The sequence below is a fragment of the Cherax quadricarinatus genome, chromosome 34 (genome assembly GCF_038502225.1).
Source record: "Cherax quadricarinatus isolate ZL_2023a chromosome 34, ASM3850222v1, whole genome shotgun sequence".
In the NCBI taxonomy this organism is placed as follows: Eukaryota; Metazoa; Arthropoda; class Malacostraca; order Decapoda; family Parastacidae; genus Cherax; species Cherax quadricarinatus.
The window spans coordinates 20805216-20949394 of record NC_091325.1 but is presented as its reverse complement, the minus strand read 5'-3'; the positions used below and the strand labels follow the sequence as shown (position 1 = coordinate 20949394).

At 41.8% G+C, this 144179-nt stretch overlaps 2 protein-coding genes across 5 annotated transcripts in view; one reads left to right on the top strand and one right to left on the bottom strand.

Annotated features, from left to right (window-relative positions):
• The window catches only part of Spase12 (Signal peptidase complex subunit Spase12), a 21922-nt gene extending 19577 nt beyond the window's left edge, over positions 1–2345 (top strand). The window contains exon 4 of the mRNA XM_053783690.2: positions 1867–2345. Coding sequence (XP_053639665.1) covers positions 1867–1986 — 120 coding nt within the window. The 3' untranslated portion in view covers positions 1987–2345. The remainder of the gene's footprint in view (positions 1–1866) is intronic.
• A 28572-nt stretch (positions 2346–30917) lies between these two features.
• LOC128693796 (uncharacterized) lies at positions 30918–113176 on the bottom strand. 4 transcript variants are annotated; one of them, XM_053783685.2, is made up of 9 exons: positions 112777–113176; positions 92573–92742; positions 88140–88229; positions 79045–79188; positions 71423–71530; positions 62595–62759; positions 48516–48624; positions 37863–38092; positions 30918–34281 (listed from the first exon to the last, which is right to left on the bottom strand). In XM_053783685.2, exons 1-9 carry the CDS (start codon positions 112934–112936, stop codon positions 32977–32979), a joined length of 2481 nt encoding a protein of 826 aa, XP_053639660.2. In that variant the 5' UTR covers positions 112937–113176; the 3' UTR covers positions 30918–32976. The 4 variants fall into 4 exon arrangements, with proteins under 4 accessions (XP_053639660.2, XP_053639663.1, XP_053639664.1 ...); XM_053783688.2 differs by having other exon boundaries at positions 92573–92753; positions 112777–112915; XM_053783689.2 differs by lacking the exon at positions 92573–92742 and having other exon boundaries at positions 112777–112897.
• Positions 113177–144179: the final 31003 nt, after the last annotated feature.

Genomic DNA, 144179 nt, shown 5'->3' with positions numbered 1-144179 from the left:
CCAGGCTACCTTACCAGGCCACCCCACCCACACATACTATTCTATGATATTTAGGCATCCCAGAGTGATAAAATGTATATGCAGTTCACTCATTACTTACCTTAAAATATAGGGTGAGATGAGTAGTATTTATTGTAAGAAATCAAGTGCGGTATGTATGGTAGTCAGCCGGGCTACCATACCAGGCCAACCCACCCACACATACTATTCTATGATATTTAAGCATCCCAGAGCAATAAAATGTATATACAGTTCACTCATTACTTACCTTAAAATATTTGTAGTCTTAATGTAGGGTCAGGAGTAAGTAAATGAGATAAAACGAATAAATGAGAGAGAGAAAGAATGAGTGCATGAGAGAGGACAGGCGCAGAGTTATGTAAACAAACCAGGCGAACGTAAGTTTTGTAAACAAAGTGTACACGTCTGGTTTGTGTACAAGCTACATTGTGTACAGGTTGTCTCTACATTGATACGGTAGAATAAATAAAGAACACTCCCTTCTCATGTAACATCATTTTGAGAAGAAATGATGCTCTGAGTGAAGGCAATGGAAATAAGTCACTGACTTTTTTGGGTTATCCTAGGTTCTCTACACACATGTTATGTATGATACTCTATGTAACTGTATTTGTGTATACCTGAATAAACTTACATACGAAAGGAATAATTTTCTACAGTTACCCACAGTAACACATTTTCTCTTATGTTAGATTAGAGAAAATGTTATTCTTGCCGTCACTTGTACAAGTTATCTGGCTACCACATCTCATATTTATGTTTATTTATTCTATTGTGGGGTGTATTTATCATCTTTTTATGTTATGTATCGTGTTTATTATATAATTTTGAAAAAAATATCATGGATGGATTAATGAAAATGTGTATATTAACGTAATATACGACATTTAATGAGACTCGGTGATTATTATTATTATTATTATTATTTCTAATATGGCGTCACTTGTGCAAGTCGTCTGCTACCACATCTCACATTTGTTTATTTATTCTACTGTGGGGTGTATTTATCTTATTTATATGTTATGCATCGTGTTTATTATATAATTTTGAAAAAATATCATAGATGGATTAATGAAAATGTGTATATTAACGTAATATACGACATTTAAATGAGACTCGATGATTATTATCATCATTACTAATATGACGTCTGGAGACATAAGACACACTTACTGATTTTAATGTGTACCTGCATGCCAGCACAGTATGTAAGCTTATTTAGGTACAGGTATACATAAGTATAATTATCAGAGTATATATAAAATATGAAATAACTTTTAAAAACATTTGAAATTTTGGAGTTTCCAGACAAAATGGAGAGACTTAGTGCTTACTGAGCTCACGGAGAATGTAAACAAACAGGGTGGGGCGCGGTGACCGTATTAGAAAGTCAGGTGGGGGGAGCCGTATAGTGAGTTTTGGTCATAATTTGAAATGACCGTATTAGCGGAATGCCGTAAAGTGAAACGCCGTAAAGCGGGGCCCTGCTGTATTATGTTTGGGAGTGGGAGCCAGGTCTACCTACACCTGACTTCCTATAAATAAATACTACTCACGTCTCGCCCTACATTGACTACAAATATTTTAAGGTAGGTAATGAATGTACTGTGTATGTATTTTACTTTTTATAGTTCTATTGTTAGCTTTATATATGTTAGTATAAACTTATCTGGCATTTGTGTGCATTTATAAGTGGGGAAAAAAATGGTGTTCTGCTTTCTGGCACTGTCCGCTTTCCGACAGTAGTCTGGAACCTAACCTACCATATCAGTGGGGGCCCTACTGTATATATTAAAAATTTATTTAGCTCTACAAGTATTATATATATTGTCATTATTTCTTTAGGTAACATTACCACCATGGCCTATCTACCGACGATATCCCCTCAAGTGGGCTCCACCTGAAGACGCTGCAGCTTCAACCTCTGCCTCTGAAACAGCAACAGGCAAGAAGAAAAAGAAATAAGCTGAAAAAATTTCTAATGGCTTGCTAAATTTATGACATTGAAAATGTAATTTTTTTTTTTATGGATAGTTTTTTTTTATTTATTTGATTTTGGCATTTCTTCATTAAAACAGTCAGGTAATATCAAGATTTATTTTTTTTTTTTGGTCACAAAAGTTGTGTTTATTCAAGCCTTAGTGAGAGCAACCTGTTTTGCCATTAGTTATCCAACAATTATTTGGCATATTGGACAAGCAACTGGTATATACTGTAATCGATAGCTAGGATATACCATGCTGTAACACTTTCTATGTATTGTAGAGTTACTTCTTTTTAATTGTTATTGGGCTTGAATGTTTTGTACTAAACTAATAAGATAATATTGGTTTCAGTTCCCTACCTTGTAAAAATGTTTTATAACATGAGTGTTAAAATTAGTCTTTGGATAATTTGTGTAAGATGGCAGGCATTGTTGATATTTATGGTATAAAAAAAACTTGGTATAGAGCAAACCTTTATTGTGGATTATGTATGGTTAACAGGAAACTAGTGTGGTATTGTCTGGGAGACCCACAACTGTCTATCTCCACATAAGCTTGAATACAAATGGGACTTTCCACTGTTCACCCTTTAAACCAGCTTGATAAATACATTTGTAATGCCCTTACTAAAGGTTGGTTTTTGTTGGCAATTTTTTTTTTTTCTCTCCCTGGAAAAGTTTTGTACTGTATATCTATAACAGAATTATTCCTAGGCCCCCCCCCCCCTTTTTTTTTTTTTTTTTTCAGTTTTTCTCAAGACCTTCATCACCAAACACTTTGTGCTTAGATCAATACCAGCTTTTCACCAGACTTCATTAAAGCAGGTCTTCCACTTGGGTGTGTTTGTAGCACAGCTTGTTTCTATAATCTAATAATGGTCTAGGATTAGAACTATTATGGAGAATTTGGTCCTCTTTCTAGTGGATGATTTTAGCATTCATTATACTGGCACAAACTTTCAGCAGGTGTCCATCTCATTGCAGAATGCAGTTGACCAAGTTTAGTTGGGCTACATTGCATGGTTTGAACTTCTCTCTTTTCAAAATTAACTTAATCATGAGTTTGGTGCCTCATCATTCCCAGTTTCATACTGTGTGGTTTCCCTTATTCTCGTGTTTCAGACGCAAATTTCTTTTTCCCTTTGATTGCAAGATATCACAGAAATTATGTGACCTCCCCAAAGGCTACATGACTTAGCAGACTTAATTTGTTTAAAATTATGTTGTACCTGTAGGGTGGCTGACAGTTTTTCATTAGGTCTCCATTAGGTGTATTCATCTGCTTTACCAGCTATGCTTTCCAAACATCATGCTGTCCATCATCTAAGACCAAGTCTTTCTCAGTGCCTCTTGTTCATTCTCTTTTGAAAGCTTGTATATAGTCTAATGCTAATTCATTATAAGGCCATTGACATAATCATTGTCTACTTTGTCTTCTTCACTTTCAGGATCTTCATGACCCTGTGACCTATAAATTTGTTGAGGACTTCAGTGATAGTGCTGTTTGCTGTAGGAATTAAGATATTTCTGGGATGTGCTGGGTTGCCGTCTGGCACATTTATGGACAACTTTGCATGTCCTTTTGTGATGGAAGTATAGCTGGAGGTTGCCTACTGATTTCTGTTAGGTGGCAGCCAAAAGTGTAAGACTCCCTGCATTTCCAATAGCTTGCTGCTCTTGTTGGCTGAGCTTGGCTCCGTTGATTCGGGAGGTGCCATCCTTGTGTTCTGGGGCTCCTGGGTAAGGTTAGAGGCGGTTTCCACTGGGATGCACGGTATCTTTGTTTCTCGTCCAAGGCTTGCCTCTCCCCTTTTTTCCTCTTTAATGTAAGAATAAAAAAAGAACCTAATCATGGATAGTCACATTCATCTTTTGCCTCCTCCCAGACTCTTTACCATTTTGGCACATTTAACTGACCCCAGTAAGTCCACAGACCTTCCTTTGAACTCGGTATAGCTTTTGGGTAACGCCTCATTGCCTGACTTTGGTGCCAGTATTCCAGCTGACCTTCTTGATACTCCTGACCTTCACTCTACTTTGACCATGCTCCCAGCTTCTCCAGGAGCATAGTCAAAGTAGAAAGAGAGTATTCTTGGATCACTCATACCTTACAGAATAGATTGGGTCAACACCATAGTTCAAACAACCTCAAACACATCCTTGACAATCCTGACTCTACTACTGACACTCCTTACTTTAAGAAACACTACCTGGAAACCTCCTACCCTCAGAGCTGTATTTTGAAAAACAATTTTGGACGAATTGTTTTTCTTCACCAGTGCCACCTACTGATTACCTCTTGAGCATTGCTTTAGCAAAGCCCTCATGAGGCATATTGATCAAAATGTCCTTCCATGCCCTCCAGAGTGGCATGTGCATGGGCTTTGTGCAGGAGTGAAAGTCTATAATCTTTCCCTCCTCCACTGTTGACAACACAACTGTTACAATACAGACATTCCTCTTTCAGTTCTAGTTGTGGTACTGTCCTCATCCTGCAAACAGTAATCCAACAGGAATTTAAGCAGTGTGGTCCAGATAGTCAGGAACAACCTGGGCTTCAGCACCTCCCAGTCACCAAAGTGGAAACTTATGTGTGCCCTACCTGGGGTTGGAGGAGTTATCCAAGAAACATTGCCAAAATTACCTTTGATTGCCAGGAGCTTCCAGCCTCAGTTTATGTAGCTAGATAACACAAGTATGGAAATTGCTCTTTATGCCTCAACATTGTAGGCATTGCTGGTGCTTTGGCCACTCAGGCAAGTATTATAATTACCAGTAGTCCTTGGTTTGCAGTACGACTGATCATAATCCATCCTTCAGTCAACCTTCCACCCCTGCTTGCCTTAGGTGTGGAGAAGTTCACTCTGCTTATTCCCACTGTTGCCCAGTTTTCTTGAGAGAGTGAAATCCATTGCCTAAAAGGGAGGTCTTTCGTATGCTATGGAGGCGAGTCGACTCCTTCTCCAGTGACACCTTCCATGGCTCTTCTATTCCAGAGAAGCTCAATTCTCTGTTGCAGCCTCTTTCACAGTCATCTGAGTCCAACCCTTGTCAAGTTTTCACTTTTCATGTTCTACCTCTTCACCTTCTTCCATACTCCATCCTCCTCCATCTACCATTTCACATATTTCTGCTCCCACAGCCTTGCCAGGCTGGGCCCTTCATCTCTTCCTCCTAAACCTCAAGGGCCCATAACTCCCAACTTCTTATTCATCTGTGCTTTTCCTATCCCTGTTTTGCCCTGCCTCCCCTTCCCTTGCCTCCTGCATCTTTGATAGTTGTGGACCAGGGGTATGTACACCAGGGGTCATACCAGGTAGTACATCACCAGTGGTACTAACGAAGCACAAAGAAAGACAAAACATCCCAAATGGTAATTCATGGTTCATATTTGCAAATATTCTAGGTTTGAAATCAAATAAAAACAAAGTTAGTTATGTCAGTGGGCTCCTATCAGAAGCGAATGCCATGTTTGGAGCATTTACAGAAACACATACAAAGGATGTTTTGGACGGAGAGATAAAGATAGAAAACTACGTGTATAGGTGTGAAAGAATTAATAGGTCACAGGGAGTAGGACTCTATGTAAAAGATACTTTCTGTTGCACAGAAGTGCTGAACTCTACAAATGATATAGTTGAAATTCTAGGCATTAAAGTTGAAAATAGGAATTTGATAATCATCCTAGTATACAAACCACTATCAGCAACTGCTGAGGAATTCACAGATCAACTCCACACCAATTATTTTGCTCCTTGGAGATTTTAATCTCCCTCGTGTAAAATGGAAGATGGCGCAACACAACTTTATACCAGAAAAATCACCAGGAAGCACCCTGGCTCAACAGGCACGTACCAGGGAGCTAATGAGGCTTTGTGAAAAGTACTCGTTAAACCAACTGATAACTATCCCACTAGAAATGAAAATACCCTGGATTTGATATTCATAAACAATGAGGAATTAATCAGATATATAACAGTTACAAAGACAATATACTCTGATCACATCATCATAGAAGTTCAAACGAGTATTAACTCAGGGTTAGGGAACTGCGTCACTAATGTTAAAGACTGGATGTTCAGTAAGTTTAATTTAAACATCCGTAGAATTGACTGGGAAAAAATAAACCAAGAGCTATTGGATATATCCTGGGAAGCAGACAAGAGCACCCTAAATCCCCACCAGTGCCTAGAGAAGCTGAATAGAGAAGCATACATGGTATGCATGAAGCACGTACCATTGAGGAAATCCAGGAGATCAGATATAGAAAGCATAGGAGATGGTACAGAAGAAAACCGGTTACTGTATTGCTTAAAAACAAACAGATATGCTTCAGCAGAGGAAAGATAGGCTTAGACAAGAGATCATTGAGCTAGAGCAAAAACTTAGGATGCCATACCTGACAGAGGAAGTACAAAGGGAACAAAGGATCATACAGGATATTGCAAGACACCCAAAATATTTTTATTCCTATGCAAAATCCAAGCTAAGAACTACCTGTAGAATTGGACCACTACCGAGAGGAGACTAGTATACTGACGAACAGGAAATGAGTGAAATCCTAAAAGAACAGTATGAGTCAGTGTTCAGCAACCCACTAAATGACAGCAAGGTAGAAAATGCTGAAATATTTTTCACTCCAGAAGAAAGCTGCACAGACCAACTAACTGACATTACAAATCCCATAGATTTCGAAAAAGAAATGGACATGCCCACTCACTCAGCACCTGGACCAGAACTAGCTAAAAATTACAGACCAGTAGTCCCAACTTCTCACATCATAAAAATCTTTGAAAGAGTGATGAGACAGCAGATTACAAATTTCATGGAATAGCACAACCAGCATAACCTGAACCAGCATGGTTTTAGAGCAGGACGATCATGCCTGTCACAGCTGCTGAACCGTTATGACAGAATTACTGAGGCATTGGAAGACGACCGAAACACAGATGTGATTTACACAGGTTTTGCAAAGGCGTTTGACAAATGCGATCATGGAGTGATAACACACAAAATGAGGTCCATGGGCATTATGGAGAAGGTAGGCAGATGGATTTTTGGGTTCCTAACACACACAACACAAAAAGTAGTAGTGAACAGGGCAAGATACAGCATCAGCGAGGTCAAAAGCTCAGTGCCCCAAGGCACCATCCTGGCACCTCTGCTGTTTCTCATCCTCATAGCAGATATAGATAAAATCGCCCGGAACACTTTTGTGTCATCATTTGAAGATGACGCTAAAATAAGCATGAAAGTCACTACGGTAGAGGACACTGAGAAAGTACAGGAAGACATAAGCAGGGTTTTCCAGTGGGCAGTGGACAACAACATGACGTTCAATGGTGATAAGTTCCAGCTGCTTAGGTATGGAAAGACTGAACTCAAAAGGAACACTATATACAAAACCCAAGAGGGTCACCAAATAGAACGTAAGGAGAACACAAAAGACCTAGGAATAATTATGACAGCTGACCTTTCTTTTAAAAACCATAACAAGACAAAGATCCCAACAGCCAGGAAGATGATGGGGTGGGTACTGAGAACTTTCAAAACAAGGGAAATAAATGTCGATGGTGACACTTCAAATCACTAGTGCTCCCTCACTTAGAATATTGCTCAGTGCTGACGGCCCCATTCAAAGCAGGAGAAATATCGAAGCTGGAACAAATAAGAGATCGTTTATGGCTCACATTGAGCCAGAAAAGCTCCTAAACTACTCAGAATGCCTTTAAGTCTCGAACATGTACTCATTGGAGTGGAGGAGAGAGAGATACATGATAATATATATCTGGAAAGTACTGGAGGGCCTGGTCCCAAATCTGCACACTGCCATAACATACAGGAATGAGAGATATGGGAGGAAGTGTAGCATTAACCCAGTGAGGAGCAGGGATGCAGTGGGGACAATGAGGGAACACTGTATCAACATCCGGGATCCCTGACTATTCAACATCTTACCGGAAGATATCAAACACAGCTGGGACAAGTGTAGAAGCCTTCAAGAGGAAACTGGACAAGTGTCTTTACCAGGTGCCAGATCAACCAGGCTGTGATGGATATGTGGGGCAGCGGGCCTCCAGCAGCAACAGCCTGGTTGACCAGGCAAGCACCAGACAGGCCTGGCCCATGGCCAGGCTCAGAGAGTAGGGAAACTCTTGAAACTCTTCAAAAGTACATCAAAGGTATATCATACCACTACCCTCTCTCTCCAATGCTGGGCATCAGCCAGTGTTTCCACACTACTGCACCTACCTCTTCCAGCTCGTCATTTCTTACTCCTTCCTTGTCTTTGGAAACATTTGAGGTCGTATCAGCTTTTACCAAGGAGAAAAAAAAACCTGCAATGGACATCAACCTACCTCCCTTACCTTCACATTCTCATCCACTACCACCCTGTGCTTGCTCCTGCCCAACGTCTTTCTAATAGGGCTACCCACAGATCTCTTATTTCTAGCTTACTGATTCCACCACCACCACCACAGACTTTACTAACCACCTTATCATATAGCCACTGCCTGCTTTCTGTTGTCGTTGTCTTAACATTTACTGACAAATCATTATTACAGTTGAATATCAGGGGAAATTGGGGAAGTTCCAAATGTTGCTCTCCCAGTTTTTCTGTTTAAAAGAATGAAATAACACTCCTCTGTTGGCCTTCTTAATTTTGGCTGTTTTATTAGTCACTTGGTCCTTTTTCCAGAGACATTTAATGAGTGTGCACTTCTTGTGCACAATGTTCCTTATTCTCAGCCTTCTACTTGTACTTTGTTACATTATATTGCAGCCCGTGTATTTGGGCAAGTTATAAACTGTGCTGTCTGTATCTTTTTGCCTTCATGCCTGTTATCTATCGCTGACATCCATTTTCAGATTTCTTCTTTACCTCTGCCACTCCTTTTAAATACTGCCACCACAACACATTTTGACTCTTGCACCTACTCTTTCCTGTAACACTCTATGCTCTTCCATAGTACTGAACTTCCCTCTTCTCCTTATGCCTTACCCTTTTGTTGCTCCCTTTGGCAGATTGAGTACTTTAATCATGCCATACCTATTTTCTTAATGTTCTCTTCATTTTCAGATCAGTGTTTGCTGTAGCATAGATAGCAATTCCCCAAATCTTTGGTATTCCACCACCTCTGTTTAAGCTGCAGTCCTCCAAATCTTGGATAGGCATCATTAGAAATGTGTACCCTGGTAGTCTCCTGTCTGCTTGTGCTGTGTTTGAAATGCTTTGCATGAGACTGCTACCATTACAACAAAAATACCAACTAGTTTCTAGCTTTTAAACAGACGAGGGCATTTTTCTGCTGTTATATGGGTAGTAAAACGTACTTGTTGGCAAGGTTGTGTATTCACTGTCAATTCCACTACTTCTGTATGTTCAGTCTCAAAAAAAGATAGAGAAATTGACTGGCAGGTACTCTCCAAACCCTGCTCTGTTCTTTGGGTTGATGGCAATATTTTTCATACCCTGTTGAGGTTACCACAACAATTGGGCATCACCTTGTCAGTGTCTCCCAAGGGCTCCATCTCTCCCCCCCCCCCTTCCTTCCACACTGTCCTTATTTCTTTCCTCCAAACAAGAGAGGGAGTTAGCACCTCTATTTTACTTCTCACCTTAAGGGACCTTTCACACTCGGCAAACTTACATCAACCCTTTCCATGTGCCAGCCAACACCAGCTGGTCCTGATGACATCCATGTCTGTGAAGAAGGGGTTAAAGGAGATTTGAATTTTGGGGATGTTTTAGACTTTGAAGTAGAGAGGCAATGGAAAGTTGCAACAGGCCTTGTAGACATAGAAACGTGCAAGATGAAGACTCAAGGACAGAATGAGGTAAGGACCTCAGAGTCCAGGGCTGCAAGAGTTAGGTACAGAGGTGAATGTGGAAGTTGTGACCACAGAGGAGAATGTGGAAATAGGTATCACAGTGGTTGGAGGCCTCTTAGTGACTAGAATAAAATCGTTGAAGTCACCTGTGTAGGCCAAGATGAGAGACTCCCACAGAGTAAGTGAAGGCTTCTTTCTCTTTGAGACAGCCGATTTCTTGTTCTTTTAAGTAAATGGCAGTGGCGAGAATAAGCCAGGTAGGCTTCATTACAATTAAGGCAAGAGGGAGGTAGGCTGCAGGATGTATTGGTATGGTCGGCAGCACCACAGACTGGGCATTCTGCCCTGGACCTGCAACATTTCATTGAGTGACTGAAGCACCAGCAATTTCTACACTGTTGTGGTGTAGGCATCAATTCTCAGATTTGTAAATGGTGTCCCGCAATATAAACTGAGGACCAAAGTTCTCGGCAGTCAAAAGTTAAGAGAGCTACATTGCAGGGAAAGTATCTCCACCCACAGGCAGGTAGTACACAAGTGTCCACTCTGAGAATTGGGAGATCTTGGAGCTTGAGTTGCTCCAGAATGTTGACATCACATGATTGGAAATCACACTGAGCAATGATATGAGGCAGAACTATGGTACCACTGCAAGAATCGAGAGAAATATGTTTTTGAATTGTGACAGAATATTGTTTATGGAGGTGAGAAGGGAAAGATTGTGAGCCTGGTCAGCATTTTGTACTGTGACAATGAGTGCACCACTCTTTAAGAGCATGAAATTAAATATTTTGACCGATATAGCACAAGAGTGTCTTGCTGATATGATCAGAAAGGTAGTCAGTGGAAGATATCAGTTAGTGAAAAAACTTAGTCCATTGTGTACTTTCAAACGAAGTGTATATGGGGAGTGAGTGTCGTGCTCGTCTTTCCAGTGTTATCAGTCAATGGTACGGAAGGAGAAGTTTTGTGTATCTGGAACTCCATGGTTAGGTTACTTTTTTTCTTTTTGTTTTCAAAAGAAAAAAGGGGAGGGAACATAGAGGGGGTAGCTTGTAGGAGTAATGAAAGGGTCGTGAATTCCCCGCCATGCCCAAGAGGACTTCAGTGCATCTAGTAGTGCAGATGCGGCATGGAACCCATGCCAGTAAACCAGCACTCCAGGATAGCAACCTCACATCCACCGAGCCACCTCGGTGGACAAAAGAGAGGGTAGTCGGATATCTGCCACAAGACATACCTCCTTGGGCCGCCACCACCTGGAATCCAACAGGCAGCCTGCAGAGATACACCCATCACCCGAAAGACATCATAAGTCTCCCACTGGGAGAGCGGAGAGGGATCAGAACATCCCCAGATGATCCAGATTCCAAGGCAAACTACTACAGCAAAGACCCCAATGGACAGGAATTGGACAATGATACCCTTTCCTCAACCTAGGAACTAAAATGCCTGAGGGGAGAACCCCAAAGGCTGAAAACAGGATTATTATTATTATCAAAAATGAAGACAGGAAAGGGAGAGGGGAGGGATGGGGAAAGGAGGAATGGGAAGGATAGGGCAGGGAAGGGAGGAGTGGGAGTTAATTTTAGGTTTGGTCAGAGGAAGAAAACTGAAAAGTGCTGTTCCTCAGATCAATAACCTCTTCACCACGTCAAGGAGCTCTCCCCTTGAAGTCCACTTGTTCAGACGTGGTGATTCTGCAACGTGTAATACCTATTGGTTCATAAGTGGTTTTCTCCGAGGCAGAGATACAAATGTGTTTGTGTGTATAACAGTAAGAACAAATAATAAAACATGCCAAGATTCACTGGGAGCAGTGAATTGACTGCAGTGATTGACTGCACTGTCAGCAGTGTAGAGTGACATCTGTCTGACAGTGTGCTTCAAGGATTTATATACTTCAGCACTTTTAAAAACATTGCTGGAACCTGTAAATAATTTGTATGTATTTCTAGACAATAGTATGTGACCAAGGCAGGTGAACATGTCCACCTGTCAGTGGTTTGTGACTGTTTCAGAACAAAGATTGGCTAGGGATTGGCAGAGAGCATGTATAATTCCTTTATATAAAGGGAAGGGGGACAAAAAAAAATTGTAAAAATTATAGGGGAATAAGTTTACTGAGTATACCAGGTGAAGTGTATGGTAGGGCTATTATTGAAAGAATTAGATGTAAGACAGAGAGCAGGACTGCAGATGAGCAAGGAGACTTTAGAATGGGTAGGGGATATATAGATCAGGTGTTTGCATTGAAGCATGTACATGAATAGTATTTAGATAAAAGTAGGGAAGTTTTCAATGCATTTATGGATTTAGAAAAGATATATAATAGTGGATAGGGGAGCAATGTGGCAGATGTCACAAGTGTATGGAATAGGTAGTAGTTACTAAATGCTGTAAAGAGTTTTTATAAGGATAGTGAGGCTCAGGGTAGGGTGGGTAGGAGAGGAGATTACTTCCCAGTAAAAGTAGGTCTTAGACAGGAGTGTGTAATGTTACCATAATTGTTTAACATATTTATAGATGGGGTTGTAAACCTCTTCAAGGAGGGCTCTTTGTTGAAGTGAAGAGGCTCTTGGACCTTTTGGTCTTCTTCCTCGGACCTAACCTAATTATCCCCCAATCTTCCTTTCACTATCCCATCCCCTTTTTTTTACTTTCTTCCCACCTCCCAACCCTCCCCTTTTCCCCATCCCATTTGTAGCCTCTGGGGTCCTCACCTCTGGCATTACAGTTTCTAGGTAGGGGGAAGTGTGCCGGAGTTCATCCCACTCCATGAGGTTCCTCAGGTGTGGTGTAGTTTGCCATGGAATCTGGATTGTCTGAAGGCGCCCTGCTCCCTTTCTGGATTCCTGGGAAGTGGGCGTGGTGTCCTGCAGATGATGAGTGTATCTCCAGAGGCTGCTTGTCAGTTCTGGGAGGTGACAGCCAAAGGAGGTATGCTTTGTGGTAGATTTCCGACCGCCTTCTCTTTTGTCCACCGAGGTGGCTCGGTAGGTATGAGGTTGCTATCCCAGAGCACTGGTTTACTGGCGTGAAGGGTAGGGTATGACATTGGTTCCACGCTGCATCTGCACTACTTGTGGGCTCAAGGTCCTCTGATGAAGGAGGAACTTATGGTCTTTTCATGCCTTCTAGTGACTGTCCCTCTTTGTTTTTCTTCCCTTTCTTTTTTTTTCTTTAAATTTTAAGAAAGAAGTACCACTATCATGAAGTCTTCATTCTGTGATAACCCTCCTCTTCCCAGGCCCCTTTTGGTTCCCACATCCTGCTCTGACCTGGCTTCATTATTGGACCATTCTCTAGACTCTTTCCATACCCCTGTACCTTCTGCTGGTGATGCTTCGTCACCTGCTCCAGGTGCTGGGGCTCCGCCCATTTCTGTTTGTACTTCTATCTCTTCCACGCCTTTAACTATGCGCCCAGCTTCCCTGAATATGGTATGATGGTTTTCGGATTGCCCACCTATGTCAGGTCGAGCTGCTCGCTGTACTACGCCTAAACGTTCTAGACCATTTGCTGACGACGGTTCTTCACTGTCTGCTCATTCCATCCAAAAACCACCTACGGGACACCCACTTCCTTTATGCACCGCGTTTACAAGTACACAGTGGACTAAATTCTTTTCCCTGCAACTGACATCTCCAACTGATTATCTTTCTGGCCACAGTATTGGTAAAGCTCTTTTATGACACATTGGCCAAAATATATCCTTCCACACTCTTCGAACTGGTGCACACATCGTTACAGTCCAGAATGCACAACAAGCTCATGCTCTTTCCCATCTTACTTCCACTGATAACATTCCAATTACGTACAGTGGACCCTCAACCAATGGCATTAATCCGTTCCAGAGGACTTGCCGTTGGTTGAAATTGCCGTTGGTCGAGTTAATTTTCCCCATAAGAAATAATGGAAATAAAATTAATCCGTTCCTGACACCCCAGAGTCTGAGAAAAAATTTTTTTTTACATGAAATATACATTTCCTTATATGGAAAGGAATGAGACATGCAAAATAAACAATAATTAAATGCCACATACTTTTATTGTGCAGTTGTTGATGAGTGATGTGCCAGCAGCAGGGAAAATTCAGAATTGTCTATTGCTTGGAAGGAGAATCCCCTTCCAAAAGGACTTCAGGTACCAAGTCCTTTGGTGGGGTTACCTCCTTCTTTGGTTTTTTAATGCCACTAGGACCAGCTTGAGTCACTTGATCCCTGTCCCAAAAAATAGCTGTCCAGAGAGCTCTGTTTCTCACGTGCCCTTAGGATTTCCCTAAAATGGGACACGAGTTTCATTGTACATGTCCACTTCCATCGTAATTCTCACCCTTTTTAACACAGGCTTGGCACTAGAAGCTTTCTTGGGACCCATGGTAGCTTATTTAGCAGTTACAAGCACTAGAAATAGAATAATCCAAAATATGGGAGGCACACGTGGAAACCGACCTCAACAGCACGTAAACGATGGCACACTGACTCTTGGAGTGGTGGACAAACGTTGTTGGTTAAGTTTTTCGCCGTTGGTTAAGACATTTTTTCTATGGCAAAAAGCACCTTTAGGCAAAATTGCCATTACTTAATGCCGCCGTTAGTTGAGGGTCTACTGTACAGTTCACAAACATGCTATTCTCAATTCCTGCAATGGTATGGTGGTTTTACCACGCACCATTGTACAGAATGATTTTCTGTCTTGCAGTGATATTTTGGAACAATTAGCCCTTCAGGATCTTCCTATTCTCAAAGTGGACACTTATGTCCTGCCCGCTCGTGGGCGGAGACGCTTTCTCAGTAACATCACCCGCTTAACCTTTGACTGCCATGAACTCCCGTCCTCCGTTTATATCGCAGGCCATCGCCTAGAAGTTCGTAAAGCAGTCCCTACTCCCCAACAGTGTCAAAATTGCTGGTGTTTCAGACACCCTGCTAAATACTGCAGGTCTGTAGCAGAGTGCCTGGTTTGTGGTGCCGCAGATCATGCCGATACCTCTTGCAGTCTTCCCCCCCACTTGTCTCAATTGCAATGAACCTCATCCATTTTTTTCCCGCTGATGTCAGGTCTATCTTAATGAACGAGAAATCTGCTGTCTTAACCCTTTCAGGGTTTCGGCCGTACTTGTATGGCTTACGCACCAGGGTTTTTGACGTACTAGTACGCCTAAATTCTAGCGCCCTCAAATCTAGTGAGAGAAAGCTGGTAGGCCTACATATGAAAGAATGGGTCTATGTGGTCAGTGTGCGCAGTATCAAAAAAATCCTGCAGCACACGGTGCATGATGAGAAAAAAAAAACTTTGACCGTGTTTTTGGATTAAAACACCGACTTTGTACTGTATGTTCGTATGGTATTTACTGTTGTATTCTAGTTTTCCTGGTCTCATTTTATAGAATGCAAGACATATTATAGAAATTGAGATGATTTTGACTGGTTTTACAATGAAAAGTACCTTGAAATTGAGCTCAAAGTAGCAGAAACGTTCGATTTTTACCAAAGCTCAAAAGTAAATAGATCATGCTAAGCATCCAATACACGTCAACTGGTGAGTCTAATATTCTTTCACAAATGCGCCAATATTATTTATACCATTTCTACACTGATGCAGTAGTCTGCATAACAGTAAATCTTATATTTTTTGTGAGAATAAAAATTTAAAGTGGAAAGCAAAAGAATGTAAGAGGGGCGTGGGGACGTGACTAATGAACAGAGGAAATGTTATTTTAGTGCCAGGAATGTATTTCTTGTTTATTCTGGACCCTATTTGGAAATTGGCGTCTTTTGAAATTTGTGTGAAATTCGCAAAATTGCTAAATTCTGACCACTGTATTGTATAGTTGAAATTGGTAAATGGGTGGTTTCTTGTACTCAATCGATAGAAAAAATGGAGTTCTAGCAAAATAGTTATGATTTTTGTCGACTAGTACACTGGAATTGGTCGAAAATAGGGCTCAAAGTGGCCAAAATCGCTGATGCTTGAACATCGTTGAGACCGCTAACTTCACAAAAGCATAATTCCATAAGTTTTCCATCAAATTTCATACTTTTGGTGTCATTATGACCGGGAAAAGATTCTCTATCTTTTCATAAGTTTTTTTTTTTTTTTTTTTTTTGAAAATTTGGCGACCCTGAGAACAAGTCTCAGAGAGGGCCTGGCGACCCTGAAAAGGTTAAGGAGAGCAAAGGCCTTACTTATGCTATGGCCATCTCTCGGCTCCGCCTTCAGGGGAATCTTCCTGGTGTCCCTCTTTCTCAGTAGCTAGGAGACCTCCAACCTTGGTGGTTTCCCTGCCTACCAACTCCTCCAGTGTCGTGTCTTCCAGGGTCACCCTCATCTCTAATTCTTTTGCGGTTTTACCCTCTGAAACCCCCACCTCCTTACCTAATCCTCCTCCTACTTCTTTCTCAGTCTACATGGCCTTGCACGCCTGCAGCTTCTTTGCGCCTATCACCTGCAAAGTTAAACCTATCCCATAAACCCAAGTCTCTTCCTTAGGTGCTTACAATTCCCCAACAGTTTTCCTTTTTGGCCTTAGTGCCTGGTTCTCGCCCCCTTTCTACCTCTTGCACGAAAGTAGAGGTTTACCCCCCTTTGTGTAGTCCCCTTCTCCTGTCACCCCTACCTTCCAGCCTCCTTTCTCTCCTGTTCCACCGCAGGACTCTTCTACCCCTGCCAGCGCATCTCTCTAAGCTCATACTCCCCTCCCCTCTCAGACCTCTTTGGTTCATTCTATAGTCTCCTGATCTCTACTTGCTTTACCTTACCTGTCTCTGAGATCATGGTATTGGCATCTTCCTTATCCACTGAGACACTTGACACTGTCTCCAACTGTATTGCGGAGATGAAACCCATGATGGGCACTGACATGCCCCCTTCTACCCTTTCTTATTTTTCACAACTCTAGCAGCAGTCTTTTCCTTCACAGCATTCTGATTCCTCCTTGCTTACGCGCTTACCATTGCCTCCATACATTGTTGGCATAAATGTCTTTGTAAATATTGACCTATTTACAATGGAATATTCCTGGCCTTGGGTAATAGGGAAGAGCTGCAAGTGTTGCTCTCCCAGTTTTCCCTAATATGTGTCGCGTTACAAGAGCCCAAAATTCGTTCAGCTGTTATTCATCCCATTTTGGGCTGTGTGTGTTGTTGCAGTCTTCTGATCCCTTTCCTGATGAATCATTTAACAAGAGCGCACTTCTTGTGCGCGTTGGTATACTGTATCAAAAAGTCTGTTTGTTCTCTGCTGCATTATACTGCAGCTTGTATTTAATTGCACAGATGGTATACAGTTTGCTCTCTTTCTTTCCTCCTCCCATGCATTCTGCATCTCGGATATTGCGTTCCTGATCTCTTTTCTACCACTGCCCATCTTGTTAGGTGATTTTAATGCTCACCATCATCTGTAGGGAGGGTCCCACTGTGACTCATACAAATACAAATATTTATTTCCTTGTGAAGCTTACAATGTGTGGTTTACATGTTATAAAATTTTAGTTACAGAGAAGGCCACTATCATGCTAGGCACTTTGGTCAGACTAGTATAATTCTTACTCTATACCGATATTGGTTATAATTGAGCAGTACATTTGAACATATTATTGGATATGTAATTAGATACATACCCAGTTGGGTACATACATAATTAGATTTGAAATAGTTATGGTACAAATCATATAAAATTACAAATGGTAGATTTAGTAATGGTATTGGATTTGTCTTGGCATGATACATTGTTTCTCTTAAAGCTCATATACTGGAAGAGTGTCTTAGGCAAACTTAGAACTAACTTAAGATTTAATAGGCAATAGCTATATTAGGAATATAATGTTTACAGTCATTTGGGTGGGTGTAGGTGTAAATTATAGGGGAATTACAGATAACGAGAGTAAGTTTGTTGTTTTGGATGTGTTCGTGATACAAAATAGAGAATTTGGTGATTTTCATTTGGTTAGCTGATGATGGAGTGTTAGGGAGATGAGATGTTTTTTAACAGTAGTTTTGAAAATGGTGGTCGAGTCTTCAGTTCCAGAGTTTTCATGCAGGGAGTTACAGATTTTAGGCCTTTTTATGTACATCGAATTTTTATAGAGGTTTAGCCGGACACAGGGAATCTCATATTTTTGTGTCTGGTATTGTGTCTATGGGCCCTGTTGCAACTATCAAGAGTGTTTTAGTTAAGGGTTAATATTAGAATTTATGGCTCTGTAAATGTAGGTTGCACAATAGTAGGTGTGAATGCTCTGTACAGGTTTAGGTCTTTGAAGAGTGGGGGTGTGTGCTGTCTTGCATTGGATTGCGTGATAATTCTTACTGCGGCTTTCTGTTGGGTTATTATTGGTTTTAGGTGAGTTGCTGCTGTTGATCCCCAGGCACAAATAGCATAGGTGAGGTAGGGATAGATGAGCGAATACTATAGTGTGAGTAGGGCTGATTGTGGTACTTAGTAATATGTCTTGGAGAGGATCCCAAGTGTTTTGGATACTTTTTTTTTTTTTTTTTGTTATTTGTTGGATGTGGGTGTTGAATTTCAGGTTACTGTCAGGGTGCAGGCCCAGGAATTAGCCCTCATTATGTTTAGCAATAGGAGTGTTGTCAATCGTTATGTTCAGCTAGGCAGCACCTGTTCTGTTCTCAAACAGAATGTAGAAGGTTTTGTCAGTATTAAGTGTAAGTTTATTAGCAGTCATCCAGGTCGATATTTTTACTAGTTCTTAATTAACAATAGTGTTGAGTGAGGCAAGATGAGGGTGGGAGATGACATATGTCGTATCATCAGCAAAGAGAATAGTCTTAAGGTGTTGTGGTACATTAGGTAGATCATTGATGTATAAGAGGAAGAGCAGGGGACCATAAGTAAGTGTGTGGCCTCTTATGCCATAATGATCAAGTTTGTGGAGTAAGATGCTGTGGTCTGCTGTATCAAAAGCTTTCCTTAGGTTGATAAAGAGTCCTAATGGAAATTGTTTTTTTTTTTTTCAAGTGCAGTGTAAAGCAGGTCTAGCATTTTTACAATTGTGTTTGTGCTTTTGTTTTTCCTGAAGTCAAATTGGCAGGGGTTGAGGATGCTTTGCGCTGTTATAAAGGAATATAATCTTTTGTGCATAAGTTCCTCGAAGATTTTGGATAGCAATGGTAAGTTTGAAATTGGCCTGTAGTTGTTTACAACTTTGGGGTCACCACCTTTGTGTATTGGTGTGACCCTGGCTATCTTGAGTAGTGCTGGTCTCTAGTGATTTGTTAATGAGTAAAGAAATAGCAGGTGAGAGAACATGAGCCACTCATTTGTACAATTGGTGATCAGTTGGAAACTTCTCACTTCTCATCCTCTTCATGTTTTAAATACAGGTGCTCCTCCCCATTTTGACTCTGGCACTCAGTCTCTCTCTCTTGCATTGATCTATCTGTTCCTTATCAATTGCACTTGATTATGCTTGATCTGTTCTCCTGGATTTACACAACAGTGATTGCTTTCCTATTCTTACTTCTACTACATATTACTGACCGCCTCGTAGCCCCCATTGGCAAGTTGCCCAAGTGAATTGGGACTTATACTCTCATCTTACCACCTTTTGTGGGGACCCTCTTTCGTCCTCTATTGATGAGTTGGTGCACCAGTTTTTAACCTTAGTTTTGACTGCAGCATCACGTCCTATTCCTCAAGCCTCAGGCAGACTTTCTCAGACATGTGTGCCTTGGTGGTCTCCTGCATGTGCCTGTGCAGTGTGTTTGAAACCTGCTACGTGGGGCTATTATCAATATAATCAGACCTCAGATCATCTTTTGGATTTTAACCCTTTCAGGGTCCAAGGCCCAAATCTGGAGTCACGCACCAGTGTCCAAGAATTTAAAAAAAAAATTTTTTTTATTTTTTCTTATGAAATCGTAGAGAATCTTTTTGTGAAGGTAATAAAACAAAAAGTACGAAATTTGGTGGAAAATTGACGAAATTATGCTCTCGCGAATTTTGATGTGTCAGCGATATTTACGAATCGGCGATTTTGCCGACTTTGACTCCCATTTTAGGCCAATTACATTATTCCAATCAACCAAATTCTTAGCTATTTCACTAGTATTACTTCTATTCTATCGATTGAGCACAAGAAATCGCCAAGTCAACTGTTTCAACTACAAAATAAAGTGATCGGAAATTGTTAATTTGGCCAATTTAACACAAAGTTCAAAATATTCCAATTTCAAAATAGGGTCCAAAATGAACAATGTAGGCATTCCTGGCACTAAACTAACATTTCCTCTGTTCATTAGTTATGTTTTGAGGCTTTACAAATAAATTCCATTTTGATTTTTTATTCACATAATGAATTTTTATTCACACCAAAAAATAGAAGATTTACTCTTATGCAATACTGTAATAATTGTATAAATATCATCACCATATTTGTGAATGTATATTAGACCCACCAGCTGACGTGTATTAGATGTGTGAGGTCGTTTGTTTACTCTTGAATATCGGCAAAAATTTTAAATTTCCGCTACTTTGAGCTCAGTTTCAAGCCATTTCCAATGCTAAAACCAATCAAAATCATCTCTATTTCTGTAATATGTCTTCCATTCTATCAAATGAGACCAAGAAATCGCAAATACAACTATAAAAAACATACGAAAAAACACTGCAAAGTTGCTGTTTTAATCGAAAAATCATGATTTCATTTTTTTTCTCTCATTATACACAGTGTGCTGCAGGATCTGTTTTATGTGGTGCACACATACCACATAGATGTATTCTCTCATATCTAGGCCCAAATGTACCACTCACAGTTTATCAGAGTGAGCTGAGCTCATGGCGTAGATCTACGGTTTGGACCCTGAACGTAAAGCCGTAGATCTACGGGACGGACCCTGAAAGGGTTAAGCGGGCAAGGGCAGTTGCTCACTGCGTCATACGCGATGCTAAATGCACTTGTTGGCACAACTGTGTGTTCACCATTACCTCCTCTTCCCGTGTGTGCGGTTTGGAAGAAGGTACGGAAGTTGTGTGGCAAGTGCACTCCGGACCCAGCTCCTGTTTTGCGGGTTGCTGGTGTTGGTGTTGCAGAACCTCTTGAAGTTGCCACGGACATTGGGAACTATCTTCTCCGTGTCTCCTAAGGGCTTCACCTTTGCCCCTCATTTCTTGCTTCTAAGTCTACCAAGGAGCAGTTGCCCTTGGATTTCTCCTCTAATGGAATGGAGCCATATAACATACCTTTCACTGTCCATGCTTTCCAGTTGGCAATCATCGGCAGCTGGGCCTGATTATATTCATATCAGTATGCTACATCTGCATTCTACGGCCCTTACAGTCCTTTCAATCTCATTTGGGCATGAGGGGTTCTCCCTCAACAATGGAAATCTGCCATTGTACTATCGTTTTGCAAACCAGGCACCTCAGGGCTTGATACCTCTCACTATCGTCCCATTGCCCTGACCAGCGTAGTCTGCAAGGTGATGAAACAATTGGCAAATAGATGTTTGATATGGTTCTTGGAGACCCACAATAGTCTTTCCTCTCGTCAATATGGCTTTCACAAGGGTCGCTCTACTTTGGACCCGTTGCTCCACTTAGCTATGTATGTGCGAAATGCCTTTGCTAACAAACACTCTGTCCTAGCAGTGTTTTTTAATCTTGAGAAGGCATATGATACCACTTGGAGGTATAACATCTTAGCACAAGCCCACTCCTTAGGCCTCCACGGTAATCTACTGACTTTCCGTACTGCTTTCCTATCTGACAGACATTTTCGTGTACGTGTTGGCGCCTCACTTTCCTCAGACTTTGTTCAGGCTGAGGGTGTCCCACTAGGTTGTGTCCTTAGCACTACCCTTTTTCTCTTGACTATAAATGACCTACCTTCCGTTCTTCCATTGCATATTTGGTTGTCACTTTATGTGGATGACTTCGCTATAACTTACGCAGGCATTGATTGTCGCCTAGTAGCGGCCTCCCTTCAGGATGTGATTGACAGAGTTTCCTATTGGGCCACTTCTCATAGATTTAAATTTTCTAGTATGAAAACCCATTTCATTACCTTCACTAGACATCCTCTTGTCCCAGATACTCCATTATACATATTTACATGGCTCACATATTCCAGAATGTGATATGGTCAAGTTTCTTGGCCTTCTCTTCGATCACCGGTTGGCATGGAAACCTCACATCTCCTCTTTGAAAGCAGCTTGCCATGGCCGGCTGAATCTCCTTAAAATTCTTGCGCATTGTTCATGGGAAGCAGATCGTCAGACTCTCCTCCATTTGCATTCCACCCTAGTCTTGTCCAAGCTGGATTATGGTGACCAAGTCTATTCTGCGGCTTCTCCTGCCACTCTTTCTAGGTTAGATCCCCTTCACCATCAGGTCTGTGTTTATGCCTTGGTGCCTTTCGTTCATCCCCTGTTGAAAGCCTCTTTGCTAAGGCGAATGTTCCTTCCTTAGCTGAGCATTGAGATGCTCATTGCCTGCGTTACTTTGTCCGTTCTCATGACCTTCATGTTCTGTCTATGTGTAGGTTGGTCTCAGGTGTTAATAGAAGCTCATTATTTGTACATCTCCCTACTTATTCCGACCATTTTCTCTTCATCTTCACTCACACTGGTCTTCTCTCCAGTTACCTCCCTTGTATGTTCATTTAGCATCTTGCCTTTTCCCTTCCCCCTTAGGAGGTTCTGACAGTTTGTCTGTTCTCCCCCAATGCCATGTACCAAAGCTTTCCTACCTATGACTGCTCTCACACTCTCTTTCTTGATCACTTCTGATTGCATGCTCATGCTGTTGCTGTTTATACAGATGGTTCTAAATCTTCTGACAGTGTTGGGTTGGCAGCAGTGTTCCCCGACAATGTTGTCCAAGATCATTTCTTAGGCTTGGTTAGTATTTTTACTGCCAAATTGTATGCCATCCTCATAGTGCTTCTCCATATTACATACATCTTCTATGTTTGTGATTATTTCAGATTCTCTTTGCTTTACGAGCCGTTAAGCAATTTGATTCCCTTCATCCATTGGTCCTTTGTATTCAACTATGCTTTGTGCCATGTAGCTAGTAAAAACAAGGACATCATTTTCTGTTGGATCCCTGGACACGTTGATAAATGAGACACGTGCAACACTTCGGTATCTTTATTGAGGAAACGTTTTGCCACACAGTGGCTTCATACAAAGGAGAATGAGGAAGAACAGGAGTTTGAGGTAATCAGTCCCTCAGCCTTGAGTCGATGTGGTCAGTCCATCAATCTTGAAAAGAATACAGCACATGTGTGAAGAAGTAGCTTATATACCATAGGCAGGCGAGGTGCAGCAGTCATAGGTGGTATCACATTTGTCCAGTGTGGAAGCAGGTCATGCCCAAGGGTTAAGCAAGTGAAGAATTCCCTGTATTAAGATCCCAAGATGTTGCAGTGTCAGACAGGAATGTAGATAAATGGTTCAGTGAACCGACAAGTTGATAAATAAGACACATGTGCAGCACTTGGGTATCTTTATTGAGGAAACGTTTTGCCACACGGTGGCTTCATCAGTCCATACAAAGGAGAATGGGGAAGAACAGGAGTAGTTTGAGGTAATTAGTACCTCAGCCTTGAGTCAATGTGGTCAGTCCATCAATCTTGAAAAGAATACAGCATGTGCGCGAAGAAGTAGCTTATATACCATAGGGAGACTAGATGCAGCACATTGGACAAATGTGATACCGTCTATGACTGCTGCACCTCGCCTCCCTACGGTATATAAGCGACTTCTTCACATATAAGCTGTATTCTTTTCAAGATTGATGGACTGACCACATCGACTCAAGGGTGCGGGACTGATTACCTCAAACTCCTGTTCTTCCCCATTCTCCTTTGTATGGACTGATGAAGCCACTGTGTGGCAAAACGTTTCCTCAATAAAGATACCCAAGTGTTGCACATGTGTCTTATTTATCAACTTGTCGGTTCTCTGAACCATTCATCTACATTCCTGTCTGACACTGCAACACAGGAATTCAGAACACTATTGACATGTATAGGTAGAAGTTGAAAGTGAATATAGATAAGAGTAGGTGATGAGGGTATCAAACGATTTAGATAAAGAAAAATTGGATATCACATTGGAGGGAGGGGGGGATGGCAGAGGTGAATCTCTTGCTACCCTCTACCCCTGCACTGTCCACTGCACTCCATGACATAATAATATTCCCTCTTCCTCTTTGCTATCCAGTACCCCTGCAACCTTCCCTGCCCTGTTGTGCTGTATATCCCTTGTAGGTTTAGCGCTTTTTTTTATTATAATGGAAGAAGTGAATGTTTTCAGATACAGTAAGGCCCCACTTTACGGTGTTTCGCCTTACGGTGTTCCGCTAATACAGCGATGTCAAATTATGACCAAAATTTGCTATACGGCAAGCGTTCTTTTAAATACGGCGCCCCCCACGAGGTTTGTTTACATTTTCCATGACCACATCTATTATGTCAGGAAACTTTCCAAAATTTAAAGTGTTTTAAAGTTACTGCATATTTTATAATTATACTTATGTGTACCTGTACCTAAATATACTTACACATTGTGCTGGTGTGTAGGTACACATTAAAATCGCTAAGTCTCTCTACTGATGACGCCAATACTACGTAATAATAATCACTCTTGGGCACACTAAATGTCTTATTTTACATCAATATAGGCATTTTCATTAATCCATCTATGATATTTTCTTCAAAATTATATATGAAACCCATTACATAGCATATAAACATGATACATACACTCAGAATAAAAATTGATGTAAATATGAGATTTGTTTACAAAGCAGCTGTGTAGGTGGTGTTGGAAGAATTACGTTTTCTCTAGTCAAACACTGGGGGGTAACTGTAGAAAAATATTCTTTTTGTATGCCTTTACTCTATGTATAGCAATTCACGACCCTTGTGGGTTTAGTGCTTTTTATAATAATAATAATAATAATTAATAATAATAATTTTATTAATAATAATATTATTATTATTTTCATTCACTCTAAAAATGGTGTGTTGCTGTTTGTTTATTCTGAACTAACTTGTACAACTTGTGCACAATGTAAGAGTATTTGTATTGTGAGGTAATTATTATTAAAATAAAAAAATATTGAGGTAAATGTTTTACAAACTCTTACAAATGGACGTGAATGAACTAAAAGTAGACACACATTAATACGCATTTATTTCGCCTGACGAAGTGATCGTCCACTACCTGTTCAGTTTGTGTTCTTACATTGTCTCAACTCTGTATCTCGTTCTCTCTCTCGTTTACTCTTTCGTTAATATAATTTAGTGTAAACTTGCTGTCTGGCATTTATATGCATTTATAAATGGAAAAAATGGAGTTCTGCTTTCCGGCAATGTCTGCTTTCCGGCGACAGCCTGGAACCTAACCCGCCGTATAAGTGGGGCCCTACTGTATTTGGGAGATGATTTGTCAGCGGATGGATTTATAAAGGATGAAGTAAACCATAAAATTGATGAAGGAAAAAAGTGAGTGGTGCATTGAGGTATCTGTGGAGATGATGAACGTTATCCATGGAGGCAAAGAAGGGAATGTACGAGAGTATAGTGATACCAACACTTATATGGGTGTGAAGCATGGGTTGTAAATGCTGCAGCGAGGAGGTGGCTAAAGGCAGTGGAGATGTTGTGTCTAAGGGCAATGCATGGTGCAAATATTATGTAGAGAATTCATAGTGTGGAAATTAGGAGGTGTGGAGTTACTAAAAGTATTAATCAGGGGGCTGAAGGAGGACTGTTGAGGTGGTTTGGTCATTAACCCCTTCAGGGTCCAAGGCCAAAATCTGAAGTGGTGCTCAAGTGTCCAAGAAATTTTGAAAAAAAAAAAAATTATTTTTTCTTACAGAATTAAAGAGCATATTTTTGTGAAGGTAATAAGACAAAAAAAAAAATTCTGATCAGTACTTACCGAGATACAGTGCCAAGAAGTTTGTCAAAAATGATGTGGTGGCGGCAACATCGACGAATTCCACATACGCGCATTACATTATTTTGCGGTTTTGTTTTTTCTTTTCCAATTTTTTTCTATTCCTACTAACATTTGGGGCCTGAGAGACCAATACTGTATATAATGTATATATATATAAACTCACTGTATTGAAAACAATAACCGCACTAAAGTTATTATCATATTATTGTTTACCACTGTTGTTTATTACAATAAACATGCACAAATCTTGTATAATACTAATGTTCTATCATATATTTACATATTTACAATCACTGGACATGGTTTTAGAACTGCTGGAGCTTGTGGAACTCCTTGAAACAAGGCACCATGCACAGAGGCACCTTACATTCCTCACACATTAACCGAGTGTCTTTGCGTCTTTGTTGCCGTCGTTTTGTTTGTGCACAGACGATGCATCTCTTCTGAGGAAATTTCTTCTGAGTTGAAGGAAGTTGTATTATGAAATGATCACCTTCCCTCCTCAAACGCTTGGGTATATCCTGAGGAATTCGAGGACCGTGTTGTATAGCAGGTGTTCTTACCTGGTACTTCATTATGAGTTGTCTGACAACAGACAAACAAAATTCACCATACGGTGGTCTGTTGCCAGTCTTTATTTGGTACATATTATATGCATTGAGCATTGAAATGTCCATGAGATGGAAGAAAAGTTTCATGTACCACTTGTAACTCTTACGAACACAGTCAACAAAACCAATCTGCATGTCACATTTGTCAACCAAGCGCATGTTTTGTGTATAATCAATCACTGTCACTGGTTTTCGAATACGTTCATTAGTCACTCGATCAACTTTGCCACTGTCTTGCATTTCATTACGGTGAATGGTTGTCAACAATGTGACATCTCGTTTGTCATGCCACCATAATGCCATGGTGTCATTGGCAGTAAACACCTGCACGTCATCACCACGAGCACCTGCGTTGAGCCTGGGCATATGTTTACGATTAGAACGCACTGTGCCACACACATCTGTCTTGTTCACTCGCATGAAATCACTGAGTAATGGGCTTGTGTACCAGTTATCGGTATATAATGTATGCCCCTTACCAAGATAAGGTGCCATCATGTTTCTCACTACGTCACCTGAGATACCCAATAACATCTTGGTATCTTTCAATGTTTTACTACCCGTGTATACAACAATATCCAACACCAGGCCACTGTCACAATCACAGAGTACGAACAGTTTTATACCAAAGCATTTCCTCTTGCTCGGTATATACTGCTTGAATGACAGTCTACCTTTGAACAAAATCAAAGACTCGTCAATTACAAGATTCTTGAATGGATAAAAGCATATGCTGAACTTTTGTTTGAGATACATGAAAACATTTCTAATCTTGTATAACCTGTCACTTCTGTCAGGCCTGGTTTTGTCAGAGAAGTGCAACATACGTAAGAGTAAGATAAACCTGTTCACTGGTATGATTTCACTGAAGACCGGGATAGAAATTAGCCGATCTGTGGACCAGTATGCTTTTATATTATGCTTATAGACGTGAGGCATAAGCATTATTGTTGCAAAAAGCAAATACATTTCTGCAACAGTCGTCTCTTTCCACCTGTGTAGTCTTGACTGTGGTGATAAGATCGTATTTGCCATGGTGTACTCAAAATACTTATTACTTTCCCTGACAATAATTTCCATCAATGGCTGGTCAAAGAATAATTCAAAGAATTCCAGTTCATTGGCCGTGGTTCCAAGGGGACAAGTAGGTAGAATTCCACTTTGAGAGTCATCAAAGTGGTGAGGCTTGGGAACAAAATTGGGGTTTTGCTGCCAATCCCACATACGGTTTGCTGGTGGATACTGGACATCATAGGCTGGTTGTGCGGGTGGTTGTGGTGGGCTGGTGGCTGGTGCTCCGCTTTGTCCTTGAACTGACGAGTCAGCAGCGTGGGTCCCAGCGTGGCCTGGTGAGTCACGCATGGCGGTGCCACTACCATCACCACTAACACCATCCACTGATGCCTGTGGTCTATCCATGCCAAGGGTAGCCATATCATCCTCACTATCACTACCTAAAACTGGTGTAGGGCCACGGGATGTACTCCGGGATGTACTCCGTCCCCTGGGCACAGCATAGGGTACACTACCCGAGCGCATGCGGCGGCGAACATACCGACGCTTCACTGGTGAATATGATTCCTCAATATCACTACTCGAATGATCGTCGAGCGCAATAAAATCACAATCCACGTCACTATCATCATCATTACTGAAGTCAGAGGCCTGGCCACGCGAAAATATTAGTTTTCTCTTGCGTTGAGGAACAACCGACCGTGAGTCACGAGTGCCCACACCAGAGGTAGAAGGTTGAGGATCGTCAGGGTTTTCTGCACTATTATCGATATCCTGGTCATTCTTTTCGGTCACTAACTGATCAAAGCCGTAGAATTCGTCTATTTCCACTTCCATCAGTGTCAGAACTATCAGATAGGAAGAGAAGAGCCCCAATTTTCCGGGGAGTGAGAGCTGACTTGCGACGAGGCATGGTGAACAAGGGTAACTGAGCCGGCGTTCCCACAATGCTATGCGGGTGCCTAGATTTTTTGTTTATGGCGCACACCCACCACGCAGACCCATTCTCTCACATGTAGGCCTATGAGCGTTTTCGCCCTAAATTTGACGGCGCTAGAATTTTGGCATAGATCTACGGTTTGGACACTCAACGTGAAGCCGTAGATCTACGGGACGGGCCCTGAAAGGGTTAAGTGAGAATGAAACAAAGTAGAATGACTTAGGGAACGTGTAAATCTGTAAAGTAAAAGGACACAAGTGCAACTAATGTGACATTTTTATTGTGGCAACGTTTCGCTCTCCAGGAGCTTTGTCAAGCCATTAGAAACAGTACCTGGACACAGAGGGTATATATAGGCTCAGAGTGAGGTGCAATACTAGTGGTGGTAGTAGTAGTAGTAGTTGTAGTAGTAGTAATACAATATAGTAGAGCAATTAACTTGCACTTTAGTAAAAGGATATAAAAGATATTACTTGGGTAACATAAAAATAGGTTAGACAAGTATTTCTATAGGAGGCTGGATAGAGAAGGCCTGTTTCAATGTTCATTCTCTGTAAAGTGCTTGTGTAGTAGGAGAAACTATGTGATGGCAGGGTTTGCTGTTTTCAGGAGGAGTCTTGCTAAGACTTCAGAGATGGTGAAGCTGCCTTTGTTTTGTTTAATCATATTAGAAACAGTGGTTAGTTTTGATTCAAGGCACTTGTGTCTGCAGAAATTAGTTTCTTTGATCACTAATTGGGCATCCCTGAATTTCCTGAGATGATTGGTGGAATTTCGGTGTTGAGAACATTGAAACAGGCCTTCTCTATCCAGCCTCCTATAGAAATATTTGTCTAACCTATTTTTATGTTACCCAAGTAATAGCTTTTATATCCTTTTACTCATGTGCAAGTTAACTGTTCTACCATATTGTATTACTACTACTACTACCACCACTACCACTAGTATTGCGCCTTACTCTGAGCCTATATATACCCTCTGTGTCTATGTACTGTTTGTAATGGCTTGACAAAGCTCCTGGAGAGCGAAACGTTGCCACAATAAAAATGTCACATTAGTTGCACTTGTGTCCTTTTACTGTACATATTGTCGGTAATTCTACCAACATTATTACAACATGTAAATCTATTGGGGAAGGAAGGCGGGATAGGGGTCGCCCTTGAAAAGTTGGAGGGAAGGGATAAAGGAGGTTTTGTGGGCAAGGGGCTTGGACTTTCAGCAAGTGTGCACGAGCATGTTAGATAGTGAATGAATACGAATGGTTTTTGGGACCTGACGATCTGTTGGAGTGTGAGTAGGGTAATATTTTGTTAAGGAATTCAGGGAAACCAGTTAGCCAGACTTGAGTCCTGGAAATGGGAAGTGCAATTCCTGCACTTTAACCCCTTCAGGATTGGTGCCGTACTAGTACGCATAAATTCTAACGCCTTCAAATCTAGCGAGAGAAAGCTGGTAGGCCTACATATGAAAGAATGGGTCTATGTGGTCAGTGTGCGCAGTATAAAAAAAAATCCTGCAGCACACTGCATAATGAGAAAAAAAAAACTGACAGTGTTTTTCCTTTAAGACAGTGATTTTGCAGTGTATTTTCGTATGCTATTTATGGTTGTATTCTAGTTTTCCTGATCTCATTTTACAGAATGGAAGACATATTACAGAAATTGAGATAATTTTGATTGGTTTCACAATTAAAAATACCTTGAAATTGAGCTCAAAATAGCAGAAATGTTCAGTTTTTGCCAAAGTTCAAAAATAAACAAATCATGCCATGCATCCAATACACGTCAACTGGTGAGTCTAATATTCTTTCACAAGTGCGCTGATATTATTTATACCATTTCTACACTAATGCAGTAGTCTGCGTAACGGTAAATCTTCTATTTATTTGTGAGAAAAAAATGCAAAGTGGAAAGCAAAAGAAAAAAATGAGAGGGGGCCTGGGGACGTGACTAATGAACAGAAAAAAATGTTATTTTAGTGCCAGGAATGTCTGCCTTGTTTATTCTGGACCCTGTTTGGAAATTGGCATCTTTTGAAATTTGTGTGAAACTGGCAAAATTCTGACCACTTTATTGGATAGTTGGTAAATGGGTGGTTTCTTGTACTCATTCAGTAGAAAAAAATGGAGTTCTAGCGAAATAGTTATGATTTTTGTCGACTGGTACATTGGAATTGGCCAAAAATAGGGCTCAAAGTGGGCGAAATCACTGCTGCATAAACATCGTCGAGACTGCTAACTTTGCGAGAGCATAATTCCGCAAGTTTCCCATCAAATTTCATACTTTTGGTGTCATTATGATCAGGAAAAGATTCTCTATCATTTCATAAGATTTTTTTTTTTTTTTTTTCCAAAAAAATTTCTGACACTGAGAACAAGTTTAGGAGAGGGCCTGCCAACCCTGAAAGGGTTAACCCTTTGAAGGCCCGTCCCATAGTTCTACGGCCAGGGTCCAAGCCATAGTACTATGCCACGAGCTCAGATTACTCGTATAAGCTGTGAGCGGTAAATTTGGGTCTAGACATGAGACTGCATCTATGTGGTAAGTGTGTACCATATAAAACAAATCCTGTAGTACGCAGTGCATAGTGTGAGGAAAAGAAACCAGACCTTTTTTTTTTTTATTAAAACAGTGACTTTGCAGTGTATTTTTGTATGTTTTTTATGGTTGTATTCATAGTTTTGTGGTCTTAGTTGATAGAATAGAAATTATATTACAGAAAGAGAGATGATTTTGATTGCTTTTAGTACTGAAAATGGCTTGAAACCAAGCCCAAAGTAGCAGAAATGTTTGATTTTTGCCGATGTTCAACAGTAAACAGCTGTATAGTCCTTGTGGCTTAGCGCTTCTTTTTTGATTATAATAATAATAATCAACAGTAAACAAATGACGTCAAGCGTCCAATACACGTCGGCTGGTGGTTCTAATGTGTGGATATTATTTATACAATTATTACAATATTGCATAAGAATAAATCTTGTTTTTTGGTGTGAATAAAAAATCAAAGTGGATTTCATTTGTAAAGCCTGGAAACATAACTAATAAACAGAGGAAATGTTATTTTAGTGCCACTAATGCTTGCTTTGTTTATTCTGGACCTTATTTTGAAATTGAAATATTTTGAACTTTGTGTGAAATTGGCCAAATTGCCAATTTCCGATCACTTTATTGGGTATTTAACCCTTAAACGGTCCAAACAAATAGACGTTCAAATTCGTAATGCTACAAAAGTAGATCTACTTTTTTTAACATTTTCAAATGTAACAAAAAAAAATGTAGATAAAAGTTTTTTTTACACGTTTTCAAATGTAAAACAAAAAAGATCTACATTTTTTTACATACTTTCAGATGTTGAAAAAACGTATATATACGTTTGGACCATTTAAGGGTTAAAATAGTTGACTGGGTGATTTCTTGTGCTCAATCAATAAAATAGAAGTAATACTAGCGAATTATTATTATTATAATCAAGGGGGAAGCACTAAACCCGTAGGATTATACAGCGCCTATGGGGGGATGGAAGGCATTCAGGCTTAATTCAGGGAACTGGAGCACAGATCCAATTCAATACTAGCAAAATAATTAAGAATTTGGTCAACTGGAATAATGTAACTGGTCTAAAATGGGAATCAGATTGGGCAAAATCACCAATGTGTAAATATCACTGATGCAGGAAAATTCACAAGCATAATTCGTCAATTTTCCATTAAATTTCATTACTTTGTTTTATTACGTTCAAAAAAAAGATTCTCTACCATTTCATAAGAAAAAAAATATTTTTTTTTAAATTCTTGGATCCTGAAAAGGTTTAAAAAAAAAAAAAAAAAAAAAAAAAAAAAAAAAAAAAAAAAAAAAAAAAAAAGTATATCGGTAACATTTCTGCAAGTGGCAGGACTCCATGTTGCTGACACCTTGTATCTCTAAGTACAGGCCCTAAAAAAATTTTTTTTGGGACTCAAAGAAAATTGCCATTTAGAAACTAAATGAAAATATTCAGAGCCCTAACTAGCAGTAAAACGTAGATCAATGGTTTGACAGTTAAAAGGGTTAAATGTGTAAAATGACAAAAAGATCATAAGCTTGTTGAAAGCCAACTTTTTTGAACAAGCTAAAATAATTTTTTCATTTCAAATAAATCAAAATATATTGTATTAGTTAAGTAAAAGTAATAATACATAGCACTTTGATCACACACACACCCACTGCACTTCTAAAAATAATTCTCGGTATGTTGGTATAACAAGAATGGCTAGTGTTTATTGTATAGAGTAAAGCAAATGCAATGAAATTTATATCAAAGAAGACCATGTAATAATCATATTGAATGAGTGAAGAATCATGAAATAAGAGGAAATGCCCTCATAAATAAAGTTTGTTTATAAAACATTAAAACAAATTGTGATATTTAAAACATGCTGCTGTAATGTAAAGATAGTAAAAAATTTGTGACAGTATTACAACGATCACCATGCCGCCTTGGTACAAGACAACCGTCACAAAATGTTTCAGCATTAAGAATTCTGTAATTAGGAATTAAAGCTATAAACAGAAAAATGTTTACAGGTTGGAAGGCAAAGTAATAGTAAAATATAACCACACATTTCATACAGAGAAAACAAGACAATGTATATGGAATATTAAAAGTCTTCTGATCGCACTTCAACAACTTGCCCTTGTAAGGCAGCAAAAAAATGTTCCATATTTTCATCTCTAGGTCGTTCTCCTGTATGAATGACATACCGAGTGCTGTCATCTGCCTCAATAATGTGTACAGGTCTGGACATTACTTTTACTACTTTTGTATCACACATCAACTGTGCTGGTTCTTCTATTATAGTTTCCTGTGGACTAGTTTCTTCAGCCATCCTCACAGCATGCACTGCACGGGCTGCTTCCTCATCCTCGGCTACAATCAGGTCTTCGTGGCCCCCAACCAGTGCCAGCAAGCTTGGGGAATTAAATAATATATAGGCCTCAGCATTTTCCGTATGGCCATGGTTTGCTAAATGTGACGCGCACAGTGGTTTTCGCATAAAACCTGCACCACAAAGTTTGCACTCGTATGGTTTTTTGTCTGAATGGATGAACATGTGTGCATTACGGTTCTCTCTTGAAGCAAATGTTTTACCACAAATTTGACACTTGTGAGGTTTGACACCGGTATGTTTCCGCAAATGTCTTTTGAAATAATGTGGATAAACAAAGCTAGCATTACACAAGTCACATTTGTAGGGTCTTTGGCCAGTGTGAACACTATTCATGTGGTACACTAAAAGTCTCTTTCTTACAAAAGATTTTTGACACACCTGACAATGATAATTTTTTTCTTGTAAATGTGTTGCTTTGATGTGAGTGAGCAGATTACTTCTTTGTCTAAAAGTAGAACCACAGATTTCACACTGGAATGGTTTTTCACCAGTATGTGTCAGAGCGTGAAGTTCCAGTGTCTTTTGGCTTGACAAGGCCTTTCCACATAACTCACAAACAAAATTCCTAACTCCTTCATGAGATCTCATGTGTGTATTCAAATGATAGCGTGTATAAAATGCCTTATTACAAACTCTACAATTGTGAGGTCTGTCCCTATCCACATGGGTTTTTAAATGAGCTTTAAGGCGATATTTAGTTGCAAATGACTTTTCACACTCCTCACAGTCATAAGAATCTAAACGATTGTGAACTTTAATGTGATTTCTAACTGCAGCTTTAGTGAGAAACTGTTTCTCACATTCTGAGCAAGAAAATCTCTTGCCTTGCTTAACCTCCTCTTCCAATACTTCTTCTACAACTTCTAAGACATCACCTTGGATTTCCATAGCAACATCCCCATTCGTTATCGGTATGTCTGCTTCTCCAACATCTTCATTTATATCATCTCTATTTATGTCAGAGTCCTCTGTATTCTCAAACTTTTGTGGGTGAACTGGTGGGTCTAGATCACTCTGGAAAAGAACATACAAATGATGAGTGTCCAGCAATAGCCATAAGTGCACATAAAAAAAAGTAAATGATATGAAGTTTGAAAAAAAATTAGTGAAAATATTTTGTGCAAGTCAGTCAGTTTGCCAATACACTATATTTACACATTCATTTATCTAAGTGTACTATATATGCTGTACCATACGTCTGAAGTGTTGTTATCAATCCACAGGAATGTGTTGTGGTCCCTTACTACCTACATACTTTAAATTAGTTAAAATATAATTGAAACCAGCTTGTTTTCTCTTGCACAAAGAAAAAACAGGGATGTACAATACACTATCAATTAGAACATAACTAAATTCAGAAAGTTTGTTATAAAACAATTTGGAAATTGTAGCAGAAAAAATACAGAATGAGAAAAGGATCAGTGGTGAATGGTAGAAAATAGGAAGAAATAATCAATCTAAACAGGAAGTCATGGTTCTGCACACTGTGGATTGCTTTCCCTTGACGTTGCTGGGTTCTGAGAGACAGCAGGCACAGCTACTGTCATCAGTTGCCTTCTGAAGGTGTGTGAGAGATAGTGACTATAATATCATTCAATCTAGGATCTTCTCTTCACCCCATCTTGTCTCTGAATATTAAGCATGGTGCTCCAGGCTGAGGGACTGACAACCTCAAATCTATGACTTCAAGGGTGATGGACTGATTACATTGTCAGAAATATAACTAAAGGTGCCAGAAATATAACTAAAGTTCTGACTTCTGTCACACTCACATCTGGCTTTTCCTCACTCCTACAAAATGTTTTTTTACCTTTCTGCCCAATGCATGAAATAACTGATTTCATCTCCAAAATTTAGTAACTCCCCAAAATACTTCACCTTCCCATCTAATGACCATTGTTTTTGTTTTTAACTGCAAAATCCAAGGTTTCCAAGGCTTTCTTAACTTATTCGTCTCACTCCAAAACTTCTCATTAAAATTTGTGGATAAAACCCTCACCCATTTTCTCATTAGTTCTCCTTTTTGCACTTTTCTCCACTATTTACCTTTCTTTTACTCTATATACTCTAGCAAAATAAAATATGTACTTTCTTCTCCTTTACCACCCTCCCATACCCACAAACTTTTATTGCACACGCACACACGCATGCATGCACACGCGCGCACACACACACACACACACACACACACACACACACACACACACACACACACACACACACACACACACACACACACACACACACACACACACACACACACACACACACACACACACACACACACACAGAGCAAGAGAGAGAGAGAGAGCATTCTTAAATCTACCCCATATCTTTGACCTCATCCTCATGTACAATATTATTATTTCATGGTGTAAGAATTACACAAGATTAATATAGCTGCCCACACTGCCATTATTATTATTATAATAAAAACTAACTGCTAAACCCACAAAGATCATCAGCACTGACTAACACTCAATATTACAAATTATTCTCCCTGAAAAATCATAACACTGATCTTTCTGATATAGTAGTACTTCATTAATGTGATTGATTGTCTGGTGACAATCTTTTAGTCGATTATTACTCCTAGAAACAATCTATACAACACTCAGTATTTTATCCCAATTTATAATCGTGTGGTCTATTTTCAATTTCTCTTATTTTCATGTGCCACACTTATTAACTATAAATTTTGTCATGCATCTGTTTCCTCATTCACTCAGTTCTCTAAGTAAATTTCATTATTTTGCAGATGCAGAAAGTCCTATACAAAGTACCTCCATAGTGAGAAAATTTATGGAATCAAAAATTGCCAAGGCAATTAGTAGCCATCTTGAAAGGCATAAACTGATTAATGAATCTCATCACGGTTTTACAAAGGGGCCTTCCTGTCTTACGAATTTACTAACTTTCTTCACTAAGATATTTATGTAGATCATGGTATTGAATATGATATTGTGTATATGGACTTCAGTAAAGCTTTCGATAGAGTTCCACATTAGAAGTTATTGAGGAAACCTAAGGCACATGGAATAGGAGGAGAAATTTTTTCTTGGGTATAGGCATGGTTGACAAATAGGCAGCAGAGAGTTTGCATAAATGGAGAGAAATCAGAATGGGGGCACATCACAAGCGGTGTTCCTCAGGGGTCAGTGTTGAGCCCCTTGTAGTTCACAATCTACATAAATGACATAGATGAGGAAATAAATAGCGACATAAGCAAATTTGCTGATGACCCCAAAATAGGCCGTCCAATTCATTCTAATGAGGACATTAGTGAACTCCAGGATGATTTGAATAGACTGATGCAGTGGTCGGAGAAGTGGCAGATGCAGTTTGATATAGACAAATGCAAAGGTCTAAATGTTGGACAGGAAAATAACAATGCCACATACAGACTAAATAACGTAGATCTTAATATTACGGATTGCGAAAAGGATTTAGGAGTTCTGGTTAGAAGTAATCTGAAACCAAGACAACAGTGCATTAGTGTTCGCAATAAAGCTAACAGAATCTTTGGCTTCATAGCAAGAAGTATAAATAATAGAAGTCCTCAGGTTGTTCTTCAACTCTATATATCTTTGGTTAGGCCTCATTTAGATTATGCTGTGTAGTTTTGGTCACCGTATTACAGAATGGATATAAATGCACTGGAAAATGTACAAAGGAGGATGACAAAGTTGATCCCATGTATCAGAATTCTTCCCTATAAGGACAGACTTAGGGCCCTGAATCTGCACTCTCTAGAAAGGCATAGAATTAGGGATAATATGATTGAGGTGTATAAATGGAAAACAGGAATTAATAAAGGGGATGTAAATAGGGTGTTAAAAATATCTAACATAGACAGGACTCGCAGCAATGGCTTTAAATTGGAAAAATTCAGATTCAGGAAGGATATAGGAAAGCACTGGTTTGGTAATAGAGCTGTGGATGAGTGGAACAAACTCCCGAGTACCGTCATAGAAGCTAAGACGTGTAGTTTTAAAAATAGATTGGATATATACATGAGTGGGTGTGGGTGGGTGTGAGTTGGACCTGACAGCTTTTGCTACTAGGTCAGAAGCCGTGCTCCTCCCTTAAGTGACGTGTCTGACCTCACTAGGTCAAGGCATTGGCTTAAGCTGGTGGGAGAATTTGACCTGCCTCGCATAGGCCAGTAGGCCTGTTGCAGTGTTCCTTCTTTCTTATGTTAAGTACTGACTGTTATAGAACACTCTGAAAGTTGGTGACAATATTCCTGAAGACAATCTTCCTCTTATGAGTTGCATTTTCCTTGCAAACATAACCTTTCTCATCAACTGTAACAGTAAATGAAACTGTATTTTTGAAAAGAAAATGTGAATAATAAGTGAAACACGAACAGTATGCTTGTTTCAGTGCATCGAGTCATGCTGGGCTCCCATAATAATTAGCAAGAAGACAGAATGATTGAGGGAGCTCCTTTCTATAAAACCTCAGAACGAAAATCTAGAAAATACTGCGGTTCCAATTAAGTACAATTTCCAGACCACACAAGACCCATTAAAAACAAAAAATACAAGGCTCCCTCATGTTTTGCTAATCAAATCAAAATATTATCTACTTACCATGATATCCTCCTTCTTAATAGTTTTTAGGGAATGAGGGGACTTTAAGGCTGCAAACAAAGTTACATTATTAAGTTCATCATCTTGTTCCAATTCCAACTTCACTATGGTCTCTGCAGGAGACTTCTTAGGACTGCTTCCTCTTGGTCTTCCCCGGGGTCGCCCTCTTTCTCTCCCACGGGGTCGGCCTGGTGGCCTTCCTCGGCCTCGTCCACGACCACGCCTCTTTCCTGAAAACATGAGACGTACTCCCGAGACTCATCACAGCAGACATGCTTTATTTAAAAAGTTATATTTATCTTTCGATCAAATTATTATTATTACATTCATGGAGGAAAGGCCTAGGAAATAGAAGGTAATCAGGTTTGATACAATGAAGTGAAGGGTAACTCAAGTTCTTTGAATCAGAAACCCTTTACCAGAATCAAGGAACCTTCCCTTGAAGTATCTTTGAAAATATCTAATGTCTCATAACTTAGGAAATGCCTGCCAATCCAACAATAATAAGAGAAAAGACTGCTGAGTGCAGTAGGGCCCCACTTATATGGCGGGTTAGGTTCCAGGCTATCGTCAACAAACTTCAATCTATTAAACCAAGTATAGGTTACTGGCCGTCTTCTTATCACCAGTGTCGAGGTTGGGAGCCTACTCTCTCCCGTCTTCGCATTGGCCATACTCGTCTTACTCATGGAGAGGCGCCCTGCTCCTCTCTGTGAGAATTGCCAAGCTCCATTATCAGTCGGCCACATTCTGTTGGACTGCCCACTTTATCAACGAGCACGCAGAATTTACCTCCGTCGTCGTCTTTGCTCCGCTGCTCTCTCTTTACCTTCCCTTCTCGCTGATGGACCCATTTTTCATCCGGACTCTCTCATTGACTTTTTGACAACAACTGACTTACTTCACAAATTCTGATACCTTCAGCCCTTTCTACTTCAATCTCTTGCTACCCTCTACCCCCGTACTATCCCCTGCCCCGCTGTTTTCTGTAACCTACTGATCATCCCTCCTCCCTTCTGCCATCCAATACCCTCGCTTCCTTCCCTACCCTGCAGCGCTGTATAGCCCTTGTGGCTTAGCGCTTCTTTTTTATTATAATAATAATAATCCAGGCTATCGCTGGAAAGCAGACATCACCGGAAAGCATTAAAAACACAAAAAGTAAAATACATTCACAGTACATCCATTACCTATCTTAAAGTATTTGTAATCTTAATGTAGGGAGAGAGGCGAGTAGTACTTATTTGTAGGAAGTCAGGTGTAGGTAGCCCTGGCTCCCCGTCTCATACTTAATATACGATATTTAAAACATCCCAGAGTTAAAATACACATACAGTACACTCACTATTTACCTTAAAATATGTGTAGTCTTAATGTAGGAAGAGAGCTGAGTAGTATTTATTTGTAGGAAGTCAGTGTAGGTAGGTGTAGCCCACCTGGGCTACACCTACCGGCTACCTACACTGTGGCCCAGAGCCATATTATTAGCATTGACATACCTGGTTCACTGAATTTAATCGTTTCTAACATATACCTTTAGATGCCATCATAAACGAAGGGAGAAGTACATGTAATGAATAATTCATGCCGAAAATTGTAAACAAAAGCGGAGTGGGGGAGTGGCTGGGCCAAACACAGATTCATACATATTTTCTCTGGTGCCTGACCAGAGAAAACGTAATGTTATCCCTCCGCCCGGCTACCACACAGTTCCACAAGTATTATTATCAGAGCACATAAAATATGCAATAAATACCAGGCAACAAGTTTACACTAACTTATATTAAGTTAGCAATAGAAATAGGCAAAAAACAAAAAAAAACAATAAAAGGTAAGATACACACAGAGTACACTTATTACTTACCTTAAAATATTAATATTAATGTGTGAGAGGTAAGTGGCAGGGTATTTATTGAATAAAATCAGAATGGCACACTATCATCCCCTAACTTGGCACTTAAAGCAAGAGGCTTACCACTCCTCTTTTTATCACAGCTAAGCTTAGACGCCATCGCCAATGACAGCCAACTAGTTAACGAAAGAGTAAACGAGAGAGAGAACGAGATACAGAGTTCAGACAATGTAAGAACACAAACTGAACAGGTAGTGGGCGATCACTTTGTCAGGCGAAATAAATGCGTATTAATGTGTGTCTGCTTTTAGTTCATTCACGTACGTTTGTAAGAGCTTGTAAAACTTTTACCTCACAATATTTTTTTTTATTATAATAATTACCTCACAATACAAATACTCTTACACTGTGTACAAGTTGTACAAGTTAGTACAGAATAAACAAACAGCAACACTCCCATTCTCATGCAACACACCATTTTTAGAGTGAATGAAGATGATGATATTATTATCATCATAATAAAAAAGTGCTAAACCCACAAGGGTTGTGAATTGCTATATATAGAGTGAAGGCATACAAAAGGAATATTTTTCTACAGGTATCCCCCAGTGTTTGACTAGAGAAAACATAATTCTTCCGACACTACCTACCAAGCCGCCTTGTAAACAAATCTCGTATTTACGTCAATTTTTATTCTGTGAGTGTATGTTTCATGTTTATATGCTATGTAACGTATTTCTTATATAATTTTGAGGAAAATATCATAGATGGATTAATGAAAATGTCTATATAATGCAAAATAAGACATTTAATGTACCCAAGAGTGATGATTATTACATACTATTGGCATCATGAGTAGAGAGAGACTTACCAATTTTAATGTGTACCTGCACACCAGCACAGTAAGTATATTTAGGTACAGGTACACTTTTTTTTTTTTTTTTTTTTCAACAAGTCGGTCGTCTCCCACCGAGGCAGGGTGACCCAAAAAAAGAAAGAAAATCCCCAAAAAGAAAATATACTTTCATCATCATTCAACACTTTCACCACACTCACACATTATCACTGCTTTTGCAGAGGTGCTCAGAATACAGTGGACCCCCGGTTAACGAACTTTTTTCATTCCAGTAGTATGTTCAGGTGCCAGTACTGACCGAATTTTTTCCCATAAGGAATATTGTGAAGTAGATTAGTCCATTTCAGACCCCCAAACATACACGTACAAACGCACTTACATAAATACACTTACATAATTGGTCGCATTTGGAGGTGATCGTTAAGCGGGGGTCCACTGTATAACAGTTTAGAAGCATATACTTATAGAGATACACAACATATCCCTCCAAACTGCCAATATCCCAAACCCCTCCTTTAAAGTGCAGGCATTGTACTTCCCATTTCCAGGACTCAAGTCTGACTATATGAAAATAACCGGTTTCCCTGAATCCCTTCACTAAATATTACCCTGCTCACACTCCAACAGATCGTCAGGTCCCAAGTATCATTCGTCTCCATTCACTCCTATCTAACACGCTCATGCACGCTTGCTGGAAGTCCAAGCCCCTCACCCACAAAACCTCCTTTACCCCCTCTCTCCAACCCTTTCGAGGACGACCCCTACACATAAGGTACACATAAGTATAATTATCAGAGTACATATAAAATGTGCAATAACTGTAAAGCACTTGAAATTTTGGAAAGTTTCCAGACATAATAGATGTGGTCAAGGAGAATGTAAACAAACCGGGTGGGGGGGCGCCGTATTTGAAAGACCGCTTGCCGTATAGCAAATTTTGGTCATAATTTGACATCGCCATATTAGCAGAATGCCGTAAAGCGGGGCCCTACTGTATTCTTGATCTAATCCACTCCATTCCCATCTTCTCATCCTCTTGAGACTTTCTGTACTGCCCTCCTGTTCTTTTCTAGGATGTTGGTTGTAAAGCAGTACTTCCAGAATGGAGAATGTCTGTACCTGGGTTCAGGGAAAGAAAGAAATCAAGATGCCTCCCATGTAGAGGCAGGTGTAACTCTGTATAGGCACAAATTGCCAGAAGTACCGCACCATCCTGTGTACAAGGAGGATTCCTAGTGAATGAGATCATGAAGAAACTTGACAGTGAGACCAAGTATACTTGGTTTCTATTGTACAGCTGAGATATTAATCTCAAAGGAAATGTGCATTAAAACTAAGCTATGAACTCTCATTTTATTTTGAGGAACTTTTAAATGTTGAGGAAGAAAGGGAGGCGGTAATTTCATGCACTGGCCAGGGAGGTATACCATCTTTTAGGAGTGAAGAAGAGCAGAATGTAAGTGTGGTGGAGGTACGTGAGGCATTATGTAGAATGAAAGGGGGTAAAGCAGCTGGAACTGATGGGATCATGACAGAAATGTTAAAAGCAGGGGGGGATATAGTGTTGGAGTGGTTGGTACTTTTGTTTAATAAATGTATGGAAGAGGGGAAGGTACCTAAGGATTGGCGGAGAGCATGTATAGTCCCTTTATATAAAGGGAAAGGGGACAAAAGAGATTGTAAAAATTCTTTCTTCTTTCAACACACCGGCCGTATCCCACCGAGGCGGGGTGGCCCAAAAGGAAAAACGAAAGTTTCTCCTTTTACATTTAGTAATATATACAGGAGAAGGGGTTACTAGCTCCTTGCTCCCGGCATTTTAGTCGCCTCTTACAACACGCATGGCTTACGGAGGAAGAATTCTGTTCCACTTCCCCATGGAGGATTGTAAAAATTATAGAGGAATAAGTTTACTGAGTATACCAGGAAAAGTATACGGTAGAGTTATAATTGAAAGAATTAGAGGTAAGACAGAATGTAGAATTGCGGATGAGCAAGGAGGCTTCAGAGTGGGTAGGGGATGTGTAGATCAAGTGTTTACATTGAAGCATATATGTGAACAGTATTTGGATAAAGGTAGGGAAGTTTTTATTGCATTTATGGATTTAGAAAAGGCATGTGATAGAGTGGATAGAGGAGCAATGTGGCAGATGTTGCAAGTTTATGGAATAGGTGGTAAGTTACTAAATGCTGTAAAGAGCTTTTATGAGGATAGTGAGGCTCAGGTTAGGGTGTGTAGAAGAGAGGGAGAATACTTCCCGGTAAAAGTAGGTCTTAGACAGGGATGTGTAATGTCACCATGGTTGTTTAATATATTTATAGATGGGGTTGTAAAAGAAGTAAATGCTAGGGTGTTCGGGAGAGGGGTGGGATTAAATTATGGGGAATCAAATTCAAAATGGGAATTGACACAGTTACTTTTTGCAGATGATACTGTGCTTATGGGAGATTCTAAAGAAAAATTGCAAAGGTTAGTGGATGAGTTTGAGAATGTGTGTAAAGGTAGAAAGTTGAAAGTGAACATAGAAAAGAGTAAGGTGATGAGGGTATCAAATGATTTAGATAAAGAAAAATTGGATATCAAATTGGGGAGGAGGAGTATGGAAGAAGTGAATGTTTTCAGATACTTGGGAGTTGACGTGTCGGCGGATGGATTTATGAAGGATGAGGTTAATCATAGAATTGATGAGGGAAAAAAGGTGAGTGGTGCGTTGAGGTATATGTGGAGTCAAAAAACGTTATCTATGGAGGCAAAGAAGGGAATGTATGAAAGTATAGTAGTACCAACACTCTTATATGGATGTGAAGCTTGGGTGGTAAATGCAGCAGCGAGGAGACGGTTGGAGGCAGTGGAGATGTCCTGTCTAAAGGCAATGTGTGGTGTAAATATTATGCAGAAACTTCGAAGTGTGGAAATTAGGAGAAGGTGTGGAGTTAATAAAAGCATTAGTCAGAGGGCAGAAGAGGGGTTGTTGAGGTGGTTTGGTCATTTAGAGAGAATGGATCAAAGTAGAATGACATGGAAAGCATATAAATCTATAGGGGAAGGAAAGAGGGGTAGGGGTCGTCCTCGAAAGGGTTGGAAAGAGGGGGTAAAGGAGGTTTTGTGGGCGAGGGGCTTGGACTTCCAGCAAGCGTGCATGAGTGTGTTAGATAGGAGTGAATGGAGACGAATGATACTTGGGACCTGACGATCTGTTGGAGTGTGAGCAGGGTAATATTTAGTGAAGGGAAGGGGAAGTGGAATAAGAATCTTTCCTCCGTAAGCCATGCGTGTTGTAAAAGTCAACTAAAATGCCGGGAACAATGGGCTAGTAACCCCTTTTCCTGTAAAGATTACTAAAAAGAATAAGAAGAAGAAAATTGTCAAAGTGGGAAGTCTGAATGTGCGTGGATGTTGTGCAGATGATAAGAAAGAGATGATTGTGGATGTTATGAATGAGAAGAAGCTGGATGTCCTGGCTTTAAGTGAAACAAAGCTGAAGGGGGTGGGAGAGTTTCAGTGGAGAGGAATAAATGGGATTAGGTCAGGGGTTTCAAATAGAGTTAGAGCTAAAGAAGGAGTAGCAATAATGTTGAAGGATAAGCTATGGCAGGAAAAGAGGGACTATAAATGTATTAATTCAAGGATTATGTGGAGTAAAATAAAGATTGGATGTGAAAAGTGGGTTATAATAAGCGTGTATGCACCTGGAGAAGAGAGAAGTGTAGAGGAGAGAGAGAGATTTTGGGAAATGTTGAGTGAATGCGTGGGGAGTTTTGAATCAAGTGTGAGAGTAATGGTGGTTGGGGATTTTAATGCTAAAGTGGGTAAAAATGTTATGGAGGGAGTAGTAGGTAAATTTGGGGTGCCAGGGGTAAATGTAAATGGGGAGCCTTTAATTGAGCTATGTGTAGAAAGAAATTTGGTAATAAGTAATACATATTTTATGAAAAAGAGGATAAATAAATATACAAGGTATGATGTAGCACGTAATGAAAGTAGTTTATTAGATTATGTATTGGTGGATAAAAGGTTGATGGGTAGGCTCCAGGATGTACATGTTTATAGAGGGGCAACTGATATATCGGATCATTATTTAGTTGTAGCTACAGTTAGAGTAAGAGGTAGATGGGAAAAGAGGAAGGTGGCAACAACAAGTAAGAGGGAGGTGAAAGTGTATAAACTAAGGGAGGAGGAAGTTCGGGTGAGATATAAGCGACTATTGGCAGAAAGGTGGGCTAGTGCAAAGATGAGTAGTGGGGGGGTTGAAGAGGGTTGGAATAGTTTTAAAAATGCAGTATTAGAATGTGGGGCAGAAGTTTGTGGTTATAGGAGGGTGGGGGCAGGAGGAAAGAGGAGTGATTGGTGGAATGATGAAGTAAAGGGTGTGATAAAAGAGAAAAAGGTAGCTTATGAGAGGTTTTTACAAAGCAGAAGTGTTATAAGAAGAGCAGAGTATATGGAGAGTAAAAGAAAGGTAAAGAGAGTGGTGAGAGAGTGCAAAAGGAGAGCAGATGATAGAGTGGGAGAGGCACTGTCAAGAAATTTTAATGAAAATAAGAAAAAATTTTGGAGTGAGTTAAACAAGTTAAGAAAGCCTAGGGAAAATATGGATTTGTCAGTTAAAAACAGAGTAGGGGAGTTAGTAGATGGGGAGATGGAGGTATTGGGAAGATGGCGAGAATATTTTGAGGAACTTTTAAATGTTAAGGAAGAAACAGAGGCAGTAATTTCATGCACTGGTCAGGGAGGTATACCATCTTTTAGGAGTGAAGAAGAGCAGAATGTAAGTGTGGGGGAGGTACGTGAGGCATTACGTAAAATGAAAGGGGGTAAAGCAGCTGGAACTGATGGGATCATGACAGAAATGTTAAAAGCAGGGGGGGATATAGTGTTGGAGTGGTTGGTACTTTTGTTTAATAAATGTATGAAAGAGGGGAAGGTACCTAGGGATTGGCAGAGAGCATGTATAGTCCCTTTATATAAAGGGAAAGGGGACAAAAGAGACTGTAAAAATTATAGAGGAATAAGCTTACTGAGTATACCAGGAAAAGTGTACGGTAGGGTTATAATTGAAAGAATTAGAGGTAAGACAGAATGTAGGATTGCGGATGAGCAAGGAGGTTTTAGAGTGGGTAGGGGATGTGTAGATCAGGTGTTTACATTGAAGCATATATGTGAACAGTATTTAGATAAAGATAGGGAAGTTTTTATTGCATTTATGGATTTAGAAAAGGCATATGATAGAGTGGATAGAGGAGCAATGTGGCAGATGTTGCAAGTATATGGAATAGGTGGTAAGTTATTAAATGCTGTAAAGAGTTTTTATGAGGATAGTGAGGCTCAGGTTAGGGTGTGTAGAAGAGAGGGAGACTACTTCCCGGTAAAAGTAGGTCTTAGACAGGGATGTGTAATGTCACCATGGTTGTTTAATATATTTATAGATGGGGTTGTAAAGGAAGTAAATGCTAGGGTGTTTGGGAGAGGGGTGGGATTAAATTATGGGGAATCAAATTCAAAATGGGAATTGACACAGTTACTTTTTGCTGATGATACTGTGCTTATGGGAGATTCTAAAGAAAAATTGCAAAGGTTAGTGGATGAGTTTGGGAATGTGTGTAAAGGTAGAAAGTTGAAAGTGAACATAGAAAAGAGTAAGGTGATGAGGGTGTCAAATGATTTAGATAAAGAAAAATTGGATATCAAATTGGGGAGGAGGAGTATGGAAGAAGTGAATGTTTTCAGATACTTGGGAGTTGACGTGTCGGCGGATGGATTTATGAAGGATGAGGTTAATCATAGAATTGATGAGGGAAAAAAGGTGAGTGGTGCGTTGAGGTATATGTGGAGTCAAAAAACGTTATCTATGGAGGCAAAGAAGGGAATGTATGAAAGTATAGTAGTACCAACACTCTTATATGGGTGTGAAGCTTGGGTGGTAAATGCAGCAGCGAGGAGACGGTTGGAGGCAGCGGAGATGTCCTGTTTAAGGGCAATGTGTGGTGTAAATATTATGCAGAAAATTCGGAGTGTGGAAATTAGGAGAAGGTGTGGAGTTAATAAAAGTATTAGTCAGAGGGCAGAAGAGGGGTTGTTGAGGTGGTTTGGTCATTTAGAGAGAATGGATCACAGTAGAATGACATGGAAAGCATATAAATCTATAGGGGAAGGAAGGCGGGGTAGGGGTCGTCCTCGAAAGGGTTGGAGAGAGGGGGTAAAGGAGGTTTTGTGGGTAAGGGGCTTGGACTTCCAGCAAGCGTGCGTGAGCGTGTTAGATAGGAGTGAATGGAGACGAATGGTACTTGGGACCTGACGATCTGTTGGAGTGTGAGCAGGGTAATATTTAGTGAAGGGATTCAGGGAAACCGGTTATTTTCATATAGTCGGACTTGAGTCCTGGAAATGGGAAGTACAATGCCTGCACTTTAAAGGAGGGGTTTGGGATATTGGCAGTTTGGAGGGATATGTTGTGTATCTTTATATGTTTATGCTTCTAGACTGTTGTATTCTGAGCACCTCTGCAAAAACAGTGATAATGTGCGAGTGTGGTGAAAGTGTTGAATGATGATGAAAGTATTTTCTTTTTGGGGATTTTCTTTCTTTTTTGGGTCACCCTGCCTCGGTGGGAGACGGCCGACTTGTTGAAAAAAAAAAAAAAAAAAAAAAAAAATTCAGGGAAACCGGTTATTTTCATATAGTCGGACTTGAGTCCTGGAAATGGGAAGTACAATGCCTGCACTTTAAAGGAGGGGTTTGGGATATTGGCAGTTTGGAGGGATATGTTGTGTATCTTTATACGTATATGCTTCTAAACTGTTGTATTCTGAGCACCTCTGCAAAAGCAGTGATAATGTGTGCGTGTGGTGAAAGTGTTGAATGATGATGAAAGTATTTTCTTTTTGGGGATTTTCTTTCTTTTTTGGGTCACCCTGCCTCGGTGGGAGACGACCGACTTGTTGAAAAAAAAACAAAAAAAATTATTTACTTATTTTATTTTATTTTATTTATTTTTTTTTTTTTTTTGGGGGGGGGGGGACTTTATTATAAGAGACAAACCAAAGAAAAATGGTGACGTGCAAACACTGCACCTAGAGTATTTACAAAAAGTGATAGAGAACTTTTTTAAAACTATAAACCTCTCTCTATAACAGTTGTTATAACTCTGGAAAAAGCTGTGAAACAAGAGTGGATAAAATGCCTGATATGAAAACTACTAACCAACAGTACAAACTCAGATCACATCCAAGATAACAGCACAACACACTGAATTCCTTGATAAAACTAAACAGAGACTCGTAGTGAAAAGCGGCAACCTGCTTGTATAATTATAGAGGACATGTTTGCCCTCCAAAGAAAACAAGGCTGAGTGGCATTACTAGAAACTGAAAAAGGATTAAAAAAATTAACTGAGTGAATACATCAAAATTGAAGGCCTTGATGCCACAGGCATAAATGAAATATAACTATCTGTCAGATCAACAGATTTTTTCTACACACTGGCCGTCTCCCACCGAGGAAGGATGGCCCAAAAAAGAAACTTTTTACCATCACTCACACAATCACTGTTTTTGCAGAGGCATGCAGATGTGACAGTTCAGATGTCACTCCAAACAGCAAATATCCCAAACCCCTCCTTTAAAGTGCAGGCACTGTACCTCCCACCTCCAGGACTAAAGTCCAGCTAACCAGTTTCCCTGAATCCCTTCATAAAATATTACCCTGCTCACACTCCAACAGCTCATCAAGTCCCAAAAACCATTCGTCTCCATTCCTATCTAACATGTTAACATATGCCTATATAATGCCATATAGTGAACAAATGTACAAGCCACTCCAAAACTATACCCCACCATACTTTAAGATGGTTATGGACAAGTGTTATAATTTTGAGGTACGTAACATATTTACAGAGCATGTGATACATAAACTGATGAACAACAAGCTAAAATGTGCTTTTCTTACCAAATGGTGTAGTATCAGCAAATTCATCATCATCTAACATAAAGTTTCTTGGAGATTCAGGGTTCTGGTGTATTTCAGCCACTGTTCTCTTATACCTGTTGGCAACACACTGAAAATATAAAGAAATAACAAAATACTAACAATTATAATATAAATACATTTAATACAAATCCCGTAAGAACTGTAATGACAACTAATTGCACAGTGGCTAAATGTGAATTTTTCTTATCATCCATCAGAGATTATCACCCATTTGTATTACTCTATTTCATTTTGTATAAGTTTCTCTTTTTTTTAACTTTAATAAAACTGAACATTCAAATGGAATTAACACTTTTAATGGCAGCAAATTTTCAAGAAAGAATATATAAAGCAGTTACATAATCACATATGTGTTGCATTCATGATGTTTCATCACTAGGATGATCAGTTCCGGTAAGGTTGGCCATTGTTGTGCCTTTTAAGTATGTTCATTGGTAGCTACTTATGAATTAAAACTTATTACTCTACTTCCTACTTCATGCAATAACTATTACAAAAAAACACTATCATCACATACACTATGTCATTAGTGGCTATGTTTTCATTTGTTCCTCAAGATTTAGAAAGGCTCCACTTTATTGGTATGACTTTATTGGTATGACTAATAGCCAGTCAGACTGGCTTCAAGGCAAAATGGCTTACCAGCACTGCTAATGATAAGCAGAACTCCATTTATTTTATTAACCCCTAAATGGTTCAAACATATTTATTTATTTACAGTAGGGCCCCACTTATACGGCGGGTTAGGTTCCAGGCTGTCGCCGGAAGGCAGAACTCCATTTGTTTTCCATTTATAAATGCATATAAATGCCAGACAACAAGTTTACACTAAATTATATTAAGTTAGTAATAGAACTAGGCATTAAAAACACACAAAGTAAAATACAGTCACAGTAAATTCATTACTTATCTTAAAGTATTTGTAATCTTAATGTAGGGAGAGAGGTGAGTAGTACTTATTTGTAGGAAGTCAGGTGCAGGTAGCCCAGGTGTAGGTAGCACTGGCTCCCCGTCTCATACTTAATATACAATATTTAAAACATCCCAGAGAGGTAAAATGCACATACAGTACACTCATTATTTACCTTAAAATATGTGTAGTCATAAACGAAGGTAGAAGTAATGAATAATTCATGCCAAAAATTGTAAACAAAAGCGGAGTGGGGGAGTGGCTGGGCCAAACGCAGATTCATACACGTTTTCTCTGATGGCTGAACAGAGAAAACGTAATGTTGTCCCTCCACTCGGCTCCACAAGTATTATTATCAGAGCATATAAAATATGTAATAAATGCCAGACAACAAGTTTACACTAACTTATATTAAGTTAGCAATAGAAATAGGCATTAAAAACACAATAAAAGGTAAGATACACACAGAGTACACTTATTACTTACCTTAAAATATTAATATTAATGTGTGAGAGGTGAGTGGCAGGGTGTTTATTGAATAAAATCAAAATGGCACACCATCCCCTGATCGACACCATGCCTAACCCTTCTAGGGTAGGGTAGGTGCCTGAGCCCGAGCTTACAGCTCACAAGACTGTCATTCCCATTAGCCCCCTTGGGGCGGGGATGGCAGACCAGAGAAGGGACAATTGGTTCCAAAGACGAGGGGGTACTTGTGCCTCCTCCCATGGGAGACTTCGGTCTCAGACACTCCCTAAAGAAGGAGCCAAGGCCGGGCCACCACTTGGAAAAAGCCCGGGCCGGGAGAATACCGGTGAATCTTCAATAATAATAATAATCATCCTTTACCTTGGCACTTAAAGCAAGAGGCTTACGACTTCTCTTTTTATTACAGCTAACCTTAGACGCCATCGTCAATGAGAGCCAACTAGTTAACGAAAGAGTAAACGAGAGAGAGAACGAGATACAGAGTTGAGACAATGTATGAACACAAACTGAACAGGTAGTGGACGATCACTTGGTCAGGCGAAATGCATATTAATATGTGTCTACTTTTAGTTCATTCACGTCCATTTGTGAGAGTTTGTAAAACATTTACCTCAATATTTTTTTTATTTTAATAATGATTACCTCACAATATAAATACTCTTACATTGTGTACAAGTTTACAAGTTATTTCAGAATAAACAAACAGCAACACACCATTTTTAGAGTGAATGAAGATGATAATAATAATAATAATAATAATAATATTATTATTACAGTGGACCCCCGGTTAACGATATTTTTTCACTCCATAAGTATGTTCAGGTGCCAGTACTGACCGAATTTATTCCCATAAGGAATATTGTGAAGTAGATTAGTCCATTTCAGACCCCCAAACATACACGTACATACGCACTTACATAAATACGCTTACATAATTGGTCGCATTCGGAGGTAATCGTTATGCGGGGGTCCACTGTATTAATATTAATAATAATATTATTATTATTATTATTAATTATTATTATTATTATTATTTATTATAAAAAGCACTAAACCCACAAGGGTTGTGAATTGCTATACATAGAGTAAAGGCATACGAAAAGAATATTTTTCTACAGTTACCCCCCAGTGTTTGACTAGAGAAAACGTAATTCTTCCGACACTACCTACACAGCTTTGTAAACAAATCTCATATTTACATCAATTTTTATTCTGAGTGTATGTATCATGTTTATATGCTATGTAATGGGTTTCATATATAATTTTGAGGAAAATATCATAGATGGATTAATGAAAATGTCTATATTGATGTAAAATAAGACATATAGTGTGCCCAAGAGTGATTATTATTACGTAGTACTGGCGTCATGAGTAGAGAGAGACTTAGCGATTTTAATGTGTACCTGCACACCAGCACAGTGTGTAAGTATATTTAAGTACAGGTACACATAAGTATAATTATCAGAGTACATATAAAATATGCAGTAACTTTAAAACACTTTAAATTTTGGAAAGTTTCTTGACATAATAGATGTGGTCACGGAAAATGTAAACAAACCGGGTGGGGGCACCGTATTTAAAAGACCGCTTGCCGTATAGCAAATTTTGGTCATAATTTGACATTGCCGTATTAGCGGAACGCCATAAAGCGGGGCCTTACTGTATTTATTAATTTGAACATGATACAGTGAAGTACAAAGGAATACAGTTATTACATTGCAGCATGCCAAAACCCCTTGTATGCAGAGCATTATGGGCAGGCTTAAAATTAACTTAAGATTAACTAAGCAATGATATATTCAGTGGTAAAAACATTATTGTAAACAGATAACAAGTTAGCACAAATGAGTATTACAAAGACAGGTCATATGGTCATTTACTGTGTTGCTGAGCATTCAGTAGAATGGAGTATTCTGTTGGGTAATGTAATTAAAAAATAAAGTTTGATTGGGTCACAGGTTAGACATTTATGAGAAACAATAATGAGAAACATTTATGAGATACAATTTATGAGATACAATTATCCAGTATTTATTTAGTTGTGGGTAAGTTATTTTTGAGAAGAGACTTGAATTTATAAACAGACAGTGTTTCTTTTATATTCACAGGTAATGAATTCCAGATTTTAGGGCCTTTTATGTGCATTGAGTTTTTGCATAGCGTGAGATGGACTTGAGGAACATCAAAGAGTGATCTGTGCCTTGTGTTATGGTCATGTGTTCTGTTGAGGTTGGTAAGGAGACGTTTGAGGGGAGGGTTTATATCAGAATTAAGTGTTCTATGAATGTAGTAGGTGCAGTAATAAGTATGGATGTTTTGTATGGTGAGTAGGTTTAGAGTTTTGAATATTGGTGGAGTGTGCTGCCTGTAGTGGGAATTTGTTATCATTCTGACTGCAGCCTTTTGTTGGGTAATTAATGGTCTGAGATGGTTTATTGTTGTTGAGCCCCATGCACAAATTCCATAGGTGAGATAGGGGTAAATAAGTGAGTGATATAGGGCCAGGAGGGCTGACTGTGGAACAGAGTACCGTATCTTCGATAGTACGCCTACGGTCTTGGAAATTTTTTTGGAAATTTGTTGTATATGTGTTTGAAATTTGAGTCTATTATCAAGATGGATTCCTAAGAATTTTCCCTCTGTGAGTTTTGTGATAGGTGATCCGTTTATCATTATGTTAAGAGGGACGTCTGTAGCACTGTTACCAAACAGAATGAAGTAGGTTTTGTCAATGTTTAGAGTAAGTTTGTTAGTACTCATCCAGGTAGATATTTTCTGTAATTCGGTATTCACAGTACAGTATTGGCTAGCGTGACTGGGCTCGGGTGAGAGAAGACGTATGTAGTGTCATCTGCAAATAGTGTGGGTTTGAGTAGTTGCTATGCATTTGGTAGATCATTTATGTATATGAGAAAGAGAAGAGGGCCTAGGACACTTCCCTGTGGGACACCAACTGTATTGGCTGTGCTGAAGAGTTTGCCCCGTTTGTGTACACATATTGGCTTCTGTTGCTGAGGTAAGACTTTAGGTAGCTGAGGGAGTGCCCTCTTATACCATAGTGCGACAATTTTATATGGAGCAAGTCATGGTCAACTGTATCAAAAGCTTTATGTAAGTCTATGAAGATCCCCAGTGGGACTTCTTTTTTCTCTATTGAAGTGTATATGTGTTCTAGCATGTGTATAATAGCATCATTAGTATTTTTATTAGGCCTGAACCCAAATTGACAGGGGTTGAGTATGTTGTGGGAGATGAGGTAGGAATAGATTCGCTTATGAATTAATTTTTCGAAGATTTTAAAGAGAGGGTGTAAGTTGGATATTGGCCTATAGTTATTCAAGTCTGTTTGGTCTCCTCCTTTATGGATCTTGCCCAGTGCCCCGAATATTTTGAAAAAAAAAAATAGTTTTTATAGAAATATAGAACACATTTTTCTAAGTGTTATAGGATTAAAAAAAAATTAGGGTCAGTACTTTCAGAGATATGAGGCTGAGAAGGTGGCAATGGATGCTCACCTGACACAACATGGAGTCACTTCTTTCTGATTATAATAAATAACAACATGGAGTCCTGCCACTTACAGATTTGTTGCTGATATACCTTTTTTACTTGTTTTTATATTATTTTATATAAGTTTGTGTTCTGATAATTACAATGTATAGTAGTTCTTGTTATTTCATAACCAATCTTTGTTCTGACACTAATATTAGGTACTGAAATTGTACTCAAATTGTCGCAAACACACTGACAGGTGGACATTTACACCTGCCTTGGTCATTTACTGTTGTCTAGGAATATATACAAAGTATATAAGACAAACAGAAAGAGAGAGACAGATAGACTGAGACAGGCAGACACATACAGACATACACATAGATACAGATGGAGACAGATAGAGCCAGCCAGGCAGCCAGACAGGCAGTCAGCCAGGCAAGCAGCCAGACAGGCAGTCAGCCTGGCAAGCAGCCAGCCAAGCAAGCAGCCAGAAAGGCAAGCAGACAGTCAGCCAGTCAGGCAAGCAGCCAGCCAGCCAGGCAGGCAGGCAGCCAGCCATCCAGACAGCCAGCCAAGCAGTCAGCCAGTCAGAGAGGCAGCCAAACAGGCAGGCAGGCAGGCAGGCAGCCAGCCACCCAGCCAGACAGCCAGGCAGCCAGGCAGGCAAGCAGGTGGGCAGCCAGATAGGCAGGCAGGTAGCCAGCCAGCCAGCCAGCAAGCAAGGCAGGCAGGCAGGCAGGCAGGCATCCAGGCAGGCATCCATCCAGGCAGGCATGCAGGCAGGCAGGCAGCCACCCAGCCAGGCAGCAAGCAAGCCAGCCAACCAGGCAGGCAGGCAGGCAGGCAGGCAGCCAGCTAGCCAGGTAGGCAGGCAGGCAGGCAGGAAGCCAGCCAGCCACCCAGCCAGTCATCCACCCAGCCAGACAGCCAGCCAAGCAGTCAGCCAGCCAGTCAGAGAGGCAGCCAAGCAGTCAGCCAGCCAGTCAGAGAGGCAGCCAAGCAGGAAGGCAGCCAGCGAGGCAATCAGCCAGCCAGGTATCCAGCCAGCCAGCCAGCCAGCCAGCCAGGCAGTCAGTCAGTCAGTCAGTCAGTCAGTCAGTCAGTCAGTCAGTCAGTCAGTCAGTCAGTCAGTCAGTCAGTCAGTCAGTCAGTCAGTCAGTCAGTCAGTCAGTCAGTCAGTCAGTCAGTCAGTCAGTCAGTCAGTCAGTCAGTCAGTCAGTCAGTCAGTCAGTCAGCCAGCCAGCCAGCCAGCCAGCCAGCCAGTGAGTCAGCCAGACCAGCAGCCAGACAGGCAGGCAGCCAGTCAGGCAGCCAGTCAGGCAGACAGGCAGCCAGTCAGGCAGGCAGGCAGGCATGCACGCAGCCAGCCAGCCAGCTACCCAGCCAGTCATCCACCCAGCCAGTCATCCACCCAGCCAGTCAGTCAGTCAGTCAGGCAGCCAGCCAGCCATGCATCCAGGCAGGCAAGCAAGCGGCCAGCCATGCATCCAGGCAGGCAAGCAAGCAGCCAGCCAGCAAGCCAGGCAGGCAGGCAGGCAGACAGCCAGTCATCCACCCAGCCAGCCAGACACTCAGGCAGGCAAGCAGTTGGGCAGCCAGCAAGCAAGGGAGGCAGGTAGCCAGCCAGTCATCCATCTGGTCAGCCAGCCAGGCAAGCAGGCAGGCAACCAGGCACCCAGCCAGGCAAGCAGGTAGGCAGCCAGCCAACCAGGCAACCTGCCAGGCAGTCAGGCAGCCAGGCAGGCAGGCAAGCAGCCAGCCAGCCAGCCAGGCAGGCAAGCAGCCAGCCAGCCAACCAAGAAGGCAGATAGCCAGCCAGAAAGGCAAGCAGGCAGCTAGCGAGGCAAGCAACCAGCCAGGGAGCCAGCCAGGCAAGAAGCCAGCCAGGCAGCCAGACAGGGAGCCAGAAAGTCAGCCAGCCAGGCACGCAGGCAGACAAGCAGCCTGCCAGGCAAGCAGGCAGCCAGCCAGCCTGCCAGGCAAGCAGGCAGACAGCCAGACAGGCAAGCAGGCAGCCAGCCAGCCAGCCAGCCAGCCAGGCATCCACCCAGACAGTCAGGCAGGCAAGCAGGCACAGCCAGCCAGCCAGGCAGGCAGGCAGGCAGGCAGGCAGGCAGGCAGGCAGGCAGGCAGGCAGGCAGGCAGGCAGGCAGGCAGGCAGGCAGTCAGTCAGTCAGTCAGTCAGTCAGTCAGTCAGGCAGGTAAGGCAGCCAGCCAGCCACCCAGCCAGTCATCCACCCAGCCAGCCAGACAGGCAGCCAGCCAGTCATCCACCCAGTGAGCCAGACAGGCAGGCAGGTATCCAGGCAGGCAGCCAGCCAAGCAGACAGCCAGGCAACCAGCCAGAGAGGCAGCCAAGCAGGCAGGCAATCAGCTAGCCAGGCAGCCAGCCAGCTAGCCAGCCAACCAGACAGCCAGACAGGCAGGCAGTCAGTCAATCAGTCAGCCAGCCAGCCAGCCAGCCAGCCAGCCAGCCAGCCAGCCAGCCAGCCAGCAAGGCAGCCAGCCAGACAACCAGCCAGGCAGGCAGGCAGCCAGCCAGCGATGCAGGCAGCCAGCCAGGCAGGACGCCAGCTAGCCATACAGGCAGCCAGGCAGGCATCGAGGCAGGTAGCCATCCAGGCAGGCAGGCAGCCAGTCATCCACCCAGCCAGCCAGTCAGGCAAGCAGGCAGGCAGGCAGCCAGCCAGTCAGTCAGTCAATCAATCAGTCAGGCAGGCAGGCAGGCAGCCAGCCAGCCAGCCAGCCAGCCAGCCAGCCAGCCAACCAGGCAGCCAGGAAAACCAGTCAGCGAGCTAGGCAGGCAGGCAAGCAGATAGCCAGCCAGCCAACCAGCCAGGCAGGCAGGCAGGATGCCAGCCAGGCAGCCAGAGAGGCAAGTAGGCAGCCTGCCAGGCAAGCAGCCAGTCAGGCAGTCAACAAGAAAGCCAGCGAGGCACCCAGCCAGCCAGTCAGCGAGCCAGGCAGGCAGGCAGGCAGACAGACAGGCACCCAACTAGGCAGCCAGCCAAACAGGCAGGTAGGCAGCCAGCTAGCCATCCAGGCAGGCAGGTAGCCATCCAGGCAGGCAGGCAGCCAGTCATCCACCCAGCCAGCCAGCCAGCCAGTCAGGCAGGCAGTCAGCCATCCAGTCAGCCAGCCAGCTAACCAGGCAGCCAGCCAACCAGTCAGCCAGCTAGGCAGGCAGGCAAGCAGATAGCCAGCCAGCCAGTCAGCCAGGCAGGCAGGCAGGCAGGCAGGAAGCCAGCCTGCCACGCAGGCAAGCAGCCAGCCAGCCTGGGAGGATGCCAGCCAGGCAGCCAGAGAGGCAGGTAAGCAGCCTGCCAGGCAAGCAGCCAGTCAGGCAGTCAGCCAGAAAGCCAGCGAGGCACCCAGCCAGCCAGTCAGCGAAGCAGCCAGGCAGGCAGACAGCCAGTCAGCCAGCCAGCCAGGCAATTAGCCAACCAGGCAGCCAGCTAGGCAGGCAGGCAAGCAGGAAGCCAGCCTGCCACGCAGGCAAGCAGCCAGCCAGCCAGCCTGCCTGGGAGGATGCCAGAGAGGCAGGTAGGCAGCCTGCCAAGCAAGCAGCCAGACAGGCAGTCAGTCAGAAAGCCAGCGAGACACCCAGTCAGCCAGTCAGCGAAGCAGCCAGGCAGGCAGGCAGCTAGCCAGGGAGCGAGCGAGTCGGCCAGCCAGGCAGGCAGGCAGACAGGCAGCCAACTAGGCAGCCAGCCAAACAGGCAGGCAGACATGCAGATAGCCAGCCAGCCAGCCAGCCAAGCAGGCAGGCAGGCATGCAGATAGCCAGCCAGCCAGCCAGCCAAGCAGGCAGGCAGCCAGGCAGCCAGCCTCCCAGCCTCCCAGCCAGCCAGGCAAGCAGGCAGGCAGCCGGCCAACCAGGCAGTAAGCCAGGCAACCAACCAGCCAAACAGCCAGCCAGTCAGACAGCCAGCCAGCAAGGCAGGCAGCCAGCCAGCAAGCAAGGCAGCAAGCCAGGCACCCAGCCAGGCAGCCAAGCAACCAGCCAGGGAACCAGCCAAGCAGGCAGGCAGCCAGCCAAGCCGGCAGGCAGCCAGCCAAGCCGGCAGGCAGCCAGCCAAGCAGGCAGGCAGCCAGCCAGCCAAGCAGGCAGGCAGCCAGCCAAGCAGGCAGGCAGCCAGCCAAGCAGGCAGGCAGCCAGTCAAGCCGGCAGGCAGCCAGCCAGCTAGGCAGGCAGATAGCCAGCCAGCCAGGGAGGCAGCCAGCAGCCAGGCAGGGAGCCAGGCAGCCAGCCAGGGAGCCAGCCAGTCAGCCAAGCAGCAAGGCAGGCACTCAGCCAGCCACCCAGTCAGCCAAGCAGCAAGGCAGGCACTCAGCCAGCCAGCCAGGCAGACAAGCAGCCAGGCAAATAGCCAGCCAGCCAGGCAAGCAGCCAGCCAGGGAGCCAGCCAGTCAGTCAGCCAGCCAGCCAGCCAGCCAGGACACGCCGCCAGTCAGAAAGGCTGGCAGCCAGCCAGCCAGGCAGAGAGCCAGGCAGACATCCAGCCAGCCAGGCATCCAGCCAGCCAACCAGCCAGCCAGGCAGGCAGGCCGGCAACCAGCCAGCCAGGAGGCAGGCAGGCAGCCATCCAGGCAGCCAGCCAGGGAGCCAGCGAGGCAGCCAGCCAAGCAGGCAGCAAGCCAGGCAACCAGCCAGCCAGCCAGCCAGAAGGCAGGCAGGCAGCCAGCCAGTGAGGTAGCCAGGCAGCCAGCCAGCCAGCCAAGGAACCAGCCAGTCAGCCAAGTAGGCAGACAGGCAGCTAGCCAGGCAGGCAGGTATCCAGGCAGGCAGCCAGGCACCAAGCCAGGCAGGTATCCAGGCAGGCAGCCAGCCAAACAGGCAGAAAGCAAGGCAAGCAGCCAGCCAGGAGGAAGGCAAGCAGCCAGCCACCCAGCCAAGCAGCCGCCCAGCCAAGCAGCCGCCCAGCCAAGCAGGCAGCCAGACACGCAGACAGGCAGACAGTCAGCCAGGAAGGCATACAGCCAACAAGCCAGCCAGGCATGCAGGAAGCCAGGAAGGCAGGCAGGCAGTAAGCCAGGTACCCAGACAGGCAGCCAGCCAAGCAGGCAGCCAGTCAAGTAGGAAGGCAGCCAGCCAGCCACCCAGACAAGCAGGCAGCCAGCCAAGTAGGAAGGCAGCCAGCCAGCCACCCAGATAAGCAGGCAGCCAGCCAGCCAAGTAGGAAGGCAGCCAGGCAGACAGACAGGAAGCCAGCCAGCCAGAAAGGTAGCCAGCCAACCACCCACCCAGCCAAGCAGCCAGCCAGGCAGCCAGCCAAGCAGATAGGTAGCCAGGCAGTCAGAGAGGCAGGCAGCCAGACAGCCAGCCAGCCATACAGGCAGTCAGCCAGTAGGCAGCAAGCCAGCCAGGCAGCGAGCCAGCCACCCAGCCAGTCACCCACCCAGCCAGTCAGACAGGCAGTCAGCCAGCCAGTCAGGCAGGCAGGCAGGATGCCAGCCAAGCATGCAGCAAGACAAACAACCAGCCAGGGAGCCAGCGAGGCAGCCAGGAAAACAGGCAGCAAGCCAGGCAACCAGCCAGCCAGCCAGGAGGAAGGCAGCCAGCCAGACAGGCAGGCAAGCAGCCAGCCAGTGAGGTAGCCAGCCAGCCAAGCAGCCAGCCAGCCAAGGAGCCAGCCAGCCAGCCAGCCAAGGAGCCAGCCAGCCAGCCAGCCAAGGAGCCAGCCAGCCAGCCAAATAGGCAGACAGGCAGGCAGAAAGGTAGACAGGCAGGCAGCCAGCCAGGCAGGTAGCCAGACAGGCAGGCAGAAAGGTAGACAGGCAGGCAGCCAGCCAGGCAGGTAGCCAGGCAGCCAGCCAGCCGGCCAGGCAAGCAGGCAGACAGACAAGCAGGCAGCCAGCCAGGCTCCCAGGCAGGCAGGCAGGCAGCCAGCCAGCCAGCCAGCCAGTCAGCCAGCCAGCCAGTCAGCCAGCCAGCCAGCCACCCAGCCAGCCAGACAGCCAGGCAGTCAGTCAGTCAGTCAGTCAGGCAACCAGTCAGATAGGCAGCCAGCCAGCCAGTGAGCCAGACAGCCACCCAGCCAGCCAGGCAGGCAGACAGCCAGTCAGTCAGTCAGGCAGCCAGCCAGTCATCCACCCAGTGAGCCAGACAGTCAGGCAGGCAGGCAGCCAGTCAGGCAGCCAGCCAGGCAGCCAGCCAGGCAAGCAGGTATCCAGGGAGGCAGCCAGCCATCCAGATAGCCAGCCAAGCAGACACCCAGGCAACCAGCCAGACAGAGAGGCAGCAAAGCAGGCAGACAATCAGCCAGCCAGGTATCCAGCCAGCTAGCCAGGGAGCCAGCCAGTCAGCCAGCCAGCCAGCCAGCCAACCAGACAGCCAGTCAGTCAGCCAGCCAGCCAGTCAGTCTGCAAGTCAGGCAGCCAGCCAGCCAGGCAGGCAGCCACACCGGCAGCCAGGCAGGTAGCCAGCTAGAAATCCAGGCAGGCAGGCAGCCAGCCAGCCAGCCAGTCATCCACCCAGGCAGCCAGCCAGCCAGCCAGCCACACAGACAGTCAGCCAGTCAGCCAGCCAGGCAGCCAGCCAGGCAGCGATCCAGCCACCCAGCCAGTCGGCCAGCCAGTCAGGCAGGCAGGATGCCAGGCAGGCAGGAAACCAGCCAAGCAGGCAGCAAGACAGGCAACCAGCCAGCCAGCCAGGAGGCAGGCAGCCATCCAGGCAGCCAGCCAGCGAGACAGCCAGCCAAACAGGTAGCAAGCCAGGCAACCAACCAGCCAGCCAGCCAGCAGGCAGGCAGGCAGGCAGGCAGGCAGGCAGGCAGGCAGGCAGGCAGGCAGGCAGGCAGGCAGCCAGCCAGCCAGCCAGCCAGCCAGCCAGCCAGCCAGCCAGCCAGCCAGCCAGTGAAGTAGCCAGGCAGCCAGCCAGCCAGCCAAGGAGCCAGCCAGTCAGCCAAGTAGGCAGACAGGCAGCTAGCCAGGCAGGCAGCCAGGCAGGCAGTCAGGCACCCAGCCAGCCGGCCAGCAAGGCAGCCAGGCAACCAGCCAGCCAGCCAAACAGGTAGAAAGCAAGGCAAGCAGCCAACCAGCCAGCCAGGAGGAAGGCAGGCAGCCATCCAGCCAGCCACTCAGCCAAGCAGCCAGCCAGGCAGCCACCCAGCCAAGCAGGCAGCCACCCAGCCAAGCAGGCAGACAGTCAGCCAGGAAGGCATACAGCCAACAAGCCAGCCAGGCATGTAGGAAGCCAGGCAGGCAGGCAGGCAGTCAGCTAGTAAGCCAGGTACCCAGGCAGGCAGCCAGCCAATCAGCCAAGCAGCCAGCCAGCCACCCAGACAAGCAGGCAGCCAGCCAAGTAGGAAGGCAGGCAGGCAGGCAGGCAGGCAGGCAGGAAGCCAGCCAGCCACTCAGCCAGCCAGCAAGGTAGCCAGCCAGCCAGCCACCCACCCAGCCAAGCAGCCAGCCAGGCAGTCAGAGAGGCAGGCAGGCAGCCAGACAGACAGACAGGCAGGCAGGCAGGCAGGCAGTCAGCCAGCCAGCCAGCCAGCCAGCCAGACAGACAGTCAGGCATCCAGGCAGGCAGACATCCAGGCAGGCAGGCAGGCATCGAGCCAGCCAGTCATCCACCCAGCCAGACAGTCAGCCAGACAGTCAGCCAGCCAGCCGACCAGCCAGTCAGTCAGGCATCCAGGCAGGCAGACATCTAGCCAGGTAGCCAGCCAGCCAGACATGTAGGCAACCAGACAGGCATGCAGCAAGGCACGCAGCCAGCTGGCCAGTCAGCCAGCCAGCCACTCATCCACCCAGCTAGCCAGGCAAGCAGGTAGGCAGGAAGGCAGGCAGCCAGCCAGGCAGGCAACCAGCCAGCCAGCCAGGCAGGCAGGCAGGCAGTGAGTCAGCCAGGCAGGCAGTGAGTCAGCCAGGCAGGAAGGCAGGCAGCCAGCCAGGAAAGCAGCCAGCCAGCCAGGCAGACAGACAGCCAGGCAAACAGACAGCCAGGCAGGCAGCCAGCCAAGCAGCCAGGCAGGTAGGTAGGTAGGCAGGCAGGCAGGCAGGCAGGCAGGCAGGCAGCCAGCCAGCCAGTGAGCCAGCCAGGCAAGCAGCCAGCCAGTCAGGCAGGTAGGCAGCCAAGCAGCCAGCCAGCCAGTGAGCCAGCCAGGCAGGCAGGCAGTCAGCCAGGCAAGCAGCCAGCCAGGCAGCCAGCCAGCCAAGCAGGCAGGCAGGCAGGCAGGCAGGCAGGCAGGCAGGCAGCCAGCCAGCCAGCCAGCCAGCCAGCCAGCCAGCCAGCCAGCCAGCCAGCCAGCCAGCCAGCCAGCCAGCCAGCCAGCCAGCCAGCCAGCCAGCCAGCCAGCCAGCCAGCCAGCCAGCCAGCCAGCCAGCCAGCCAGCCAGCCAGCCAGCCAGCCAGCCAGCCAGCCAGCCAGCCAGCCAGCCAGCCAGCCAGCCAGCCAGCCAGCTGGGTGGGCGGGCGGGCGGGCGGGCGGGCGGGTGGGCGGGCGGGTGGGCGGGTGGGCGGCCGGCCGGCCGGCCAGGCAGGCAGGCAGGCAGGCAGCCAGGCAAACATGGTTCCAGAATTGTTTCTCTATATGTACTTAGGGCATAGGTTATAAGACATTCTTAAAGGGTGTTGCACAAATGTTGCACATGGGTTATTATCGAAGTTTTTGATATTTCCTCAATCACTTGTGGCCACATCCACCTCAAAGCCACTAAACTTGGGGTTAACATCACATTCCTCTGAAAATGGGAGAGTTAATATTACATGAAATCAGTGAATCCCAGGTGTTTGCCGCACTGTTTGCTCTAGTTGGCGCTCCTTTGAACTGGTGCTCCCACAAGGTACCAAGGGGTCGCAGATTTTTTTAATACTGCGCACATCGAGTGTAAAGACCCATTCTACACTGACCAGGCATCTCAGGCCAATCATGCCAAATTTGGAGGCAGGAAAAAAAAACGTATATATGCGTTCAGGGCGCTAGTGTTAAGAACGTATATATACGTTTTTACCGTTTAGGGGTTAAATAGTGAATTTTGGTGGCAGGGCGGAACTCCATTTATTTTATTAAATAGTGAATTCCGGAGGCAAGGCAACAAGTAAATGAAGGCACTAAGTGTAAAATATTAAAATCTTAGAAATTTTTCAATTTCCTATTACTCATATGAGTGTCACTAAAGGCATCTGACCATACAACATACCTGCTTCTTACTATTTAACTGGTCTTCAATAGAGTCAATATCGTCAATGAGGTTAAAACATTTGCTACAAATGACAGTAGAATGTAACAAGGTTTCCTTCAGCTCTTGGTTGATAATTTCACCGAGGACAGAGTGCACCTCCAACTGACGGTGGGATGTTCGTACCTAGAACAATGGTAAATGTCTTACGGGAATGTTTTCCTAGAAACACAATAATCACATATTGATACTATAGTAATAATAATAATTTTACATAAGTGCTGTACACCTGTAATTGCAGTCTTCTGTCAAGGCCTTCTATAAGGAACTAATCACTTCAAAATTACTTTTCCACTTCTACTGACTCTAGTGTTATATTTACCTGCATTCATCTGATGTGCAGACAAAACATTTAAAGAATAAAGATTCCTAAATGTTTCACGTATCTTACTCGTTAGTATATTGGTATAATTCAAAGGGCAAAGGAGGGTTGTTGGGGTGGTTTGGCCATTAAGAAAACATGAAGTCTGATAAGATAAAGAGTGTATATAAATCTGGGGAAGGGAAAGTGTATAAGTAGTACCAAATAGGGTTAGAGTGAAAGGAAAGCAGGTGAAGGAGGTTGTAAGTGGGGGAAGGGGATGAAGGAGGTTGTAAGTGGGGGAAGGGGGTGAAGTGATAGAAGCTTGAGCATCCCCTCTTCAAGGGGGGCTCCTTGGCGTGGTGAAGAAGCTCTTGGTCTGAGGAATTAGACCTGTCGGTCTCCTTCCTCAGACCGAACCTAATTACCCCCCAATCCCCCCTTCTCTATCCCATCCTCCCCTTTTTCCTTTCCTCCTCCTCCTCCCCACCCCTCCCTTTTGCCCTTCCTCTTTTTGACCTTTGGGATTTTTCCCACAGGCACACTAGTTCCTAGGTAGGGGAAAGGGTACCGAGGTCCATCCCATTCCGTTGAGGTTCTTGGTGGTGGCATAGTTTGCCGTGGAATCTGGATCGCCTGGAGATGTCCCAATCCCTCTCCGGTATCCCGGAGGGTGGCTTTGGGTGTCTTTCGGGTGATGGGTGTATCTCTGGAAGCCACCTTTCGGATTCCGGGGGTGGTGGCCGAAGGAGGTATGCTTTGTGGCGGATATCCGGCCGCCCTCTCTTTTGTCCACCGAGGTAGCTTGGCAGATGTGAGGTTGCTATCCCAGATTGCTGGTTTACTGGCATGAAGGGTAGGGTATGGCACGGGTTCCATGCTGCATCTGCGCTACTTGCATTGCTGAGGTCCTCTTGGGCACGGAGGGAGATTTCTGGCCCTTTCATTCCTCCTAGGAACTATCCCTCCCCGGTCCCCCCCCCCCCTTTTTTTTATTCTTTTTTTTTTATTTTTATTTTCTTTTCTTCTTTCTTTTTTTTTTTTCTTAAAAACAAAAAGAAAGTAACCTAACCATGGAGTACCCGATCCATGACCCCGCCATCCCCAGGCCCCTTATTGTTACCGCACCCCGTTCTGACCTCGCGTCGTCTTTTGGCCACTCTTCGGACATTCCTAAGGCCCCTGTACCTCTTGCTGGTGCTGTTTCGTCACCCGCTTCAGGTGCCGGGGTTTTGACTGACTCCTTCGATTTGTCTGACCTCCGATCTCCTTTGACCATGCTTCCAGCCCCTCCCTCTGTGGTGCGGTGATTTTCGAATCGCCAGCCCGTCTCACGTCGGACCAACTCTGGTCCCACTTCTAAATGCCAACAACAATCTCCTGACTATGTTACTTCATTACCTTCCAATTCTACTTGGAAAAGACTGACACGTCATGCACTCCCTCTCCACACTCGGTTTCGAACCACACAATAGACTAAATCCTTTACTTTACGACCAACTTCTTTTACTGCCTATCTTTCCGACCATAGTATTGGCAAAGCGCTCCTATGCCACGTTGGTAGAGATATTTCCTTTCATGCTCCTAAGAGTGGTACGCGCATCATCACAGTCCAGAATTCTACCCAAGCTCACGATTTTTCTCTTTCACATATCGATACTATTCCTATCACTATCGAAAAACATCATTCCCTCAATTCTTGTAGTGGTACTGTTATTCTGCCCCTTACCATAGTCCAACAGAATTTCCAGACATGTGGCAATGGCATTCTCGAACAGCTGGAATTCCAAGATCTCCCAATTCTCAAGGTAGACACTTATTTTCTTCCTGCCCGCGGGCAAAGACAATACCCTTGCAATGTGGCTCGTTTAACTTTTGACAGCCGTGAACTCCCATCCTCTGTTTATGTAGCAGGACATCGGTTACAAGTTCGGAAGGTGATCCCTACACCGCAACAGTGTAGGAATTGCTGGTGATTTGGCCACCCAGCAAAATATTGCAGATCAATAGCCGAATGCCCAGTCTGTGGTGCCGATGACCATTCTAATACGTCCTGCAGTCAAGCTCCCTCTTGCCTTAATTGTCATGAGGCTCACCCTTCGTACTCTTGCCGTTGCCAGGTCTACTTAAATGAGCGGGAAATTCGTTGCCTCAAAGAGGCAGGTCTCCCTTATGCTATGGCAGTTTCTCATCTCCGCCTCCAAGGGAGACTACCCCGTGTTTCTTATTCTCGTGTTTCAAAACGTCCCCCCACTTCTGGGATCCCATCTTCTGCAGCCTCCTCTGCGGTTGCCAGTCCCATAGTCACTCCTGTATCTAATTCTTTTGCTGTCCTAGGCTCAGACGTCCCTACTTCAACACCTCAGTCTGTCCTCACTTCTTCGTGTTCTCCCTCACAAACCCCAGTATCGACAAGACCTCGTACGACACCTCCTCCCAATCGTCCCTCTACTTCTCAGAGGTCCAAAAAATCTCACTTAACCCCTCCTTCCCTTCATCCACCTCCACATTTTACCTTCCTGGTCTCTGTACCTGGGTCTTCCCTTTTCACTGGCTCTGTTACAAGTGTGGAGGCTCATCCTTCTCCTCGTACTGTGCCTTCCTCCCCTGTCCCCCCCCCCCAAGTTTCTTCCTCTTCTGCCACCTCCCAGGTTTCTGCCTCTTCCATCCCCTCCCACACTTCTCCAGTTCCCTCCACCCTTTCACCCCCCCCCCTACCTTGGTACAGTCCATTACAGTTCCGATCTTTACTCAAACTCCTCCTCCTTCCATCTCCAATATTGTCTCCCATACGACGTCTCTGAACTCCGAAACACTTGAAGCTATCTCTGAATATATTGCAGCGAGGAAACCATCAATGGACACTGATCCACCCTCTGTTCCTTCTCTTTCCTCTTCTCCATCTGCACAACTCCTTTCTTCACAGCGCACCGTTCCTTCGCTGCTTGAACGTTTTCCTTTGCCACCCTCTAGTCCGTAGGTACCCTTAACTGTGGATTTCAGGTATCTTTATCATTGCCAATCATGGCCTATTTACAGTGGAATATATGCGGCCTCAGGGGTAATCGGGGAGAGCTTCAGATGTTGCTCTCCCAGTTTTCCCCTGTTGGTGTTTGCTTACAGGAACCAAAATTACACTTTGCTGTTATCTATCCCATCTCAGGCTATAATTTATTGTATTCTTCAGATCCTTTTCCTGATGGGACCTTTAATGAAAGTGCCCTTCTACGCACTGATATTCCGTACCATCAGCTATTTGTTCATACTTCGCTACATTACACAGCAGCCCGTATTCACTTGCACAGGTGGTATACACTCTGTTCTTTGTATCTCTCTCCTTCTCAGGCATTATCTATCCCAGATATTGCCTTTCTTGTTTCGTCATTACCGCCACCACTTCTGTTACTTGGCGATTTTAATGCCCATCATTTCCTCTGGGGGGGTCTCACTGTGATTCCCGTGGCATTCAGTTAGAGGCTTTTCTTGCTACCCACCCCCTCCATGTTTTAAATACAGGTACTCACACCCATTTTGATCCTCGGACTCATGCTCTCTCTTGCATCGATCTCTCAGTCTGCTCTTCCTCCACCGCATTAGACTTCACCTGGTCTGCTCTCCCAGATTTACATAACAGCGATCATTTCCCAATCATTCTTACTTCCCCTTCATATTCACCACCTCTTCGTATCCCACGCTGGCAATTTGATCAGGCAAATTGGAACCTTTACTCACGACTAACTGTTTTGAGTGAGGTTCCTTCTTCGTCCTCCATTGATGAGCTTTTACACCTCTTCTCGCCCTCCATTTTAACTGCAGCTTCTTATTCTATACCCCAAACTTCGGGCAGGCATTCTCAGAAATGCATGCCTTGGTGGTCTCCTGCTTGTGCTCGTGCAGTACGTTTGAAACACGCTGTGTGGGGCAGGTACCGGTACAACAAAACCATGGAGAGACTACTTGATTTTAAGCAGAAGCGTGCAATCGCTCGCTGTGTCATCCGTGACGCTAAACACACTTGCTGGTGAGATTATGTCTCCACCATCACCTCTGCTTCCTCTGAGTGCAGTCTGGAAAAAAGTACGAAAACTGAGTGGTAAATATTCTCCTGACCCGGCTCCTGTTCTGCGGGTTACCGGTGTTGATATAGCAAACCCACTAGATGTTGCCAATGAAATTGGCAATCATCTGGTCCATATTTCTCAGGGGCTCCATCTATGCCCCTCGTTTCTTTCCTCAAAGTCTGCCAGAGAGTTAGCACCCTTGGACTTTTCTTCTCTCAGAGAAGAACAGTATAATGTGCTTTTACACTTCAGGAACTGGAGGCAACACTCTCAGCTTGCCGATCATCGGCAGCTGGGCCCGACGACATTCATATTCGTATGCTACAACATTTACATCAGTAAGCCCTTGCAGTCCTATTATGCCTTTTCAATCTTATTTGGTCACAAGGAGTTCTTCCACAGCTGTGGAAATCTGCCATTATTCTCCCTTTCCGCAAACTGGGTACTACGGGACATGAAGCCTCCCACTATTGTCCCATTACTCTTACCAGTGCTGTTTGCAAAGTGATGAAACACCTGGTAAATAGACGTTTAGTGTGGTATTTAGAGACACACAACAGTGGTTGATCAGGCTCTGATCCACCAGGAGGCCTGGTCACAGACCGGGCCGCGGGGGCATTGACCCCCGGAACTCTCTCCAGGTCTCCAGGTAAACTCCAGTCTCTCCACTCATCAATATGGCTTTCATAAGAGCCGTTCTACCACAGACCCTTTACTACGCTTGGATACGTATGTTCGTAATGCTTTTGCGAATAACCACTCCATTATTGCCATATTTTTTGACCTTGAGAAGGCATATGACATAACTTGGAGGTATAATATTTTGGCCCAAGCCCACTCCTTAGGCCTCCGAGGCAATCTACCATCCTTCCTTAAGAACTTTTTAACTGACAGACATTTCCGTGTTCGGGTTAATAATGTGCTCTCCCCGGAATTTATCCAAGCTGAAGGTGTCCCCCAGGGATGGGTTCTGAGCACAACACTATTTCTCCTTGCTATAAATGATTTGGCCTCTAGTCTTTCATCCAATATTTGGTCATCACTATATGTTGATGACTTCGCTATTGCCTGTGCAGGCGCTGACTGTCACCTCATTATTCTCTCCAGCATGCTGTCGACCGTGTTTCCAATTGGGCCACCACACATGGGTTTAAATTTTCCAGTACCAAAACTCACCAAATTACTTTCACCAGATGCTCTGTCACCTCCGATCATCCTTTGTACCTCTATGGCTCCCGTATCCCTGAGCATGATACAGTCAGGTTTCTAGGCCTCCTCTTTGACCGTAGGTTATTCTGGAAACCTCACATTACCTCTCTGAAGGCAACCTGTCACAGCCGGCTGAACCTTCTTAAAACCCTTGCTCATCTTTTATGGGGAGCTGATCATCGAACTCTCTTTCGCCTACATTCCACCCTCGTTTTATCGAAACTTGATTATGGTGACCAGATCTATTCAGCGGCCTCTCCTGTTACTCTCTCTAGCCTTAACCCCATTCATCACCAAGGATTACGTTTATGCCTTGGTGTTTTTCGCTCTTCCCCTGTTGAGAGCTTCTATGCAGAAGCGAACATTCCATCCTTATCCGATTGCCGTGATACCCATTGCCTTCACTACTATGTATGCTCTCATGATCTCTGCAATCCTTCCATTTATAGAATGGTCACCGATGTTAGCAGGCATTCTTTATTTGTTCGCCGCCCCTGTTTGCTTCGTCCCTTCTCTCTTCACCTACATTCGCTCTTGTCTTCTCTTCGATTACCACCTTTCTATGTTCATGTAGCATCTCACTTTTCCCTACCCCCCTGGGAAGTTCCAGCTGTTCGAGTCTGTTCTTTCTCGCTCCCTTGCTCGAAAGCCCAACTGTCTACGGTAGCTTCCCGTTCTCTTTTTCCACTCTCATTCTCATGCCATTGCAGTGTACACAGATGGCTCTAAGTCTTCTGACGGCATAGGATTCACAGCATTGTTTCTGGACAGCGTCATACGAGGGCATTTACTATCTTCGGCTAGTATTTTTACTGCTGAATTGTATGCCATTCTTGCAGCACTTATCCGTATTGCATCTATGCCTGTGTCATCATTTGTGGTTGTCTCAGACTCCCTTAGTGCTTTACAGGCTATACAGAAATTTGATACACCTCACCCATTAGTCCTCCCTATCCAACTTTGGCTATGCCGCATCTCTACCAAGCATAAAGATATTGTTTTTTGTTGGGTCCCTGGTCATGTTGACGTACAGGGCAATGAACAGGCAGACACTGCTGCGCGGTCAGCAGTACATAACCTACCAGTTTCATGTAGAGTTGCTCCATTTACGGACTATTTTGCTGCAATAGCTACCCACCTTCACACCCATTGGCAACAACATTGGTCTACTCTGCTCGGTAACAAACTTCAATCTATTAAACCGAGTATAGGTTACTGCTGTCTTCTTGTCACCAGTGTCGAGGTTGGGAGACTCCTCTCTCCCATCTTCGCACTGGCCATACTCGTCTTACTCGTGGATATCTCATGGAGAGGCCCCCTGCTCCTCGCTGTGAGAATTGTCAGGTTCCATTATCGGTCAGCCACATTCTGTTAGACTGCCCACTTTATCAACGAGCACACAGAATTTACCTCTGACGTCGTCTTCGCTCTGCTGCTCTCTCTTTACCTTCCCTTCTTGCTGATGGACCTACCTTTCATCCGGACTCTCTCATTGACTTTTTGACAACAACTGACTTACTTCACAAACTCTGATGATACCTTCAGCCCTTTCTACTTCAATCTCTTGCTACCCTCTGCCCCCGCACTATCCCCTGCCCCGCTGTTTTCTGTAAACTACTGATCATCCCTACCCCCTTCTGCCACCCAATACCCTCGCTTCCTTCCCTACCCTGCAGTGCTATATAGCCCTTGTGGCTTAGCGCTTTTTTGATTATAATAGTAATAATAATAATAATAATTGAGCATCCAACAAGCGAGTATGGACACATTAACATGCTGTAGCAGTATGAGCAATGTAAACATTTTTGAAGGGATTCAGGGAAAACCAGTAGGCTTGACTTTAGCCTTGAATATGGAAAGTACAGTTCCTGAGCACCAAAGGAAAGTTGGGGATGTTGCTGTATGAAGTGTCATCTGAACTTTGTTATTTTTTGAGAGTTATCTTACCATGGTGGGAAATCACTGATGTTAAAAAAAAATGATGAAAATTTTTCATTTAATTAAACTGAGTTTGGTACACTTTTTTTCATATTTTAAAAAAAAAATTCATAACACATAAGATATTTAACCCTTTGACTGTCGCAACCCCCAATCCTGAGGTGTCTCCTGGTGTCGCAAAATTTCAAAAAAAAAACAAAATTATTTTTTCTTATAAAATGATAGAGAATCTATTCCCGATTGTAATGACACCAAAAAAACAAAATTTGATGGAAAACTGACGGAATTATGCTCTCGCGAAGTTAGCGACCTCAGCGCTGTTTACAAATCGGCGATTTCGCCCACTTTGAGCCCTATTTTCAGCTAATTCCACTATTCCAGTCGCCCAAACTCATAGCTATTTCTTTAGAACTCTATTTTTTCTATCGATTGAGTACAAGAAACTGCCCATTTACCGATTTCAACTACCTAATAATGTGGTCAGAAATTTGCAATTTGGCCAATTTCACGAAAACTAAAAAATATGACAACTTCAAAATAAGGTCCAGAATGAACAATGCAGACATTCCTGGCTCTAAAATAACATTTTCTTTGCTCATCAGTCATGTCTCCAGGCCCCTCTAATATTACTCTTGCTTTCTATTTTGAATTTTTATTCAAACAAAAAATAGAAGACTTACTATTATGCAGACTACTTCAATACTGTAATAATTGTATAAATAACATCAACCCATTCATGACTGCATATTAGAATGGCTAGTTAGACATTTATTGGACAATGGCATCATTTGTTTACTTTTGAACATTGGCAAAAATCAAACATTTCCCCAACTTTGAGCTCCATTTCTAGGTTCTTTTTATAGTAAAATCAATCAAAATCACCTCTATTTCTATAATATGTTTTCCATTCTATCAAATGAGACCAAGAAAACGAGAATACAACAATAAATACTATACGAAAATAGACCACAAAGTCGGCATTTTAATTAAAAAAACGGTCGGAGTTTTTTTTTTCTCATTATGCACTGCATGCTCCAGGATTTTTTTTATATGGTGCACACTGACCACACAGACCCATTCTCTCACATGTGGGCCTACCAGCTTTCTCCTGCTTGATTTGAAGCCGCTAGAATTTATGAGTATATATACGTCAAACATGGTACCTCGTAAGACGTATATATACGGCCGCGACAGTCAAAGGGTTAAAAATGTTCTCTAGAACAAAAAAAATAATTTTAAAAAATTATGCATATACAGTAATCACTCAAAAGTGTTCTTACCTCTCTAGAAAATATGGCAATGGCAGACCTGGCAGATGCTGACAGTTTAGCATTGCAGATTAAACAGTGAGGTGGGTTATGTCTGCTCAATGTGTCCTCATTTACTCTCTGAAATTAAAAAATAAATGGTGTATCTTTGCCACTGACATTATGATGTTACAATAACTCACAACTACATCAAGATAATACAGTACTGTATCATACCTGAAAATTAAACATACTACAATCATACAAAATTCATTACAAGCCATGTGAATAAGTGCTTTTATAAAAGCACCAATCTTCCTGCCTGTGCTTCAGATTCTTCAAGATTATGGTGCTCATCACCAACTCTACGGCTACAGGACCAATTATCCCCTCTTTTGTATACAGTTCTACAGTCTTCACATAATGTCCTTGTATGTACAGTGGACCCCCAGTTTTCATCCTTAATCCGTTCCAGAAAGTCGGTTGAAATCCGAAATGGACAAAAACCAAAGTAATATTTCCCACGGGAAATAACGTAAATTTAATTAATCTGTTCCAGACACCCAAAAATATTAACAAAAAATAATACATTTTACAGAGAATAACCATAGTTTTACATACAGAAAACAATGAGAAATAAATATAAAACACTAATGAAATTGATAAATGAACATTTAACATCACTTTTACCTTTATTGAAGACTCTTGTTGGCGTACGGAAGACAGCGAGGAGGGAAGAGGGAGAAGTTGTCTCTACCACAATCACTACCACCCTCTACCACAATCACTACCACCATCACAACCACTATCACCACCACCCTCTACCACCATCACGACCATTCTCTATGAGTAACAAAAGCAGACTGAGTCACGTACGTGTGAGTGGGGGCCACGTCCCGGGTGGATGGATGCGTCTCATACAAACGATTTCCAAGCGGAGGTATGAAACCCAGGGTAAAAAAAATGCTGAAAAAAGTGGTCAAAATTCGAATTGTACAATATCCAGACCGGATGAAAACCAGGGGTCCACTGTACTGATAAAGCCACTGGATGGTGAAACATTTACAAAGATACCCAGATGTTGCAGTATTATATACCGTTCATGTACAGTGGAACCCAGAGTTTCAGCCGTAATCCATTCCAGGAGCCGAAACATACATATAGTATTAACCCTTTGACTGTTTCGGTCGTATATGTACATCTTATGAGTCACCGTGTTTGACGTATATATACTTAAAAATTCTAGCAGCTTCAAATCAAGCAGGAGAAACCTGGTAGGCCCAAATGTAAGAGAATGGGTCTGTGTGGTCAGTGTGCACCATATCCATATAAAAAAAATCCTGCAGCATGCAGTGCATAATGAGAAAAAAAAACTGACCATGTTTTTGGATTAAAACGCCGACTTTGAGGTGTATTTTCGTATAGGTTTTATGGTTATACAGTGGACCCTCGACCAGCGATGGCATCGATTAACGATAAATCTGACTAGCGATACATTTTATCGCAAAAATTTTGCCTCGATTAGCGCTAAAAAACTCGACCAACACTATTCCTTCCATCTGAGACGCGTCCACTTCTGGCCAGTGTTTACAAGCCAGCCAGCCACCGCGGTCACTTCCAAGCATACAATCGGAACATTTCATATTATCACAGCCTTTTTAGTGATTGCACCTGCAAAATAAGTCACCATGGGCCCCAAGAAAGCTTCTAGTGCCAACCCTACAGCAAAAAGGGTGAGAATTACTATGGATATGAAGAAAGAGATCATTGCTAAGTATGAAAGTGGAGTGCATGTCTCCGAGCTGGCCAGGCTGTACACAAAACCCCAATCAACCATCGCTACTATTGTGGCCAAGAAAACGGCAATCAAGGAAGCTGTTCTTGCCAAAGGTGCAACTATGTTTTCGAAACTGAGATCGCAAGTGATAGAAGATGTTGAGAGACTGTTATTGGTATGGATAAACGAAAAACAGATAGCAGGAGATAGCATCTCTCAAGCGATCATATGTGAAAAGGCTAGGAAGTTGCATGATGATTTAATTAGAAAAATGCCAGCAACTAGTGGTGATGTGAGTGAATTTAAGGCCAGCAAAGGTTGGTTTGAGAGATTTAAGAATCGTAGTGGCATACATAGTGTGATAAGGCATGGTGAGGCTGCCAGTTTGGACCAAAAAGCAGCTGAAAAATATGTGCAGGAATTCAAGGAGTACATAGACAGTGAAGGACTGAAACCTGAACAAGTGTTTAATGGTGACACTGACAATGTTGTGAAACACGTTAGGAATGTCATAAAGGAACGGGAGGTACAGGCCTCTATGGGCAGATATGTTGTGCGACAGAGGTCCAGTGACTCTCAAGCTGGTCCTAGTGGCATTAAAAGAAGGGAAGTAACCCCAAAAAAGGACTTGCCACCTCAAGTCCTAATGGAAGGGGATTCCCCTTCTAAACACTAAGACCATCAACACACTCCCCTCTTCCCATCCCATCAATCATCACCAGATCTTCAATAAAGGTAAGTGTCATGTAACTGTGCATGTCTTCTTCCGTTTGTGTGTATTAAAATTAATATTTCATGTGTTAAAATTTTTTTTTTTCAATACTTTTGGGTGTCTTGCACGGATTAATTTGATTTCCATTATTTCTTATGGGGAAAATTAACTTGACTAACGATTATTTTGACTAATGATGAGCTCTCAGGAACGGATTAATAGCGTTAGTCGAGGGTCCACTGTATTCTCGTTTTAGTAGTCACATTTGATAGAATGGAAAACATGTTATAGAAATAGAGGTGATTGTGATTGGTTTTATTGTGAAAAGAACCTTGAAATGGAGCTCAAAGTAGGGAAAATGTTTGATTTTTGCCAATGTTCAAGAGTAAACAAATGATGCCATTGTCCAATAAATGTCCAACTAGCAATTCTAATATGCAGTCATGAATTGGTTGATATTATTTATATAATTATTACAATATTCCATTAGTCTGCATAACAGTAAATCTTCTATTTTTTGTTTGAATAAAAATTCAAAATAGAAAGCAAGAGTAATATCAGAGGGGCCTGGAGACATGACTGATGAACAAAGAAAATGTTATTTTAGAGCCAGGAATGTCTACATTGTTCATTCTGGATCCTATTTTGAAACTGGCATATTTTTTAATTTGCATGAAGTTGGCCAAATTGCCAATTTCTGACCACTTTATTGGGTAGTTGCAATCGGTAAATGGGCAGTTTCTTGTACTCAATCGATAGAACAAATGGAGTTATAAAGAAATAGTTATGAGTTTGGTCAACTGGAACAATGGAATTAGCCAAAAATATGGCTCAAAGTGGGCGAAATCGCAGATTCGTAAACATCGCCGAGGTCACTAACTTCGCGAGAGCGTAATTCCGTAAGTTTTCCATCAAATTTCGTACTTTTGTTGTCATTACAATTGGGAAAAGATTCTCTATCATTTCATAGGAAAAAAATAACTTTTTTCAAATATTTTGCAACACCAGGAGACACCTCAGGATTTGGGGTTTCGACAGTCAAAGGGTTAAATGAGTAATACAATACATAAACATTTAAATAAAGATTTAAAATCACATTTACGTACCTTTATGAAGACTCTTGCTGGCATCTGGAAGATAGAGGGGAGGAGAGAGGGAGGACTTATTATTGCCTCCACCACTGCCTCCACTACTGCCTCAACCACTGCCTCCACCACTGCCTCCACCACTGCCTCCACCACTGCCTCAACCACTGCCTCCAATACTGCCTCCACCACTGCCTCACTGCCACTATGAAGTTTCTTTGGGTCCATGGTGGCTTGTTTCACAGTCACAATAAATAAACAAGCACTAAACACAATGGATTTATTGTGAAATGTTTGGATGAGTGTGCAGGGTAATGTTCACTCAAGGGTAAACAAAGCTAGACTGGCTCATGATGCCTGTGTGGGGAGGCGCACAGGCGCGGACAGGTCTGGTATGCCGGCTGAAACAAAGGGCAACGGCCGAAACTCGGGACAAAATCTGGCCGAAAAAAGCGGTTGAAACTCGAAGCGGCTGACACTCAGGGCAGCCGAAACTCAGGGTTCCACTATCTCCAAATTACAAAATGCTACTAAGTACAAATAATAATTTATCTTCCCTTGTGAAAAATACACTACAGTGGAACCTCAAATTTTGAACTTAATCCATTCCAGGAGCTAGTTCTAAAGTCGAAAAGTTTGAAAGGAAAAGCAATAGATGTATTTCCCATAAGAAATAATGAAAATACAATTAATCTGTTCCAGAAACTCAAAAATATTCACAAAAAATACATTTTATAGATAGCATTACATTATAGTTTTACATACACACAACAAATATAGTATACAATTATTAATACATTTAAATAAACATATAAAATAACATTTTTACTTACCCTTATTCAAGATTGGTGATGGTACCTGGAAGATAGGGAGGAGAGAGGAAGTTGGGGTTAGTGTTTGGAAGGAGAATCACCCTCCATAAGGACTTTAGGTATCAAAGCCCTCTCTGGGGTTACTTCCCTTCTGTCTTTTAATGCCACTAGGACCAGCTTGAGAGTCACTGGACCCCTGTCTCACAAAAAAACTGTCCACAGTCCTCTATTTCTGGTGCCTCTTTAAGATTTCCCTAAAATGGGACATGGTTCTGTCACTGAACTTGTTGCAAAGATGGCTTGTTTCAGCTTGCTCAGGGTGGTACTTCTCCACAAACATTTGGACATCATTCCACTTGGCGCAAATCTCCTTAATCTTTGAATCGGCATGCAACTTCCTTGCCTTTTCACAAGTAATCATCTCTGAAACACTATCACCTGCCATCTCTTTATCCTTGATCCACACCAGCAACAACTTCTCAACCTGATCGATTGTCTGTGGTCTTTTTTTGGTTAGCAGATCAACACCTTTTGCAACATCAGCTTCCTTGATTTGTTCTTTCTTTGCCTGGATATAAGTGATGGTCGACTTGTTTTTCCCATACATCCTGGCAAGCTCAACAAGTCGCACACCACTCTCATACTTCTGTATTATTTCCTTCTTCACATCTATGGTGTTTCTCACTTTCTTTACCACAGGGGTACCACTAGGAAGTTTCTTTGGGCCCATGGTAGCTTATTTCACAGTACCACAAGCACTAAACACAATGAATTTATTGTAAAATGTTTGAATGAGACCGCAGGTTAGTATTCACTAAAGCATCAACAAAGCCAGACTGGCTCACGACACCTGCACGGGGACGCGGACAGAGTGGGCTGGCGGACAGGTCTGGTACCTGGAGGTTCGAAAGAAGGGGCAAGTTCAATAATAGGGACAAAGTTGGTTCGAAAAAAGCGATCGATTTTCGAAGACTTCGATAAGCGATATGTTCAAAATTGGAGGTTCTACTGTGTATTTACAAACCTCAGTGTCTTTCTCACTGCACTATTGTTCATCCATTTCTTCTTTCTTTCAACGTACCAGCCGTATCCCACTGAGGTGGGGTGGCCCAAAAGAAAAAACGAAAGTTTCTCCTTTTAAATTTAGTAATATATACAGGAGAAGGGGTTACTAGCCCCTTGCTCCCGGCATTTTAGTCGCCTCTTACAACACGCATGGCTTAAGGAGGAAGAATTCTGTTCCAATTCTCCATGGAGATAAGAGGAAATAAACAAGAACAAGAACTAGAAAGAAAATAGAAGAAAACCCAGAGGGGTGTGTATATATATGCTTGTACTTGTATGTGTAGTGTGACCTAAGTGTAAATAGAAGTAGCAAAACGTACCTGAAATCTTGCATGTTTATGAGACAGAAAAAAGACACCAGCAATCCTACCATCATGTAAAACAATTACAGGTTTCCGTTTTACACTCACTTGGCAGGACGGTAGTACTTCCCTGGGCGGTTGCTGTTTACCAACCTACTACCTAGGTGTTCATCCATTTATTTTCCCTTATTGATAGTCATTACTTGAAGCATTTGAGGAATATGGGAAGGTGAATGTGGGCCTACTGGACCAAGGTAGATATAGCAAGGTTTATCAACACACACTTGGTACATGAGGCTACAACTAATGTGACAGCCCCTTCAGAGTACTTCTTTCAAGTAGTCACTATGTACCACACTGCCTGACAAACAAACCTGCATGCACAAAAAATAAAAAAAAAAAAAAAAATTAGACATCTTCATGTTCATGGGAATGGCAACTTTCAACAATGACTACTGGGCCATGATGACTAGGATTCCTCATACTGCAGATATGATGAGTGATAAGAGACTTAAGTTCATTTGAAGGCTCTTGCACTTCAATAACACCCAAAAAGAGAGCTGCAGTTAGGTTCTTCAAAATCAGACCAGGAAAGCTTCATGAACCCCTGCACAGTCAATAAAGTCATGGTTGCCTATAATGGTAACATTGAGCAATACATCAGAATCAAATCAGACAAATGGGGCTTCAAGCTTTTTGCAGAGCATGCATAAATAGTTCCATCCACAACATACTAATACATGAGGGAGCCTCAACTTTTACTGCAAATAAGAGCTAAGTTCTTAGCTCTCGTTAAGGCCCTGCCAAACCAAACAAATAAGCTATTTATGGTGACTACTAGCATCAACCTAGTTCCATACCTCCAGCAGAAGTACAAGCGCAGTATGAACACTCCTGGGAAATGTCCTGAGGCTGTTATGGCATTTTAGATATTCAGCAATAACTCCTTGCAGTTGCAAAGGAGATGTCAACTAATAAACTATGCTACCTCCTACTCACCCTAGTAGGCTCAAAGGCACCCTACCCACAATCTTCAGATACTTCCAGTATACTCAAGGTTTCATTGTTTCATATTGTTTCATACTATGGAACAATGCTCTTCTCCAGACTGAGGGACTGACCACCTCAAAACTTTAAGGGTGATGGACTGATTACATCGTCTTCAAGTATCTTCTGCTTCTATCAACTTTTCTGTACTTGACTGAAGAAGCCTACTGTGTAGGCGAAACGTTTCATAATAAAGATACCTAACTGTTGCATATGTGTCTTACCTAACATACTCAAGGTATGACCAACAAAATGTAATGCAAGCTAAACTGTTGTAATTTTTACATAGTATTAAATTGAAAAACAGTTGCTCAATAACTGACTCATGAAATTGTAATGACATGATTGCAAACAAACCATACCAAGGACGGGGACTGAACTCGCTGGCCTGGAGTTTTACAACTCACTCATCATGAGCTCAATCCCCACCTGTGGTATGGTTTTTTTAGTTGATTTATAAATTTTCAAGTGTCTGAAACAAAATCTAATAATTCATATCTGTTCTTCACTTCACACAATGCTAATTTTTACTGGGGCACCAATTTTCAGGAATGATTATTGCTTATTATGAGAGAGGTCTTCCAGTTCAAACTGACAAGTTTTAAGACTGAAATCCACCTTGTATGATATGATATGACTGGGAAACATAGCAAGCTCTGTTCTTAACATGTAACTGTCAGACAGGTGCACATGCTAATGTATCCAATTTTGCTAAAAAAAAAATTTCAATAAGTTAAATGATAAAAGACTTTGTAACACGTATAAACATTAAATTCTATAGCTGCAGAACATGCAGGAATGTTGTTAGACATGCTATGACATTCTAGCAAAAAATTACAAGACAATGTATTATACCTTTACCAAGACTGTGTGAACATGAGCTTTGCTGCTTGGAAGTTCAACATATATTCTCTGCTGGGGGCGAGCATTACCCATTAACAAATCATCCCTTATCATTTTGGACCACTTCTTTTTTTCATAACTGGTGTTGTTATCAATCTGAAAGGAAGAAAAATACATTAACCAAATATGATTAATCTGACATATCAAATAATAAATAATTAAAAAATATCAAATAATAAATAATTAAAAAATATCAAATAATAAATACTGAGAAAATATAATGTGATATTCAAAAAAAAAAAACTCACTTATGCAGCCCTTTGGACTATTAACCCTTTCAGGCTCAGCAAGCCCTGTCCTAAACTTGTTCTCAGGGTCAGAAATTTTTCAAAAAAAAAAAAAAAAAACTTATGAAATGATAGTCTTTTCCCGGTCATAATGACACCAAAAATATGAAATTTGATGGAAAACTTACAGAATTATGCTCTTGCAAAGTTAGCAGTCTCGACGATGTTTATGCATTGGCGATTTCATCCAATTTGAGCCCTATTATCCACCAATTCCAATGTACCAGTCGACAAAAATCATAACTATTTCGCTAGAACTCCATTTTTTCTATCGAATGAATACAAGAAACCACCCATTTACCGATTTCAACTATCCAATAAAGTGGTCAGAAATCGGCAATTTTGCCAATTTCACACAAATTTCAAAAGATGCCAATTTCCAAATAGGGTCCATAATAAACCAGACAGACATTCCTGGCACTAAAATAAAAAAAATTCTGTTCATTAGTCACGTCCCCAGGCCTCTTTTACATTTCTTTTGCTTTCCACTTTGAATTTTTATTCTCGCAAAAAAATAGAAGATTTACTGTTATACAGACTACTGCATTAGTGTAGAAATGGTATAAATAATATCAGCGCACTTGTGTCCAATACACGTCAACTCACCAGTTGACGTGTATTGGACACATGGCATGATTTGTTTACTTTTGAACTTGGCAAAAAACGAACATTTCTACTACTCTGAGCTCAATTTCAAGGTACTTTTCATTGTGAAACCAATCAAAATCATCTCAATTTCTGTAATATGTCTTCCATTCTATAAAATGAGACCAGGAAAACTAGAATACAACCATAAATAGCATACGAAAATACACTGCAAAATCAGTTTTAAAGTAAAACACGGTCGGACTTTTTCTTTTCTTACTATGCACTGTGTGCTGCAGGACTTTTTTTATATTGTGCACATTGACAACATATGTAGGCCTACCAGCTTTCTCTCGCTAGATTTGAAAGCACTAGAATTTATGCGTACTAGTACGGCACCATACTATGCACTTGGTATCTGCTGGCATGGGAAATCTGGAAAAACAGATGGGACGTGCAACTATGACCACCCTAGAAAATGCCATGCCCATATGACAACAGGAAAATGCAAACTCCCTTCCTTTAAGCTTTTTCACCCTGAACTGTGTACCTCTTCAGTACAGGAAAGACTGTGCTATAACTTAAATTGCCAGGCATACCATCTAAAGGGGACAAAAAGATACAAAACATCCAGGCCATGGGAAAACCTGGGTAGCCACAGCCACTCAAGAGGGAGAGGTTTTTTAGTGCCAGGAAGGAAAAAAAACTGGCAGGAAATGGCAGAAATCGTACACCAAATCCAGTCATTCCTGGAGTGGAACCACAGTCGATGGCCTCCACTCCAAACCAACAGATACAGATACTAATGCTGAAAAAAAAATCCCCCCCCCCAGTACCAACAATACCACCAGTCCGATAACATTCTTCTTTGCAAATATACAGGGTCTAAAGCCAGCAACAAACAACAAAATACCTTTCATCCGTGGACTGCTTGCAGAGGCAAAGGCAATGTTCGCGGCTTTCACTGAGACCCGCATAAAGGATCACTTGGACAACGAAATATGGATCCCAGGTTACAACCTATACAGATGTGACAGAGTGAACAGGCAAAAGGGGGGGGGGGGGGGTTGGCCTGTACATTGCAGAGTCACTTGTTTGCACAGAACTGCTTAATGCCTCAAATGATGTAGTGGAAGTTTTAGCAGTAAAGGTCGAGAACCAAAACCTAGTCATTGTGGTAGTCTACAAGCCTCCGGATGCAACATCCCAGCAATTCCAGGAACAGCTGTTAAAAATTGACCACTGTCTGGAAAATCTTCCAGCTCCTGCACCCAACATCTTGCTCCTGGGGGATTTCAACTTAAGGCACCTAAAATGGAGGAATATAGCAAATAATATTGTTGCAGTAATAACACCAGGAGGCAGCTCTGATGAAAACTCACACTCACACGAGCTTTTAAATCTCTGCACAAAATTCAATTTAAACCAGCAAATAATAGAGCCTACTAGACTGGAGAATACACTAGACCTCATCTTCACTAACAATGATGATCTGATAAGAAATGTCACCATATCAAAAACAATATACTCAGATCACAACATAATTGAGGTTCAGACATGTATGCGTGGAGCCCCAGACCGACATAATGAGACTAGTCATGAGGGAGCATTCACCAAATTCAACTTCAATAACAAAAACATAAAGTGGGACCAAGTAAACCAAGTCCTAACCGATATAAGCTGGGAAGATATACTAAGCAACACAGACCCCAACTTATGCCTAGAACAGATTAACTCGGTGGCACTCGATGTATGCACAAGGCTTATTCCTCTAAGAAAAAGGAGGAGTAGATGTAAAATAGAAAGAGACAGGCGCTCCCTTTACAGGCGACGGAAAAGAATAACAGAGCGGCTAAAAGAGGTCAATATATCTGAAATGCGTAGGGAGACACTGGTCAGAGAAATAGCAAGCATCAAACTTAAGCTAAAAGAATCCTTTAGGAGTCAGGAATCGCGGGAAGAACTAAAAGCCATAAATGAAATCGGAAGAAACCCAGAGTATTTCTTCTCCTATGCCAAATCAAAATCGAGAACAACGTCCAGTATTGGGCCCCTACTTAAACAAGATGGGTCCTACACAGATGACAGCAAGGAAATGAGTGAGCTACTCAAGTCCCAATATGACTCAGTTTTTAGCAAGCCACTAACCAGACTGAGAGTCGAAGATCAAAATGAATTTTTTATGAGAGAGCCACAAAATTTCATTAACACAAGCCTATCCGATGTTATCCTGACGCCAAATGACTTCGAACAGGCGATAAATGAAATGCCCATGCACTCTGCCCCAGGGCCAGACTCATGGAACTCTGTGTTCATCAAGAACTGCAAGAAGCCCCTATCATGACCCTTTTCCATCCTATGGAGAGGGAGCATGGACACGGGGGTCATCCCACAGTTACTAAAAACAACAGACATAGCCCCACTCCACAAAGGGGGCAGTAAAGCAACAGCAAAGAACTACAGACCAATAGCACTAACATCCCATATCATAAAAATCTTTGAAAGGGTCCTAAGAAGCAAGATCACCACCCATCTAGAAACCCATCAGTTACACAACCCAGGGCAACATGGGTTTAGAACAGGTCGCTCCTGTCTGTCTTAACTATTGGATCACTACGACAAGGTCCTAGATGCACTAGAAGACAAAAAGAATGCAGATGTAATATATACAGACTTTGCAAAAGCCTTCGACAAGTGTGGCCATGGCGTAATAGCGCACAAAATGCGTGCTAAAGGAATAACAGGAAAAGTCGGTCGATGGATCTATAATTTCCTCACTAACAGAACACAGAGAGTAGTCGTCAACAGAGTAAAGTCCGAGGCAGCTACGGTGAAAAGCTCTGTTCCACAAGGCACAGTACTCGCTCCCATCTTGTTCCTCATCCTCATATCCGACATAGACAAGGATGTCAGCCACAGCACCGTGTCTTCCTTTGCAGATGACACCCGAATCTGCATGACAGTGTCTTCCATTGCAGACACTGCAAGGCTCCAGGCGGACATCAACCAAATCTTTCAGTGGGCTGCAGAAAACAATATGAAGTTCAACGATGAGAAATTTCAATTACTCAGATATGGTAAACATGAGGAAATTAAATCTTCAACAGAGTACAAAACAAATTCTGGCCACAAAATAGAGCAAAACACCAACGTCAAAGACCTGGGAGTGATCATGTCGGAGGATCTCACCTTCAAGGACCATAACATTGTATCAATCGCATCTGCTAGAAAAATGACAGGACGGATAATGAGAACCTTCAAAACTAGGGAGGCCAAGCCCATGATGACACTCTTCAGGTCACTTGTTCTATCTAGGCTGGAATATTGCTGCACACGAACAGCACCTTTCAAGGCAGGTGAAATTGCCGACCTAGAAAATGTACAGAGAACTTTCACGGCGCGCATAACGGAGATAAAACACCTCAATTACTGGGAGCGCTTGAGGTTCCTAAACCTGTATTCCCTGGAATGCAGGAGGGAGAGATACATGATTATATACACCTGGAAAATCCTAGAGGGACTAGTACCGAACTTGCACACGAAAATCACTCACTACGAAAGCAAAAGACTTGGCAGACGATGCACCATCCCCCCAATGAAAAGCAGGGGTGTCACTAGCACGTTAAGAGACCATACAATAAGTGTCAGGGGCCCGAGACTGTTCAACTGCCTCCCAGCACACATAAGAGGGATTACCAACAGACCCCTGGCAGTCTTCCAGCTGGCACTGGACAAGCACCTAAAGTCAGTTCCTGATCAGCCGGGCTGTGGCTCGTACGTTGGTTTGCGTGCAGCCAGCAGCAACAGCCTGGTTGATCAGGCTCTGATCCACCAGGAGGCCTGGTCACAGACCGGGCCGCAGGGGCGTTGACCCCCGGAACTCTCTCCAGGTAAAGTCCAGGTAAACCAACCCTGGCATGCAAGCCGTACTAGTACGGCACCAACCCTGAAAGGGTTAAGTACAAATACAGGAGTAACCACTGCTTCACTCCTGGCATTTTAATCACCTTCTGTAACAAGCTTCTCTATGATAGACTGGATTCAAGCTCAGTCTCCCAATGGGTGGAGAAAAGAACTAGAAAACTTAAAAAGTGGTGTAGATTTGAGGTACATGTATTGATTCAAGGTTCAGATGTGTAAAGGTGGCTAAGTGTAGTGCCTAAGCACTTTCTTTTAACAGAAATAGCTGCTCACATTATTACATAATAGTAAAGTACAACAGTGATGGTGAGGGAAGTGACATCAAGTATACCGAAGAGCTACAAAGTGCCAATTTTTTAAACTTAGGCCTGGTAAACACTTTCATGGGTCTATTCCTACTACAGAAAAATTTAAGATTTAACACTCTGCCTATGTTTCACATATTAACACACAAATCATGTTAGAAAACCCTTGTAAAATGAAAAAAATGTATTGCTAATTATATACATTTTTTTTTTTTCAACAAGTCGGCCGTCTCCCACCGAGGCAGGGTGACCCAAAAAGAAAGAAAATCCCCAAAAAGAAAATACTTTCATCATCATTCAACCCTTTCACCTCACTCACACATAATCACTGTTTTTGCAGAGGTGCTCAGAACACAACAGTTTAGAAGCATATACGTATAAAGATACACATGTCCCTCCAAACTGCTAATATCCCGAACCCCTCCTTTAGAGTGCAGGCATTGTACTTCCCATTTCCAGGACTCAAGTCCGGCTATATAAAAATAACCGGTTTCCCTGAATCTCTTCGCTAAATATTACCCTGCTCACACTCCAACAGATCGTCAGGTCCCAAATACCATTCGTCTCCATTCACTCCTATCGAACACGCTCATGCACGCTTGCTAGAAGTCCAAGCCCCTCGCCCACAAAACCTTCCTTACCTCTTCCAACCTTTTCAAGGATGACCCCTACCCTGCCTTCCTTCTCCTACAGATTTAAATGCTCTCCATGTCATTCTACTTTGATCCATTCTCTCTAAATGACCAAACCACCTCAACAACCCCTCTTCAGCCCTCTGACTAATACTTTTATTAACTCCACACCTTCTCCTAATTTCCACACTCTGAATTTTCTGCATAATATTTACACCACACATTGCCCTTAGACAGGACATCTCCACTGCCTCCAACCGCCTACTCACTGCTGCATTCAAAGCCCAAGCTTCACACCCATATAAGATTGTTGGTACTACTATACATTCATACATTCCCTTCTCTGCCTCCATAGATAAAGTTTTTTGACTCCACATATACCTCAACAAACCAATCACCTTTTTTTCTTCATCAATTCTATGATTAACCTCATTCTTCATAAATCCATCCACCGACACGTCAACTCCCAAGTATCTGAAAACATTCACTTCTTCCATACTCCTCCTCCCCAATTTGATATCCAATTTTTCTTTATCTAAATCATTTGATACCCTCATCACCTTACTCTTTTCTATGTTCACTTTCAACTTTCTACCTTTACACACACTCCCAAACTCATCCACTAACCTTTGCAATTTTTCTTTGGAATCTCCCATAAGCACAGTATCATCAGCAAAAAGTAACTGTGTCAATTCCCATTTTGTATTTGATTTCCCATAATTTAATCCCACCCCTCTCCCGAACACCCTAGCATTTCCTTCTTTTACAACCCCATCTATAAATATATTAAACAACCATGGTGACATTACACATCCCTGTCTAAGACCTACTTTTACCGGGAAGTAGTCTCCCTCTCTTCTACACACCCTAACCTGAGCCTTACTATCCTCATAAAAACTCTTTACAGCATTTAGTAACTTACCACCTATTCCATATACTTGCAACATCTGCCACATTGCTCCCCTATCCACTCTATCATATGCCTTTTCTAAATCCATAATTGCAATAAAAACTTCTCTACCTTTATCTAAATACTGTTCACATATATGCTTCAATGTAAACATGTGATCTACACATCCCCTACCCACTCTGAAACCTCCTTGCTCATCTGCAATCCTACATTCTGTCTTACCTCTAATTCTTTCAATAATAACCCTACCGTACACTTTTCCTGTCATACTCAATAAACTTATTCCTCTAAAATTTTTACAATCTCTTTTGTCCCCCTTCCCTTTATATAAAGGGGCTATACATGCTCTCTGTCAATCCCTAGGTACCTTCCCCTCTTTCATACATTTATTAAACAAAAGGACCAACCACTCCAACACTATATCCCCCCCAGCTTTTAACATTTCTGTCATGATCCCATCAGTTCCAGCTGCTTTACCCCCTTTCATTCTCCGTAATGCCTCACGTACCTCCCCCACACTTACATTCTGCTCTTCTTCACTCCTAAAAGATGGTATAACTCCCTGGCCAGTGCATGAAATTACCATCTCCCTTTCTTCCTCAACATTTAAAAGTTCCTCAAAATATTCTCGCCATCTATCTAATACCTCCCTCTCCCCACCTACTAACTCCCCTACTCTGTTGTTAACTGACAAATCCATACTTTCCCTGGGCTTTCTTAACTTGTTTAACTCACTCCAAAATTTTTTTCTTATTTTCATTAAAATTTCTTGACAGTGCCTCTCCCACTCTTTCATCTGCTCTCCTTTTGCACTCTCTCACCACTCTCTTCACCTTTCTTTTACTCTCCATATACTCTGCTCTTCTTATAACACTTCTGCTTTGTAAAAACCTCTCATAAGCTAACTTTTTCTCTTGTATCACACCCTTTACTTCATCATTCCACCAATCACTCCTCTTTCCTCCTGCCCCCACCCTCCTATAACCACAAACTTTTGCCCCACATTCTAATACTGCATTTTTAAAACTCATCCAACCCTCTTCAACCCCCCACTACTCATCTTTGCACTAGGCCACCTTTCTGCCAATAGTCGCTTATATATCACCCGAACTTCCTCCTCCCTTAGTTTATACACTTTCACTTCCCTCCTACTTGTTGTTGCCACCTTCCTCTTGTCCCATCTACCTCTTTCTCTAACTGTAGCTATAACTAAATAATGATCCGATATATCAGTTGCCCCTCTGTAAACATGTACATCCTGGAGCCTACCCATTAACCTTTTATTCACCAATACATAATCTAACAAACTACTTTCATTACATGCTACATCATACGTTGTATATTTATTTATCCTCTTTTTCATAAAATATGTATTACTTATTACCAAATCTCTTTCTACACATAGCTCAATTAAAGGCTCCCCATTTACATTTACCCCTGGCACCCCAAATTTACCTACTACTCCCTCCACAACATTTTTACCCACTTTAGCATTGAAATCCCCAACCACAAGTACTCTCACACTAGGTTCAAAACTCCCCACGCATTCACTCAACATTTCCCAAAATCTCTCTCTCTCCTCTACACTTCTCTCTTCTCCAGGGGCATATACACTTACTATAGCCCACTTTTCACATCCAACCTTTATTTTACTCCACATAATCCTTGAATTAATACATTTATAGTCCCTCTTTTCCTGCCATATCTTATCCTTCAACATTATTGCTACTCCTTTAGCTCTAACTCTATTTGAAACCCCTGACCTAATCCCATTTATTCCTCTCCACTGAAACTCTCTCACCCCCTTCAGCTTTGTTTCACTTAAAGCCAGGACATCCAGCTTCTTCTCATTCATAACATCCACAATCATCTCTTTCTTATCATTTGCACAACATCCACGCACATTCAGACTTCCCACTTTGACAATTTTCTTCTTCTTATTCTTTTTAGTAATCTTTACAGGAAAAGGGGTTACTAGCCCATTGTTCCCGGCATTTTAGTTGACTTTTACAACACGCATGGCTTACGGAGGAAAGATTCTTATTCCACTTCCCCATGGATATAAAAGGAAAAGTAATAAGACCAAGAACTATTAAGATAAAATCAAAGAAAACTCAGATGAGTGTGTATAAATAAATGTATACATGTATGTGTAGTGTGACCTAAGTGTAAGTAGAAGTAGCAAGACATACCTGTAATCTTACATATTTATGAGACAGACAAAAAAAAAAAAAGAACACCAGCAATCCTACCATCATGTAAAACAATTGCAGACTTTTGTTTTACATTCACTTGGCAGGACGGTAGTACCTCCCTGGGTGGTTGCTGTCTACCAACCTGATACCTATTATATACATACTATATTATATACTATTATATACATACTATATAAAATAAGAAAGCTTACTCTGTAATCAGGCAATTTGATGACCTCCTTCAGCACAACCATAGCAGGGCAGCTGCCTCTCCTGGAAGGGCTTAGTTGTCCACCACATTCCTGTGGGTTAATAACCAGAAGAAATGTACAAGGGTGACCTAAGAAGAAAAATGAAGGTTTTTATTTTTAAATTTAGTACTTTATACAAGAGAAGGGATTACTAGCCCCTTGCTCCCATCGTTTTAGTCGCTTCATATGATGCATGGATTACAGTGGAAGGATTCTTTTCCATTTCTCCATGAAGATATAACAGAATATTGCCCATAATTACACAAAATCCTTAAAATGTGAAAGTGTTCAGATATTTAGGAGGACTTGTTGGTGGATGGGTCTATGAAAGAAGAGGTGAACCACTGAATTGACGAAGGGAAAAAGGTGGACGATATCCCTCCAAGAGAGAATGTGCAATAATGGATTCAAATTAGACAAGTTTAGACTTCGAAAGGATATAGGAAAGTACTGGTTTGGTAATAGGGTAGTTAGTTGAGTGGAATGGTCTGCCTAATAGGGTTATCGAAGCTGAAACCTTGGGTAGTTTCAAATTTAGGTTGGATCAATACATGAGTGAGAGGGGTTGGATTTGAGTGGGACTTGCACATGAGTTAGTGGATATATCAGAGCTTATTGTTAGGGTAGAACTAAAGTGAGTTGGACAAATATTCTGTTAGTGGTTTTGATTTGTGAATGACCTGCCCAATATGGGCCAACAGGCCTACTGCAGTGTTCTTCCTTTCTTATGTTCTTATGTATATCAAGGCATCTGTGGAGATAAAGAATGTTATTCATGGAGGAAAAAAGGGAAATTTTCAGAGTGTAGGATACCAACACACTTGTATGAGTGTGAAGCATGGGTTGTAACTGTTGTAGTGAAGAGGAGGCTGGAGACAGGGGAGATAAATCTGAGGGAAATGTATGGTGTGAAAATTATGCAGACAATTCGTAGTCTGCAGATTAGGAGGGGGGTGCGATGTTACTAAAAGTATTATTCAGGGGGCTGAGGAGGGGTTATTGAGGTGGCTTGGACATTTACAGAGAATGGAGCAAAATAGGATGACTTCGAGGGTATAAATCTTCAGTGGAGGGAAGGCGAGGTAGGGGTCATCCTAGGAAAGGTTGGAGGGGGTAAAGGTTCTGCATGCAAGATACTTGAATATCCAACAGGCATGTGTGAGCATGTTAGATAGGACTGAATAGAGGCAACTGATCTATATCCCTTGATGTGCTGTTGGAGTGTGAGCAAGATGACTGTTATGAACAGATTCAGGGAAACAAGTTAGCCAGACTTTGAGTCCTGGAGGTGGAAAGCAGTGCCTGCACTTTGAGGGAGGTGTAGGAATATTGCAGTTTGGAGGTGCATCTGAACTGTAGTATCGGTGCAACTCTGGCAAGGCAGCAATGGAGAGAGTGATCGTGAAAGCATTTCTTTTTTTCCAGGTCACCTTATCTTGGTGGGAGACAACCAGCATTAAAAAAAATTAAGATCACTTATAAAATTTTGAATTTCATTTTCATTTCCTAGAAAAGATGGTGCCCAAACTCTATCTTTTTTTTTATCTAACGCTAAAGTTAGGTTAGGTTACTTTAGGTGAGGTTAGGTTAGCCATATTAACATCCTCTTCAACTGTACCATATCCTAATGTAAAAATCACTACTTTTTTTTTTTTTATCACACTGGCCGATTCCCACCAAGGCAGGGTGGCCCGAAAAAGAAAAACTTTCACCATCATTCACTCCATCACTGTCTTGCCAGAAGGGTGCTTTACACTACAGTTTTTAAACTGCAATATTAACACCCCTCCTTCAGAGTGCAGGCACTGTACTTCCCATCTCCAGGACTCAAGTCCGGCCTGCCGGTTTCCCTGAACCCCTTCATAAATGTTACTTTGCTCACACTCCAACAGCACGTCAAGTATTAAAAACCATTTGTCTCCATTCACTCCTATCAAACACGCTCACGCATGCCTGCTGGAAGTCCAAGCCCCTCGCACACAAAACCTCCTTTACCCCCTCCCTCCAACCTCTCCTAGGACGACCCCTACCCCGCCTTCCTTCCACTACAGACTGATACACTCTTGAAGTTATTCTCTTTCGCTCCATTCTCTCCACATGTCCGAACCACCTCAACAACCCTTCCTCAGCCCTCTGGACAACAGTTTTGGTAATCCCGCACCTCCTCCTAACTTCCAAACTACGAATTCTCTGCATTATATTCACACCACACATTGCTCTCAGACATAACATCTCCACTGCCTCCAGCCTTCTCCTCGCTGCAACATTCATCACCCATGCTTCACACCCATATAAGAGCGTTGGTAAAACTATACTCTCATACATTCCCCTCTTTGCCTCCAAGGACAAAGTTCTTTGTCTCCACAGACTCCTAAGTGCACCACTCACCCTTTTCCCCTCATCAATTCTATGATTCACCTCATCTTTCATAGACCCATCCACTGACACGTCCACTCCCAAATATCTGAATACATTCACCTCCTCCATACTCTCTCCCTCCAATCTGATATCCAATCTTTCATCACCTAATCTTTTTGTTATCCTCATAACCTTACTCTTTCCTGTATTCACTTTCAATTTTCTTCTTTTGCACACCCTACCAAATTCATCCACCAATCTCTGCAACTTCTCTTCAGAATCTCCCAAGAGCACAGTGTCATCAGCAAAGAGCAACTGTGACAACTTCCACTTTATGTGTGATTCTTTATCTTTTAACTCCACGCCTCTTGCCAAGACCCTCGCATTTACTTCTCTTACAACCCCATCTATAAATATATTAAACAACCACGGTGATATCACACATCCTTGTCTAAGGCCTACTTTTACTGGGAAATAATTTCCCTCTTTCCTACATACCCTAACTTGAGCCTCACTATCCTCGTAAAAACTCTTCACTGCTTTCAGTAACCTACCTCCTACACCATACACCTGCAACATCTGCCACATTGCCCCCCTATCCACCCTGTCATACGCCTTTTCCAAATCCATAAATGCCACAATGACCTCTTTAGCCTTATCTAAATACTGTTCACTTATATGTTTCACTGTAATCACCTGGTCCACACACCCCCCTACCTTTCCTAAAGCCTCCTTGTTCATCTGCTATCCTATTCTCCGTCTTACTCTTAATTCTTTCAATAATAACTCTACCATACACTTTGCCAGGTATACTCAACAGACTTATCCCCCTATAATTTTTGCACTCTCTTTTATCCCCTTTGCCTTTATACAAAGGAACTATGCATGCTCTCTGCCAATCCCTAGGTACCTTACCCTCTTCCATACATTTATTAAATAATTGCACCAACCACTCCAAAACTATATCCCCACCTGCTTTTAACATTTCTATCTTTATCCCATCAATCCCGGCTGCCTTACCCCCTTTCATTTTACCTACTGCCTCACGAACTTCCCCCACACTCACAACTGGCTCTTCCTCACTCCTACAAGATGTTATTCCTCCTTGTCCTATACACGAAATCACAGCTTCCCTATCTTCATCAACATTTAACAATTCCTCAAAATATTCCCTCCATCTTCCCAATACCTCTAACTCTCCATTTAATAACTCTCCTCTCCTATTTTTAACTGACAAATCCATTTGTTCTCTAGGCTTTCTTAACTTGTTAATCTCACTCCAAAACTTTTTCTTATTTTCAACAAAATTTGTTGATAACATCTCACCCACTCTCTCATTTGCTCTCTTTTTACATTGCTTCACCACTCTCTTAACCTCTCTCTTTTTCTCCATATACTCTTCCCTCCTTGCATCACTTCTACTTTGTAAAAACTTCTCATATGCTAACTTTTTCTCCCTTACTACTCTCTTTACATCATCATTCCACCAATCGCTCCTCTTCCCTCCCGCACCCACTTTCCTGTAACCACAAACTTCTGCTGAACACTCTAACACTACATTTTTAAACCTACCCCGTACCTCTTCGACCCCATTGCCTATGCTCTCATTAGCCCATCTATCCTCCAATAGCTGTTTATATCTTACCCTAACTGCCTCCTCTTTTAGTTTATAAACCTTCACCTCTCTCTTCCCTGATGCTTCTGTTCTCCTTGTATCCCATCTACCTTTTACTCTCAGTGTAGCTACAACTAGAAAGTGATCTGATATATCTGTGACCCCTCTATAAACATGTACATCCTGAAGTCTACTCAACAGTCTTTTATCTACCAATACATAATCCAACAAACTACTGTCATTTCGCCCTACATCATATCTTGTATACTTATTTATCCTCTTTTTCTTAAAATATGTATTACCTATAACTAAACCTCTTTCTATACAAAGTTCAATCAAAGGGCTCCCATTATCATTTACACCTGGTACACCTGGTGTAAATACATTATGCAAAAATTATTATAAAACATACTTTGCTAACCTTTTTCCATTCCAAATATTTGCCATTCTTGCCTGGATTTCGTACACCATATTGACAGCCCAGATGTTTGGTACCCAGAACAATGAACGGGACTCCATCAAAAGTCAGCCGTTCTCCTTGGTACTTTTCACTCTCTTCCCACTGTATGCGGCACTCTTCATTGTTCCAAGCTGAAAATCAACTGAAAATGGTCAAGCTAGTATTCATGGTCCCTTACATCATCAACAACTCTGCAGAAAAAGTTAAGAAAAACAAAAAAAAGGCCATGCGTCACTTCAAGACAATGTATTATTTATTATTATTATTATTATTAGCACACTGGCCGATTCCCACCAAGGCAGGGTGGCCCAAAAAGGAAAAACTTTCACCATCATTCACTCCATCACTGTCTTGCCAGAAGGGTGCTTTACACTACAGTTTTTAAACCGCAACATAAACACCCCTCCTTCAGAGTGCAGGCACTCTACTTCCCATCTCCAGGACTCAAGTCCGGCCTGCCGGTTTCCCTGAATCCCTTCATAAATGTTACTTTGCTCACACTCCAACAGTACGTCAAGTATTAAAAACCATTTGTCTCCATTCACTCCTATCAAACACGCTCACGCATGCCCTCTGGAAGTCCAAGCCCCTCGCACACAAAACCTCCTTTACCCCCTCCCTCCAACCTTTCCTAGGTCGACCTCTACCCTGCCTTCCACTACAGACTGATAGACTCTTGAAGTCATTCTGTTTTTCTCCATTCTCTCTACATGTCCAAACCACATCAACAACCCTTCCTCAGCCCTCTGGACAACAGTTTTGGCAATCCCGCACCTCCTCCTAACTTCCAAACTACAAATTCTTTGCATTTATATTCACACCACACATTGCCCTCAGACATGACATCTCCACTGCCTCCAGCCTTCTCCTTGCTGCAACATTCATCACCCATGCTTCACACCCATATAAGAGCGTTGGTAAAACTATACTCTCATACATTCCCCTCTTTGTCTCCACAGACTCCTAAGTGCACCGCTCACCCTTTTCCCCTCATCAATTCTATGATTCACCTCATGATAATGGCTAAGCAATCTTGTCAATCCATCACAGTTGCCATTACTGGCCAACCACTTTTCTTTATCAGTCTATTAAATTGAGTGTTTACTGCTTCCTTGTAGGATCACTGGCAGTGTCAGTGTATGCACCTGGAGAAGAGAGGAATGTAGAGGAGAGTGAGAGATTTTGGGAGATGTTAAGTGAATGTATAGGAACCTTTGATCCAAGTGAGAGAGTAATTGTGGTAGGGGACCTGAATGCTAAAGTAGGAGAAACTTTTAGAACGGGTGTAGTAGGTAAGTTTGGGGTGCCAGGTGTAAATGATAATGGGAGCCCTATGATTGAACTTTGTAAAGAAAGGGGTTTAGTTATAGGTAATACATATTTTAAGAAAAAGAGGATAAATAAGTATACAAGATATGATGTAGGGCAAAATGACAGTAGTTTGTTGGATTATGTATTGGTAGATAAAAGACTGTTGAGTAGACTTCAGGATGTACATGTTTATAGAGGGGCCACAGATATATCAGATCACTTTTTAGTTGTAGCTACACTGAGAGCAAAAGGTAGATGGGATACAAGGAGAATAGAAGCATCAGGGAAGAGAGAGGTGAAGGTTTATAAACTAAAAGAGGAGGCAGTTAGGGTAAGATATAAACAGCTACCAGGCCCGGTGGCCTGGTGGCTAAAGCTCCCGCTTCACACACGGAGGGCCCGGGTTCAATTCCCGGCGGATGGAAACATTTCGACACGTTTCCTTACACCTGTGGTCCTGTTCACCTAGCAGCAAATAGGTACCTGGGTGTTAGTCGACTGGTGTGGGTCGCATCCTGGGGGACAAGATTAAGGACCCCAATGGAAATAAGTTAGACAGTCCTCGATGACGCACTGACTCTCTTGGGTTATCCTGGGTGGCTAACCCTCCGGGGTTAAAAATCCGAACAAAATCTTATCTCTTATCTTATGGGCTAATGAGAGCACAGGCAATGGGGTCGAAGAGGTATGGGGAATGTTTAAAAATGTAGTGTTAGAGTATTCAGCAGAAGTTTGTGGTTACAGGAAAGTGGGTGCAGGAGGGAAGAGGAGCGATTGGTGGAATGATGATGTAAAGAGAGCAGTAAGGGAGAAAAAGTCAGCATATGAGAAGTTTTTACAAAGTAGAAGTGATGCAAGGAGGGAAGAGTATATGGAGAAAAAGAGAGGTTAAGAGAGTGGTGAAGCAATGTAAAACGAGATCAAATGAGAGAGTGGGTGAGATGTTATCAACAAATTTTGTTGAAAATAAGAAAAAGTTTTGGAGTGAAATTAACAAGTTAAGGAAGCCTAGAGAACAAATGGATTTGCCAGTTAAAAATAGGAGTGGAGAGTTATTAAATGGAGAGTTAAAGGTATTGGGAAGATGGAGGGAATATTTTGAGGAACTGTTAAATGTTGATGAACATAGGGAAGCTGTGATTTCATGTATAGGGCAAGGAGGAATAACATCTTGTAGGAGTGAGGAAGAGCCAGTTGTGAGTGTGGGGGAAGTTCGTGAGGCAGTAGGTAAAATGAAAGGGGGTAAGGCAGCTGGGATTGATGGGATAAAGATAGAAATGTTAAAAGCAGGTGGGGATATAGTTTTGGAGTGGTTGGTGCTATTATTTAATAAATGTATGGAAGAGGGTAAAGTATATAAGGATTGGCAGAGAGCATGCATAGTTCCTTTGTATAAAGGCAAAGGGGACAAAAGAGAGTGCAAAAATTATAGGGGGATAAGTCTGTTGAGTATACCTGGTAAAGTGTATGGTAGAGTTATTATTGAAAGAATTAAGAGTAAGACGGAGAATAGGATAGCAGATGAACAAGGAGGCTTTAGGAAAGGTAGGGGGTGTGTGGACCAGGTGTTTACAGTGAAACATGTAAGTGAACAGTATTTAGATAAGGCGAAAGAGGTTTTTGTGGCATTTATGGATTTGGAAAAGGTGTATGACAGGGTGGTTAGGAGGGCAATGTGGCAGATGTTGCAGGTGTATGGTATAGGAGGTAGGTTACTGAAAACAGTGAAGAGTTTTTACGAGGATAGTGAGGCTCAAGTTAGAGTGTGTAGGAAAGAGGGAGATTATTTCCCAGTAAAAGTAGGCCTTAGACAAGGATGTGTGATGTCACCGTGATTGTTTAATATATTTATAGATGGGCTTGTAAGAGAAGTAAATACAAGGGTCTTGGCAAGAGGCGTAGAGTTAAAAGATAAAGAATCACACATAAAGTGGGAGTTGTCACAGTTGCTCTTTGCTGGTGATACTGTGCTCTTGGGAGATTCTGAAGAGAAGTTGCAGAGGTTGGTGGAAGAATTTGGCAGGGTATGTAAAAGAATAAAATTAAAAGTGAATACAGGAAAGAGTAAGGTTATGAGGATAACAAAAAGATTAGGTGATGAAAGATTGGATATTAGATTGGAGGGAGAGAGTATGGAGGAGGTGAATGTATTGAGATACAGTGGACCCTCAACCAGCGATATTAATCCGTTCCTGAGAGCTCATCGTTAGTCAAAATTATCGTTAGTCAAGTTAATTTTCCCCATAAGAAATAATGGAAATCAAATTAATCCGTGCAAGACACCCAAAAGTATTGAAAAAAAAAAAAATTTTACCACATGAAATATTAATTTTAATACACACAAACTGAAGATTACATGCACAGTTACATGAAACTTACCTTTATTGAAGATCTGGTGATGATTGATGGGATGGGAGGAGGGGAGAGCGTTGATCTTCTTAGTGTTTAGAAGGGGAATCCCCTTCCATTAGCACTTGAGGCAGCAAGTCTTTTTCTGGGGTTACTTCCCTTGTTCTTTTAATGCCACTAGGACCAGCTTCAGAGTCACTGGACTTCTGTCGCACAACATATCTGTCCATAGATACCTGTACCTCTCGTTCCTTTATGACTTTCCTAAAGTGGTTCACAACATTGTCAGTGTACAGGTTGCCAACACGGCTTGCAGTAGCTGTGTCAGGGTGATCTTCATCAAAAAAGGTTTGCACTTCAAGCCACTTTGCACACATTTCCTTTATCTTAGAAGTAGGCAACTTCTTCAATTTCTCTCTCCCCTCCTCCGAAGCAGTTTCCTCAGGTCTGCCCTCTTGCTGTTCAAGATGATCTAGCAGCTCATCAGTGGTTAGTTCTTCACTGTCCTCCACCACCAACTCTTCCACATCCTCCCCACTAACCTCCAACCCCAAGGACTTCCCCAATGCCACAATGGATTTCTCAACTGGCATAGGATTCTCAGGGTTAGCCTCAAACCCTTCAAAATCCCTTTTGTCTACACATTCTGGCCACAGTTTTTTCCAAGCAGAGTTCAATGTCCTCTTAGTCACTTCCTCCCAAGCCTTACCTATAATGTTTACACAATTGAGGATGGTAAAATGATCTTTCCAAAACTCTCTTAGAGTCAGTTGAGTTTCTGAGGTTACTACAAAGCACCTTTCAAACATAGCTTTTGTGTACAGTTTCTTGAAGTTGGAAATAACCTGCTGGTCCATGGGCTGCAGGAGAGGAGTGGTATTAGGAGGCAAAAACTTCACCTTAATGAAGCTCATGTCCCTAGAAAGTCGCTCTGCCAAGTCTGAAGGATGACCAGGAGCATTGTCTAATACCAGGGGCACTTAAGGTCTAATTTCTTTTCAATTAGGTAATTTTTCACAGTGGGGGGCAAATGCATGGTGTAACCAGTCATAGAAAAAGTCCCTAGTGACCCATGCCTTACTATTTGCCCTCCACAGCACACACAAATTAGCCTTGAGGACATTGTTTTTCCTGAACACTCTGGGAGTTTCCGAGTGATACACCAATAAAGGATTCACTTTGCAATCACCACTAGCATTGGCACACATCAACAGAGTAAGCCTGTCTTTCATAGGCTTATGTCCTGGGAGTGCCTTTTCCTCCTGAGTCATGTACGTCCTGCTTGGCATTTTCTTCCAAAACAGGCCTGTTTCATCACAATTAAACACTTGTTCAGGTTTCAGTCCTTCACTGTCTATGTACTCCTTGAAGTCCTGCACATATTTTTCAGCCGATTTGTGGTCCGAACTGGCAGCCTCACCATGCCTTATCACACTATGAATGCCACTACGCTTCTTAAATCTCTCAAACCAACCTTTGCTGGCCTTAAATTCACTCACATCACTAGTTGCTGGCATTTTTGTAATTAAATTGTCATGCAACTTCCTAGCCTTTTCACATATGATCGCTTGAGAGATGCTGTCTCCTGCTATCTGTTTCTCGTTTATCCACACCAATAACAGTCTCTCAACATCTTCTATCACTTGCGATCTCAGTTTCGAAAACATACTTGCACCTTTGGCAAGAACAGCTTCCTTTATTGTCGTTTTCTTGCCCACAATAGTAGCGATGGTTGATTGGGGTTTATTATACAACCTGACCAGCTCAGAGACACGCACTCCACTTTCATACTTAGCAATGATCTCTTTCTTCATCTCCATAGTAATTCTCACCCTTTTTGCTGTAGGGTTGGCACTAGAAGCTTTCTTGGGGCCCATGGTGACTTATTTTGCAGGTGCAATCACTACAAAGGCTGTGATAATATGAAATGTTCCAGTTGTATGTTTGGAAGCGACCGCAGTGGCTGGCTGGCTTGTAAACACTGGCACCCAAGGGATAAGTGAGGCGCGCTCAGGCCAAAGTGGACGCGTATGGTACAGAACGAATAGCGCTGGTCGGGTTTTTAAGCGCTAGTCGAGGCAAAATTTTTGCGTTAAAATGTATCGCTAGTCAGATTTATCGTTAATCGATGCCATCGCTGGTTGAGGGTCCACTGTATTTGGGAGTGGACGTGTCAGCGGATGGGTCTATGAAAGATGAGGTGAATCATAGAATTGATGAGGGGAAAAGGGTGAGCGGTGCACTTAGGAGTCTGTGGAGACAAAGAACTTTGTCCTTGGAGGCAAAGAGGGGAATGTATGAGAGTATAGTTTTACCAAAGCTCTTATATGGGTGTGAAGCATGGGTGATGAATGTTGCAGTGAGGAGAAGGCTGGAGGCAGTGGAGATGTCATGTCTGAGGGCAATGTGTGGTGTGAATATAAATGCAGAGAATTCGTAGTTTGGAAGTTAGGAGGAGGTGCGGGATTGCCAAAACTGTTGTCCAGAGGGCTGAGGAAGGGTGGTTGAGGTGGTTCGGACATGTAGAGAGAATGGAGCGGAACAGAATGACTTCAAGAGTGTATCAGTCTGTAGTGGAAGGAAGGCGGGGTAGGGGTCGGCCTAGGAAAGGTTGGAGGGACGGGGTAAAGGAGGTTTTGTGTGCAAGGGGCTTGGACTTCCAGCAGGCATGCGTGAGCGTGTTTTATAGGAGTGAATGGAGACAAATGGTTTTTAATACTTGACATGCTGTTGGAGTGTGAGCAAAGTAACATTTATGAAGGGATTCAGGGAAACCGGCAGGCCGGACTCGAGTCCTGGAGATGGGAAGTACAGTGCCTGCACTCTGAAGGAGGAGTGTTAATGCTGCAGTTTAAAAACTGTAGTGTAAAGCACCCTTCTGGCAAGACAGTGATGGAGTGAATGATGGTGAAAGTTTTTCTTTTTCGGGCCACCCTGCCTTGGTGGGAATCGGCCAGTGTGATAATAAAAAAAAAATTAAGAAGTAAGTTTCCATCATACATTGCCCAAGTTTCAATAAGATAACCCAACAAACAAATGAGAAAATAACAATAATAATAATAATAATAATAATAATAATTTACTTCACGTACATGTACAGTGGACCCCCGCATACCGATGGCACCACATAACGATTAATCCGCATACCGCTTGCTTTAATCGCAAAAATTTTGCCTCGCATACCGCTTAAAAACCCGCTCACCGATTTTCGTCCGAGACGCGTCCAATGTGTGCCCTCAGCCAGCCTCACATGTGCCGCCCGTGCCATTGTTTACCAGCCAGCCTCCGCGGTAACATCCAAGCATACAATCGGAATATTTCGTATTATTACAGTGTTTTCGGTGCTGTTTCTGGAAAATAAGTGACCATGGGCCCCAAGAAAGCTTCTAGTGCCAACCCTACACCAATAAGGGTGAGAATTCCAATAGAAATGAAGAAAGAGATCATTGATAAGTATGAAAGTGGAGTGCGTATCGCCGACCTGGTCAGGTTGTACAAGAAACCCCAATCAACCATCGCTACTATTGTGGGCACCAGAAAGGCAATCAAGGAAGCTGTTCTTGCCAAAGGTTTAACTGTGTTTTCGAAACAAAGATCGCAAGTGATGGAAGATGTTGAGAGACTCTTATTGGTGTGGATAAATGAAAAACAGCTAGCAGGAGATAGCATCTCTCAAGCGATCATAAGCAAAAAGGCTAGGAAGTTGCATCAGGATTTAATTAAAAAAATGCCTGCAACTAGTGCTGATGTGAGTGAATTTAAGGCCAGCAAAGGTTGGTTTGAGAGATTTAAGAAGCGTAGTGGCATACATAGTGTGATAAGGCATGGTGAGGCTGCCAGTTCGGACCACAAAGCGGCTGAAAAATATGTGCATGAATTCAAGGAGTACATAGAGACTGAAGGACTGAAACCTGAACAAGTGTTTAATTGTGATGAAACAGGCCTGTTTTGGAAGAAAATGCCAAGCAGGACCTACATTACTCAGGAGGAAAAGGCACTCCCAGGACATAAGCCTATGAAAGACAGGCTTACTTTGTTGATGTGTTCCAATGCTAGTGGTGATTGCAAAGTTAAGCCTTTATTAGTGTATCACTCTGAAACTCCCAGACCGTTCAGGCAAAAGAATGTCCTCAAGGAGAATTTGTGTGTGCTGTGGAGGGCAAACAGTAAGGCATGGGTCACTAGGGACTTTTTCTATAACTGGTTACACCATGCATTTGCCCCCAATGTGAAAGATTACCTAACTGAAAAGAAATTAGAACTTAAGTGCCTCCTGGTGTTAGACAATGCCCCTGGTCATCCTACAGACGTGGCAGAGCGACTTTATGGGGACATGAGCTTCATTAAGGTGAAGTTTTTGCCTCCTAATACCACTCCTCTCCTGCAGCCCATGGACCAGCAGGTTATTGCAAACTTCAAAAAACTGTACACAAAAGCTCTGTTTGAAAGGTGCTTTGTAGTGACCTCAGAAACTCAACTGACTCTAAGAGAGTTTTGGAGAGAGCACTTTAATATCCTCAATTGTGTAAACCTTATAGGTAAGGCTTGGGAGGGAGTGACTAAGAAGACCTTGAACTCTGCTTGGAAGAAACTGTGGCCAGAATGTGTAGACAAAAGGGATTTTGAAGGGTTTGAGGCTAACCCTGAGAGGATTATGCCAGTTGAGGAATCCATTGTGGCATTGGGAAAGTCCTTGGGGTTGGAGGTTAGTGGGGAGGATGTGGAAGAGTTGGTGGAGGAGGACAATGAAGAACTAACCACTAATGAGCTGATAGATCAACTTCAAGACCAAGAGGCCAGACCTGAGAAAACTAGTTCAGAGGAGGGGAGAGAGAAATTGAAGAAGTTGCCTACTACAAAGATTAAGGAAATCTGTGCAAAGTGGCTTGAAGTGCAAACCTTTTTTGATGAAAATCACCCTCACACAGCTATTGCAAGCCGTGCTGGTGATTATTACACTGACAATGTTGTGAAACACTTTAGGGAAGTCATAAAGGAACGAGAGGTACAGGCCACTATGGACAGATATGTTGTGCGAAAGAAGTCCAGTGACTCTGAAGCTGGTCCTAGTGGCATTAAAAGAAGAAGGGAAGTAACCCCAGAAAAGGACTCGACACCTCAAGTCTTAATGGAAGGGGATTCCCCTTCTAAACACTAACACTCTCTCTCCCCTCCTCCCATCCCATCAATCATCACCAGATCTTCAATAAAAGTAAGTGTCATGTAATTGTGCATGCCTTTCTCAGTTTGTGTGTACTAAAATTAACATTTCATGTGGTAAAAAAAATTTTTTTTTCATACTTTTGGGTGTCTTGCACGGATTAATTTTATTTCCATTATTTCTTATGGGAAAATTCATTCACATACCGATTATTTCGCATAACAATTACCCCTCTTGCACGGATTAAAATCGGTATGCGGGGGTCCACTGTACATGGGATATAACTAAGAAAGTTTCCACAATAGTAGGTATCCTTTCCAAGATATGATACTGTGTACACCAATTGGTACTCCTTACTTCATCACTCTCTAATATACCATTACCTCACCTAAAGTAAGCAGTAAGAATAATCACTAAATCCCATCCCTGGCAACACACCTCCCCACTCTTCATAGATCTAAACTTACTCCCTGTTCAGTACATACACATTTACTACTGTACAATCTACATCTACAGGACCTTAAATTCCAATATTAACCTTGACCTAAAACGCTTTCTTGATAGTTGTGACAGAACCCACAGGCATAACACCAGACACAAACATCTCTATGACATTCCCCATGTCCGACTAAACCTTTACAAAAATTCAATGTATGTCAAAGGCCTTAAAATCTGGAACACCCTCCCTGAAAACTCTAGAACTGCAGACACATTCATCACCTTCAAAACTACCATTAGAAAACATCTTATCTCCCTGATACACCCCGTCAACTAATTACACGAATACCACCTGGTGGTTCACACTTACATTCACTCACCCATTTGACCATAAACACAGAAATATCAATCTTAATCTTAAAATAATGAATCCTAACTAGTCATAAGTTGGCCTGTGATACTCCAATACTGAATCTATGTATTGTGCAAAAACAAAAGCATTCACATTGCTAAACTCACAAACTAGTATTTAGTCACTTAGCCATAATACCAACTTACCTCATAATTTGTAATATTTTAAAGTTAAGAATTAATCTAAGTCTGCCCGAAATGCCTAGCCATGCTAGGTGTTCTAGTGGCCCCCTCTGTAAATAGTATTTTAAAACATGTAAACCACACAATATCCAAATTCTGTAAACTCAGCATTGTAATCCTTATAGAGAATAAACTTGATTTATGGTATTTGTGCTTGGGGATCTACCATGGCCAGTCACCATAAACCTTTAATAACCCAACAAAAAGCGGCGGTGCGGATGATCACAAACTCCTGCACCAGACAACACACCCCACCACTCTTCAAAACCTTGAATTTACTTAATGGAGACCACTAATTCCTTGCATCCCTTATCCTTCATATTCAGTGCTGAGTCTGTCACCTTTTTATCAGAAAAAACATCATTTGAAGAGTTTCTGGTTCTTTTGGTATTCAGGGTAATGAATTTTCAAATTCTACTGTTCCATAGTTCAGGTACTTTAGCATGCTTGGTCTCACTGTAAGGATTGTCAGATTAATCATGACAGTCTAGAATCTCTTGTTCGATTCTCCCATTTATCAGAGAGCTTGTCAACTTCAGTTTAGATGATAATAATAATCTTTATTTCTACAAGTACATATACAAGGTATACAGGTCTAGCTGACATCAGTGACATACTACTATATAAATTAGGTCAATTTTTGTCCTCAGGATGCAACTCACATCAGTCAACTAACACCCAGGTATACTTATTTTACTGAAGGGTGAACATGGACAGCAGATGTCTTTAAAATAAAAAAAAATAAAAAAATTTATTTCTTTGCTAAGGTTACAATGTGTGTTTACATTTCATAATTTGATTGGTACAAAGAAAGCTACTATCATGCCGAGGCATTTTGGGCATACTTAACCTAATACTACCACTACTTAAGTCTAGACAGGTGAAGAGTGGTAGATTACAGATATTATTAATATGAGATAGTACAATTTATGATACAGACATACATTTTTAAGTTTGTAATAATGGATTAATAGTTGAGGGATAATAAAATATTTGGGAGAGTTACTTTAAATTTGGTTAGAGTTTAGCATAGTGTGGGTATGGTTGTTACTGAGAGATGAGGTGATTTTTGAGTATAGTCTTAAATCGATTTGTGGGCAGGGGACCTCTTACTGTTTCAGACAATGAGTTCCAGATCTCCTGACCTTTTATGTGCATTGCATTTTTGCATAGTGTGAGACGGACATGAGGGATATCAAAAAGTGTCTTTACCTCATGTTATGCCTGTGTATTCTGTTGAAGCTGTCTAGGAGAAATTTAAGTGGATGGTCGATATTGGAGTTTAATGTTCTGTATACAGTGGACCCTCGGGTAATGATTTTAATCTGTTCCAGAGAGCTTGTCCTTAACCGATTTTATTGTTAGCCGAATTAATTTTCCCCATAAGAAATAATGGGAATCCCATTAATCCGTTCCAGGCACCCAAAAGTATAATTTTTTTTTTCACGTGAAATATACAATTTCCTACACGGAAAACAATGATACATGAAGAATAAATACTACATGAAGAATAAATGGCACCTTTATTGAAGATTTATTGATGAGTGATGAGATGGGAGGAGGGGAGATGATGGAGGTGTATTATTGTTTGGTAGGGGAATCCCCTTCCATAAGGACTTTAGGTACCAAGTCCTTTTCTGGGGTTGCTTCCTTTCTTTTTTTAATGTCACTTGGAACAACTTGACAGTCACTGGACCTCTGCCGCATCAAAAATCTGTCCATAGATCTCTGTATCTGGCATTCCTTTAAGATTTTCCTAAAATGGGCCACAACATTGTCATTGTAAAAGTCACCAGCATGGCTTGCAATAGCTGTATCAGGGTGATGTTCTTCCATAAAGGCTTGCACCTTTGTCCACATTGTACAAATGTCCTTAATCGTTGAAGAAGGCAACTTCCTCCATCTCTCTCTCCCCTCCTCTGAAGCAGTTTCCTCAGTTGTGGTCTCTTGCTGTTGCAGATGCTCTTGCAGCTCATCAGTGGTTAGTTCTTCATCGTCGTTCTCCACAAGCTCTTCCACATCCTCCCCACTAGCCTCCAACCCCATGGACTTCCCCAATGACACATTAGATTCCACAACTGGTATAGGCTCCTCAGGGTTAGCCCCAAACCCTTCAAAATCTCTCTCTTGTACACATTGTGGCCACAATTTCCTCCAAGCAGTGTTCAAAGTCCTGCAAGTCACTCCCTCCCAAGCCTTACCTATAAGATTTATGCAACTGAGGATACTAAATTGATCTTTCCAAAACTCTCTTGGGGTCTTTTCAGTGTCTGAGGTCACTTCAAAGCACTTTTGAAACACTGCTTTGGTGTACAGTTTTTTGAAATTTGAAATGACCTACTGGTCCATGGGCTGGAGGAGAGGAGTGGTATTAATAGGCAAAAACTTCACTTTGATGAAGATCAACTCCCCCAAAATTCTCTCTGGCAAGTCTGGAGGATGAGCAGGAGCATTGTCTAATACCAGGAGGCACTTGAGGTCCAATTTATTTTCCAGGAGGTATTTTTCACAGTGGGGCCAAACACATGATAGAACCAATCATGGAAAATGTCCTTAGTGACCCATGCCTTACTGTTTGCCTTCCACATCACACACAAATTAGCCTTGACGACATTGTTTTTCTTGAACACTCTGGGAGGTGCAGAGTGATACACAAGTAGAGGCTTCACTTTGCAATGCCCACTAGCATTACTACAAAACATGAGAGTTAGCGTGTCTTTCATAGGCTTGTGTCCTGGCAGTGCTTTTTTCTCCTGTGTAATGTAGGTCCTGTTTGGCATTTCCTTCCAAAACAGGCCTGTTTTGTCACAATTAAACACTTGTTGGGGTTTTAATTTTTCAGTGTCTATGTACTCCTTGAATTCCTGCACATATTTTTCAGCCGCTTTTTGGTCAAAACTGGCAGCCTCACCATGCCTTATCATACTGTGTATGCCACTACGATTCTTAACCCTTTGAGGGTTTCGGCCGTGCTAGTACGGCTTATGACCCAGGGTTTTTGACGTACTAGTACGCCTAAATTCTAGCGCCCTCAAATCTAATGGGAGAAAGCTGGTAGGCCTACATATGAAAGAATGGGTCTATGTGGTCAGTGTGCACAGTATAAAAAAAATCCTGCAGCACACAGTACATAATGTGAAAAAAAAAACTTTGACCATTTTTTTGGAATAAAACAGCGACTTTGCACTGTATTTTTGTATGGTATTTATTGTTGTATTCTAGTTTTCTTGGTCTCATTTTATAGAATGGAAGACATATTACAGAAATTGAGATGATTTTGACTGGTTTTACAATGAAAAGTACCTTGAAATTGAACTCAAAGTAGCAGAAATGTTCGATTTTTACCAAAGTTCAAAAGTAAACAAATCATGCCAAGCGTCCAATACACGTCAACTGGCGAGTCTAATATTCTTTCGCAAGTGCGCCAATATTATTTATACCATTTTTTACACTAATGCAGTAGTCTGCATAACAGTAAATCTTCTATTTTTTTTTTTTTGAGAATAAAAATTCAAAGTGGAAAGCAAAAGAATGTAAGAGGGGCCTTGAGACGTGACTAATGAACAGAGGAAATGTCATTTTAGTGCCAGGAACGTCTTTGTTTATTCTGGACCCTATTCGGAAATTGGCATCTTTTGAAATTTGTGTGAAATTGGCAAAATTGCTAAATTCTGACCACTGTACTGGATAGTTGAAATTGGAAAATGGGTGGTTTCTTGCACTCCTTCGATAGAAAAAATGGAGTTCTAGCGAAATATTCATGTTTTTTTGTCGACTAGTACAGCGGAATTGGCCGAAAATGGGGCTCAAAGTGGGCAAAATCGCCGATGCGTAAACATCGCCGAGACCGCTAACTTCACGAGAGCATAATTCCATAAGTTTTCCATCAAATATCATACTTTTGGTGTCATTATGATTGGGAAAAGATTCTCTATCTTTTCATAAGAAAAAATTATTTTTTTTTTTTTTTAAATTTGGCCGACCCTGAGAACGAGTCTCGGAGAGGGCATGTCGACCCTCAAAGGGTTAACTTAAGATTAACTAAGCAATGATATATACAGTTCAATTAAGTTTATTAAGTCACAGGTACACACAAGTACAACTATCTTATATAGTGTAAATTACCTAGGATAACCCTACAAAAAAAATGTCAGATAAGGCCAGGTTTTTTTTATAGGGTTATCCTAGGTAATTTACACTATATAAGATAGTTGTACTTGTGTGTACCTGTGACTTAATAAACTTAATTGAACTGTATATATCATTGCTTAGTTAATCTTAAGTTAATTTTAAGCTTGCCCATAATGCTCTGCATACAAGGGGCTTTTGGCATGTGCACCCAGTCACTATATTTCTTTGTACAACTATGTATCATGTCCAAATAAAAAATAAATAAAATAAATAAATAAATAAATAAATAAACAGAAGCTCACAGAATCAGTTTGAAATAAGTCATACTTTTAAATTGTACCACTGGTTCATTACCTACCATTCTTATTGTACACACGATTGTAACTAACTACATAAGAACTTCTACTTAATGGAAAGCCACTGTAATCACATCATCTGGCTTATTTCCACTGGAGTTCTTTAATCTCTTTTTCCCCAGAATCCGACCCACATGAACCACCTAACATGTTGGGGTAAGGAAACATGCCCAATCTTTCCGCTCGTCCAGGGATCGAACCCCAGACTCCCGGTTATGAGCTGAGGTCAATACCATCTAATCCATAAGCACCTAGTCGCACTCCCTGGATCAAGAGCGCCTTATTGTCTACAAGCCTCCGGATGCAACATCCCAGCAATTCCAGGAACAGCTGTTAAAAATTGACCACTGTCTGGAAAATCTGCCAGCTCCTGCACCCAACATCTTGCTCCTGGGGGATTTCAACTTAAGGCACCTAAAATAGAAGAATATAGCAAATAATATTGTTGCAGTAATAACACCAGGAGGCAGCTCTGATGAAAACTCACACTCACACGAGCTTTTAAATCTCTGCACAAAATTCAATTTAAACCAGCAAATAATAGAGCCTACTAGACTGGAGAATACACTAGACCTCATCTTCACTAACAATGATGATCTGATACGAAATGTCACCATATCAAAAACAATATACTCAGATCACAACATAATTGAGGTTCAGACATGTATGCGCAGAGCCCCAGACCGACATAATGAGATTAGTCATGAGGGAGCATTCACCAAATTCAACTTCAATAACAAAAACATAAAGTGGGACCAAGTAAACCAAATCCTAACTGATATAAACTGGGAAGATATACTAAGCAACACAGACCCCAACTTATGCCTAGAACAGATTAACTCAGTGGCGCTCGATGTATGCACAAGGCTTATTCCTCTAAGAAAAAGGAGGAGTAGATGTAAAATAGAAAGAGACAGGTGCTCCCTTTATAGGCGACGGAAAAGAATAACAGAGCGGCTAAAAGAGGTCAATATATCTGAAAGGCGTAGGGAGACATTGGTCAGAGAAATAGCAAGCATCGAACTTAAGCTAAAGGAATCTTATAGGAGTTAGGAATCGTGGGAAGAACTAAAAGCCATAAATGAAATCGAAAGAAGCCCAAAGTATTTCTTCTCCTATGCCAAATCAAAGTCGAGAACAGCGTCCAGTATTGGGCCCCTACTTAAACAAGATGGGTCCTACACAGATGACAGCAAGGAAATGAGTGAGCTACTCAAGTCCCAATATGACTCAGTTTTTAGCAAGCCGCTAACCAGACTGAGAGTCGAAGATCAAAATAAATTTTTTATGAGAGAGCCACAGAATTTGGTTAACACAAGCCTATCTGATGTTATCCTGACGCCAAATGACTTCGAACAGGCGATAAATGACATGCCCATGCACTCTACCCCAGGGCCAGACTCGTGGAATTCCGTGTTCATCAAGAACTGCAAGAAGCCCCTATCACGAGCTTTTACCATCCTATGGAGAGGGAGCATGGACACGGGGGTCGTCCCACAGTTACTAAAAACAACAGACATAGTCCCACTCCACAAAGGGGGCAGTAAAGCAACAGCAAAGAACTACAGACCGATAGCACTAACATCCCATATCATAAAAATCTTTGAAAGAGTCCTAAGAAGCAAGATCACCACCCATCTAGAAACCCATCAATTACACAACCCAGGGCAACATGGGTTTAGAACAGGTCGCTCCTGTCTGTCTCAACTATTGGATCACTACGACAAGGTCCTAGATGCACTAGAAGACAAAAAGAATGCAGATGTAATATATACAGACTTTGCAAAAGCCTTCGACAAGTGTGACCATGGCGTAAGGGGGCACAAAATGCGTGCTAAAGGAATAACGGGAAAAGTCGGTCGATGGATCTATAATTTCCTCACCAACAGAACACAGAGAGTAGTAGTCAACAGAGTAAAGTCCAAGGCAGCTACGGTGAAAAGCTCTGTTCCACAAGGCACAGTACTTGCTCCCATCTTGTTCCTCATCCTCATATCTGACACAGACAAGGATGTCAGCCACAGCACCGTGTCTTCCCGTGACACCCGAATCTGCATGACAGTGTCTTCCATTGCAGACACTGCAATGTGGGCTGCAGAAAACAATATGAAGTTTAACGATGAGAAATTTCAATTACTCAGATATGGCAAACACGAGGAAATTAAATCGTCATCAGAGTACAAAACAAATTCTGGCCACAAAATAGAGTGAAACACCAACGTCAAAGACCTGGGAGTGATCATGTCGGAGGATCTCACCTTCAAGGACCATAACATTGTATCAATCGCATCTGCTAGAAAAAGGACAGGATGGATAATGCGAACCTTCAAAACTAGGGATGCCAAGCCCATGATGACACTCTTCAGGTCACTTGTTCTATCTAGGCTGGAATATTGCTGCACACTAACAGCACCTTTCAAGGCAGGTGAAATTGCTAACCTAGAAAATGTACAGAGAATCTTCACGGCGCGCATAATGGAGATAAAACACCTCAATTACTGGGAGCGCTTGAGGTTCCTGAACCTGTATTCTCTGGAACGCAGGCGGGAGAGATACATGATTATATACACCTGGAAAATCCTAGAGGGACTAGTACCGAACTTGCACACAAAAATCACACACTATGAAAGCAAAAGACTTGGCAGACGATGCAACATCCCCCCAATGAAAAGCAGGGGTGTCAGTAGCACGTTAAGAGACCATACAATATGTGTCTGGGGCCCGAGACTGTTCAACTGCCTCCCAGCATACATAAGGGGGATTACCAACAGACCCCTGGCAGTTTTCAAGCTGGCACTGGACAAGCACCTAAAGTCGGTTCCTGACCAGCCGGGCTGTGGCTCGTACGTTGGTTTGCGTGCAGCCAACAGTAACAGCCTGGTTGATCAGGCTCTGATCCACCAGGAGGCCTGGTCACAGACCGGGCCGCGGGGGCATTGACCTCCGGAACTATTATTATAATAATCATTAAAAAACAGAGTTGAACCTGTTCATAAGAAATAATAGCCCACATATGTATGAAAGCAGTTCAATTATACCAGAGCAGCAGAGTTACTGAAGTACAGAGACTTTACACCAGACACTCCATTGTTGTGTTCCTTGATGACTCTTACCTAACATAACTTCTGTACTGTATATTACATATAATAAGACAATAATAATATTGATGATGGCTGTCTAGGTAAAATATACCAAAATGGGATTAAATATTTCTGTCTCGCCCCCATACGTATTGTATGTTTCAATACTCAGTTGGAATAATAATAGTAATAATAATAATAAGGCTCAAGTTAGAGTATGTAGGAAAGAGGGAGATTATTTCCCAGTAAAAGTAGGCCTTAGACAAGGATGTGTGATGTCACCGTGGTTGTTTAATATATTTATAGATGGGGTTGTAAGAGAAGTAAATGCGAGGGTCTTGGCAAGAGGTGTGGAGTTAAAAGATAAAGAATCACACATAAAGTGGGAGTTGTCACAGTTGCTCTTTGCTGATGACACTGTGCTCTTGGGAGATTCTGAAGAGAAGTTGCAGAGATTGGTGGATGAATTTGGTAGGGTATGTAAAAGAAGAAAATTAAAAGTGAATACAGGAAAGAGTAAGGTTATGAGGATAACAAAAAGATTAGGTGATGAAAGATTGGATATCAGATTGGAGGGAAAGAGTATGGAGGAGGTGAATGTATTCAGATATTTGGGAGTGGACGTGTCAGCGGATGGGTCTATGAAAGATGAGGTGAATCATATAATTGATGAGAGGAAAACGGTGAGCGGTGCACTTAGGAGTCTGTGGAGACAAAGAACTTTGTCCTTGGAGGCAAAGAGGGGAATGTATGAGAGTATAGTTTTACCAACGCTCTTATATGGGTGTCAAGCATGGGTGATGAATGCTGCAGCAAGGAGAAGGCTGGAGGCAGTGGAGATGTCATGTCAGGGCAATGTGTGGTGTGAATATAATGCAGAGAATTCGTAGTTTGAAAGTTAGGAGGAGGTGCGGGATTGCCAAAACTGTTGTCAAGAGGGCTGAGGAAGGGTTGTTGAGGTGGTTCGGACATGTAGAGAGAATGGAGCGAAACAGAATGACTTCAAGAGTGTATCAGTCTATAGCGGAAGGAAGGCGGGGTAGGGGTTGGCCAAGGAAAGGTTGGAGAGGGTAAAGGAGGTTTTGTGTGTGAGGGGCTTGGACTTCCAGCAAGCATGCATGAGCGTGTTTGATAGGAGTGAACGGAGACAATTTTTATTATCACACTAGCCGATTCCCACCAAGGCAGGGTGGCCCGAAAAAGAAAAACTTTCACCATCATTCACTCCATCACTGTCTTGCCAGAAGGGTGCTTTACACTACAGTTTTTAAACTGCAACATTAACACCCCTCCTTCAGAGTGCAGGCACTGTACTTCCCATCTCCAGGACTCAAGTCCGGCCTGCCGGTTTCCCTGAACCCCTTCATAAATGTTACTTTGCTCACACTCCAACAGCACGTCAAGTATTAAAAACCATTTGTCTCCATTCACTCCTATCAAATATGCTCACGCATGCCTGCTGGAAGTCCAAGCCCCTCGCACACAAAACCTCCTTTACCCCCTCCCTCCAACCTTTCCTAGGCCGACCCCTACCCCGCCTTCCTTCCACTACAGACTGATACACTCTTGAAGTCACTCTGTTTCGCTCCATTCTCTCTACATGTCCGAACCACCTCAACAACCCTTCCTCAGCCCTCTGGACAACAGTTTTGGTAATCCCGCACCTCCTCCTAACTTCCAAACTACGAATTCTCTGCATTATATTCACACCACACATTGCCCTCAGACATGACATCTCCACTGCCTCCAGCCTTCTCCTCGCTGCAACATTCATCATCCATGGAGACAAATGGTTTTTAATACTTGACGTGCTGTTGGAGTGTGAGCAAAGTAACATTTATGAAGGGGTTCAGGGAATCCGGCAGGCCGGACTTGAGTCCTGGAGATGGGAAGTACAGTGCCTGCACTCTGAAGGAGGGGTGTTAATGTTGCAGTTTAAAAACTGTAGTGTAAAGCACCCTTCTGGCAAGACAGTGATGGAGTGAATGATGGTGAAAGTTTTTCTTTTTCGGGCCACCCTGCCTTGGTGGGAATCGGCCAGTGTGATAATAAAAATAAAAAATAATATTAATAATAATAATAATTCAAAATAATAATAAAAATAATAATACAAAATATAATAATAATAATAAATATAATAATAATAATAATAATAATAATAATAATAATAATAATAAAATACATTATTAAAAAGTTATAATAAATAAAATTAATTACCAATTATAAAATAGTAAAACTAAATAAATAAAATAACTAATAAAATAAAAAATAATAATAAAATAAAGTTATAAATTTAATAATAATAATAATAATAATAATAAAATAATAATAATAATAATAATAATAATAATAAAATAATAATAATAATAATAATAATAATAATAATAAAATAATAATAATAAAATAATAAAATAATAATAAAATAATAATAATAATAATAATAATAATAATAATAATAATAATAATAATAATAATAATAATAAAATAATAATAATGGTAGTAAGGTTGATGGAGCAGCAGTGTTGCCACCACCTCCACAAAACCTTCTTCCTCCCTCCATCACTCACATTATCTACTTCCCCTTTGTGTTATTATTTAGTGCCAGCCACTCTCAACACTTCTGGACATCCCTCCATGTTTGTTTAAACGCATTATATCATACCCAATTAACTACATTACATTATAAAGGCTAATATTATAGGAGAGACTTGAAATATCATCACAAGTATGATGGCCGAGACTCACTTGCTGTGCCAAAGTTGGGGTCGGCTCTCAGGAAGCCATATCTTGTTCCAGTTCTTTCCTCGTGTAACATAACTTGTTCCATAGCTTCCTCGACGCTAAAATAGTATCCCAAGCTGGGTTTAACATCCTGAAAGTCATCTTCGTGGAAATTATCAGCCATGTTGGCTTGGTAACAGCGGTGGCCGGGTCGGCCGCTGCAGCAGCACCAAGATGGCGGAGCAGCGTCAAGCGCAACACACTCTTATTTGACTCTCCTTTCACCTTCCACCAATGATATTTACACACCTGTTTCCTTCCACTTAAACGACATATACTCAAAAAATATGTAGGAGTTGTAGAAAAGGCATTAATCTGGCCTTGTGATGGTTAGAATATAGATAGAGCGTACAGCGCAGTATACAGGTCTTTGGCAACACTGATGTTTGCACAATGTTGCCAATTTTTATTATTTTCAGGGGAAGCGGTAAACCCGCAGGGGTACATGATGTATACACTGAGGTATACAACTCTTAATGTATACACACTCTCAGTTTACTTTACTCTGTATTTTAGAGATTTAGGTATTCTTGACTTGTAATGAGCAGAATATAATTTAATCAAATAATAATAGTCATGTTATGCGCTAAACTCGTATGGTTCATACAGTACGAAGTTTGTAAAGTAAAAGGACACAAGTGCAACTAATGTGACATTTATTGTGGCAACGTTTCGCTCTCCAGGAGCTTTATCAAGCCATTACCATGGCTTGATAAAGCTCCTGGAGAGCGAAACGTTGCCACAATAAATGTCACATTAGTTGCACTTGTGTCCTTTTACTTTACATATTGTCGGTAATTCTACCAACTTTATTACAGTACGAAGTTTATTCACGTACAGGTATACATAAATAGTTACATAAATTATCATACATAGCAGCATATGTGTAGATTACCTAGGATGACCCAAAATAGTCAAAGTGACCTTTCCACTGGGGTCCTTGATAGTACTAGTATTAGTACTAATACTAATACTAGTACTAACGTTAAGAAGCTAAAGTCAATAAGATTACTCAGGCTCATTACACAAGTTCAGATTTTTTGTAATTATCTTACATTGTAACATGTGCAAATTACCAAGAATAATCCAATAAAACAAAATTAACTTAATTTCGTTGTAAAATATTATTTTTATAATGCAAGAAATACTTGACATACATGAAGCTTCACTTGTATTACCGGACTTATTCTCTTTATTATGATATTCATGTATGTTCCGATGAAATAATATTTTGAGTTCAATGGCATTCGTGTAGTCGATAGACTTTAAACCTAATTAAGCAACCTGTAAGGGGGTCATACAGCACCTGGGGAATGGGAGGCAATCACATTTAATTCAGAAAAGAGGAAGATGAGTTCAGTTCCTTGGATCAAGAGCCCCTACATCATCAAGGAACCTCCCTTCAGGAGTCAGTGTTACCAAGATGAATTAGACATGTGCAACACCTGGTTATATTTATTTCATGACGTTTCACCAACTAAATTATTTATATGGACATTAAATAGAGAGGATTAGCTTACAATAGTAGGTATATGAATATTAGCTATACGTACAAGGTTAGGTTAGGTAAGGTTCGTCAGGAGTTTAGTTTAATATGTTTATTATGCACCCCATACCCATCCTGTGGGCGGTAGTCAAAAGATTACAGAGGTACATAATGGGTCCAGGGACTGGGCCTCAAAGTTTTGATAGCTGAGCAAGCTACAGAGGCAATGAACTCACAATTTACAAAGGTAATGAACTCACAATTTACAAAGGTAATGAACTCCAGGTAGGTCTAGTCACAATCATTACAAGTTACAAAGGTATTTACAGATTACAGAGGTACACAATGGGTCCAGGGACCGGGCTCCAAAGTTTTGATGGCTGAACTAGGTACAAGGTAATGAACTCACAAGTTACAAAGGTAATGAACTCACAAGTTACAAAGGTAATGAATACTGTAAGAATGGTTACTTACGTTTATACATGGCTGCAATCATGAACAAATTTTAGAGTAATGAGCAATTCACACTTCCACACCCGGTCACAACTGTAGTGAGTTATTGGTGCAAATGTTGATTGCTGAGTCTCTCTCTCTCTCACACACACACACACACACACACACACACACACACATACAAATTCATACACACACACACATAAACACACACACACACACACACACACAAACTCATACACACACGCACACACACTCATACTCACACACACTCATACACACACTCACTCATACACACACACACTCATACTCACACACACACACACACACACACACACACACACACACACACACACACACACACACACACACACACACACACACACACATGCACACATGTGGTAATGCTTTATTTACAGCTAGCAAAGTCAGGGTATTTCTCCAGAATGGTCTGTAATATACCACTGTGGATAAAATACTTAGCCATTTCTTGAACACTTCTGAGTGAGTTGTTTCTAAATTCATTAATTTTATCGCACTCCAGTACATAATGACGCAGGGTGTGACAATAATCCATCTGGCAAAGTTTACATTTCGTTTGGTCTACATCTGGTGGTGGTGATTTAACCTGCCAAAGATACTTGTAACCCAGCCGGAGCCGGGCGGTAGTGACATCCAAGAGTCTGCTTATTTTGTTGGATGCACCATAGACATGTGGCTCCTCCTGCATGATAGAATGATGATAGATGGACTCACTGGTGTCAATCTCCCTGAGCCTTAAGTCCATAAAATTCAGCTGAAGTTCTTTTCGTATTATTGTTCTCAAACTACTACCTGACAAGCCAAGATTGTAATCTACTCCCTCTTTGAAAGCATACAGCTTAGCCAATTTATCAGTTCTATCATGCATCTGAAGACCAATGTGAGATGGAATCCACAGCATGTGCACTCTGACTCCACTGTCCACAATCCTACCATACCTGTGTCTGGCTTCTGACACAAGCATGCCACAATTTATGCTTAATGAGTTGAGAGCATTTATGGATGACAGAGAATCAGTTACAATTAAACTGTCAATCTTTGATACATAGATGCATTTCAGTGCAAGGAGTATGGCAAACAGTTCTGTCTGAAGGGTAGAGGCAGGAAACAGGACAAATGTTTCCTGACGCGGGTCTTAGTCAGATGATGACCCGGCTTTGGAGCTTTTGGTCATCTGACCGAGGCCTTCCGCTGGCTTACCGCTCCACCCCTTTAAAAATTATGGTCATTTATAACCAGTCTACGTACAAGAAATCACTCTCCTCCCTTTCTGTAACTTCATTCATTGCGTAGCTTTTAAAAGTTCTCTTCCTGAACTGGCTAATGCCAGGATATTTGACATGTGCAGGCAATCCGTTCTACTTCTTTATTGCTTGATTTATAATAAAAAGGTGTTTGAGGCTTGACCACCTACTGTAGGTACTGCAAAATTGTATTCACTTCCCCTAGTACCATACTGGTTTTAGTTCCTAACCTTGATAAACTTGGCAGCAAGATATTCTGGACACTGCCTGTCTAGAATAATATTGTACCGAAGTGAAAAAAAAAAACACTGGTTGCCGAAACGCCTTCTAATAAGATACCCAGGTTTTGCAAATGTCTAATACCTCATCTTGTCGATATTATATATTATTATTGTGATGATTGATACCATGAGGCACTCCTGCTTCCATGCGGGTTTATTGCAAGCTTTTGAATCTACTATTCCCAGTTCTTTGTGCCCTCTAGGGAGGTTCCTTGATGGCGGTGAGGGGCTCTTGATCGAATGGATCTGACATATAGTTTCTCCATTCATGGATATGGTGGTGACTGCGTGCTGACTTCTTTTCGCTCTCAAGAACTCAGTCTGCACCCCAGCATTCTGTAGTCTCCCTATGATCCCCACTGGGAAGGGGAACTTTTACCTTCTGCCATCGTCATCTGTGGTCTTCCACGATGCTACTGTGAAGAATAGCTTGTAGGTCAAATTTAATGCGATTCACTCGCTTTCATTTTCGTCTGTAATGACGATTTGACGCTGAAAAACTTACCTCTACTACTACTATAACTACTCTCAACGAACGTGGTTTCCAAGTTCTGTCTTCTACAGCACTGAGGACAGAGATCTGTCTTCATTAAACGACTGAACAAACTTAGAACAATCTAATCTGTCGACGAACTTAAGGCATCAACAAAGGATCACAATTATTGGGCCACTGTAGACGCCGTCATAAAAATTCCAAATGCCCCTTTGACCTCATAAATGACTGGTCGAAAACATCCAGGCATGAAAACCTTCCATCTCATATTATAAAAAATTTAGAGAGTACTTCTGAAGAAATGTTGAAACTGATTAATTTTAATAGCCAAAATACTGATGAGAGTGATTGCCTCTACCGAGTATGAATTAGATAATGCATTAACTAAAGGTCGATCAACTGCTCCTGGAGAGGATGGTATAACCTATGATATTCTCAGAACTCTAAGGCACGTGCCTGATAACCCTTTGTTGGCACTGTATAATCTCAGTTACATTGAGGGGGTTCTTCCTACTTCCTGGACCAATAGTCTCATTGTGCCTATCCCTAAGCCCCAACAGCCTGATACATTTAGGCCGATCTCCTTAACTAGTTGTCTTTGTAAAACTTTTGAAAGAATGATACTTAACAGACTGTACTACAGAATCAGACACCAACTTTCCCCCTACTTCTATGGGTTCATGAAAGGTAAAAGTGTGCAGAACTGTATTTCCACCTTTCTCACTGCACACGCCTCTACTAGTTTTACCACTTTTCTTGATCTAAAATCTGCATTTGATATTGCGAACAGAATATTATACTACATGAACTAGCCAAAATGAATATTGGTGGTAGCTTACTCTGCTGGATAATAGGATACCTGTCAAATAGAGTATCCTCTGTCCTTTACCAAGGCTTCAGAAGTGATTCTAAAGAAATGTCTTTAGGTACACCGCAGGGAGGAGTTCTTAGTCCCATGCTATTTAATATTCTGATTAATGCTTTCCTAAATGCTCTACCTGCCTCACCTAAACATATAGCTATAAACTATGCTGATGATATCATGATCCATACAAGAGGGCATAAGAAGATGAATACCATTCTTAATGAAGTTCAAGCAATTTGTAATCGACTAGGCCTCATAATATCTTCCTCTAAAACAAAGATATTAACAAGCAAACGACATCCCCCACCCATCTATTTGCAGGGTGAAATCATTAGCTACGTTAAAACTTACAGATACCTTGGTGTAGATGTACCCTTTAACAAATCCACTATACCACAACTAAACAAGAAATGCAAAGCTAGGCTAAATGCTCTCAAAGCTGTTGCTGGCTACAACCCCAACTATGGTGCTAATGTGAGAATCGTGAGAATTATGTACATAGCCTATCCGATGTTATCCTGACGCCAAATGACTTCGAACAGGCGATAAATGACATGCCCATGCACTCTGCCCCAGGACCAGACTCATGGAACTCCGTGTTCATCAAGAACTGCAAGAAGCCCCTATCACGAGCCTTTTCCATCCTATGGAGAGGGAGCATGGACACGGGGGTCGTCCCACAGTTACTAAAAACAACAGACATAGCCCCACTCCACAAAGGGGGCAGTCAGGCAACAGCAAAGAACTACAGACCAATAGCACTAACATCCCATATCATAAAAATCTTTGAAAGGGTCCTAAGAAGCAAGATCACCACCCATCTAGAAACCCATCAGTTACACAACCCAGGGCAACATGGGTTTAGAACAGGTCGCTCCTGTCTGTCTCAATTATTGGATCACTACGACAAGGTCCTAAATGCACTAGAAGACAAAAAGAATGCAGATGTAATATATACAGACTTTGCAAAAGCCTTCGACAAGTGTGACCATGGTGTAATAGCGCACAAAATGCGTGCTAAAGGAATAACAGGAAAAGTCGGTCGATGGATCTGTAATTTCCTCAATAACAGAACACAGAGAGTAGTAGTCAACAGAGTAAAGTCCGAGGCAGCTACGGTGAAAAGCTCTGTTCCACAAGGCACAGTACTCGCTCCCATCTTGTTCCTCATCCTCATATCCGACATAGACAAGGATGTCAGCCACAGCACCGTGTCTTCCTTTGCCGATGACACCCTAATCTGCATGACAGTGTCTTCCATTGCAGACACTGCAAGGCTCCAGGCGGACATCAACCAAATCTTTCAGTGGGCTGCAGAAAACAATATGAAGTTCAACGATGAGAAATTTCAATTACTCAGATATGGTAAACACGAGGAAATTAAATCTTCATCAGAGTACAAAACAAATTCTGGCCACAAAATAGAGCGAAACACCAACGTCAAAGACCTGGGAGTGATCATGTCGGAGGATCTCACCTTCAAGGACCATAACATTGTATCAATCGCATCTGCTAGAAAAATGACAGGATGGATAATGAGAACCTTCAAAACTAGGGAGGCCAAGCCCATGATGACACTCTTCAGGTCACTTGTTCTATCTAGGCTGGAATATTGCTGCACACTAACAGCACCTTTCAAGGCAGGTGAAATTGCTGACCTAGAAAATGTACAGAGAACCTTCACGGCGCGCATAACGGAGATAAAACACCTCAATTACTGGGAGCGCTTGAGGTTCCTAAACCTGTATTCCTTGGAACGCAGGCGGGAGAGATACATGATTATATACACCTGGAAAATCCTAGAGGGACTAGTACCGAACTTGCACACGAAAATCACTCACTACGAAAGCAAAAGACTTGGCAGACTATGCAACATCCCCCAATGAAAAGCAGGGGTGTCACTAGCACGTTAAGAGACCATACAATAAGTGTCAGGGGCCCGAGACTGTTCAACTGCCTCCCAGCATACATAAGGGGGATTACCAACAGACCCCTGGCAGTCTTCAAGCTGGCACTGGACAAGCACCTAAAGTCGGTTCCTGACCAGCCGGGCTGTGGCTCGTACGTTGGTTTGCGTGCAGCCAGCAGCAACAGTCTGGTTGATCAGGCTCTGATCCACCAGGAGGCCTGGTCACAGACCGGGCCGCGGGGGCGTTGACCCCCGGAACTCTCTCCAGGTAAACTCCAGGTCCTTAATTGATTATGCTGCTCCCATGTTGACATTAGCTAGAGAAAGTTCTCTCCTACCCTTGGAGTTAATGCAAAATGAAGCTCTCAGGATTATTCTTGGCTGTCCCAGATCTACAAAAGTTCTTAACATTAGGAAGGAGCTTGGTATTTCTAGTATCAGTGATAGGATTATTGAGATTAACACTGTACTCGGTATTAGAATGTTGAGAAACGAACCAGACACTGTCACAATGAATCTTACCAAGTGTCTAGAGGTAAATACACACAGATCTAAATGGATTGTGAAAACGTGCAATTACATAAAGTTTTATAAACCATACCCCCGGCCGGGATTGAACCCGCGGTCATAGAGTCTCAAAACTCCAGCCCGTCGCGTTAGCCACTAGACCAGCTAGCCACAATAAGATTCATCCAACTAGGTATATTTCTACACCATAGGAAAGTTAGCACAGGCACCTCTGTGACCACAAATGCAAGTTTTTACAGACGAATCTCCAGCTAGCGTGGCCGTGACGAACTCTAGCTCAAGTCCCTTCACTGCCGTCAACATGACTCAAGAAATCGTAATGACACGATTGCAAATAAACCATACCCCCGGCCGGGATTGAACCCGCGGTCATAGAGTCTCAAAACTCCAGCCCGTCGCGTTAGCCACTAGACCAGCTAGCCACAATAAGATTCATCCAACTAGGTATATTTCTACACCATAGGAAAGTTAGCACAGGCACCTCTGTGACCACAAATGCAAGTTTTTACAGACGAATCTCCAGCTAGCGTGGCCGTGACGAACTCTAGCTCAAGTCCCTTCACTGCCGTCAACATGACTCAAGAAATCGTAATGACACGATTGCAAATAAACCATACCCCCGGCCGGGATTGAACCCGCGGTCATAGAGTCTCAAAACTCCAGCCCGTCGCGTTAGCCACTAGACCGCGGGTTCAATCCCGGCCGGGGATTACTTTGTTTTATACTTAATTCTAACTATAGATTCACTACAAATCTTATGATTACAAGCATTGATCCAGATACCAACCTCTTATTTAATGACTTAAATGAATCAAACAGTTACTGTAATTACTACACTGCAGAACAATCAAAGGCACTTCTCAGTGCCAACAACAACATAACTATCTTTAACTACAATATCAGATCTTTAAGCAAGCATTACGATGACCTCATAGCATTACTAAATTCCTTACATGCCAATATGTCCATCATTACACTAACTGAAACCTGGCTAAAGCCTGATACTACAGATGTCTATACCATTCCTGGTTACACAGCCATACACAACTGTAGGCCAGACCAACAAGGGGGTGGCACAGCCATATACTACTCAGACCAACTAGAATGTATCACTAATACTTGCACAAGAGATGAACATGGGGAATATATAATAGCCAAATTCAAATCCAAATACCTACAAAAACCTCTCACATTGATAAACATCTACAGAGTTCCACAGTCAAACATTAGCCAATTTAGTCAAAACCTAGGAAGTATGATAACTGATGCACGCATGAACAAAGATCACTTACTACTCTCAGGTGACTTCAATATAAATCTCCTGCAAGACCAGGACCCACACGTTACTGAATTCACAAACACAATGAGTAACTGTATGTTGCTACCAACAGTAACAAAACCTACAAGAGTTACAGAGACTAGTGTTTCCCTACTTGACCACATCTGGACCAACACCATATCCCCTTTAAAATCAGGCATAATTACAGATAATACCACAGACCACTACCCTACTTTCCTCATAACAACTCTTGGTAAATTACCCCAAGACACTACTAAAGTCACCTTCAGACTTCACAATGAGGCAGCCATTAATAACTTCACAACAGCATTAGCAAACATTGATTGGCACACTGAGCTAGAAATCAATACAGATATTGACGAATGTATTAATAATTTTCTAAAAAAGACTCAATACCTCTATAACAAGCACTGCCCTAAAAAAACTAAGCAGATGACAGCTAAGAGACTGAACAGTCCCTGGCTAACACCCAGCATTCTCAAATCCATAAATACAAAACACCAATATGAAAAACAGTACAGAATGGGTCACATAACCAGAGACCAAACAAAACGTTACTCGTCAATCCTAACCAGCCTGATAAGAAGGGCAAAAAAATTGTATTATGAGAACAGATTATCCAACTTACGAGGTGATATAAAAAAGACCTGGAAAACCCTATCAGAAATTCTGGGAACAAAAAAGATATCACGAAATAGCGAAATAAAATTAGCAAAATCAGATGAACCCCAACTCCCACCAACAGAAACAGCAAACAGACTCAATGATTTCTTCTCCACTATAGGACAAAACCTTGCCAATAAAATCCCAAGCTCAGATACCCCACCAAATGACTACCTCACCGGCAACTACCCGAACACACTGTTCCTAGCTCCGACTAACCCATACGAAGTCTCCCTTATTATCAACGCACTAAAAAACAAGGCAGGAGATTTAAATACCTTACCACCCTTTATATACAAAAAAGTGTCACAAGTGCTATCACCAATCATTGCAACACTCTTTAACAAATCCATTGAATCCTCCACCTTCCCTACAGTACTCAAAATAGCAAGGGTCACCCCGATCCACAAAGGAGGAGACCAAACAGAGTTGAATAACTATAGGCCAATATCCAACTTACACCCTCTCTCAAAAATCTTCGAAAAATTAATTCATAAACGAATCTACTCCTACCTTATCTCCCAAAACATACTCAACCCCTGCCAATTTGGATTCAGGCCTAATAAAAATACTAATGATGCTATTATACACATGCTAGAACATATATACACTGCAATAGAGAAAAAAGAAGTCCCACTGGGGATCTTCATTGACTTACGTAAAGCTTTTGATACAGTTGACCATGACTTGCTCCACGTAAAATTATCACACTATGGTATAAGAGGGCACTCCCTCAACTACCTCAAGTCATACCTCAGCAACAGAAGCCAATATGTGTACGCAAATGGGGCAAACTCTTCTGCACAACCAATTACAGTTGGTGTCCCACAGGGAAGTGTCCTTGGCCCTCTTCTCTTTCTCCTATACATAAATGACCTACCAAATGCTTCTCAATTACTCAAACCCACACTATTTGCTGATGACACAACATACGTCTTCTCCCACCCGAGCCCAGTCACGCTAGCCAATACTGTAAATACCGAATTACAGAAAATATCTACCTGGATGAGTACTAACAAACTTACACTAAACATTGACAAAACCTACTTCATTCAGTTTGGTAACAGAGCTACAGATGTCCCTCTTAACATAATGATAAACGGATCACCTATCACAAAGCTAACAGAGGGAAAATTCTTAGGAATCCACCTTGATAATAGACTCAAATTTCATACACATATACAACAAATTTCTAAGAAAATTTCCAAGACTGTAGGCATACTATCGAAGATACGGTACTATGCTCCACAGTCAGCCCTCCTGGCTCTATATCACTCTCTTATTTACCCCTATCTCACCTATGGAATTTGTGCATGGGGCTCAACAACAAGTAACCATCTCAGACCACTAATTACCCAACAAAAGGCTGCAGTTAGAATGATAACAAATTCTCACTACAGGCAGCACACTCCACCAATATTCAATACACTCAACCTACTCACCATACAAAACATCCATACTTATTACTGCACCTATTACATACATAGAACACTCAACTCTGATATTAACCCTCCCCTCAAACATCTCCTTGCCAACCTCAACAGAACACATGACCATAACACAAGGCACAGATCACTCTTTGATATTCCTCGTGTCCATCTCACGCTATGCAAAAACTCAATGCACATAAAAGGCCCTAAAATCTGGAATTCATTACCTGTTAATATAAAAGAAACACTACCTGTTTATAAATTCAAGTCTCTTCTCAAAGATCACTTACTCACCCAAAACCAAATAAATACTGAATAACTGAACCTTATAAATTGTATATCTTAAATGTTTCTCACAATTATATCACATAAATGTTAAACCTAAAACCCAATCTAACTTTATTATTTTTTAAATTCACTACCTAACAGAATACTCCATTCTACTGAATTTACAACAATGCATGCAACCATATGACCTGTCTTTGTAATACTCACTTGTGCTTTATAGTAATCAGTTTACATTAATGTTTTTCACTGATTTCATCATTGCTTAGTTAATCTTAAGTTAATTTTAAGCCAGCCCGTAATGCTATGCATAGTATAAGTGGCTTTGGCATGCTGCTCTTATCTGTATTTTTTTTTTTTTGTACCTCTGTAAGTGTGCTCAAATTATAAATAAATAAATAAATAAATAAATAAATAAGAATTAACAACTGGGCGTCTACACTGCAAACTGAATTGTTTGCAATCCTAATGGCGCTAAAGCTAACCTATGACACTGAGCTTGACTATCATCATTACTAATTCTATGTCATCATTGAAGGCTCTTGACTCATATAATGACTCCAACAACATGCTCATTGGAGAAGCCAGGTATAGATACTCAAAAATTAGGGACAAAGGAATTAATGTACAATTGCTATGGATCCCATCACACATTGGATTACTCCTTCATGATAAAGTTGATATGTTAACCAAGAAGAGTATCGAGAAGGAGAATGTAGAATATAACTTTGGTATAACTGTGTCTAGCATTAGGAATAATATTAGGAGAGAAGTAAATAATGAAAATGATTGTTTTAGGAATGCAGTTAGAAGCCTGAGTAGATCTATAACCCACTATGATAACATGAACGTAGATAAGTATGTTTATGGAGCAACTTGCAATGTGAACAGACTGACTGATGTTGTAGTGGCCAGGCTTAGGCTTGGTTACAAGTACTTCTGGCAGTTTGGGAGACACACAGATGATGATCAAACTAAATGTAAATTATGTGATCAGGCATATGGTCACTCTCTTGAACACTATGTGCTTAATTGTCCACTTATTGAGGAATACAGAGACAGACAGTATAATAACCTATGTGACATGTCAAGATATCTTATTAATGAAAATAAGATACCAGATATACTAAGCAAATTTCCTAAATTTGCTTGTAACAGATAAGTGAACTATAGATATGTAGATATAAATCCATATGTATTCCTGTTAACCCTTTGGGGCCTAGTTCCTAGGCCTTTTGTGTATCCATATGCTCTCGCGCTACCGTCTACAGGATGGATATGGGGTGCACAATAAACTAGCCACTTCGGTGGCAAAATCTAAATCTGCTTATTAAGATAACTTTCATTGACGTTACCATGGCTGCCCAAGCTCTGGTTGATGGACTGGCAGTTTTTTAGTACTTCATAAATCCTAGCCATATTGAACCCTGTTGGAGCTGCTACTCCGACTTTCATCTTTCAAAGGACTGTCCTATTAAGGGTAAAAAAATTTGTTCGACTTGTGGCCATGACGGGGATGATTTCAAGACTTGCACCTACACCCTCTTCCAAAATGTCTTAACTGTGTGAACATCGCACTCTTGCACCCAAATGCCCGGGCCTATGGAGAAAATAAATTATCAAGAAAAACCAAGAAGAACAAAAGGAGACATTTACCAAATCTCCAACGAATGCTGCCATCACAAAACTTCAAGCTGACAAAAAAAAAAAAAAACTCAAAGCCACTCAACCGACGCCCTCCATGTATTAGCAACTTATTCTCTCCACTACCTGTTAGTTTAATATGTTTATTATGCACCCCATACCCATCCAGTGGGCGGTAGTCAAAAGATTACAGAGGTACATAATGGGTCCAGGGACTGGGCCTCAAAGTTTTGATAGCTGAGCAAGTTACAGAGGTAATGAATTCACAATTTACAAAGGTAATGAACTCACAATTTACAAAGGTAATGAACTCCAGGTAGGTCTAGTCACAATCATGACCTGACGGCGCTCCTACAAAAATTTTCTATTGCGTGATGTATGATAACCTGGCAAATGTAACAGAACCTGGATCCTTCAGGTAAGTTTATTCAGGTATACACAATTAGTTACATAGATTATCATACATAGCAGCATATGTGTAAAGTACCTGGGATAACCCAAAAAAGTCAGACAGAGTGAGTTATTCTAAAAGTTATTAACTTCACAACACCTGCAGACCTGACTTCTCCCACTGCCAACAGTACTGTCCCAGAACACATCTCAACCATTGACAAGACTCCTATCAATCTCAAAAACACCGTCAAGCCACCAACAAATCATATCACTGTGCAAGAAAGGTATGAAATACCGACAATATGAAAGTTAAGACACATGTGCAACATCTGGATATCTTTATTGTAGTAGACGTTTCGCCATCCAGTGGCTTTATCAATACAGATTCTAGGACATAATAGGAAGACAGTAGAACTATATACAAAAGATGAGGTAATCAGTCCCTCGGCCTTGGAGTTAGTGTTCACAGCATCGTGGTGGAGGAGAGTCTGGAGCAAAGGCAAGAAGACTGGCGCTTTTTATAGGCGTCAGTGAATGGGACGGGCAGCAGACGAGGGCAGTCACTGGTAGGCGGGATTCCCCAGTGGAAGTAGGTCCTTCCCAAAGAGATGGGTTAGTTGCAGCAGCCGTGAAGAAGGTCTTGTAGATGTCCTCTGAACCAAGATTCCATGATGTTGCAGTGTCTGACAAGTTGTGCAAGAAAGGTATGAAATACCGACAATATGAAAGTTAAGACACATGTGCAACATCTGGATATCTTTATTGTAGTAGACGTTTCGCCATCCAGTGGCTTTATCAATACAGATTCTAGGACATAATAGGAAGACAGTAGAACTATATACAAAAGATGAGGTAATCAGTCCCTCGGCCTTGGAGTTAGTGTTCACAGCATCGTGGTGGAGGAGAGTCTGGAGCAAAGGCAAGAAGACTGGCGCTTTTTATAGGCGTCAGTGAATGGGACGGGCAGCAGACGAGGGCAGTCACTGGTAGGCGGGATTCCCCAGTGGAAGTAGGTCCTTCCCAAAGAGATGGGTTAGTTGCAGCAGCCGTGAAGAAGGTCTTGTAGATGTCCTCTGAACCAAGATTCCATGATGTTGCAGTGTCTGACAAGTTGTGCAAGAAAGGTATGAAATACCGACAATATGAAAGTTAAGACACATGTGCAACATCTGGATATCTTTATTGTAGTAGACGTTTCGCCATCCAGTGGCTTTATCAATACAGATTCTAGGACATAATAGGAAGACAGTAGAACTATATACAAAAGATGAGGTAATCAGTCCCTCGGCCTTGGAGTTAGTGTTCACAGCATCGTGGTGGAGGAGAGTCTGGAGCAAAGGCAAGAAGACTGGCGCTTTTTATAGGCGTCAGTGAATGGGACGGGCAGCAGACGAGGGCAGTCACTGGTAGGCGGGATTCCCCAGTGGAAGTAGGTCCTTCCCAAAGAGATGGGTTAGTTGCAGCAGCCGTGAAGAAGGTCTTGTAGATGTCCTCTGAACCAAGATTCCATGATGTTGCAGTGTCTGACAAGTTGTGCAAGAAAGGTATGAAATACCGACAATATGAAAGTTAAGACACATGTGCAACATCTGGATATCTTTATTGTAGTAGACGTTTCGCCATTCAGTGGCTTTATCAATACAGATTCTAGGACATAATAGGAAGACAGTAGAACTATATACAAAAGATGAGGTAATCAGTCCCTCGGCCTTGGAGTTAGTGTTCACAGCATCGTGGTGGAGGAGAGTCTGGAGCAAAGGCAAGAAGACTGGCGCTTTTTATAGGCGTCAGTGAATGGGACGGGCAGCAGACGAGGGCAGTCACTGGTAGGCGGGATTCCCCAGTGGAAGTAGGTCCTTCCCAAAGAGATGGGTTAGTTGCAGCAGCCGTGAAGAAGGTCTTGTAGATGTCCTCTGAACTGTCTTCCTATTATGTCCTAGAATCTGTATTGATAAAGCCACTGGATGGTGAAACGTCTACTACAATAAAGATATCCAGATGTTGCACATGTGTCTTAACTTTCATATTGTCGGTATTTCATACCTTTCTTGCACAACTTGTCAGACACTGGAACATCATGGAATCTTGGTTCAGAGGACATCTACAAGACCTTCTTCACGGCTGCTGCAACTAACCCATCTCTTTGGGAAGGACCTACTTCCACTGGGGAATCCCGCCTACCAGTGACTGCCCTCGTCTGCTGCCCGTCCCATTCACTGACGCCTATAAAAAGCGCCAGTCTTCTTGCCTTTGCTCCAGACTCTCCTCCACCACGATGCTGTGAACACTAACTCCAAGGCCGAGGGACTGATTACCTCATCTTTTGTATATAGTTCTACTGTCTTCCTATTATGTCCTAGAATCTGTATTGATAAAGCCACTGGATGGCGAAACGTCTACTACAATAAAGATATCCAGATGTTGCACATGTGTCTTAACTTTCATATTGTCGGTATTTCATACCTTTCTTGCACAACTTGTCAGACACTGCAACATCATGGAATCTTGGTTCAGAGGACATCTACAAGACCTTCTTCACGGCTGCTGCAACTAACCCATCTCTTTGGGAAGGACCTACTTCCACTGGGGAATCCCGCCTACCAGTGACTGCCCTCGTCTGCTGCCCGTCCCATTCACTGACGCCTATAAAAAGCGCCAGTCTTCTTGCCTTTGCTCCAGACTCTCCTCCACCACGATGCTGTGAACACTAACTCCAAGGCCGAGGGACTGATTACCTCATCTTTTGTATATAGTTCTACTGTCTTCCTATTATGTCCTAGAATCTGTATTGATAAAGCCACTGGATGGCGAAACGTCTACTACAATAAAGATATCCAGATGTTGCACATGTGTCTTAACTTTCAAATCATATCACTGCTCTTGACCACTCGCAAGCTTCGTCTCAAGTTTTCCATTATTATTATTATTATTATTATCAAGGGAGAAGCGCTAAACCCGTAGGATTATACAGCACCTGTGGGGGGGGGTGGAAGGTATTCAGGGTTAATTCAGGGAACTGAAGCACAGATCCAGTTCCCTAGATCAAGAACCCCTCACCAGCATCAAGGAACCTTCCTTGAGGTGTCAAGTTTTCCAACCTACTGAAGATACACAACTATCCGAGAAAGAGGAAGAATTTCCTACCTACGCAAATGGTAGTGGTTTGCAAGATATAACTTTGTACATAACTAAACCATACCTCAACTACCTCAAGTCATACCTCAGCAACAGAAGCCAATATGTGTACACAAATGGGGCAAATGGGTCAGCCTAGGAAAGGTTGGAGGGAGGGGGTAAAGGAGGTTTTGTGTGCGAGGGGCTTGGACTTCAAGCAGGCATGCGTGAGCGTGTTTGATAGGAGTGAATGGAGACAAATGGTTTTTAATACTTGACGTGCTGTTGGAGTGTGAGCAAAGTAACATTTATGAATTATTATTATTATTATAATCAAAAAGAAGCGCTAAGCCACAAGGACTATACAGCGCTGCAGGGCAGGAAGGAAGCGAGGGCATCAGGTGGCAAAAGGGAGATGGATGAGTTTACCTGGAGTTTACCTGGAGAGAGTTTCGGGGGTCAACGCCCCCGCGGCCCGGTCTGTGACCAGGCCTCCTGGGGGATCAGCCCCTGATCAACCAGGCTGTTGCTGCTGGCTGCACGCAAACCAACGTACGAGCCACAGCCCGGCTGATCAGGAACTGACTTTAGGTACTTGTCCAGTGCCAGCTTGAAGACTGCCAGGGGTCTGTTGGTAATCCCACTTATGTGTGCTGGGAGGAAGTTGAACAGTCTCGGGCCCCTGACACTTATTGTATGGTCTCTTAACGTGCTAGTGACACCCCTGCTTTTCATTGGGGGGATGGTGCATCGTCTGCCAAGTCTTTTGCTTTCGTAGTGAGTGATTTTCGTGTGCAAGTTCGGTACTAGTCCCTCTAGGATTTTCCAGGTGTATATAATCATGTATCTCTCTCTCCTGCGTTCCAGGGAATACAGGTTTAGAAACCTCAAGCGCTCCCAGTAATTGAGGTGTTTTATCTCCGTTATGCACGCCGTGAAAGTTCTCTGTACATTTTCTAGGTCGGCAATTTTACCTGCCTTGAAAGGTGCTGTTAGAGTGCAGCAATATTCCAGCCTAGATAGAACAAGTGACCTGAAGAGTGTCATCATGGGCTTGGCCTCCCTAGTTTTGAAGGTTCTCATTATCCATCCTGTCATTTTTCTAGCAGATGCGATTGATACAATGTTATGGTCCTTGAAGGTGAGATCCTCCGACATAATCACTCCCAGGTCTTTGACGTTGGTGTTTCGCTCTATTTTGTGGCCAGAATTTGTTTTGTACTCTGATGAAGATTTAATTTCCTCATGTTTACCATATCTGAGTAATTGAAATTTCTCATCGTTGAACTTCATATTGTTTTCCGCAGCCCACTGAAAGATTTGGTTGATGTCTGCAATGGAAGACACTGTCATGCAGATTCGGGTGTCATCTGCAAAGGAAGACACGGTGCTGTGGCTGACATCCTTGTCTATGTCGGATAGGGGAGTTTCGGTGCGGGGAAATAAATGGGATTAAATCTGGAGTATCTGAGAGAGTTAGAGCAAAGGAAGGGGTAGCAGTAATGTTGAATGATCAGTTATGGAAGGAGAAAAGAGAATATGAATGTGTAAATTCAAGAATTATGTGGATTAAAGTAAAGGTTGGATGCGAGAAGTGGGTCATAATAAGCGTGTATGCACCTGGAGAAGAGAGGAATGCAGAGGAGAGAGAGAGATTTTGGGAGATGTTAAGTGAATGTATAGGAGCCTTTGAACCAAGTGAGAGAGTAATTGTGGTAGGGGACCGGAATGCTAAAGTAGGAGAAACTTTTAGAGAGGGTGTGGTAGGTAAGTTTGGGGTGCCAGGTGTAAATGATAATGGGAGCCCTTTGATTGAACTTTGTATAGAAAGGGGTTTAGTTATAGGTAATACATATTTTAAGAAAAACAGGATAAATAAGTATACAAGATATGATGTAGGGCGAAATGACAGTAGTTTGTTGGATTATGAATTGGTAGATAAAAGACTATTGAGTAGACTTCAGGATGTACATGTTTATAGAGGGGCCACAGATATATCAGATCACTTTCTAGTTGTAGCTACACTGAGAGTAAAAGGTAGATGGGATACAAGGAGAATAGAAGCATCAGGGAAGAGAGAGAGGTGAAGGTTTATAAACTAAAACAGAAGGCAGTTAGGGTAAGATATAAACAGCTATTGGAGGATAGATGGGCTAATGAGAGCATAGGCAATGGGGTCGAAGAGGTATAGGGTAGGTTTAAAAATGTAGTGTTAGAGTGTTCAGCAGAAGTTTGTGGTTACAGGAAAGTGGGTGCGGGAGGGAAGAGGAGCGACTGGTGGAATGATGATGTGAAGAGAGTAGTAAGGGAGAAAAAGTTAGTATATGAGAAGTTTTTACAAAGTAGAAGTGATGCAAGGAGGGAAGAGTATATGGAGAAAAAGAGAGAGGTTAAGAGAGTGGTGAAGCAATGTAAAAAGAGAGCAAATGAGAGAGTGGGTGAGATGTTATCAACAAATTTTGTTGAAAATAAGAAAAAGTTTTGGAGTGAGATTAACAAGTTAAGAAAGCCTAGAGAACAAATGGATTTGTCAGTTAAAAATAGGAGAGGAGAGTTATTAAATGGAGAGTTAGAGGTATTGGGAAGATGGAGGGAATATTTTGAGGAATTGTTAAATGTTGATGAAGATAGGGAAGCTGTGATTTCATGTATAGGGCAAGGAGGAACAACATCTTGTAGGAGTGAGGAAGAGCCAGTTGTGAGTGTGGGGGAAGTTCGTGAGGCAGTAGGTAAAATGAAAGGGGGTAAGGCAGCTGGGATTGATGGGATAAAGATAGAAATGTTAAAAGCAGGTGGGGATATAGTTTTGGAGTGGTTGGTGCAATTATTTAATAAATGTATGGAAGAGGGTAAGGTACCTAGGGATTGGCAGAGAGCATGCATAGTTCCTTTGTATAAAGGCAAAGGGGATAAAAGAGAGTGCAAAAATTATAGGGGGATAAGTCTGTTGAGTATACCTGGCAAAGTGTATGGTAGAGTTATTATTGAAAGAATTAAGAGTAAGAAGGAGAATAGGATAGCAGATGAACAAGGAGGCTTTAGGAAAGGTAGGGGGTGTGTGGACCAGGTGTTTACAGTGAAACATATAAGTGAACAGTATTTAGATAAGGCTAAAGAGGTCTTTGTGGCATTTATGGATTTGGAATAGGCGTATGACAGGGTGGATAGGGGGGCAATGTGGCAGATGTTGCAGGTGTATGGTGTAGGAGGTAGGTTACTGAAAGCAGTGAAGAGTTTTTACGAGGATAGTGAGGCTCAAGTTAGAGTATGTAGGAAAGAGGGAAATTATTTCCCAGTAAAAGTAGGCCTTAGACAAGGATGTGTGATGTCACCGTGGTTGTTTAATATATTTATAGATGGGGTTGTAAGAGAAGTAAATGCGAGGGTCTTGGCAAGAGGCGTGGAGTTAAAAGATAAAGAATCACACATAAAGTGGGAGTTGTCACAGTTGCTCTTTGCTGATGACACTGTGCTCTTGGGAGATTCTGAAGAGAAGTTGCAGAGATTGGTGGATGAATTTGGTAGGGTGTGCAAAAGAAGAAAATTAAAAGTGAATACAGGAAAGAGTAAGGTTATGAGGATAACAAAAAGATTAGGTGATGAAAGATTGGATATCAGATTGGAGGGAGAGAGTATGGAGGAGGTGAATGTATTCCGATATTTGGGAGTGGACGTGTCAGCGGATGGGTCTATGAAAGATGAGGTAAATCATAGAATTGATGAGGGGAAAAGGGTGAGTGGTGCACTTAGGAGTCTGTGGAGACAAAGAACTTTGTCCTTGGAGGCAAAGAGGGGAATGTATGAGAGTATAGTTTTACCAACGCTCTTATATTGGTGTGAAGCATGGGTGATGAATGTTGCAGCGAGGAGAAGACTGGAGGCAGTGGAGATGTCATGTCTGAGAGCAATGTGTGGTGTGAATATAATGCAGAGAATTCGTAGTTTGGAAGTTAGGAGGAGGTGCGGGATTACCAAAACTGTTGTCCAGAGGGCTGAGGAAGGGTTGTTGAGGTGGTTCGGACATGTGGAGAGAGTGGAGCGAAACAGAGTAACTTCAAGAGTGTGTCAGTCTGTAGTGGAAGGAAGGCGGGGTAGGGGTCGGCCTAGGAAAGGTTGGAGGGAGGGGGTAAAGGAGGTTTTGTGTGCGAGGGGCTTGGACTTCCAGCAGGCATGCATGAGCGTGTTTGATAGGAGTGAATGGAGACAAATGGTTTTTAATACTTGACATGCTGTTGGAGTGTGAGCAAAGTAACATTTATGAAGGGGTTCAGGGAAACCGGCAGGCCGGACTTGAGTCCTGGAGATGGGAAGTACAGTGCCTGCACTCTGAAGGAGGGGCGTTAATGTTGCAGTTTAAAAACTGTAGTGTAAAGCACCCTTCTGGCAAGACAGTGATGGAGTGAATGATGGTGAAAGTTTTTCTTTTTTGGGCCACCCTGCCTTGGTGGGAATTGGCCAGTGTGATAATAAATAAATATAATTATATTTATAACAGTGAGGTAGTATAAACATATAACAATATAGTGGACCCTTGGCTTATGAGTTTAATCCGTTCCATGACTTTGCTTGTATGTATCCCAATCTGCTTGTGTGCTGAGTCAATTTTTCCTCATTTAAATTAATTGAAATGCGATTAATCCATTCCAGTGGAATTCCTGCTCTCAGGAGGCAGGAATATGACGCTAATATCAACTTTATGGCTTATTTATCTATCACAGTTCAACTGGGTCAGCGAGGGAGCCCTCCCGCCATCCCCCGACACCTAGCTGTGTTTGTGAATTATGTTTTGATCTTTTAATTACCATATCTTGTATCTGCCAAGCAATCATGACACCCAGTAGGTACACCAGTGTTGCTAAATGACTTACTGACTTGACTGAATGACTTACTGACTTGATTGACTGACTTACTGACTGAATGGCTTGACTGACAGATTCAGACTGAATGACTTAACTCGCTGACTTACTGACTTGACTGACTGACTGAATGACTTAAAGTTAGACTTTTTCACTGAAGAGGACCCTGAAACAGTGTCTAGAGCAGCTGATGCCTTACCATCAGTTGTATAATGTACTGCAGGGTAAAACAGAACAGAAATCCATTACAGAATTCCGCACACTCCGGTACAACCATCGACTTCAGTACCAGAACCTCTACCATCCACCTCAGCCCAGTAGGACCACAGCATAACTCTCCACTCTCTTCACAATGGACAAACACCAGCACCCACAATTTAAGGTAAGAAATACTATTATTTCTGTTGCAGTTATAGTCTTAAGCAGTAAAAACAATAAGATGCATCACAACAATGAACTACAATTATATATTCACTTTTACTTCTGAAAGATCTGGAGGTCTAAAAAAAAGTTGTCTGAGGGGGAAACTCACATCCTGAATTTTTGCTTATACCCAGAAACAAAAAAATCAACCGAGGAACTGCTCGTATCCTGAAAAACTCATATGGTGGGGCACTTGTAAGCCGAGGTTCCACTGTATTGTTCTTTTGTATTTAAATTAGTTGGAAAAATACCATATGGGTCATATTGCACCTGGGGAATGAAAGTCAATCAGGATTGATCCAAGAGGAGGTAAATCCACCTCCTTGGATCAAAAGCCCCCTGTCATTTATATCAACACACTCTCTTAAGAAGTACAGTAGTACATTAGTTGTACAGTACTTTTTTGGATTAGATAATGCATCTTTTTCTAAAATATATTAGGATAATTCCAAAGATTTTATTCATAAAGATCATGTTTCTATTCACATTATTCTAATATACAGAACTGATCACATATGGAAGTATAAAAGTAACAATATTTTTTACAATCAGTTATAATATACACATTGTGCACTCTTAAGCATAACACTACACAAACCTTAATCTTCGATATTGGCTACATGACATATAAACAAGGCAATATAACATGTGAAACCTATATATATATAAAATATATACACTAATAAAAATAAATGGTTTTGCTATAGTGCAAATGAAAAAATTTCATAGCAGTCACAATAAGAAAATAAACATATTGATTAATTCTCAGGTGGTCCCCCCAAAATTACAATATTATACAAAGTATACATATCTAAAAATTCAACATGTTCCTACTTGCTCAGGTTGGAAAATGCTCTCAATATATGTAGCACATGTAATGACCAATTGCAAATTAAAAGTTGTAAACATTCTTTGTTTGTATATAAACTAGAGCAATCAAACACACAAGTGCATAATGTACTGCAATTACAAAGACACAAAACACTTCAGTATTTAATTGTGGACAATAAGACATTTTCTTTAATATAATGGCCCTTTTCTACCAAGGCTGGGTGACTCATTGAAGGAAAACATTAACCATTGCTTATTCCTTAGCTGATTTTCCAAATTAGCAAGATAATCACAATTACAATGATCTACCGAAATGCAACATCCTCCCCCATCCTTCAGATGGGCGAGGGACTACTTCCCACCTGTAGAACTTAAGTCCTGCTAACCTACTTTCCTGAATCCCCTCACAGCTGTTACCATGCTCACACTGTAACATACAGTACATCAAATTTCATGACCACTTGCATCTACTAACTCTGCCCTAACATGCTCACATGCTTGCTGCATGCTCATATTCCTACATTGCAAAACCTCTTTTGCAGCAGACTTATATCTGCTTATGAATTTGGTGTTCCTCCTTTAAAATAAAATAAGAGTCAAACAGGGCCTCAGGAAATGAGAGGCAATTAGATTCAATTCAATTCGAGAAAGGGAGGGTAGCCTCAATTCTCTGGATCAAGAGCCCTTTGCTGGCATCAAGGTGCCTCCCTAAAAGGGTCTTTCACAGTACATATAGTTATCATTCTGGGAAGCAGCCAAAATACTGTATACTCTGGCAAATTGTACTCTTATTAAGTAGTGCCATTTCCATCACTTCAGCCCTGGAAAGATTATAAAAATCATCGATGATATGGCACCCTTCAGCCATAGTACGTGCTGGATTTTCAACAGCAAGTGATGATCCCTACATTTGTTATTATTCTTTGTTGCTCATTCCTAGTCTGCTTTATACATTTAGGTGCCGGACTGGACAAACTGCTATAATGTGGATGCCAAATAACTGATCTACTGTATCATACTGAGGCTCAATATGTGACTGGAGAAGGTAGAGTTATTGCATGGAGCAAAAGTTTAGATTTTGTACATTAAGTTTATGGATGATAAGCAACAAAGCAATTCTGCTAAGACTATATCATTATGGTAATCTGGAACATGGTTAATACTGTACATAATTAGGAGAAAGCTTATGTGAAATACTGTGTATATTCTGGGGGACATTTATGTTGATGAACAATACATTCATGGGAAGGATTCATATAATGCCTGGATGAATAGGAATAGGTTAGACTCAAGGCAGGGACATATTTGTCAAATTCCTTGGATCAAAAGCCCCTCATTGGCAACCTTCCTTCTTCAAGAAAATTGGTACAAAGCAGGTTCAGGAAATAAGTCACTCTTTTATGAGATACCAGGTTGAAAATTACAAAATATTTTTAGTACACACAAAATTTAAATCCCCCTTATGCTCATTCTCATGACTTGCCTTGGCCAAATTCTTTTTGTGTGGTGAGCAACCCACACAGGTTTAGCACTTTTCCTGAGTATACTGTAATAATAATAATAATAATAATAATTTTAATTTCTCCACAATTCTAATTAACACAACTAACTATAACATGTAGTATCATCATGTTAACATATATGATTATTGAAAACAAGTTAAATTGTGTTAAATATTTAATTCTTGTTCATTAGTACAGTATTTTCAACTTTTTTATTTGATTATTTTCATTTAAGATAAAAAGACATGAGTAATGAAAATTCTAAAGTCAAGCATGCTGAACCTGTCTTGAAAGTAGTGTACACATTTTTTTAAATATCAAAGCAAGCTTAAAAATTTTAAGATAATGTTTATATTGTACAACAAATATGAAGCTGATATGCAATCTGGAATCGTCTCATATTTTGAGAGTAAAATACTATACATACGCATTGCTTCCTTAATTTGTTTAGCTAAATTTTCTTCCAGATTTAATGCATCAAACATAATTTCATATCAGCAGAGCAATGAACCTGCAGAATCACTGAATAGATGAAAATACTGTACTAAAACTAATGCTTTTCAACTCAGCCACCAAATGCAGTCAGAAAAATATCAGCTTTTAATAGAATATGCATGTATTTTTTTTTTTAACACATCAGCCATTTCCCACTGAGGCAGGGTAACCCAAAAAGAAAGAAAATTATATAATCATAAAATTAGGTAAACATTTACGTATACTGTACAACACTGTTTTAAACTGTGCTTTTCTAGCTTAACATGATTCATTGTCTGAAATCTTAAATGTCAACAGGACAACACTACACAATGTGGGTGGGACAGAGGGCAATATACAGTGGAACCTCTACTTGCGAGCATGTCCACGTGCGAGTTTTTCCAAATACGAGCAGTCGATGGGTCGATTTTTTGCTTCCATATGCGAGCAAAATTTCCACAAGCGAGCAGACCTCAAGGCAGGTTCCTTGACACTGGTGTGGGGCTCTTGCTCTTGATCTCGGGAATTGTATCTCATTTGTTTGTTGGACTATCTTATTGAAACTTGGGCAATGTATGATGGAAAGATACTTCTTAACGTACACCAAAAATGAAAGAAATCTAAGCATAAATAATGGAGTTCACTTCTCAGCAATTAGCCACCCCTTAGTGGTAATTTCGAATGGTTTTTATGGCTGTATTCTCGTTTTTTTGGTCTCATTTGATAAAATGGAAGATATATTACAGAAATAGATATGATTTGATTGCTTTCACAACGAAAAGTACCTTGAAATAGAGCTCAACCTAGGAGAAATGGTCCACTGTTTGGCTGTTTCAGAGTAAACAAATAACGTCACTGTCCATTCCAATATGCAGTCGTGAATGAGTTAGCATTATTTATACAATTATTGCAATCAGGAATAACAGTAAATCTTATATTTTTTGTGTGAATAAAAATTACAAATTATTTATATAATAATAATAACAATAATATATAATAATATAGGTAGTAGGTTGGTAGACAGCAACCACCCAGGGAGGTACTACCGTCCTGCCAAGTGAGTGTAAAACGAAAGCCTGTAATTGTTTTACATGATGGAAGGATTGCTGGTGTCTTTTGTCTGTCTCATAAATATGCAAGATTACAGGTATGTCTTGCTACTTCTACTTACACTTAGGTCACACTACACATACATGTACACGTTTATTTATACACACTCATCTGAGTTTTCTTTGATTTTATCTTAATAGTTCTTGGTCTTATTACTTTTCCTTTTATATCCATGGGGAAGTGGAATAAGAATCTTTCCTCCGTAAGCCATGCGTGTTGTAAAAGTCAACTAAAATGCCGGGAACAATGGGCTAGTAACCCCTTTTCCTGTATAGATTACTAAAAAGAATAAGAAGAAGAAAATTGTCAAAGTGGGAAGTCTGAATGTGCGTGGATGTTGTGCAAATGATAAGAAAGAGATGATTGTGGATGTTATGAATGAGAAGAAACTGGATGTCCTGGCTTTAAGTGAAACAAAGCAGAAGGGGGTGGGAGAGTTTCAATGGAGAGGAATAAATGGGATTAGGTCAGGGGTTTCAAATAGAGTTAGAGCTAAAGAAGGAGTAGCAATAATGTTGAAGGATAAGCTATGGCAGGAAAAGAGGGACTACAAATGCATAAATTCAAGGATTATGTGGAGTAAAATAAAGATTGGATGTGAAAAGTGGGTTATAGTAAGCGTGTATGCACCTGGAGAAGAGAGAAGTGTAGAGGAGAGAGAGAGATTCTGGGAAATGTTGAGTGAATGCGTGGGGAGTTTTGAATCAAGTGTGAGAGTAATGGTGGTTGGGGATTTCAATGCTAAAGTGGGTAAAAATGTTATGGAGGGAGTAGTAGGTAAATTTGGGGTGCCAGGGGTAAATGTAAATGGGGAGCCTTTAATTGAGCTATGTGTAGAAAGAAATTTGGTAATAAGTAATACATATTTTATGAAAAAGAGGATAAATAGATATACAGTGGACCCCCGGTTAACGAACTTTTTTCATTCCAGTAGTATGTTCAGGTGCCAGTACTGACCGAATTTTTTCCCATAAGGAATATTGTGAAGTAGATTAGTCCATATCAGACCCCCAAACATACACGTACAAACGCACTTACATAAATACACTTACATAATTGGTCGCATTTGGAGGTGATCGTTAAGCGGGGGTCCACTGTACAAGGTATGATGTAGCACGTAATGAAAGTAGTTTGTTAGATTATGTATTGGTGGATAAAAGGTTGATGGGTAGGCTCCAGGATGTACATGTTTATAGAGGGGCAACTGATATATCAGATCATTATTTAGTTGTAGCTACAGTTAGAGTAAGAGGTAGATGGGAAAAGAGGAAGGTGGCAACAACAAGTAAGAGGGAGGTGAAAGTGTATAAACTAAGGGAGGAGGAAGTTTGGGCGAGATATAAGCGACTATTGGCAGAAAGGTGGGCTAGTGCAAAGATGAGTAGTGGGGGGGTTGAAGAGGGTTGGAATAGTTTTAAAAATGCAGTATTAGAATGTGGGGCAGAAGTTTGTAGTTATAGGAGAGTGGGGGCAGGAGGAAAGAGGAGTGATTGGTGGAATGATGAAGTAAAGGGTGTGATAAAAGAGAAAAAGGTAGCTTACGAGAGATTTTTACAAAGCAGAAGTGTTATAAGAAGAGCAGAGTATATGGAGAGTAAAAGAAAGGTGAAGAGAGTGGTGAGAGAGTGCAAAAGGAGAGCAGATGAAAGAGTGGGAGAGGCACTGTCAAGAAATTTTAATGAAAATAAGAAAAAATTTTGGAGTGAGTTAAACAAGTTAAGAAAGCCTAGGGAAAGTATGGATTTGTCTGTTAAAAACAGAGTAGGGGAGTTAGTAGATGGGGAGAGGGAGGTATTAGGTAGATGGCGAGAATATTTTGAGGAACTTTTAAATGTTGAGGAAGAAAGGGAGGCGGTAATTTCATGCACTGGCCAGGGAGGTATACCATCTTTTAGGAGTGAAGAAGAGCAGAATGTAAGTGTGGTGGAGGTACGTGAGGCATTACGTAGAATGAAAGGGGTAAAGCAGCTGGAACTGATGGGATCATGACAGAAATGTTAAAAGCAGGGGGGGATATAGTGTTGGAGTGGTTGGTACTTTTGTTTAATAAATGTATGAAAGAGGGGAAGGTACCTAGGGATTGGCGGAGAGCATGTATAGTCCCTTTTATATAAAGGGAAAGGGGACAAAAGAGATTGTAAAAATTATAGAGGAATAAGTTTACTGAGTATACCAGGAAAAGTATACGGTAGAGTTATAATTGAAAGAATTAGAGGTAAGACAGAATGTAGAATTGCGGATGAGCAAGGAGGCTTCAGAGTGGGTAGGGGATGTGTAGATCAAGTGTTTACATTGAAGCATATATGTGAACAGTATTTAGATAAAGGTAGGGAAGTTTTTATTGCATTTATGGATTTAGAAAAGGCATATGATAGAGTGGATAGAGGAGCAATGTGGCAGATGTTGCAAGTTTATGGAATAGGTGGTAAGTTACTAAATGCTGTAAAGAGCTTTTATGAGGATAGTGAGGCTCAGGTTAGGGTGTGTAGAAGAGAGGGAGAATACTTCCCAGTAAAAGTAGGTCTTAGACAGGGATGTGTAATGTCACCATGGTTGTTTAATATATTTATAGATGGGGTTGTAAAGGAAGTAAATGCTAGGGTGTTCGGGAGAGGGGTGGGATTAAATTTTGGGGAATCAAATTCAAAATGGGAATTGACACAGTTACTTTTTGCTGATGATACTGTGCTTATGGGAGATTCTAAAGAAAAATTGCAAAGGTTAGTGGATGAGTTTGGGAATGTGTGTAAAGGTAGAAAGTTGAAAGTGAACATAGAAAAGAGTAAGGTGATGAGGGTGTCAAATGATTTAGATAAAGAAAAATTGGATATCAAATTGGGGAGGAGGAGTATGGAAGAAGTGAATGTTTTCAGATACTTGGGAGTTGACGTGTCGGCGGATGGATTTATGAAGGATGAGGTTAATCATAGAACTGATGAGGGAAAAAAGGTGAGTGGTGCGTTGAGGTATATGTGGAGTCAAAAAACGTTATCTATGGAGGCAAAGAAGGGAATGTATGAAAGTATAGTAGTACCAACACTCTTATATGGGTGTGAAGCTTGGGTGGTAAATGCAGCAGCGAGGAGACGGTTGGAGGCAGTGGAGATGTCCTGTCTAAGGGCAATGTGTGGTGTAAATATTATGCAGAAAATTCGGAGTGTGGAAATTAGGAGAAGGTGTGGAGTTAATAAAAGTATTAGTCAGAGGGCAGAAGAGGGGTTGTTGAGGTGGTTTGGTCATTTAGAGAGAATGGATCAAAGTAGAATGACATGGAAAGCATATAAATCTATAGGGGAAGGAAGGCGGGGTAGGGATCGTCCTCGAAAGGGTTGGAGAGAGGGGGTAAAGGAGGTTTTGTGGGCAAGGGGCTTGGACTTCCAGCAAGCGTGCGTGAGCGTGTTAGATAGGAGTGAATGGAGACGAATGGTACTTGGGATCTGACGATCTGTTGGAGTGTGAGCAGGGTAATATTTAGTGAAGGGATTCAGGGAAACCGGTTATTTTCATATAGTCGGACTTGAGTCCTGGAAATGGGAAGTACAATGCCTGCACTTTAAAGGACGGGTTTGGGATATTGGCAGTTTGGAGGGATATGTTGTGTATCTTTATATGTGTATGCTTCTAGACTGTTGTATTCTGAGCACCTCTGCAAAAACAGTGATAATGTGCGAGTGTGGTGAAAGTGTTGAATGATGATGAAAGTATTTTCTTTTTGGGGATTTTCTTTCTTTTTTTTGGGTCACCCTGCCTTGGTGGGAGACGGCCGACTTGTTGAGAAAAAAAAAAAAAAAAAAAAAAAATTCAGGGAAACCGGTTATTTTCATATAGTCGGACTTGAGTCCTGGAAATGGTAAGTACAATGCCTGCACTTTATAGGAGGGGTTTGGGATATTGGCAGTTTGGAGGGATATGTTGTGTATCTTTATACGTATATGCTTCTGAACTGTTGTATTCTGAGCACCTCTGCAAAAGCAGTGATAATGTGTGAGTGTGGTGAAAATGTTGAATGATGATGAAAGTATTTTCTTTTTGGGGATTTTCTTTCTTTTTTGGGTCACCCTGCCTCGGTGGGAGACGACCGACTTGTTGAAAAAAAAAAAAAAAAAAAAAAAAACAATAATAATAATGATAAATATGTATAATAATAATATGTATAATAATAATACATATAATAATAATAGTATAATAATATAAAACAATAATAATAATAATATAATATGCATAATATATATAATAACAATAATGTACTACATATAATAATTATAATAATAGACGGCTTCAAAAGGACGTCAGTAGATGGCAGTGTGTACCACAACAAAGAGGGAGAGGTTGTGGCTGCCTCCACCTGTTACATAATGACATATTTTATTCATTCTAGAGTATATATCATGTTTCTATGTTATTCATATTGTTTGTTATGTCATATTAGATGAACTGTGATAGATAAATAAGCCATATAGATGATATTAGCTAAATTATTCATGAAGTATTTTGCCCGGTCTCCAGACAAACTCTCGTCCACCGCCGACACCGCCCATACCACTACATGAATGACATATTTTATTCATTTTAGAGTATATACATCAGGTTTCTATGTTATTTATATTGTTTATTATATCATATTAGATAAATTGAGATAAATTAATAAATTAGATAAATGGGAGACGGCCGACTTGTTGGAAAAAAAAAAAAAAAAAAAGATAATTAAGCCGTAGAGTTGATATTAGCGATATTATTGAAGTACAGAATTCCACTGGAATGGATTATTTGCATTTCAGTTCATTTAAATGAGGAAAATTGACTCTGCTAACGAGCAAATTCAGTTGCGAGCAAGGTCATGGAACGGATTAAACTCGCAAGTAGAGGTTCCACTGTACTTGAATAATGCATGATGCCCAGGTTGTGTACCTGGCCTCAGTCACATTGTGCCACTACCCAAATCAACCCCTCCTACAATTCAGATTTTAATAGTACATGTAATTGTATTTCTTGAGGCACTAAACCCATAGGGTTCATTAAGTTCAAGGATTTGTGGAAATTTAACCCTCTATCCACTAACTGCAGCTGTCCCTTACTAGTAATATCGCTGGTGATTGCAAGCCAAACAATTTGGAGTAAGCAAGGTAAATGTACCTGTGTTTACCATTAATTACAGTGATTTAATCAAAAGCATGAATATGCAATCTGTGAAGTTCAAAAACAATTATACTGAGGGGAAGAAAATCAGAAAGGAACCACAATTACTACCACTATACTATGCTCAGGGAGAAGTGCAGGCTTTGTGAAACTGCTGGTCAGAAGGAATGTCAGCTTTTGAAGGAGTGGAAATTTAGTATGAGATGGTTTGAATTTTTAAGAGCAACAATCTACACATAAGATTTCTGGTAATAGTGTAAATGTTGACCTGAACAACAATTACAACCCAGGCTAAATATTAAATATTGATGAGGTAGGTCCTTGTTGAAAGCTGATGAAATTAAGAACCTATATCTGCTAGTAAGAGAGGGTTGCACTTAGGGTTTAATAATGCCAAAAACCATTTCACTCTCAAATTGCTTTTCTGAGTTAGCACATTAGGTTATAAATGTAATCCTATGCTGATGCACCACTTGGAGAACCCTTAAACCTTACAAGAAGGTATGGAAGGAGAGCCAATTTTTTTGCAATGTTGGAAAATAACAACCCACATGTGAAGGTTGTGTTAATGCCACCCTACATGACTTGTGATTCTAACACCTAGACAATGAAAATTGTCAATGCCAAGTGCCACTACAGACAGGACTGAGAGCTTTGAAAGGCAATGGACAAAAACCACATGAGTGGAGTTCAAAATTTCTACTGTAGGTTAAGCACTGCAGATTCAGTTAAGGATATAAGTCATCTTAGAATGAAGTGAGCTAAGTTATTTTGAATAACAAGCATGGAAAATTTTTGCATGCTGTGGTCAGTAATTTTCTAAAGTTTTCCACATTAAGAAGCCAGAAAAGATTACAGAGCTGGTGAGTGCAGGCAGTGAGGAGCTTCAAGGAAAGGCAAAATGA

Bases quoted from the DNA above. Each gene is read 5' to 3' on its own strand.
- LOC128693796 (XM_053783685.2), bottom strand. From the start codon at position 112,936: ATGGCTGATAATTTCCACGAAGATGACTTTCAGGATGTTAAACCCAGC. The intron at 71,531-79,044 runs GTATAATACATT...TTTTAATTTCAG, and splicing joins TTCACACAGTCTTGGTAAAG to AGAGTAAATGAGGACACATT. The intron at 48,625-62,594 runs GTATGTTGTATG...TTATATTTTCAG, and splicing joins AGTTAAATAGTAAGAAGCAG to TGTGTTGCCAACAGGTATAA.